Source organism: Oryctolagus cuniculus, chromosome 16 (genome assembly GCF_964237555.1).
Source record: "Oryctolagus cuniculus chromosome 16, mOryCun1.1, whole genome shotgun sequence".
NCBI lineage: Eukaryota > Metazoa > Chordata > Mammalia > Lagomorpha > Leporidae > Oryctolagus > Oryctolagus cuniculus.
Window position 1 is genome coordinate 40,597,654 of NC_091447.1, and position 144,179 is coordinate 40,741,832.

At 43.0% G+C, this 144,179-nt stretch overlaps 2 protein-coding genes and 1 long non-coding RNA gene across 3 annotated transcripts; 2 read left to right on the top strand and 1 right to left on the bottom strand.

Annotated features, from left to right (window-relative positions):
* Positions 1-343: 343 nt before the first annotated feature.
* Positions 344-13,345, top strand: PDK4 (pyruvate dehydrogenase kinase 4). The gene is made up of 11 exons (XM_002713691.5): positions 344-652; positions 1,594-1,735; positions 3,163-3,234; positions 4,095-4,279; positions 4,436-4,522; positions 4,987-5,064; positions 6,801-6,877; positions 9,252-9,350; positions 9,532-9,642; positions 9,921-10,034; positions 11,160-13,345. Exons 1-11 carry the CDS (start codon positions 523-525, stop codon positions 11,301-11,303), a joined length of 1,239 nt encoding a protein of 412 aa, XP_002713737.2. The 5' UTR covers positions 344-522; the 3' UTR covers positions 11,304-13,345.
* A 22,970-nt stretch (positions 13,346-36,315) lies between these two features.
* On the top strand, positions 36,316-51,513 carry LOC103349467 (uncharacterized). Its single transcript, XR_517646.4, has 3 exons — positions 36,316-36,403; positions 36,554-36,629; positions 51,442-51,513. It is a non-coding gene; the product is annotated as an uncharacterized lncRNA (long non-coding RNA).
* Positions 51,514-54,693: 3,180 nt separating this feature from the next.
* On the bottom strand, positions 54,694-109,332 carry ASB4 (ankyrin repeat and SOCS box containing 4). The gene is made up of 5 exons (XM_008261706.4): positions 108,748-109,332; positions 98,349-98,648; positions 68,825-69,315; positions 57,883-57,996; positions 54,694-56,848 (listed from the first exon to the last, which is right to left on the bottom strand). The coding sequence occupies exons 1-5, from the start codon at positions 108,932-108,934 to the stop codon at positions 56,660-56,662; spliced, it is 1,281 nt and encodes a 426-aa protein (XP_008259928.1). The 5' UTR covers positions 108,935-109,332; the 3' UTR covers positions 54,694-56,659.
* Positions 109,333-144,179: the final 34,847 nt, after the last annotated feature.

Here is a 144,179-nt window from a genome sequence, read left to right on the forward strand (position 1 = left end):
TCTGGCCGGCAACGCGTGACATTGAGACGGCTTCGGGCCTGTAAACAAGGACGAGTCGGGACGGGCCCCGTCCTCCTCCGGGGCTGACGTGGGGCCCCCGACGCCCCGCTCCCCCCTCCGCGGCCTGCTGCCCACCCCCTGCCCCTCGCCTCGCAGCTCCGGGCACCGGCGCCAGGCCAGACGTGGTCACCGCGCGGGGCCGCTGGGCGCCTACCGCGGCCAGGGGGCGGAGCCCGAAGTTCTCTCTCACGGGCGTGGCCGGAGTTGAGGACGCCTCTCCAGGTCCCCGCGAGTGGGGGGAGAGCGCAGGGGAGACGAATAAAAACCGCAGCGGGCAGCGGGCGGGGAGAGACGGGAGTCCGAGTGTGCAGCCGCCGCGGCCGCTGACCCTGCAGCTCCGCCCGCGCCCCGTGCACCTGCACGCCCCACCCAGGGCAGTGAGCGTCGCCCCGCCGGCCAGCCCCAGCCCCTGCCCCAGCCGCTGCCCCTGCCCGGCCCGGCCCGGCCCCGGGGGACGTCAGGATGAAGGCTGCCCGCTTCGTGATGCGCAGCGCCGGCTCGCTGAGCGGCGCCAGCCTGGTGCCCCGAGAGGTGGAGCACTTCTCGCGCTACAGCCCTTCCCCGCTGTCCATGAAGCAGCTGCTGGACTTTGGTAAGAGCGGGGCCCCGGGGCTGGGGAGTTGCCTGAACTTTCAGGAGCGGAGACCACCGAGGTCCACTTTGCAGCGGGGCCGCGAGGCCGGCCCAGCCTGCTCTTCCCCAGCTCTGGCCACTGTCTGCCGGTCAGCGCCCCCGGCCGCCCTGCAGGTGCCGGGCCGTCCGGGCTTGGCTCTGCTCGCCTCTCTGCCCACATCTGCCAGGCGCTTGCTGCCGTGGCCCAGGAGCTTCTGCTCCTCGCTCCCTCCCGGCACAGAGGGTCTTGGAGAAGACTCACAGCCTCGGATGCTGGACTTGGGCCCCTCGTCCCCTGCACCCTCTGTGCCTTCCTCGCAGAACTCCCTGTCTCTTGGCCGTCTGCGAAACGCCGGTGGTTTTTGGATGTCTAAGGGTCCGTCCTGCTCGGGACCCAGCGCCGCACTCTCCTGTGAGCTTGAGATCTGATCGCCAGCTGCTCCGACTGCAGAGCGGGCGTCACTTTTCGGGAGAGAAAGGGAGAATTCTCCTGCGCTGGTCATTGAACAGCCGCCAGCGATGCGGTCCGCGCCTGACCGACGGCCTCCGATGCGGCTTAACACGCCCCAGTCCCACAGCGGACGGCCTGGCGGATGTGCGGCTCCGGCCGCGGACCCAGCTTCCTGGCGGTGCAGGCCCCTGGGCAGGGCAGCGCTGATGGCCAGGTCCCCGCCCGATCCCAGCATCTGGGGAGTGTCTCTGCCCATGGCAGGTGTCTTCCCCTCTCTGCGTCTCTGCCTATCAGTAACTAAATAAATCCAGTACAAATGCAAGAAGAAAGTCATCGAATTACCTGGCTCACAAAACAGCACCACCACTGAGAATAAACACCATCAGTGTTTGATAATTAATGCCATTCCAATCCATAATTTAGATCAACTTTTTTTTCCGCAAAAAATACATTAATTTCATTTATTTCAGGTTCCGAAAACGCATGTGAGAGAACATCCTTTGCGTTTTTGCGACAAGAGTTGCCGGTGAGGCTGGCCAATATCCTGAAGGAAATTGACATCCTCCCCGAGCGCTTAATCAATACCTCTTCAGTGCAGCTTGTTAAAAGCTGGTAAGTGCTGCCCGTTTTGAATTCTCTAGTTTTAAAATAGTTCTCGAGTGTGGCTTCTTATACTACATTCACATAATTGGAAAGCAGGTGCGCTGAGCAGTTCTGAAAGATGTAAAGAACTTTTAAAAAGTAGTTTAGGGTAAGTTATCAATAGGGAAATTATAAGCTTTTACCAGACATTTTTAACGCAAAAAGTAGATTCCTTTGTGATATAATTTTGGCTTCTAGAAGAAACTTGAAAATAATTGATGCACACAATTCTAACCTTAGAGTTCATATCATAAGAGTTTGATGTCTCAAAAGAAAGCCTATGCCTAGGAACATTTAAATAAATATTTGGAGAGTGTCTAATCTTGGTTACTTGCAAAGTGATTAAGAGAATGGACTGTGAGTTCAGATCCTGCCTCTGGCACTTCTTAATTGTGGGGTCCTTGCCAAATGTCTCAAGCTTCTGCCTCCACCCGCCATCTGTTACTTAGGAGAACAAATAACATGGCTTGCAAGGGATGCTGGAATATAATTAAATGAAGTAATCCATTAAAAACAAATGTCAAACAGTACCTGGCACCAGTAAGCACTCAGTGTCGGTTAGTGTAATCTCATTTTGCAAATCTGGGTACTGATGCTCAGAGAAGCAGGTAACCCAGAAGAGCAGACTTTTGGGGAGCAGAGCCTCATCCTATTCCACGGATCCTACAGATTTTTGTTTGTTGATTCAAGAGATACATGTGCACTCCTAAGAAAATTACAGTCTGAAACACACGTCCAGGCTGAGGTATGCACTGCTGCATTCAAGACTTCCAAGAAACTTTTTAAAAGGGGTGTCTGTAAGTGCTTTGCCAAAGGAAACCCTTAGAAAATTGAATAGGTCCTAAAATAGTTACAGAAGTAAAATTTAAGTTAGAAAGTTGAGGGTTGAAAGTTTTAGTTTTAAAGATTGTTTTTAAATATTTATTTATTTGAAAGGCAGAGATACAGAAGAAGGAGGAGGAGAGAGAGGGACAGAGATCTTCCATCTGCTGGTTCACTCCCCAAATGGCCACAATGGCTGGGATTGGGCCAGGTGGAAGCCAGGAGCCAGGAGCGTCCTCTGGTCTCCCACATGGGTTCTGGGGCCTAAGCACTTGGGCCATCTTGCACTGCTTTCCCAGGTGCATGAGCAGGGAGCTGGATCAGAAATAGAGCAGCCAGGACTTGAAACAGCGCCCATATGGGATGTCAGCACTGCCAGTGGAGGCTTAACCTACTGCACCACAACATCAGCCTCTAAAGATGTTAACATATTGTTTTCATGTGTTCTGAAGGAATGTTTTAATTTTAAACAGTATTCTTACTGTTTTCAAATCATTTCAAAAAGGCACTCTATTCTCAGCCATGTGGATCTGACTGTTGATGCTAAAGCTTAAAACACACCTGTCACTTTACAGGTATATCCAGAGCCTGATGGATTTGGTAGAATTTCATGAGAAAAGTCCAGATGACCAGAAAGCTTTATCAGAGTAAGTTCTACGTGTTAGAATATCTTTGTTAAATTTTGGCTATTTTAGACATACTCCTAAGATAGTTTTAGACCCATATTTACAGAACTCTAACGCTGAATAATAGTTCACTACTCCAGTGATGAGTTTTGGCTTGTCAGTTGTTAGAAGTTAAAGAACACAGTAGGAAACTGATACCAAGAAGAAATCTAGAGGACACTTTTTTAAAAAAGGAAACTACTTTTATAAATTTGATCTGAGAGTTAGATTTGCAGGAAGGTTTTGCTGTGTAACTTTAACACATTCCAGCATCATTGGAGATGAAACGTTTTCTGAGTAACTGGCAGTTTCTAGCTACCTACACAAGAATCTTTCCTAAATCTGTCAAAAGTCTGTTCTGCAGAGGTATTCTAGAATCATCTTTAATTATTATTATCTTAAAGAGAAGGCCAAAGCCTGCCTCCCTTGGGGCTGTGGGTCTCCTTCCCAGCCAGGGTTGGAGACCCAGCTTAGCCCTACTGAGGATACTGTCAGGCCTGCATGAGCTGGGAAGCCTCATTTTCCTACCTTACATGTCTGTAGGAAAAAACAAATATTTTATAAAAAATAAACAAGTAAAAATAAGAAAGAGGGCTTAATGAACACCTGTAATGAATGCACCAATCACAGAGCGAGTAGTTTCACACGTAAACCAGAAGCAAAATACATCAGTTTATGAAACTACCTCCTCTACTGTGTTGGAAGAATCTGTAGAGAGCCCTGGTAAGATTTGCTTGGATGGGTGCCACAGAAAGGGCTTTAGCCCTCTTTGAAGTAATCTAAGGAACAGAAGTAAATGAAATTTATTTGACCTTTCATTAACCATCAATATTATGGCTCAGCTTTGTAGATACGCTCATCAAAGTTCGAAATAGACACCATAATGTAGTTCCTACGATGGCACAAGGAATCATTGAGTATAAAGATGCCTGTACAGTGGACCCAATCACCAACCAAAATCTCCAGTATTTTTTGGATCGATTTTACATGAACCGTATATCTACTCGGATGTTGATGAACCAGCACAGTAAGTAAGCTCAGTGCGATCATGACAGATTGACATGGGCATGTGACATAAGCCACCTTTAGCTAGATGTTTCACATGTCAGTGGATCACATTCTTTCTCAGTCGTGGCTCTAATTATTAGCCTAATCTTTATAAAATTTGTTTATTTTTCAACAGTTCTTATATTTAGTGATGCACAAACAGGAAACCCAAGCCATATTGGAAGCATTGATCCAAACTGTGATGTAGCAGCTGTGGTCCAAGGTAATTTCTAGATTTCTGCATTTCCCTTTTTGAAAATGTGCAATATGTGATTGGCATATCTATATTTGAGGTGGCTCTGTGGATGAATTCATATTCACAGTGTCCCACTGATGTTTTTATGAATGCTACCATTGAGATCCTTTGCTCTTGAGAGTCAAAAGCACAAACATTTATAAATATAATTTATAATATAAAAATTCATTTATAACATAAAAAATCCAAACACATGTGATGAGTGTGCCATCTTCATCATTTTTGATTACTGGGGTGCACATATTCCTTTTGGTAGAGCTTAAATGCCATCTTGAGTTTTTATTCAGTAAATATTCAAAATGTATTTTTTCATATACACAAACCTGTATGCTAGTGGCTATTTTGGACTAAGGGGAGTGGGCACCTAAGAACATGTGGGAACTCTACTTGGCATAAATTATTGTTACAAAAACCAAAAACTTCTGTTTCAGATGCCTTTGAGTCTTCAAAGATGCTCTGTGACCAGTATTACTTAACATCTCCAGAATTAAAGCTCACACAAGTGAATGGTAAGCTATAAATGAAGTATGTTTTAACTTATGAATGATTCCGTATTCTGAAACATTTTAAGTTACGAAAAATTCAGTGTTCTCCACTCTCACAAGTAACTTTGGTGTTTTTCTTTCTTTTCTGAACTTATCTAGAAATTATAACTTTTTTGAAGTCAAAGTTCTTTTTTACTATCTCAATGGGAAAATCCCAATTGCACTTATTCAATTGCTAATGATGACTCATTTGGAAAAATAATTTGAACAAATAATCTGAGTTTAAAGAGCACTTGGGTTCCAAAAATCTTAGATCAAGGACAGACTGTTTACTGTAGAATCCGAGTGATGAAGAGATCAAAAGAAAACTAGAATATGAGGAATAAAGAGAACCACTTAGGCAATGAGACTATCCCCCGAAGAGATTACGTATAGGACTTAAAAACAGAATACTTTAAATGTCACCGTAAGAAACCATTCAGTCACAGAAGGACAAATACTACATGACTCCAGTTACGTGAGGTGTCTAAAATAGTCAGATGGCAGCAGAGAGTAGAATGGTGGCCAGGGACTGGCTGTACGGAGGGGAAATGCAGTGTTGCTGTTCAATAGATGAAAAGTGTCAGTTATGTAGGATGAATGAACTGGTGTGCAACAGTTATGCCTATGGCTAACAAAACTGGTTGCTTATAATTTATAAGAGGATAGAAAACATGTGAAATATTCTTCACACACTCACAACTGTGAGTGGTACCACTTTTTGGATCAGAACATGCGTTACAGTCTTCAACTCTAAGATCTCAGCAAAGGCAAGGTCTTCCCACACTGATTACACAAAGAATGCACGGCACTCTTTTTAGCCTAAGACAGCCTGTTCTAGAAGATAGTTGCATCACAAAGCAAAACAATATACTGAAGTTGGACTGTCTTCTTTCCATTGAAAGTGAACAACTTTCCCAAGAAATGTTTATGCAGGGACAATTCTTGTTAGTCAAGTTAAGATTTGCCTAACTCATAAATGGGGATGTACAAATGTAAGTGAATGCCAAACTAAAAGTAGTTGTACAAGACTGAAAAACATCTCTAATGATAAACAGCACTGTTGCATAATTCTTGTAGATGAACTGCTTGAACTGTTTGATAAAATAAAGAGGGATTGTGCCAGACCTTGTGTTTTCCAATTCAAACTTTGCCAAGGCCTGGGACATCAAAGAATAATCCTTTTATTTTTCTTTCCAAACAGTATTGGGAGGTTTTTGTTTCTGTTTTCTTTAGCCTCTTGGTGAAACCTAAGCATATATAGCACATAAGATTTAATGTTTAGGTGATACAAAAGCCAAGAAAAATCAAGACATATCTGTATATTAAAAAATGAAAATTAGAGTGTTAATTTCAGTGTTATAAGTGTAGGTTTCTATCTGAAAATGCATATAATTCTGTTATTGCCCAGTATAAACACAGAACATAGACACAGATCACACATATAATCTAATTTATAAGGCCATTGTTTGACAGGTCATCTTACTTTATACTTTTTTAGAGAAATACAAAATTAATCACAGAGCACTAGATACAGGCAGCAACTGTAGCAGCATTTTGCTATTGTGTTTGCTGTTTGAGAAATTTCTAGGGCAGACTATTCGGGATGGGGCAATCAGGAATTTTCCAACCCTATGTAAGTCTATGATATTTATCGAATAGAAATTGAGCTTTCTTTTAGTGAAATATTTCTCAATTCTAAACAAACTTGATTTTTCCAGGAAAATTTCCAGGCCAGCCCATCCACATCGTGTACGTGCCTTCTCACCTTCATCACATGCTCTTTGAGCTATTCAAGGTACGACCCTTCACACAGACGGCAATCCTGTCGTTAGAAAAAGGTCACAAGTCAGATTTTTATTTCCTTTATCCTGGCCCTGCCAAAAAGCAGCCTCAATATCTTCTCCCAGGAATATACATGTGGTCCTAAGAGAAAAAAAGCTAAACAGTCAACATCTGAAAGAGTGCAGGCAGCTCATTTTAGTATCAGCACGCGTTTGGGAACGCACAGTGTGAGTCATGACCTCTCAAGGCTCAGTGCCGAGAAGATGCTCCCATTATTTCTCCAGCTGTCCAACAAAGCACCAGTCATGGATCCACTCCCTAAAGGAAGGGCATAAGCTGCACGCTTCAGGGAATGAGGCTGTGTTCCCTTGCACCCCCACAGCCTAGTCTAACTCCAAACTCAGAGGGTCAGGTCCAGGACAACTGTAGGCGGCATGGCCCTGTTCCGAGTGTAGAATCAGCTCAGGACAGTCGGTTCCTTCCGTGATCACTTGGGAACTCTGGTAAAAAGCAAGTCCTGATTGAGTAGGTCTTGGCACATTGATTCTAAATAATAAGCCGGAGGAGGGAAGAGTATCCTGGTTCATTGTGTACAGAGTAGTGTTTTTCTAATTTTAATGTGTACTAGAATCCCCTGGAGGGGCTGTTACCACACATATTTTTTGGGCTCTGTCCCAGAGATTTTAATTCTCTAGGTCCATCACTTTGCTTTTCTAACAGGCTTTCAGCATATGCAGGTGTTTCTGGTCTGGGCTAACCAGGTACTAAGAATCATATCTTCTCATGGGTTTTTAAGATCAAACTAAAACTGAACTTCAACTAAAAATTAGAAAAACTCCTGAAGCTTTATGTTTCCCAGTAGTCCTGTTAAGTGGAGAGGAAGAAGTCTTTTAAAAGTTTAATTTGCTTCTAATTTTGACAGAACCAACTGTTTCCTAATGTATTCTTATATTACTGATAATGAGGTAGTGATTATACTGTAATCATCTGATCTATTTTATTTCAACTCAGTTAATGACTAGAACGTAATATTGTATAGAAATCAAAAAGCAGATAAAATAACCAGAAGGTTGTTAGAGAAGAAATAGGTTAAATAAACCAAACCTGTATCTGACATTCAGCCAATAGACTGAAAACATGCGTTTGTTCTGTGTTAAAGGACAAAGGATATTTTTCATTGATTAATTTTTCAACGATTTATTTTCTTTATTTGAGAGGCAGAGTTAGAGAGAGGGAGAGAAAGAAGTCTTCCATCTGCTGGTTCTTTCTCCAAATGGCCACAACAGCCAGAGCTGAGCTGATCTGAAGCCAGGAGCTTTTTCCAGGTCTCCCACATGGGTGCAGGGGCCCAAGCACTTGGGCCATCTTCTACTGCTTTCCCAGGCACATTAGCAGAGCGCTAGATCAGAAAAGGAGCAGCCTGGACTCAAACCGGTGACCATATGGGATGTTGGCACTGCAGGCGGAGGCTTAATCTGCTATGCCACAGTGCCAACCCCTTCAGTCATTCATTTATTATTTAAAGATTTTTTTAAAAGATCTATTTCTTTTATTTGAAAAGCAGAGGCAGAGAAAGAGAAAGGTCTCCTATCCTCTGGTTCACTTCCCAAATAGCCACAACGGCAGGAGCTGGCGCTCATCTGAAGCCAGGAGAGTCTCCGACATGGGTGCAGGGACTCAAGGACTTGGGTCATCCCCCACTGCTTTCCCAAGCCATAGCAGAGAGCTGGATTGGAAGTGGAGCAGCCGGGACTCAAACCAGCGCCCATGCAGGATGCCAGCACTGCAGGCAGTGGCTTTACTGGCTATGCCACAGCGCTGGCCCCAATTTGTTTTTAAACTGAATGATCCAATTCATGGAATTATTTCACCACCACTGGCAAAAGTTAAGAGGATAATAAAATGTAAATTGAAATTTAATTTATAATTATTGACTGTTCTTTTAAATAGGAACAAACTTTTCCTAGCAGATTTTATAAAAGCCAATAAATTGGTTCAATGATTCACTGTTCATTCGTTATGTAACAGTCTGGTGCTTGGATATAAAATGAAATGGAAAGACAGAAAAGGGAGAGCTAGGAAATGGGCTATAAAAACCAATTTCTACATTTAAATTAAGCTTACAAATAAGAAGTTGACAGCTAGCAGAACTGCTTTTCCATTAGCCATTACTCCCGTGAGCTGTATTACATAGTAAATGAATATTCTTCAATATATGTCCTGCACAACACATCCATAAGTGGCTATTTACAGAGTTGTTTTCCTACTGAACTGTAAGAAACAGGGACTTGGAGCTACCCTCTGTGCTTTTAATTAAAACCTAAGCACAGTTCTAGATGTGCCTCATCCCTCTGTTGTTGAATTCCTCGTGGCTTCCTTCCCTTTAGAATGCAATGAGGGCGACTGTGGAGCACCAGGAAAACTGGCCTTCCCTCACCCCCATCGAGGTGATTGTCGTCCTGGGAAAAGAAGACCTCACCATTAAGGTAAGCGTTCGCACTCCTGGGTGTCTCTTGAGAGAGTTTCGAAGTGTAAATAGTAAAAAAGCACTCCGCTTTTCAGTAGGTCCAAGTCATAGGCACCCCCTGACTTGCATGAAGGCGTTTTTGTAGACAGATGCACGCCGTGCCCAGTGTGCGGTTCTGATGGCTTCCTTGCTGGTTTCAGATTTCAGACAGGGGAGGAGGGGTCCCCCTGAGGATCACTGACCGCCTCTTCAGTTACACATACTCCACCGCGCCAACGCCCGTGATGGACAATTCCCGGAACGCTCCTCTGGTAAGCCCAGTCACGGGGTTTAATCCGCCTTTACCACCTACTTCTTCACGTAGAGCAAGGGTTCCAAGGAAGGGATCGGGCCAGGCAGTCAGTGTGCTTCACTTGGGAATGACGAATAGGAGAAAGAGCGGTAAAGCGAGCTGAACACGGCGAGACAGTCCTACAAGGAATCTGTGGATGGAAGCACAGGGATGTCCATGTCCGCGTGGGTGGGAACTCCTGTTGGGTTACAGTGATCACGGCCGCTTCTTTACCCATAATTGGTCTCCTTCCTCTAGGCTGGTTTCGGTTACGGGTTACCAATTTCTCGTCTCTACGCCAAGTACTTTCAAGGAGATCTGAATCTTTATTCTTTGTCGGGATATGGAACAGATGCCATCATCTACTTAAAGGTATCCTTTGAAATCGAGAGAGAAGCTGTATTTCTAGAACAATCGCGCCTGCTCCTGGCCTTGAGTTCTGTAGTTCAAAGTGAATTCTTCAAAGTGCGTTAATGCAAATGATGACCACCACGAGTCACTCTGTTTCCTGTTTGGGTGTGTGCACATGTTAACCGGCATGGTAACTTACCAAATAGAAAGCTGGGCCATGTTACCCACCTCTGGAAAGCAAAGTTGTTGCCCAAGAAGCCAATTAACAAAGTTTCAGAGTGAGGACATGCTTGTGTGACATTTTTAAGGCAACTTCTTGGCTTCTGTAGGAGCAGCCACACCCTTTGTTTCACTTAAACTTGTGGGAAATGTATGCTAATAATATCCTAGCTTAGAAAACAAGAAATATCAAAATAGGCAAGGTCTTAAGATGACCTCATTTGGAATCCGGGAAAAAGCAAGCTGACTGCTAACAAATTGCCAGTGAGATGCCAGGAACTTCATGTTTGAACTTTGAACTTTGGTACATGTTTTTTCTCTTTTTGATAAAGTCTTGATTTACTTTTTAAGATCACTGTCCTGATTCTGTTAATCATTTGTCATCTATTCAACTGAAAAAAAAGTATGTTTACAGACATGAGCAACTAAGATTCCAGGCTCTCATTTTGTGCACTGCAGTTATTTGCCAGAATGGTCTTTGACCCTCTGAAATAGTAAATGTATTCATCTCTTAAATGAGCAAAAGTCTTCAAAGCACTGGAGGAGACAATAGATGAACAGTGTCAGATTAGAACTCTCATTTTATCACAGTTATGGAGGTTTTCCTGGAAAATATAGCTTGCTTTTAATCTGTCACATCAGCAGGATCAAAAGACTCGTGCAAATGTTGAGCACAAACTCCATTCCCTAATTTACAGTTGCATATGTACCATTTCAGTCACTGTGATGTATAGTTAGTTATTTTTTAGTTTTGTTTCCTAACGTGCCTAGCACGCTGTGGCCTTATTATACTCATAATAAGTGAGTTAAATAGTATATTTGAATGCTTAGATAATTGCCTCTGGCTGTAATTTGAACAGTTATTTCTGGTATATATTATGCCTTGCTGATTTCTTTGGTTTGATATTTTGTCCCCTTTTCTTTCAGGCTTTATCTTCTGAGTCTGTAGAAAAACTCCCAGTCTTTAACAAGTCAGCCTTCAAACATTATCAGATGAGCTCTGAGGCTGATGACTGGTGTATACCAAGCAAGGAACCAAAGAACTTGGCAAAGGAGAAAGTGGCCGCATGAAGAGGAACACTCAGGACTCTTTAGGGGATCAAAGTGGGTCTGGGCCAGTGCTGCTTCCTGAAGGTTTGTGTGTGAACTTGTGCGTCTTCAAGAACAGCGACAAAAACGTTTTCATCAGAACCTTGAGCCAATGAAGAATGGAGCTCACGTCTGTGACCGCCCAGAGCATAGGGCAGGACTACAGGAGTTAACAGCCAGCCAGCTCCTTGTTTTGCTAACATAGAATAACTTTGTGTGTTAATATTAAATCCTGAAGAAGAAATGATCCTGTTTCCAACCCAGGATCTGCAAGAGTGGGAAAGGGAGCAACCATGGAGACAGAAGTTAGCAGCTTCGCTGGACTGGTACTTCAGGCCGCTTGTTGACATTAAAGGATGTTGGTATTTATTAACTATCAAACACCAGCATTTTTCTGCCTTGCAGCGGATTAGTGTTTAGTTTACACTAGGCGATTAGAAGTGTGTATAAATGTACAGGTCATTTATATTTATGTATTCTAGGGTGACTAAAGCAACGTTCCCTTTGAATGAGGAGGAATGAGTCCAAGCACTTTGTTCAAAGTTGCAGCCAAGGCATTGCGCCTATGTGAAAACGCAGAAGCCAGCCTCTTCTGACCAACACCGCTCCTTTACTATGCTGCTTTCCCTGTCCACACTTCACACAATAAGTGAACACTTACCCGTGCCAGGTGCCTCGTCTTGGGTGAATTGTTCCATGTGCACTGAACTGAGGATGTTGTGAGTTGGGGAGAGAAGACTTTCCGAAGTGACAGCAGGAATATACCTTATCCTGCTTTCTTTATAAAAGGAAAAAACTAGATCAGAAAAATCAATGTTTGGAAAAGAAATTATGTATTCAGAACTTTCTTGGTAGAAAGGGCTATTCTGTACCCTGAAACTGTAATAATCCAAGGGCATCATTTTCTAGGTTTAAAAATATTTTTTTGGATATATCATATTCTCTACACTCCAGCATTAACATGCCTGTAAGAAAGTTTTGAATTGTCAAGTGGATCAAGAGTATCAGAATGCAAATACTTCTTAGAGTATTATTTAACAAATAACCTGGAAGTGAGAGATTCTTGGGCCAGGATTCTTTCATTTGAGATTGTTGAGATTAACAGGGAATGGTTGAAAGTCGTAATGTATATGATACTTTGAGAGAATTAAGGTGTGTAATCTGCAGGTTGGCATGTCACTCGTGCAGATTGAGAAAAGATAGAAAAATGAAAGGAGGGATGATGAGGAGAAAGGAGAAGGAAGAAGGCAGGCATCCATTCCCGCCCCCCCACCCCGACTATTCCAAGGAGTGCTCTGTACTCCCATGAATGAATTATTGGTGAGAGGATGAATCGCTGACTTTCACAACAATGTGAGTTCTCTGAATCACTCACTCTTACCAGACTCTTAGTAGATAAAATCATGTGTCAAATTAGTGTTTAAACTGTCATATAAAAAACTAGGATTTTTCTGCATTATAAAATAATCAGTACTGTTATACGTTAAACTTAACATTGGTGTTTAATGTTATGAGGCCAGGCGTTGTGGTGCTTTTGGAAGTGGCAATAGAACCCTCAACTGTTCGTTGTAGATTTCAGATTTTATCATCAGAAGTCCTACACAGTGACTTTTCTTGGTGGTGGAACTCCAGCTCATACATTTATTGATTATACAAAACTGTTTGCAATAAGGTACTTGTTTTGTTTTTTACTGAAATTTAAGCTAAATTTTTTTTGCATGTAAATTCTTGTATTTACCAAAGATTTAAAGCAATTGATTAATTAACCCAAACACTGTGCATCATCTTGAAAATACTGAAGAATGAAATGTTAGTATCTCAATAACATCAACAGTGTAGTGGAGTCTGTAGAGTAGTCTGCATTGATATTTGTGAAATCTGTGGAAGAGCTTTAGGATTCCAATAGAGATACTGAATGCTCAGGCCCACTTAAATTATTAATGTCGGAATTGTGTTTTTGTCTTTAGGCTTTGTATAGAGAAATGTGATGATTTTTATAATAAATATTTTTTATTATAATTGTAGATATGGTCTTTTGAAGTTCTTTTCCCAAATTACTTCAAAGTGCAAGGAAAATCTGAGGCAAAGATTGTCCTCATTTTACATTCAATTGTAATTTATATAGACATTGATAAAGCTTCTTGAATGTATTGAAAACAATTGAGAATCTTAATCTTTAAGCCAAAGATAGGTGCTTTGCAGCAGCTTAGAAATTTGACTGTCCTTTGCTTGCCTGTGGATGCATCGCCAACATAGTACATCTGTGTGTTTATCTACATGAATTTATTCAATAATCATTCTGCTTCTGTGGGGAGTGCACTGCACTCTGTCTCCAAAGGAAGTGCAGTGCACACATGCATACATGAGCACAAACCACCCCTCCCCAACCCAGCCCCTCACAGGGCCTAGTCATTCAGTTTCCTTAGATCACACTTCCTAGAAGGTGGTGCATGCCACAGGTTTATCAGCTTTACCTGCATTTCCATAATTCCTGCAAGACTTTGAGGCTCACAACTCTCCATGTTCGCACTCATTTATCTTCATGGCCCGAGTTAATGTGTATCCATGAAAGTTCAACCCAGTGGACCAAATTTTCATCACAACTATCTTTGGACCATTCCTCCAAAAGTATGTGATGCAATTCCCATAACATTGCAAAAAAATAAAGCTAGTCACTGCCAAGTGAACAAGTGGTCCAGTGTTTCAGATTTTGAGTTTTATTCCTTCTTATTCATGTTGGACTCAGGTGAAAACCTGTTACCATGCACAGATCATGGTTCCTTAACGGAAATGGACAACTGTCCTTTGATGAACTGTTGGTTCATACCCAAGTGCAAACATTAAGAGTCACTCAAAACCAAATAAAGTGTGTCAGCCAGAAAATATGTTCAATCTATTAAATTATGTGAAAATTATATGAACTGTTTTTTCTATTTATATAAGATGAACAAATTTCATGTATTTCATGTATACATGTTTATGAGCATAATGATATTTTCCACCCTCCTCCTTCCTTCCTTATTCTTTTTTTTTATTTTTATTTTTATTTTATTTTTTGACAGGCAGAGTGGACAGTGAGAGAGAGAGAGAGAGAGAGAGAAAGGTCTTCCTTTGCCGTTGGTTCACCCTCCAATGGCCGCCGCGGCCGGGGCACTGCAGCCGGCGCATCGCGTTGATCCGAAGCCAGGAGCCAGGTACTTATCCTGGTCTCCCGTGGGGTGCAGGGCCCAAGCACTTGGGCCATCCTCCACTGCACTCCCTGGCCACAGCAGAGAGCTGGCCTGGAAGAGGGGCAACCGGGACAGAATCTGGCGCCCTGACCGGGACTAGAACCCAGTGTGCCGGCGCCGCAAGGCAGAGGATTAGCCTAGTGAGCCGTGGCGCTGGCCCCTTATTTTCTTAATCCAGCAACAAAATAATACAGGCCATCAATAAATTATGAGACATCATTTTCATTTTTACTGCTACCACTTAATGCAATGGAAATTACACAGGACAGGGTTTCAAATAATGCAATATATCTGGGAATTATTAGAATCATTTTCCTTAAATGCACAAGGATGCTTTAATGACTAAGATGACTACTGAATTGCAAAATGTAGTTTGTTTCATAGAATTATGCCCTTTATAGTGTTTCTAGCCAAAAAATATACTTTAAACATTTGGTAGAATAACTCTTATTGAGTCTGTTCCCTTAAGTTCACTTTAAGTATAATAGAATTTGTTTAAAATTCTACATTTTGGATCTGAAGTGAAAATGAGAATTTAAAAACAAATCTTATACTGTGTTCTCTTTTTTGAATTATTTTTTGAAAAAATTAACAAAAATCTTGTGTATTTATGGGATAGTATGTGATGTTTCATCACATGTATACATTGTGTAATATCTAATTAGGACACGTTTGTTCTTTCAGGTATTTAATATGTCTTTATAGTGAAAACATCCCAAATCCTATCTTCTAGGTTTTTTTTAAATAGAAAAATACTCAATACATTAACGTTTTCTGTTCGTAGGCAGTTCTCTATGAATTTGACTTTTTCCCCCATTTACTTATATAAGAGCTTGTCGTGTAAGGAAAGCACTTCAAATTCTGAAATCCTTACATCTAAGTTTTCTACTAATCCTTTCTTGAATGCCCTGCCTCCAATCTGTCTTCAGTTCACCTGCACAACAGTGTGAGACTAAATCTCCTAAACTAATTTTCTTACAGCTGCCAAGCTGACAATCTTTTACTGGTTTCCCAGTGCAGGAATCTAATATGACACTTAGATTTTTCTGAAATCAAACCTGTGTGACTGACTAATCCTGCAATTTCTATCTTCTGTGACTAAACTGTTCAGTATATTGTCTTCCATGTACGTAGCAGACCTACTTCCTTTTGCTCATTGCAAATACACTTCCCTGAAATATCTTTTTTTTTTGCTTTCTTCTATGTGCTGCATGTTCTTTCTAGACAAAACTTTAATATCATCTCCATGGACTGGGTACCCCAACCTCCTGGTGAAACATCGTAGTACTTATCATAGAATTCCTAAGGTTGCCGGGTAAATGTTGCACGTAATATAAAATCCAGAAGTCCAACTAGATTGTATGTTCCTCACAATCTAACACCACATACTGTGATCTTAAAAAGTGCCAGTAAGCCTGTCTCATCTATAGTAGACACCAAAGAGTGTTCTTGATTAAATTTTATGAGCTGAGAAGACAGGGAGAAACAAAGGAGCAATTCCTAATTGAAGGGCTTGTTTTACTGATATAAAACTAAAGCCACCTGTCTTAGTATTTTAGAATCTATCGAAAATTTGAAGAGTCAAAACACAAACGTGAGAAGTTAAATCATGACCAAGGGTTTCAGTAGCAGTTCAAGTCAACAACAGAAGAGATGTCATAATTATGACATTATCAGATGTCTGATAAACCCAGGGGACACAATCCTATATGATGTAATCCCAGATGTTGAAATCTCAAAAGGTCAAAATCCTGAAAAGCACAATCTCCAAAGACTAAAGTCCCACATGTTGAAATCCAGAAAACTACAGTTCCCATGGAGGATGGGGGGTGGGGGTGGGGGGATATAAGAGGGGTAGAAAATCAAATTCTGGAGAAGGGATTAGTGCATTTTGGTTGGACACAGGATAGTTACCAAGTTATTCAGTTGTGTACCAATTCTACCCCTTCCCACACAGTGTCTTGTTTGCCTTCAAAACCAAGTCCTTCATCAGAGAATGGAAAGAATGCACAAGTTCAGTGGCTCTGAGCCAAGAACACTTGCTGATATAAACCTTCCTCCAGCGTTATAAAAAACATTGCACGGTGAATCACTGTTTAAGGCTACGGATTTAACTATTGAGAAAAAGTCTTATTCCAGTGAACTTCAAAAATCCATGGAAATAGAATTAAAAGCTAAGCTTATCTTGGCAAAAAATTTTTACAAATCCACGCATACCAGGAGTCTTCAAAGAGTTCATGCACAAAATGCATAGTATGAAAAGACTATGTATGGATTTCAAATTTTTTGTAGCAAAATAAAACTGTCTCTTGGCCCTCTTTCTCTGAACTTTAAGTGTGCTTGTATCTAACACTAAATCTTACAGAAAAACTAGTGCATCCTTCACTTTGACCAATGGATGCCACTTTCAAAACTGTCTACACCACTTTTCGTCAAGTTTATGCAATCCATGCCCCATTTGGATAAAAAAAGGCTCTGTGACTTATCCTAGAGTTGAAGTAGTTATACTTATTTGAGGATGGGATAGGCTTTGGACATGGATTTCAATGAAATCTCCAAACCATGCTGACAGATTTGGAACTAGATAGGATTGATTTCAAGGTGTGACCACTAAAGTTTGCTTTTTCTATTGAGCCCAGTGCATTTGGCAGAAAATTCAGATGAACAAATTGTTCACAAAATACAATGATGAAAATGTTAATTTAAAAATACATCATCTGTTGGCATTAGTGTTCCTTCCAGTTGTCACAATTTCAAGAGCTTTTAGTGAACTGAAGCCATATTTGCTCGAAGAAAGTAGTAAAGAAACCGATTTATTCAAAAATAACTGTTCGAAGAAGTTCTGATGTTCTACTGCACAGTAGGGTGACTATAGATAATGGTAATGTGCTGTATCTGTTGAGCTCTTAATGTAGAGTTAACCTTATGATCATTAAGTAAACCGAAGATAGATCTTTGTAAAAATCAAAAGTGGGAACAGAGAGAAGGAAGAAGAGTTGGGGCATGGGCAGGAGGGAGGATAGGTAGCGTAGGATGTATCACTATGTGCCGGAATCTGGATATATGAAATACACGAGACTTGCATAACTTAAATACAACTTTAAAGGAAGAAAAAACTTTCCAAAAAAAGCTAGAAGAAAGGATTTTTAATGTTTTATCATAAAGAAATGATAAAATTTGAGAAAAGACATGGTCTATTGGACATTACACAAGGTATACATGTATCGAAACACTACGTGGTATTCTACAAACATGTAAATGTGTCAAATTTTATGGTAGGATAAGAAGACACTTATGCAATGCTCATACTGTTCTATTATCAGCATTGTTTCCATCAAATCTGTGATCTGTATATGAGTGGTTGTGGAACAGGTGTTTTTATGTATTCAAAACATTCAAAAATTCTATGTTTTGAATACATAGAAACATTGTACAGAAGATGGGAATATTTAAGCAAACAGGAAGACAGCAAATGCTCATGTCAGTGTATTCCAAACCTTAGCCTTTCAGAAACAGGCCTATGGAAAATGAAGGTAAACAAATTCTTCAGGAAAACCATGCCCTGAAAGAAAAAATCAGCTACTCATCATTATGCAAGAGTTCCAGCTGTAGTTAATGATTGACAGAGTTGGCCAGCTCCTAGGGGTTACTTCTATGCAATTGCTCATAATCTATCCCTGTAATGCACTTCTGCATATGCCAAATTTCCATTTTAGTTTTTATTGTTGCTTCTACTTTTATTAGTTTTTTCCCTACTATCATCAGTTGTTATTATCTTTTATAATTTGCTAGGTTTTGTATTTTATCTTCACATCATTTCCAAGACTGGAGTTTTATGTTGTATAAAAACTTCTGGAGAGTTCTAACTCATTTTAGGCTTTTTGTTTATTTTTGGGCACAAATTTTGCCCAGTGAAAGTACATTTTTACCATGATGACCCTGTAAGTATTGTGCATGTATGTAAAAACATTGGAACTCCCTCCATAAATGAAGGGATGTCCTTTTTCAAGATCTTGACTCTTTGGACAACTGCATGAATCTTTATTTTGATTTGTTGATCTCATCACTTTTTTGACTGATCTCATCATCAGGGTGTGACTGTCACAATTTCAGATGCCCAAAGTTACAAAGCTGGATGCATAGAATTACCAACCCTAGTGATATGCACTTATATATTTTTTACCTAGTTCTTTATAAACAGTTATGTCGCTCCCCCTCTTCACGGAGGAACGACACAGGACCCTGCGCTGTTCTTTTGTCTGCTCGGCCCTCCCCAGGTTTGCTGCTGGTTCTTCCCGGGTTGGCTACCGACCCTTCCACCTCCGTGGAAGGGCGGTTCCCCCTGCCACTTTTCCCCACTTTTGCGGGGGAGCGGCACACCGCCGGCCGGCTCTCTCGGGGGCTGCTCAGGTGTTCCTTCAGATAGATGTTCCTGGTGCATGTTGTCTCTCTCATCCTTTATAGTCCTCTTCCACCAATCCCAACTCTGCTACCCATATGCCGAGTACGCTGCTCTCCTCCAATCAGGAGCAGGATCAGCTCCTGCAGGTTATTGGTCAAACTGGAGGCAGCTGTGTAAAAGTTGTTTACTCCTCTCCCAGCGCCATATTGTGGGAGAGCAGATGCATAGAATAAGTCTTAATTCCAGTAACTTAGTCTAGTCCCAGTTGCTCCCCACAAGTTAATTTTCTCATAACTGTTACAGCCACATGAGTGTTAATGGCGTGACTGTTTATCCTTAAAAATTATTGCCTACATGATTGTGTAGAGTGGCCTATCTAGTGTTCTATGATGTTTTCATGTTTCTCAAATCACCTTTTAAAATATAAATCATTTTTAAAGAAAATTTTAAATTGCTTTTGCCAGAATTAATAGTTTTTGGGATGTTGATCTTTTAGGGTTTTAACTTTAGATATTTTGATCTTTTGGGACTTTAACAGTTGGGATTATGATGTTAGAGACATTGTGTTTTGAGACTTAAAACTATTCTTAATGTAAATATCCAGGTAAATGCATTAACATTGCTATTAAAGAGTTCAGAAAGGAAAGGTGGGATCAGGCTTGCAGATCTGGGTGGGAGGAAGGCAATGTATGTGGGTCAATGGAGAGAAGGCCATGGAAGAAGGTGTCTGGGGAGAAGGAAAGTTGGAGGTCAAGCACAGACAGAATGCCTGAGCGTGGAATCTGGGGCACTGAGCAGGATAGCAAGAGGCTCAAAGCAGTATTGTCATTCAAATCTTATTTTTTTCAAAAGTGCCATTTATTTTCTATATCCAACTTTTAAGAAAACCACACAAATGAAGACTGTTAACACTATAATGAAGGATTAACTTGAAATTTAAAATAAAAAGAAGACCAAATGCAAAAATCATTTTTGGTCACAATCTAAGAAAGATGATTCATTACTACACTTTGTTTAAGCTGTATTGTTGGGACCAGCACCATGGTATAGTGGGTAAAGCCGCCACCTGCAGTGCCAGCATCCCATAAGGGCGTTGTTCGAGCCTGGGCTGCTCCACTTCTGATCCAGCTCTCTGGTATGGCCTAGGAAAGCAGTAGAAGATGGCCCAAGTTCTTTGGCCCCTACACCCGTGTGTGAGACCTGGAAGAAGCTCCTGGCTCTTGGTTTCAGATCAGCACAGCTTCAGCCATTGTGGCCATTTGGGGACTGAACCAGCAGATGGAAGTCCTCTCTCTCTCTCCCTCTCCTTCTCTGTGAAACTCTGACTTTCAGATAAATAAATATTAAAAAAAAAAGTTGTATTGGTTTAATGGCAGACCCAGGTGAGGTGTCACCGTCACTCTTTGGCATCTCTTTCATATCAGCTGGCAATCCAAATCAATCCACACTCCAACAATACAGTGGTTCAGCAGAGAGATGCTTGCAACTGGTGGAAATGAGAGTTTATTAATTTTAATTGATTTAAATTAATCTTGAAAAGAGGTAGAAAAAAGTAGAAGATCTTAAGGTACTTTACAAGCTAGGGCTATATTTTACATGATATCTACACATAACACTTCCAGAATTTGCAAAACCACATTGGAGTGGAACAAGGTAAGTGAGATAGGGATAGAATCTGGTCCTTACATGGTACCTACTCTGTGCCAAACACTTTGCTAGGCATTTTACAAGTTATCTCCTTAACTGCATTTATCCCTTGTCCCCCACATAGCAAAAGTGCTGGTAAATTTGAGGTTAGGAAGTGAATATGGACTTACTAGGATTGGTGGAGTTCTGTTGGGAAGCATGTCTTCTATGTGTTATGCAAACCCTACCACCTCCAGTCTGCATTTGGAAGATTCAAGGAAGAGAAGAGGTTGAAGGAGTATAACATGAGAAATAGGCATGGTCAGTGAGGAAGGGTGCAGGGAGCACTAAGCAGAAGCAGGAGTAGGGCCAGTTGGTAGGAAAAAAATAATACGACAGATATCCCAACAACTGAGATTTGTGACATTCAGTCCATTTAGTCTTTTAGTTTTACTTGGAAAATAAACATTTTCATTAAGCAAATTTTATCACGACTCTCTTGTACCCAACTCAAACTAATCGGCAGATCATGAACTTTTCCTGATGACCCCAGACAAGGAAATGAATCAGTGCACAAAAAGATGGCAGCCTGTGTAACCTAGGACCTTCCCACAGACCAGCAATGTCAAGCTGCTCCTTAGGGATCCCAGGTGCTCCCTAGGGCTGCAGAACCTCAGTGCCCAGCCCAGACCTACTGAATCAGAATCTGCTTTTGACAGGCTCCTCGGCTGGTCTGTATGTGCATTAATATTTGAGTAGCACTGGCTCAGGAGATAATTTCTTAGATGCAGTATCATCTACTGACTTGCACACCTTTTTAGATAACTAGAATGGAAATTTCACTTTACTCACAGACAGTAGACATTTAGCAAACTGTCTTAATAACATATTAGATTTCATTGCTTCTCATCTATCTGCCTTTCCCCAATACAACATAAGTAAACAAATCTCAATATTTAATCTTACACATATCTTACTTGATATTTTCTTATTCCTAAAGACTTCATGATATGCACATTAGGGCTGAAATACATCTGAGAGCTAAGGTACTATCAAGAAGCAAAATGAGAAAGTGTACCGTGAGTATGCCATTTACTCTTATCAACAGCTCTACTCATCTGTATATCCAGTCCTTCGTGAGCTTCAATGAATGGCTAACTATTGGAACCAAGTTGTAGGAATTTGTTCAATCAAGAGTGGAAAGTCTTCCATGTACCAAACACTGGTTTGTGTATATTATCCTTCAACAAAATATTAGCAAATCCAACTCAACAGCACATCAAAAGGATCATACACCATAATCAAGCTGGATTTATCCCTAAAATGCAATACACGCAAATCAATAAATGTGATATATTGCATGAACAGAATAAAGGGCCAAGATCATATAACCACCTCAACAGATGCATAAGGAGAATCTGACAAAATTCAACATCCTTTCAATGATAAAAACTCAACAAATGAGGCAGAGAAGGAATGTACCCAACACAATCAAGGCCTTTTATAACAAACCCACAGCCAAGATCATACCCAAAGGTAAAAATCCGAAAGCTTTTCCTGTAATAGCACTAACAATAAAAGGATGTGCTCTCTCTCACATCTATTCAACACAGTATTGGAAGTGATAGCCAGAACAATTATGCAAGAAGAAAAAATGAAAGGCATCTAAATCAGAGAGGAAGAAGTAAAATCAGCTCTATATGCAGTGTTATGATTTTATACAAAGATAATAAAATACTTTGGAATAAATGAACATAGGGAGTAAAATATTTGCACATTGAAAACTCCAAATCACTGAAGAACACATAAGTAGATTAGAGAAATCGGTATTATTTAAATGTCCATATTACTCAAAGCAATCCACAGATTCAATAAATCTGTCAAAATTCCAATGGTATTTTTCATAGAAATCGAAAAAATAACTTAAAATTTATATGGAACCACAAAAGGATTTATCTGAAGAGACAAAGCAATCTTGAGCAAGATGAACAATGCTGGAGGCATCACACCTCCTTATTTAAAACTGTACCACAGGGGCTCTTTGTGGCACAAGGGGTTAAGCCACCATTTGAGCCATCAACATCCCATACTGAAGTGCCGGTTTGAGTCCTGGCTGCTCCACTCCCAGCCCAGCTTCCTGTTATTGCATCTGGGGTGCTGCAGAAGATGACCCAGGTGGGCTCCTGCCACCTGTGTGGGAGGCCTGGATGGAGTTCTGTGCTCCTGGCTTCAGCCTGGCCCACACCTGGCTTTGCAGGTATTTGGGAAGTGAACTAGGGGATGAAAAATGTGTGTGTACACATGCACTCACTCTTTCAAATAAATAAATTGCTTTAAAATCTAATATATAAATATATATATTTCTCTCACAATGTCATAATAATCAAAACAGTGTGATGCTGACACAGAAAGAGACACACAGGCCAATGAAATGGAATAGAAAACCCAAAAGTAAACCTGCATGTATATCATCAATTCATCTTTTTTTAAAGATTTTTTTTATTTGACAGGTAGAGTTACAGGCAGTGAGAGAAAGAGAAAGGTCTTCCTTCCATTGGTTCACCCCACAAATGGCCGCCACAGCTGGAGCTACGCCCATCCAAAGCCAGGAGCCAGGTGCTTCTTCCCGGCCTCCCATGTGGGTGCAGGGGCCCAAGCACTCGGGCCATCCTCCACTGCCCTCCTGGGCCACAGCAGAGAGCTGGACTGGAAGAGGAGCAACCAGGACAGAATCCGGCACCCATATGGGATGTTGGCGCCGCAGGCGGAGGATTAGCCTATTGAGCCACGGCGCCGACCCCATCATCGATTCATCTTTGACAAGATTATGCAATGGGGAAAAGAAATTCTCTTCAACAAATGCTGCTAGGAAAACTGGAATGTACATGCCAAAGAGTGATACTGAACCCTTATTCACATTATTAATATATTCACATTATAAGTATGTCTATATTTAAATTCATTTATTTGTATTTATTTGAAAGGTAGAGTCAGAGATCTTCCATGTGCTGACTCACTTCCCAAATACAACAGCCCAAGCTGGGCCAGGACAAAGCCAGGAGCCAGGAATTCATTACAGGCACCCCTACATGGGTAGCAGGAACCCAAGCACTCGAGACACTATCCTTTGCCTCCAAGGGTGTACATTAGAAGCAAACTGGAATACAGAGTAGATACTGGACTTGAACTCTGATCTGGGCATCCCAAGTAGAGACTTATTCATTGTGCCAAATGCCTCCCTCTGACGTCATACACAGAGATTAGCTCAAAATGGGTCAAAGACTTAAATGTAAGACCTGAAACTCTAAAACTACCAAAAGAAAACATAGAAGAAATTTTGGTATTAGCAGTGATTTTGTTGGTTATGAACCCCAAAGTGGAGGCAAGAAAACAAAAAATGGGATACTGCATCAAATTAAAAGGCTTCTGCACAGCAAAGAAAACAATAGAGGCAACCTACAGAATGGGAGAAAATATTTGCAAACTGTACATCAGATATTAATATTAATATCCATAATATATAAGCAGTCTTCAAAAAGTTTATGGATGATGCATATTATAAAAAATTACGCATGGATTTTAAAAAGTTTTGCACCAAAATAAATTGGGAATTAGGAAGATAAAGCAATTTCCAAATTGCTGGATTTCACATGATATGACCAAAGCCAGTGCTATTAAACTATTAAAATATCTTGACTCTTGCTGTGGAGACTTGATAGGACTTCCTAGGGATTGAAATCTAGGGTTGCCCAGGCAAAAGTATAGTGCTGAAGCTAATTTTTACGTTTCTCCTTCAGCCATTCCTTTGGCTTCCATATGTTCTTATTTTCATGTGAAAACCCTTTCCCTAGTTGAAAATTGAGAACTACTAAGAATTAGTTAAAAGTCGAAATCGTGATATGTAGAGGGCATCAACCGGACTTTTCTAGAATATAGTATCTGAACTATTAACAAGCTGCCCCTCAAACAGTGTTCTCTGCTTAAATGAGGTTAGGAAATCCACGGTTGAGAAATATGAATATTTGTTACCATAGGGTTTGTAACACTAGGAAGCCATTCTCTGTGTCATTTGCCTATCAGCTCTGCTTGCTTCTCCCTCCACAGGGATATCAACAATTTCCACACTCTTTCATTTAGAACACCAATTCTGAAAGTGATTTTTTTAAAGGTCTGATTTCAACACTATGTTTTTGCAGCCCTGAATTAACGGGGTAGATACAACCAAGGAAACTGTTGACTATTAAATACTGTAGAGCAAACACATGCTATATGTATTACAACTCAGATGAACAACTTGTTGGTGAACATTGCAGGCCACCTGCTCTCAGTGTGTGCTGCAGCTAAAGGAAGCACATGTTAGATTCAAAGAACACTGAAGAGAGGTCTGGGTATTGCAATATCCTCCCCCTCTGTGGCTAAGGTCCTCCAGGAGTTCCTGGAACTGTTTTATAAAGGTCAATTTGGCCTATTTTTCCAAATCACCTCTCACTCTTAACTCCTATCGCCAGCTCAAACACCCTATTCCCAAGAAAGAGGAGGAACATTTCATATCCTTTTGACATAGTTTAAATCTGAATTAAAATATGAATTAAACTATACTAAAAAACTGTTTCTGTAGTATTAAGTTCTGCTTACCTGTGTTTCTTCAAGTCTTTTAAAAATTAATACACTGGATTTCATAGAAAGTCAGAACCCTCATATTTTATCCAGCAATCATTTTGAGTACCACAGAGGTTAAAAAAAGAGAAGCTGCCAATTCTATCTACCACTGGTTCTAAGGGGCTTTCCAATTCAAGTTGCTAAAATATAAATGCACATCTCCAAGGTAATTAAATCTAGCAGCATTGCCTTCTGTAAGCAGCTTGCCTATTTTAGACAGTTGTGTTTATGTGAAAATTCTGCAAATGGTTTTATTCTTTCCAGGCCAGGTTTCCTCCCATCATAGGCCGTGAATCACTTGTAATAGAATCACTTGGGGCTGCTCATTACCAAGACTCCTGGGCCCCACTGCAGACCACTGAAGCAGAAGCTTGAGAGAGAATCTAGGCAGTCATGTTTAAAGCTTTTCAGACAAACCTGTTACGCAGCCAAGAGAAAATTTCTTAAAAGTGGTCCCCAGACCAACAGCAATGCATTACTCAAGAGCTTTTAAGAAATGCAGACTCTTGGGGCTGGCGCTGTGGCTCACTTGGTTAATCCTCCGCCTGCGGCGCAAGCATCCCATATGGGCACCGAGTTCTAGTCCCGGTTGCTCCTCTTCCAGTCCAGCTCTCTGCTGTGGCTCAGGAGGGCAGTGGAGGATGGCCCGAGTGCTTGGGCCCTGCACCCGCATGGGAGGCCAGGAGGAAGCACCTGGCTCCTGGCTTTGGATTGGCGTAGCTATGGTTGTGGCAGCCATTTGGGGGTGAACTAACGGAAGGAAGACCTTTCTCTCTGTCTCTCTCACTAACTCTATCTGTCAAATAAAATAAAAAAAAAGAAATGCAGACTTAAGGAGCAGGCATTTGGTGCAGGGGTTAAGATGCCTGCGTTCCATGTTGGAGACTCTTAGTTTCAGTCTTGCTCTGCTTCCAACCAGCTTCCTGCTATCATACGACAGGAGGCAGGGGGCGATGGCCCAAGTACTTGGGTGCCTTCACTCATACAGGAGTCCTGGACTGAGTTCCAAGCTCCTGACTTCAGCCTGGCCCAGCCCTGGCTCCTGCTGGCATTTGGGGAGTGAACCAGCAGATGGAAGATACCTCTTTGTCCCTCTGCCCTTCAAAATCTAAAACAAAATAACACCCCAAACAGAAGTGCAGAGTCTCAAACCTCATCCCTGCAGCCAGCGTTGTGGAGAAGTAGGTTAAGGCGCTGTTTGGGACACCACCATCCCAGATGGGAGCACAGTCTTGAGTCTTGGTGGCTTTGCTTCTGATCCAGCTCCCCGCCAATGTACCTGGGAAAGCAGCTGAAGATGGTCCAAGTACTCGGCCCCCGCCGCTCACGTGGGAGCTCAGGATGGAGTTCCAGTCACCTGGCTTCAGCCTGGCCCAGCCCTGGCTATTATGGGCCATTTGAGGAGTAAACCAGCAGATAGAAGCTTGCTCTCTCTCTTTTTTTCTCTCTAACCCTGCCTCTCAAATAAATTAAATTAAATTCAAAAAACACTCATCCCAGGCCAACTTAAGCAAGATACACATTTTAACAAGATGTCCAGACGAATTAGAGATACATGTAGAGCAGAGGGCAGACTAGGAGTTCTCAAACCATGTTTCCTGAACCAGCAGCAGCTGTTCCTAGGAACTTGTTAGAAATGTAGTTCTAAGGCCGGCGCCGTGGCTCAATAGGCTAATCCTCCACCTTGCGGCGCCGGCACACCGGGTTCTAGTCCCGGTCGGGGTGCCGGATTCTGTCCTGGTTGCCCCTCTTCCAGGCCAGCTCTCTGCTATGGCCAGGGAGTGCAGTGGAGGATGGCCCAGGTGCTTGGGCCCTGCACCGCATGGGAGACCAGAAGAAGCACCTGGCTCCTGGCTCCTGCCATCGGATCAGCGCGGTGCGCCGGCTGCAGCGGTGGCCATTGGAGGGTGAACCAACGGCAAGGGAAGACCTTTCTCTCTCTGTCTCTCTCTCACTGTCCACTCTGCCTGTCAAAAAAAAAAAAAAAAAAAGAAATGTAGTTCTAGGCCGAGTGCATCAGACACTTGGGAGATGAGGTGAGGTGTTGCTCAAGTTACCTATGGTTTAATAAGCCCAACAGGTGAATCTAATGCCTGCTAATGTGAGAGAGCCACCTCGAAGGCCCCATTTTAATTATACACACTTGATGGAAGTACTAATCAGGTTGACACAAGACAAGGAGATTCCACTGGTGGCAGAAGCCTGCTCCACAGTCACAGTCATTAAGAGGCATTAACTAGTGTCTCAAGAGCTAGGTAAGCTTTTAATCCAAGATGTTAAAATAATAACTGATATAGGGGCCAGTGCTGTGGTGTAGCAGGTAAAGCTGCCGCCTGTAGTGCCAGCATCCCATATGGGTGCTGGTTTGAGTTCTGGCTGCTCCACTTCCGATCCAGCTCTCTGCTATGGCCTGGGAAAGCAGTAAAAAATGGCTCAAGTCCTTGGGACCCTGAACCTGCACTGGGAGACCCAGAAGAAGCTCCTGGCTCCTGGCTTCGGATTGGCACATCTCCGGCCGTTGTGGCCATCTAAGGAGTAAACCAGTGGATGGAAGATCTTTCTCTCTGTCTCTCTCTCTCTCTCTCTGCCTCTCTTTAGCTCTGCCGTTCAAATAAAATAAATAAATCTTTAAAAAATAATAACTGATGTAACAATCAAGAAAAGACAGGTAGGAAAATGCTGGTGAGTGTTGATCCCTCCTTTTAAAGAGAGTCAGTGGTAAGTATATTCTAGAACAGAGGAATTTTTCCAACTTTAATTTATTACGTTAGTAATTTCTTTCTCTTTCTGAGCACCTGTGACAAGTCCACCGTGTTATGAGTTCTCTGTGGTGTCTGATACGTTCTTTGAAGTGCTGTCAACCTGAAGCTCAAATTCAGGACAAAAGAGTGGGTAGTTGGTATTTTTCCTCCAGTTACATAAATGGGAGAGTTTGATATGAATGCTTGGGAGAATAATTCATTCATTCAACTGTTGAGCACCTATCACGAATTAGACAATTTTGGATGATAAGAATTTGAGGCTTAAATGATAGCTCTTTCTCCCTAGGAGCATACAGTCTGTTAGACAGTCAGGCATAAGAAAAAGATCATTTCACCACATTATGACGCCTTGTATAATGTGTGTCTGAAATGATCAGTTATTACAACCACTGGCCTAATAGTTGTTTGAGTATGGATTTGAGAAAGGTGAGAGTAATGAGAAGAAAGACCCATAAGTAGCTACTGGAACAATTTAAACAAGAGGTTGAGCAGTAACAAAAAGAAAATGCATCCTTTTAAGTGTCTTATAAAACACAATTATTTACACCTGGCTATTGATCCATTGTATCGCTAGAAGCAAGAAGTGACTTTTTTTTTTTTTTTGACAGGCAGAGTGGACAGTGAGAGAGAGAGACAGAGAGAGAAAGGTCTTCCTTTGCCGTTGGTTCACCCTCCAATGGCTGTCACAGCTGGCGCATCGCGCTGATCTGAAGCCAGGAGCCAGGTACTTATCCTGGTCTCCCATGGGGTGCAGGGCCCAAGCACTTGGGCCATCCTCCACTGCACTCCCGGGCCATAGCAGAGAGCTGGCCTGGAAGAGGGGCAACCAGGACAGAATCCGGCGCCCCGACCGGGACTAGAACCCGGTGTGCCGGCGCCGCAAGGCGGAGGATTAGCCTATTGAGCCACGGTGCCAGCCAATTCAAAATAATTTTCAAAAAATCTCTTACTTTGGAAAGTTTTATAAAAATACTGCTTTAAACAATGCAACAAATGTCTGATATTTCTCAGCATGCCCTTTTTGTTATCTGCAGCATACCATGATTCCATTGTTTATGCCAGTATTATGTTTAATTAAGCGCCATGGCAATATCAATACGAGTCTGAAAGCAAGATGTGGCACAGAGCATCCAAAAACACAGGCATCCTGGCAAGGAGATAAACCAAAAACATAACGCAGTAATGAGTACAACTTTCTAAGATGGGAATTTAATTGAATATCCAAACAGCTACAGAGAGCATCGAGCTTCCCAGCCAGGTGTCACAGTTGTCAGGCATGTAACCTCTGGAGCAAGAGGGCTGGGGTTTCCACTCCAGTTCTGCCATGTAATAGCCATGGGATGTCACGTGACTTTTCTCTGCCTCGTTCGTCTGATCTATGAAATGGGAATAGTATTGTGTAGTCTTTTCTTGTAGAGTTGCTATGAAATTAAAGTGAATTAGTATATGTAAAGCATTTATAGAAATGATTGGCATTTAACAAATATATCTATATTAGCTCTTTTATTATTAATGTTATTGAAGTATTACATCCTGGATCCTTATATTCAGGTCCTACACAAATGAGTTGATAGCAGTAAAGTATGGAATCGCATGGTGTGAACTCGGGCATATCAACAATCCTAGCAAGGTTGTTTTCATACACCCTGTTGCCTGGTGGTGAATCTGGAGCTGCATTTTAGGTCAAAGTATGGTCTGTGACTGCAAACCGCTGAGCACAGCTGAAGCCTGTTCAGGCAGGCATCAAACCCAGACCTTGGCCTCTTTGGTAATGCTGTCCAACCACACACTGGCTGGGTGGTGGTGCCATGTGTTACCTACCGACATCTGTTCACTCTTGATGTCCCCTTGAGAGCTGTGCAAGGCTGGAGCTCCCTGGACACAGAGGAGAGGCCAGCTCACTACACAGTCTAAGCAAACAAGTAGAAAGCCTGACACAGCACTTTGCTCAAAGCAAACTGGTAACTGTCGGTTGGATGAAAGGAGGCTTATGCCATTAAAGTAACAATTAGGCTTCAGTTGGTCCCCTGGCAGCCTCTTTCCCCTTCTAAATATCAGATTTCATCCTGTGAAAGCAGACCTGCATATGATAACAAAAACAGGGCTTTTAAAAAGCCTTGGAAAACAGTACCCTGGCTTGTTGGAGAGAAGAGAATGTTTTCTTGCTTTTTTACTTAGAGCATGTGACAATGCTTCTTTGTAACTAAAAACATAACTTGCAGTCTATGTGGAGAGATATTAGTCTATTTTTGCAGAATCTGATAGCTCAGGGAGGATTTCCACTGACTATTCACTAATTTGGGAGAATTTATTTTAGGGATGAAACTTGCCACTGAACTTGAAATGATTTGTCTTTTTCCAAGATTATTTATTTGCCTCTCCTTGAAAGGCAGACAGAGAGAAGGAAAGAAAAAGATATTTTACCCACTGGCTCACTCCCCAAATGCCTATAATAACCAAGGCTGGGCCAGGCTAAAGCCAGGATCCAGGATCCTTCCAGGTCTCCCCTGTGGGTGTCAGGGACCAAGCACTTGAGCCATCATCTGCTGCCCCCCAGCATGCATTAGCAGGAAGCTGGATTGGAAGAGGAGGAGCTGGAACTCTAACCTGCCCTCCTACAAGGGATGTGTGGGGTATGGGCTTAACCTGCTGTGGCACCACATCCACCCCAAGATAATTTCTTAACCAAGGGCAATAAGGTTCATTTGATTTTGGAACTGTATTTTTCAGTTACAAATATCTATCTCACCTATTAGAATAAAAATGGACTTCACAAGGTTTTTTGTCTCTCTCTGAAACATTTTAAAATTGAATTGTAAGTAGGCAAAAAGAAATCTATAGAATTTGTTATGTGCCAGGTATTTTTTTCATCACAATAAGTCTGAGAAAGCAGCAGAAGATGGCCCAAGTCTCTGGGCCCCTGCACCCATGTGGGAGACCCGAAAGAAGCTCCTTGCCCCTGGCTTCAGATTGGCTCAGCTCTGGTCATTGCAGCCATTTGGGGAGTGGATCAGCAAATGGAAGACCTCTCTCTCTCTCTCTCTCTCTGTCTCTACCTCTCTCTGTAACTCTGTATTTCAAATATGCAAAATAAATCTTTAAAAAAAAGATTATTTGTTTGAAAGTCAGAGTTAAAGAGAGAGAAGGAAAAAGAGAGGGCAGGGGAGAGATCTTCCATCTGCTGGTTCACTCACCAATGGCCACAATGACCAGGGCTGGGTTCCCCTCTGCACATGTGTAGTTGTGTGCTAAAATGTAGGGACTTAAAAAAAAAAAAAAAAAAAAAAAACATGGTCAGGACCATTGTTAAATCATAAGATGGGGAAATTTTGGGAAAAGAATGGGAAGTTGTGTTTGGAATGACAAGAGGAAACCCAATAAAAAGGCAGTCCAGTGTCATTATTGAATCTATATTTACTCCTATGATGATGAGAATAGATACAAGACTTCTGGCAGGGGGCAAATGATCGGTATTCACCATAATAACTGCACCCTGGGCCGCATCTTTTCCAATTCTAAAATGATTCAATGATGCGATGAGGGCCAGATGTCACCTCACCTGTGCTGGGGTTTGTACCATAAAGATAGAGAACCCGAAGAGAATCTGAAGGTCCAGACAGAAGAGGGACAGCTGTTCCCCTATTTCCATTCTGAGACAGAGATAGGGGATAATGTCATTTTAAAGGAATGATTTATTTATTTATTTATTTATGTGAAAGAATACAGAGAGAGAGGGAGAGCAATCTTCCATTTGCTGGTTCACTCCCCAAATGGCTTTCAATGGCCAGGGCTGGGCCAGGCCAAAGTCATGAGCCAGGAGCTTCTTCCAGGTCTCCCATGTGGCTAGATGCCCAACCACTTGTGCCATCCCAGGCCATTAGCAGGGAACTGGATCCAAAGTGGAGCAGCTGCGACATGCACCCATAGTGGGTGCCAGTGTCATGGGCAGCAGCTTAACTTGCTGTGCCACACTCTGGCCCTGAGGATAAGGTAATTCTACAACTCCTACAGAAACACAAGGGGTCCAGAATAACCAAACAAATTGGAAAAAGTAGGACACAGTTGAAGGATTAACAACATTTAACTTCAAGACTTATTATAAAACTATAGTAATCAAGACCATGTGGCTTTGGCATTAAGATAGATTTTAAAAAATCAATTGGTGAGAATAGAGAGTTCAAAACTAAATTCACACATACACAGACAATTGATTTTTGAGAAAGGTGCAAAAGCAATTCAGTGAAGGAAAGATTGCCTTTCCAGCAAACAAGCAGTATGATCAGATATCCATATGTGACAAAATAAACTTCAATCACAACATATACAAAAATTAACTCTAAATGAATAAATGAACTAAAACTTCTAGAAGAAAAATCTTTGTGTCCTTAGGTTAATGACTATTTCTTACCTGTACCACAAAAACATAATATTTTGTTTAAAACTGATAAATTGTACCTCTACTTCTGCTGTTTTCAAAATACTATTACAAGAATAAAAATACAAATCACAGACTAGAAGAAACATTTGCATCTTACCTATCTGAGAAAAGACAAATACAAAATATGTAAAAAGCTCTCAAAGCCCATTCATGAGAAGAGATGAAATCCAGTGGTTAGAAAAGGCTGGCCAAAATGTGCATTAGCTACTACACGAATGAAAATATGTGAGTGCAAACTCTCTCACAAGAATACGCTCCTCGTCGTTAGCCTCTGAGGAAACTCGAGACAAAGCATGAGCTGAACTACCTTGTCTACACTCCCGAGCAGTGGTTTTTCTACTCACTACTTGTTGAATTCTTTACTCGGTGGAGAGTGAAGCTTGTGATTATAAAGTAAATCGAAAGTATGTCATTATAAAAATTTAAAAGAAAAATAACAAAGGAAGGAGGAGGGAGGGAGAGAGGGGAAGGTGAGAAGCATCACTATGCTCTTAAAAGTGTATATGAAATACCTGAAATTCGTTCCTTCCTTACAAATAAAAATTTAAGAATAACTAAAATGTGAACATCTGACTATGTCATGAGTTGGCAAGGGTGTGGAGTAACTGAAACTCCTGTATATCATTAGTAGAAATGAGCAACCACTTAGGATAAATAGTTCACTAGTTTCTTAAAAAGTTAAATATATTTCTACCATATCTTCCGGCTTTTCCAGATATCTGAGAGAAGGAAAGGCAATCTATCAATGTAAAGATTCTATTAGCATGCTTAAAAGAGGATTTTCTCATAATCTCCCAAAATGGGAACCAACTGAAATAAATGTGTTCTGACTGGTGAGTGGATAACCAAATTTTGATTCATCTTTGAGATGGACTCCTAACAATAGAGAAAAATGAATTATTGCTACACACACCAAAGATAAATCCCAAATAATTATGCTCAGTAAAGAGGCTAGAACAAAACTATACATATACACTTTATGGCACTATGTATATAAAATTATAAAAATTAAAATTAATCTTTAGTGAAAATTGAGTGGTACTTGATGGGATGGTGGGAGGGAGAGTATTGCAAAGGAAATCGAGCAGTTTTGAGAGGTGATAAAAATTTCCTTATTTTGAGTTGATGAGTATGTAAACATATCAGATGATTAACTTTATTTTTTTTTTAATTTTTTTGACAGGCAGAGTGGACAGTGAGAGAGAGAGAGAGAGAGAGAGAAAGGTCTTCCTTTGCCATTGGTTTACCCTCCAATGGCCGCTGCAGCCGGCGCACCACGCTGATCCGATGGCAGGAGCCAGGTACTTATCCTGGTCTCCCATGGGGTGCAGGGCCCAAGCACTTGGGCCATCCTCCACTGCACTCCCTGGCCACAGCAGAGGGCTGGCCTGGAAGAGGGGCAACCGGGACAGAATCCGGCGCCCCGACCGGGACTAGAACCCTGTGTGCCAGCGCCGCAAGGCGGAGGATTAGCCTAGTGAGCCGCGGCGCCGGCTCAGATGATTAACTTTAAATACATAAACATTATTACATGTCATTAAAAAATATGTCTTCCAAGAATTCTTTGAAGTAGTTTGGTGAATGACTGGATGCACTTGGTGAGGAAACAAAGAATCAGGAGAGTCCCAGGTTTCTGTCTTATGCCCCCAGCTGAATGACAGGGTCATTTCTGAGACTGGCAGGAATGATAAAATCTTTGGAAGGTTGAGGAATGGAGGTGAACATTATGAGTGTTGTTTGGGACACTGTGATTCCAGGATTTATGTCAAGGATGACACGCAGAAGCGGGGCTTCTAAGAGCTGGACAGATGAGAGCAAAAAAGGGAGATCTGGGCCGTTGCTGCGGCACAGCGCGTAAAGCCACCGCCTACAGTGCTGGCATCCCACATGGGTGCCAGTTCAATCCCGGCTGCTTCACTTCCAATCCAGCTCTCTGCTATGGCCTGGAAAAGGTTTTTTGTCTCCCTCTGAAACATTTTAAAATTGAAAAGTAAGTAGGCAAAAAGAAATCTATAGAATTTGTTATGTGCCAGGTATTTATGTTTTAATTTTATATTAATTGATTTTTTTCATCACAATAAGTCTGGGAAAGCAGCAGAGGATGGCCCAAGTCCTTGGGCCCTTCACCCACGTGGGGGACCCGGAAGAAGCTCCTGGCTCCTGGCTTCGGATCTGCGCAGCTCTGGCCGTTGAGGCCAATTAGGGAGTGAACCAGAGGATGGAAGACCTCTCTCTCTCTCTCTCTCTCTCTCTCTCTCTCTCTGCCTCTCTGCCTCTCCTTCTCTCCATGTATAAATCTGACTTTCAAATAAATAAAAAAAATCTTTAAAAAAAAAAGGTGGGGGGGGTGGATCAACAGATATCCTGTGGGCTCTGTCATGAGAGGGCATTGGAAAACAAGCACATGGGCCATCGACACCCCTGCCACGTGAGATGTCTATGATGGGAGGCCTTCAGGAACAGTGAGTTGATGTGAACATAAAGATGTAAAGGAATATTCAGTTATCCGTGTGTTGGGCCAAGTCCCAAAACACTCAAGAAAGAGCTTGAAAAACAAGGAAAATGAGTGATACAGTAAAAAGAAACAAATAATGCAAAGACTATAATGCAGAGGGTGATGAATGGAGAGGCTGGGACCAAAGCATGACAAGCAAAACAGAGACATGAGAAAGTGTTACCTTAGGGACAGTGGTTAAGGCGCCTGTGTGCCATAGAGGAGTGTCTGGGTTTGATTCCGGGTTCCAGTTCCAACGCATAAGCTGGGAGTCAGCAGGTGATAGCTCAAGTAGCTGGATACCTGCCATTCCTGTGGGAGACCCAGACTGAGTTCCCAGCTCCTGCCTCTGGCCCTCTCCCAGTCATGTGGGCATCTGAGAATCATTCTGTGCCTGTGTGTGTCTGACCACCCCCCCTCTTTTTCTGATTCTCCACCTGTCAAATAAGTAATCTTTTCATTAAAAACTTGTTGTGTTAGTCTTAATCGTTGCCAGGAAATGGGCCTCACAGAATTCAGACTTGGAGAGGTGGGAATGAATACAAAGGCGGGGAGAGAAGTTCTGTCTCTTCTTGGTCCATAGAAGAGTGGTGGCCACCATCACTGCCGGTGAGGGTAAGTCAGAGCCCAGGGGCAGGTGGCTGATGGGAAGAGAGGAAGTGAGGGTTCTTCAGACAGGCTCTCGGCATGGAGTCATTGCACTCTATTAAAAGATGAATATAGGGCTGTTGAAATTGAAAGCTTACTTATTGTGCTCCAATTCTCAGGTGATGCTAATGCTGCTGATATTTCAAATACTAGGACCTAGGAAAACATGCTTATCTTTTTCATCCTTTCCATATGAAAGCACAATAGGAAGTCCTTTGGGTTGAGATTTTTCCAAATGGTCGTGTTTGCTTTTAGTGAGAAAATACAAGACATGTCATCCCTGGAATATTAAAACTCAAAACAATAAAAAAACTAAAAAAAAAAAAATCTTGAATCATTTGTGACTGCAAACATCACCCTTGCATCTTTCAAAACATTTTAGTTTCACTCAAGCAGTAGTTCCTTGTGATTTTTCCTCTTAACGTTATTGGAAAGCAATTTCTATGGTAAACCTGAATGCCTTCTAAGGACACAGAATCTTTTGAATGGATTTAAAAACATTGTTTGGTAGAGCACATTGATAGCTTCAAGTTTAATCATAAGTCCTTTAGAGGTAGAGCAATTGTTTAATCTTCTACGTTGATTAGCCTCAGTACACCTTCCAGATAAAGTATGAAATTAGGTACAAATTGTTTTTTACTCCCCTCTCTGCAGTTACTTGAAAATGACCTTTCAGTCAGCTGATAAGCAGGGCCAGCGTTGAGACCGAGGAGGTCACATGACACAAAAATTGCTGAAGGTCTACCAGAAGGACAAATGAAATGCACACACCCGGGCTGATTTAGCAGCCTCCCAGCTGTGCAGAGACGGAGGCTTTTCTTGGGTAAGAACCGGTGACTCCAGGTACATCCTCATTTTTGCATGCTACAGCCCTGGATATGGTGCACATTTTGTCGAGGTTCTCTTCATACTGATGACTGAAAAGTCAGATGCATGTGCGTACCTTTAAGCTTTTCTACTTCTTCACCTGCAGGATTCCTGAGAACTTGTGCCCTGAGAGATGACCAGGAATAAACAACTGGGGACGCTCAAGTGTACAGCACTTATGAGTGAGAATTAATATCTCTATTTTTATCTCTCTCTCTATGTATATTGATCTTCTCTCTTTCCTTTGGAGAGTTCTCCAACAAATCTTCTAAAAAGATTTAAGTATGTCAATGTCATTTCCTCAACTCACTCTAGCTGTTTAAAGCAAAAGAAGCACTTTTTACAGAGTAATAAAAGCTTTGCAAATCACATGAGACGAGAAACATTCTAGGTTGGGGCCAGGGTTGTGGCTCAGCAGGTTAAGCTGCTGCTTCTAACACCAGCATCCCACATCAGAGCGTCAATTCCAGCCCCGCTTCTCTGCTTCTGGTCCAAGCTCCCTGCTAATGCACCTGGAGAGGCAGTGAAAGATGGCCCAAGGTCTCGGACGTTGTCGCTCCTGTGGGAGACTTGGATGGAGTTCTTGGCTCCTGGCTTCAGCCTGGCCCAGCCCTGGCATCTGGGGAGTAAACCAGTGGATGGAAGAGCTTGCTTGCTCGCATCCAGAAATTCCCCAAGCCACAGAACCCAGCCGGGTCATAAGGGAGCTGGTAGGGAGTGGGAGTACGCGTGGCTGCCAGGAAAACACCACCACTGCCACCATTGCTTCTTTGCCTCCCTCCCACTTCCTTCAGGTCGGAATGCGGGCTTCTCATGAGTCTTCTTGGCAGAACCTGAGTCATCTGGAACTCGGACTGCCTGAGAGTCTGAAAAGTGCTGCGTTTTGCATTCTGGTCACTGCAGCTCAGGCAGGAGGTTGAAATGAGCACAGAGTAGGCAAAAACCACGAGATCAGTCATTGTAAATCATAAGAAAATGGGCACGGATTTTAAACTCACCCAAATGGGCCTCTGGAACCCCGGCTTTTGGCCCCTGCCCAGAGTATCACCCTGATAATGCACCAAGTCATTCCCTCTGCACAGGGTCAGCTGTCCACCACCCACTGCACTCCCTGTACCAGACCTATCCCAGAAACCTCCTCAGAGGCACTTGAACTCACTTGCCCCTGTCTCTGCCCACCCAAACTGCTGCTTGCGCTGATTCCTGATGGCGGGAACTCAGCCATGGTTGACTGACTCCTGCCCTTCCAAAGGTCAGAAAGCCCTGCAGACTCATCAGCTGGCCCCCTAGTTGTCTCTGTCTTCCCTGCAAACACCAGGGAGAAAAGGCCAGGCCTCCGTCACTCTCTTCTCGGCCACAATGGCTCCAGCGACTGAGTCAGATCCCAGTAGTCACCACTTTGTTGGCTGGAGCAGACGTGAAAAGCAGGAGACAGACAGAAGCCAAGAAGTAGATTGTTCACCCTGTTTTTCACCGAAGGTCTGTTGCTCAGAGCTGTGACCTCGAGGGTCTCTCTGGAGATGTTCTGCATAACTGAGTAAAACCTTTTGCATCTCCTGCAACCAGAACGCAGTACCATGACTTTTTTTTTTTAATCTTCCTGTTTTTCTTCATTATTAATCTGGTATGGTACTCCACAACAAAGCCTGTGCTCATAAGATTAATCGCAGGCTCTTTTCCCAGGAAAGCAGGCTAAGATAACACGGCACAGAGCATTCCCTGGATGTGGGACGATATTTCCTCTTTGTCAGCCCACATCCCACTTCTCTTTAAGATCTGTCTCAAAACACCCCCAGCACAGGAATCCATACTTCACAGACCACTTCAGCACTTACCTCATTCACTGTTCATTTCTCTGGAATGTTTCTTGTTTTGCACAAACTTGACTACTCACTTTCCTCAAGGTGGTAAGAGCATAGACCTTTTTCTTTTAAAGATTTATTTTTTTATATGAAAGTCACAGTTACACAGAGAGAGAAGGAGAGGCAGAGAGAGAGAGAGAGAGAGAGAGAGAGAGGTCTTCCATCCACTGGTTCACTCCCCAATTGGCCACAACGGCCAGGGCTGCACAGATCCAAAGCCAGGAGCCAGGAGTCTCTTCTGGGTCTCCCATGAGGGGGCAGGGGCACAAGGACTTGGGCCATTTTCCACTGCTTTCCTAGGCCATAGCAGGGAGCTGGAATGGAAGTGGAGCAGCCTGGTCTTAAACTGGCACCCATGTGGGATGCCAGCACTATAGGTGGTGGCTTTACCTGCTATGCCACAGCCCCAGCCCCAGACCTTCTTTTGAATGATACACCTTTTTAGTGGCAGTAACACAGTGACTTAGGAATGAGAGTGTACCCAGTGTGGGAGCAGTTGTGGAGGTGAGGGGTCCATCCACGCCCTTGGCCTCTGCCTTCCTTCCCTTGGCATTTCATTTAAACCAGTTGTCTTCCTGGGGCAGCTGCACCTTTCCAGGAGCAACCTGCTGCACTTCCCTCCTTGAGTCCTGCCCTATAATTGCAAGGATTCTGCTCATTGCACATAGTTCTCTTTCCACTGCCCTAATCTTCACTACTTCCCTGATAAAAGAGTAATCCCAAATTATTAATGACTTCAGGGGGAACACCTTAGGATGTATTTGTATCTTTAAGATATTCTGTGGAAGCTGGTGCTGTGCCACAGCGGGTTAAAGCCCTGGCCTGAAGCGCCGGCATCCCGTATGGGTGCCAGTTTGTGTCCTGGCCGCTCTACTTCCAATCCAGCTCTCTGCTATGGCCTGGAATAGCAGTGGAGGATGGCCCAAGTCCTTGGGCCCCTGCACCTGCACAGGAGACCAGGAAGAAGCTCCTGGCTCCTGATTTCAGATCGGCTCAGCTCCAACCATTGCAGCCATTTGGAGAGTGAAACAGTGGAGGGAGGACCTATCTCTCTCCTCGTCTCTACCTCTCTCTGTCACTCTGTCTTTCAAATAAATAAAAATAAATCTTAAAAAAAAATCCCGTGAACAATTTAATGGAAAAAAACTTTCAAAGCAAGATGATTTTAATTAAAGATTACAACATAAACTTTCAACATGGCAGAGCTCCACAGTGTACTATGTTGTTGATTGTTACCTACTAAAAACACCAATGTTATTGTTAGTGTGATGTCATTACCTCTGTGTTTTAAAAATTTGCCATCTGAATTATTGTACTTTGGAAAGTCACCAGAAAGTTACACCCAGAATTTATAGGGAGGCCTGTTAAGATCTCCCCAAGGCTCTGGGCCGGTAAGGGAAGAAGACTGAAACACTAACCCAGAATTTTCTAGGTCGCATCCACTCTGGTCCCACTTTCCCTGACTGTGTAAGAAACAGAGCCTCCATGACAAGGGAACAAAGATTCAGCATTACCTCTGAGATAAGTCCCTTCAAATGGGGTCAGTTGATAGGGACAACAATCAGTGTTTGGTGCTGGAAACTCCTTTTATCTGCCTGATTGATTTGTCTTGTTTGTTTGAACAAAGACTGTTTCATAGCAGAAGTTAAGAACGCAGCATCTAGCAAATTCACGACCGGGCTTTAAGTATCAAAACTACAGCTGTCAATAAAAATATTGTAGTCTTTATTAAACATAAAATTTATTTTAAATTCATCTTTTTACTGTCACAAGGAGATGATGGAGTTATTTGTAAACAAAAATCTTAGAGGAAGACAGATTTAATTCAATTTTTCTCTTCATTGCTTTGACTAGTATAAAATGTTAAAAAATATATTTATTGCAGCTCAATTCACAATAGCTAAGACATGAGATCAACTCAAATGCCTGTCAATTGAAAATTGGATAAAGAAATTATGGGATATGTGCACTGTGGAATACTACACAGTGGTAAAAAAATGAAATCCAGTCATTTGCAACAAAATAGATAAATCTGGAAAATATCATCCATAGTGATATAAACTAGTCCCAAAGAGACAAATACCACATGTTCTCCCAGACCTGTGATAACTAATCAAGCACCTAAAAGGCAATCTGTAGAAGTGAAATTGACATTGGAAAAGCAATGACTTGAACAGCCCATGTCTTGACTGAGGAACAGTTTTTTCTTGATACTATTTGTTGAACTCTTTGCTTAACATAGAGTTAAATAGGTATATAAAGTTATTCAAAAAAAGATCTCAGTAAAAAAATAACAGTGGGAATTAGGAGGGAGGAAGAGGGGTAGGAATAAGGGTGGGAGGGCAGGCATGGTGGGAAGAATCATCATGTTCCTAAAGTTGTAACTATAAAGTATATGAAGTTTGTAACTGTAAAGTTGTATAGTTCCACACACATTCCTATGGACTTACTTCTAAGGGTACAGTTTAAAAACTTGCTATAGGGCCCAAATCCCCTTAAGCTGGGGGTAAAAATACCATCTTAAGTGTTAAAGTGATCATATGGATAGAATTAAGTGTCTGGTAATACTAACAGATAGAATTAAAAAGGAGGGAATGCGCCAACGTGGGAAGCAATCCTCACAGCAGACTCATAGAATGACAATTGCTTTAAGTAGTACTCTGACCTCAGAAACAGCCCTTAAGGCATTCTGGTCTGGCTGAAAAACCCACAAGAGCATTTCAGGCATGGAAAGCCAAGACTGTAGCAAAAAATGCCTACATGAAGGACCTGTGTGGGTGAGACCCTGGTGGAAAAAAGTGGTCATCAAAGAAGGAGGTACTTTTCTCTGAAGGGAGGAGAGAACTTCCACTTTGCTTATGGCCTTGTCTAAATATTGACAGAGTTTGTGGATTCAAAAGGCTTCCATAGCCTAGGCAGCTCATGTCAAGGGCCCTAGGGTGATCACTGACATCACACATGAGTGCTGTTAAATTTATGACAGGAGTCACTGTGCACTAACTTCCCATGCAGCACCTCTGTCCTCAAAGAGTTGTCTAAGTATTGGCAAAACATGTATCATTCTCGGGCATTTCTTTAAAGTTAATTAAGTTTCTAAAAAATAAGTGAAATTAACTTCAAGATGCAATGACTTTGAACAGCCCTTATCTTGACTGTTGAGGAACAATTTTTTGGTGTGTGTGCATGTGTAAATTGTTGAACTCTTTACTTAGTATAGAGTTGGCCTTCTGTGTATAAAGTTAATAAAAAATGGATCTTAATGGAGAATGGGACTGGGAATGGGAGAGAGAGAGGAAGTAGAGGAGGGGAGTGTGGGTAGGAGGGCGGGTATGGTGGGACGAATCACTGTATTCCTAAAATTGTACTTATGAAATGCATGAATCTTGTATTCCTTAAATAAAAGGTTTCTTTGGGAAAAAACATTTTTTTTAAAGCTGGAAGAATTTTCCCGAAAACCAGACTCACCAGCAAAGATAGTATACATTGTTCTCCAAATCAAGTTTTGTCCAAAAAAATCCAATAACTTACTTGATCTTCAAGATTGATGGTCTTCATTTTATGTAATGATTAGTTTGATTTTTAATTTTCGGAAGAGTCTTCGTTTTACCTGAAAGGCAGGGAGACAGAAAACGAGAGCACACCCATCTGCTGGTTCGCTTCCCAAACGCCTGCAACAGCCAGAGCTGGCCCAGCAGAATCCACTAGCTTGGAACTCTGTCTTGCTTTTCCACGTGGATGGCAGGGCTCAAATCTTGAGCTATCACCTGTCCCCTTCCGGGGTTCACATCAGCAGGAAGCTGGAGACAGAAACAGAGACGTCAGTACTTCAACTCAGGCACTCCAGTATAGGATGTGAACGCTGCAAGTGACATCTTAAACGCTGAACCAAATGTCCAACCTAAGCTCATTTTGTATAGTGTTGTTGTTGCTTTCTTTTCTCCTGATAACTAACACCAGAATGTTAATATTTATTTCATGCTTATTTTCTGAAATTTATTTCAGCATTACATTTTTATACATTTTACATGTGAAATATATCAAATATTTAGTTTCAATAATATAAAATTTTTTCTAAATTCTGAATACTTTTTACAAATTAAAATGTAGGTATTAATACAAACACATTATGAAATAAGTATGCATGTCAGTATTGCCTTTTGCTCCAGTAGTGTCAATATGATTTTGCATGAATCTTTTCAATAGTGCCGATGACTACAGCTACCAGCCTTGGCTGAATGCACAAATGGATATGCAGTTTACTATTTCTGCATCCCCTGCCCTTACCCCTCTGCCAGTGCCTTCCTTGTGACAAATAAAATCCTATTTCTTTTTCTCAGGTGTGTCTTCCGACCCTGTGACTTGGGAAAGGGAGCAACAGCTGTTTCTTGAGCATGGACCGTGTGCCTAGCACTGTGCTTTATACTTTCCACAGTCTCTAACTCAGTGCAGGACTTGTGGAAAACCCTACCTTACGGTGGAGATAATGGATGCTAAGCAGGGTTGAATATCCCATGACTGGGAGTTACTCTGGGTCACCACCTCCAAATCCAGTATCTTTTGTCTTCTGCGCTGCATGGGACTTTTGGTCTCTGTGCCATAAGCCCGCAGAAATTGCTTTGTTTGCACACTTGCACAAGATGACTTGTCTTTAGTTACTTTAAGAATTTGTGAAAAAGCTAAACACTATTTTGTCTTAACCAGATTGGAAGTGAAATTAGATGATCTCTATAATGGTGGGGGGAAATCATAACATATCCAAGAAAGCAAACACCCGAAGCAGCAAAAGGAATGCAGTGAGACAGCTGAGAAAAACGTCTTTGTATGCAGGAAACCCACACTTGAAGGAAGTATGAGCATGTGATGCCGTCTCCCAGACCAACACTGCAGATTAGGCCTCTGATTTGCTCTTCAACCGCGAAGTGTGTGCAGACAGTTTCTGAGCACTGAACCTCTTCAGGGGCTGTAATAATATCTATCCTTTGTGGAGCCCGTTTGTGAAGCACCTTAACATGTGTCAACAGTTCGCTGAATGCTGTGAACTCAGCAAGGTCCAAACCAGATAGGGTTCTATTGTTCTCCTATCCTAACTTTCTCACATTTTATCAAATTTCCCCTTCCCAAGATGTTGGGGTGTCTCCAGCAGATACCAACTTTCCCACATCTTCAGGTGGTAAAAGAGTTATTTGTGCACCATCCACTCCAGTTTCTCATCCAATTCAAGTGTCCACTTGGGGGGTTCTCTTGACTATTCCCCTTCACTACCTGACACCCACATCTACACGGTTCCTTTCTATGTTGAGGACAAGAGAATATTCACAAAAGGGAACAGAAAATGTTCTACTTACCATTGTGATCTGTGCCCTGCACCAAACAGGCATCCAAATGACGCATCTCTGGGGAGATATCTGCTGATTCTTTGCAAAGTTCTTTGGTGGCCTCTTCTGTACAGTCACTTCTCATAGGAAATCAACTCCTGTGAACCTCGTCCAATCTGCCTTGGTTCCCATCCCTAGACAGCTTAACCTGGATACGTGTTCTGCTAGGTGCCTCAGTGAGGACAGCTTAGGATGGGCTTCTTCAACAATGGTTCAAGCCCAGTACCTTCTGTTACATCCACCTGACCTACAAAAGACTCACACATATTCTTTTTATCAGACAATTGAGGGTGCCTTTTCTCAGGCTGTTCATTTCCTCTACCCTGAATTCTCTCTATTTATTTCTCACTGCTCAAGTAGGAAAAAAGAGCCATTCAACAAATCCATTGCGTGAGTAAGCATCCAACTGAAAAAAATGAGATTCCAGGTTCAACTTCTTGCAAGCAAAGCTAATCTGTGCAAAGATTTCCCTTGAATACCCCAGTGGCTTACAGTAGAGGAATACTGAAAACACAAAAAAGTAGAAGGAAAAGGGTACACCTTCTAGGACTGGAGATTTATAAGAGTTCCCTCAAGATTACTGAGTAGAGGGTAATAATCGGGGCAGCAGAATTGAGTTTGCCCTTTAATGTCTCCCAATCATCTATTCATTCCCTAATTATCACACACTTGTCTCTAACATTGGAGTTAAGCAACCAATTCTGAGACAGTCCCACTTAGAATTGTATTAATCACAACTCTGCTGGACAGGTATTGTTATGCTCCAGGAAAGTGGAGCACAAATAATAATCAATGTTACTCCGTGAGTGCAGGGGAATTTCCACCACCTCACATGTGCTTGGCACTTAACAGAGCTCAATAAATGTTTATTGCATGAATAATGTTAGTGAATAGCCTAAGGTCATGCTCAAGAAACAGTGAAAATCCATCTATTTTTCACCATCAACATCTCCCTAAACAAAGTTTCATCCTCACACTAATGTTGATTATAGCCACAGTCCACTGTTATGATCACAAATTCTTCAGTCTGATTCAGACATACCTTTTAGTGAAATACCTCACTTACCTCCCCATATTGGAATCCATCCCTGGGATGACCCATCCACACACCTGTGAAGACAATTAGCACATCCCAAGCACAGTGAGCTGGCCCTGCCTGGGCGTGGCTTTCTATATTTTTCAGCTGCATGTGGTTAGTGAAATTTTTCCATGCATAATCTTTTTTTTAACTTTCATTTAGTTAATATAAATTTCCAAAGTACAGTTTATGGATTACAATGGCTTCCCCCCCATATTTTCCCTCCCACTTGCACTCCTCCCATCTCCCTCTCCCTCTCCCATTCCATTCACATCAAGATTCATTTTCAATTATCTTCATATACAGAAGACTGATTTAGTATATATTAAGTAAAGATTTCATCAGTTTGCACCCACATAGAAACACAAAGTGTAAAATACTGTTTCAGTACTAGTTATAGCATTACTTCACATTGGACAACACATTAAGGACAGATCCCAAAGAGAAGTAAGTACACAGTGACTCCTGTTGTTGACTTAATAATTTGACACTCTTGTTTATGGCGTCAGTAATCTCCCTAGGCTCTAGTCATGAGTTGCCAAGACTATGGAAGCCTTTTGGGTTTGCAGACTTCGATCTTATTCCGACAGGGTCATAGTCAAAGTGGAAGTTCTCTCCTCCCTTCAGAGAAACGTACCTCCTTCTTTGATGGCCCCGTTCTTTCCACTGGGATCTCACTCACAGAGATCTTTCATTTAGGTCTTTTTCTTTCCAGAGTGTCTTGGCTTTCCATGCCTAAAATACTCTCATGGGCTCTTCAGCAAGATCCAAATGCCTTAAGGGCTGATTCTGAGGCCAGAGTCCATGCATAATCTTTAATGTTCACAAAGACCATTGTCCTCTGGGCTTTTCTATTTTTACTTACCTACTAAACAAAAAGATTTTTATGACTTGTATCATCTCTCAATTACATTGATTCCCAAACTTCAGTCACATAAAACCTGGTTGGTTACTTTTTTTATGGACTTTAAAAAAAGAAGGGATGGATGCCCACATTTGAGGTAGTCAACACCATATGAAGGCATCTTAATGGCAATTTCATCAACCAAAAGAGCAACTGAGTCTTGGAAACTTGAAGAATTGTTCAAACAGCTTTGAAACCAGGAGTTATACTCAAAGCATACATGAAAGTTATGCAGAAAACTAATTTTAAGAAATGTTAGTAAATACTTGGTGTTAGACCTGGGCATGGCAGAGACACAAGATTTCAGAAGACTGTGTGGAAAGAGATGGAGAGACATCCAGGGCCTCTACGATAAGAGTCAACTAGAACAGAGGTTAATGGGGGATGTCAGCAACTTAAACTGTACCTATCTGAAGTAGGAAATGTTGACTTTTGTTCTCTGAGATGCAAAACAAATGAAGGTAGATGAACATATTTGCATTTGACTCAAAAAGCAACCTTACAGTTGTCCAAAGAGTGGCCTCAGACAATGAGTTTAAAACTAATCAAGGGCTTGAGCAGTGCAAGGCAGAAGTCTGTAGGCTTGGTCTGGGAATCTATAATAAAGGAAGAAGCAATGGCAACTCAGCAGCACACAGTGTCTCCTTCCGAGAGAGGCCTTGGTGTCTGTTCTTGGCATTGACCACACTCCATCATAAGTTTCTGGCACCCTCCCAAAGAGAACAGAGTGTTCCCTCTCAGTGTACAAAGACTTCAAAAACATGTTTGTGTGTGCAGCGCAGTAGGCAGGGCCTGGCTGTGTCACTCTGTGTCTCACATTGCCTTGCTGGAGTGTCGGGAGGAAGTCTGTGGCATCAGACCTGCTGTGCAAGTCTTCAGAAGTTGGATGAGTCCCCGGGGCCAGGCTGGGCACTTTGCTGGTGTTTCCAAAAAATATTCAGTTACAAGGAGCAAATATAGAATGGACTCCAACTAATCACCTATTTTGGTAACAAAAGCCTCCTTTGGAAACTTGTACCTGTTCCCCTCCACCTCCTGTGAGATTGTCTGGCCAGGCATGATTGCTCACCCCGTGCGAGCTAAGATAACACAGATTAACACCAGTGCTAGTGCTGCCAGCGTGGAGGCACTGACTCACTCCCTGTTCCTCTCACTCCTCTCACTCCCTTGTCAGGAAACTGAAATCTTAGCAGGAGGAGGCATTAGTCAGTCTGGCCTGAGAAGCCCGGAGGGGTCTCCTGGGGTTTCCAGTAAATACAAAAGCATGACAGTAAGCCCCATGCCCTCTGGACAAGTAACCTAGGTCCACCTGTCTTGGTGTCCAACAGCAACTTGCAGCCACAATTGTGTAGAGTACCTTGCGGACAGACCCATAGAGATCCTCATTGCAGACCTGTTCTATTGAATCAGGTCCATAAAGACAGGCCCTACTGTAGAACTTTCTCCATCTTCTGATCCAGCCCCCTCTCTGTCTAACCACTCCTGACACAGAGTTCTTAAGATGGTCTTTTCCCTGTCATCACTGAGCATACAGTCTTCCCAAGGGTGCTTTGGATGAACACAACTTGCAGGACTAGAAGTTACTCTAGGTGAGAGGTGGAAGGTGAGTGAAAGTGAAGCTCAAGTTCATTACTGTACATGACCACAGACTTTAGACTGTACACATTTACAAAAAAATTCCTCAATAATAAAAAATTTTTAATATGAGAGAGAATTTTTTTAAGTTTTTGTTTATTTTATTTGAGAGGCAGAGAGAGAGAGGGAGAGACAGAGGGAATCTTCCATCCACTGCCTTACTCCCCAGATGGTTGCCGCAGCCAGGGCTGGGCCAGTTTGAAGCCAGAAGCTTTTAATGGGGGAAGTGGGAAATAGCTACTGATATTTTTTACAGCAGCCAGCATCCAGGTGGCCTAATGTGTAGCTCAGGGTAAGAATTCCTGAATTCAATGCTCCAGGAAGGCTAGGATTTCACTGCTGTTTTTCACCTCTGAATCCCCAGCAGGTACATGGTCCAACTCAACAAATATTTGTTGAATAAATGTCAACATTATATGCTTCTCCTGATCAAAACCAAGACAAATACACAAAAAAATTCCTTGCCAGTGATCATCACCTGTCTTTTTTTTTTAAAGATTTATTTTTATTTGAAAGTCAGAGTTACACATACAGAAGAGAGGCAGAGAGAGAGACAGAGAGGCCTTCATCCACTGGTTCACTCCCCAATTGACCACAAGGGCCAGAGCTGCGCCTATCCGAAGCCAGGAGCCAGAGATTCTTCTGGGTCTCCCACGTGAGTGCAGGGGCCCAAGGACTTGGGCCATCCTCCACTGCTTCCTGGGTCATAGCAGAGAGCTGGATTGGAAGTGGAGCAGCTGGGACTTGAACCAGTGCCCATATGGGATGCCAGTGCTTCAGGCCAGGACATTAACCCACTGCGCCACAGTGCCAGCCCCCATCACATGTCTTTTAATTTCTCCTAGCTTTTTATTTTTGTAATGCATGACCATGAGTCAGTGTGGGTAACAGACTTATTTCACCTCACTTATCACAACCAAGCAATGGGAGGTTGGCAGCCTAGACACCACATTGAGGAGTCGTCCAAGGCTGAGTCTAGGCTCAGCTGCAGGGAACAGCATTGCCTGCCACAGGTCTGAAAATGGCAAGAATACTCTTATCCACCCCCACAAATGCTCAAATTTAAGCACTACATAATATTTAAATAAGAAAGGTAAACTCTATGTAGAGGCAGCATATGTCGAGAGAGTCAGTTAGCCCTGTTCCAACACAGGAAAAAATGTTTAGGATTATTGAAAAACAACTTAAATATGAACACCTGCCATGGAGAGTGGGCCTTTATTGGTTTATGTAGCAGTGTTCACTGTCTACAACTGGAATGACTTCCTCTGGCGGGCTGTAACACAGATGGATAGAATTGCATTGAACTTGAGTAGATGTCACGGGTACCTTGTTTGCTACTTAATGGTCACATCTAACCTTCTCTGGCAGGTGTGGGGGCCCCAAGTCAGTCACTTACAAAAATCAGTGGATCAGCTGAGAAACTCAAGAAGAGTGGGACGATAATAACACTTATAAGTTATTAGAAGTTAATCATGTACCTGCTGTGGTAGCAAGCATGCGTGAGAAATTACGTATTCTGCAATCAACTCTGCAGTGAGACAATTATTGCTCCTTGGTAGAAAGATGGAAACCGCCTTGGAGAGGCTGAGTGGCAGAGAGGAATCTGACTTTGGTTGGATCTGACTGCCGGTCTGCACAGTCAACACTTCTGCTGCATTATCACAAGAAATCATTATTTTGTGGTTTCCCAATAGAGAGCCCTTCACTGACACTAGCTGTGAAGTCGGCTGACTCCAGGCAGCAGCTGTGGGGCACCTGCAACCCAGAACAGACGACCAGGCCTCTTGCCCTGCATTGCCAGGGCCAGGCAAAAACACCACATGCCTCACTTTGGAGGTGGTCTTGCTTCTAACTTGGTGCTGATCTCTTGCCTGTAATCTATGGCTAGAATGGAAAGAAACTTTTTCAGAGTTGTGACTTTTGGACTAGGAACAAAGACTTAAGGAATTTGATAAAAATTTCTCAGTTTCTGTATAATTCAAATGTAAACTAAATGCATCCAAATATTTTGCAGAAGCCATTGGTTCCATCCGCTGTCAGCAGTCCCCAAGAATATCCTAACGTGGCCTTGACACTACTTACAGAGAGCCCAGCCAGGTGAAGATAAAACACACACAGGGGTGGCATAAAACAGAAAGGGGGACAGAAAGAGACACCAGGAGAGGGGGAAATAAACGGAGGAAGAAAATGAAGGAAGTTAAATGAATGAAATTGTCCACTTCCGTGCGACACAGAACTCAACTGCAATGTTGTTTTCTTTCTAGAGTATGTAACTGCAAGACAGAAACAGGATTTTAAAATCTCTTTCCAGTGAATAGAACAGATTTGTTGGGAACTTTAACCGGGGGATCTGAGAAAGGCACTACTCCTGTCTACCTGCCCTGAGCTTTCGGGTTGAATGCTCTTTGTGCTGTGTTTCAGAAATAAGCACTGCAGGCCGGCGCCGCGGCTCACTAGGCTAATCCTCCGCCTGCAGCACCGGCACACCGGGTTCTAGTCTGGGTCAGGGGACCGGATTCTGTCCCAGTTGCTCCTCTTCCAGTCCCGCTCTCTGCTGTGGCCTGGGAGTGTAGTGGAGGATGGCCCAAGTGCTTGGGCGCCTGCACCCGCATCGGAGACCAGGAAGAAGTACCTGGCTCCTGGCTTTGGATCGGCATGGTGCACCGGGCGCAGTGGCCATTGCGGGATGAACCAACTTCCTCTCTGTCTCTTTCTCTCACTGTCCACTCTGCCTGTAAAAAAAAAAAAAAAACAAAACAAAAAAACAAACAAACAAAAAAAACAGCACTGCCACTACTGGCACAGCTCTGGGTCAGGCAGGGAGAAGCTTCCCCTGCAGTGCCTCCTTCAGGATCTGTTGCCACAGAGAATCACCAACAAGGTGGCTTGGAACAGGAGAATCGTTGCACTGAAAATGTAAATAAAATTGAGGGTAAACGTTGGGGTGCAATGGATTCAGTCAGTGCTTGTGATGTCTAGAGTCCAGAAAACAGCTCCACTTCTGATTCAGCTTCCCGTTAATGCACCCGGGAGGCAGAATTTGATGGCCTAGGTACTTGGATCCCTGCCACCCACATGAGAAACCAATATGGAGCTCCTGGCTCCTGGCTTCAGCCTTGGCTGTTGTGGGCATTTGGGGAGTGAACCAGAAGATGGTTCTCTCTCTACCTCCTCTACCTCTGTCCTTGCCACTCTTTCAAATAAATAGATCTCTAAAACACAAAAGTTGAGTCTTTGGCCTGTGCACATAAGTATCCCAGAAATGTTGCCATGTCTCAGCTTAGTCCACACGACCCCCTCACAAGGCAAAGCACATGCCACCTGAGCACTCACTGGGCTCACCTGCATCCATGGTGCTGTGTTAGATACTTCACACGCATCATTCTGCATTATCCCCCCAAGAGTCCCATATGACAGGTACTTAATCACTATTATCCAATAAAAAATCAATCATCCAGTTAAGAAACTGGCACAAGTACACACTGATATTAATACCATAATCAAGATTAAAACTCAAGTCACTGAATTCCAAAGTCCTTATTTTTCCTGGGCCACAGGGCAGTGCTGACACATGGAATAAACATTTTGCAGTTTCTGTGTCCTCATTCTAGATGAGCCAGGGTTCGCTTTAGTTAGAACCTACTGATGCCTACACTTTCCTCAGCGAACCACCTAAGAGTCCCTTCTTAGTCCCGGCTCCAGCAGCACAGGGAGTTCCAGCCCAGAGGCCTGTGGATGGTGATTGTATCAGTGCGTTTGTCAACAGTTCATCACGTGAACTTGCAATGTCAAGAACTATATGCAGGCCTAAAACTCCAAATGTTGTTTTTGTTCCCTCCTGTGATATCTTGGAAGGAATACTCTCTCTCTCTCTCTCTCTCTCTCTCTCTCTGTATAATGCAATTTTAAAATTCTTTTTAATTTTGATATTAAAAAATTGGAAAGTTAAGATCTCTTTTATCTCTTTTACACACTCAAGAATGAATCCTTCCACATGAGAGGAATGTTTTACAAAAGAAGAAGAGTTTATTAATGTCATGTTTACAGTTTTTTCATATCTAAGGCTTCAGATTTGGAGGGGCATGGAAGAATTTAGGGTGCTTACAAAGGCAATTATCTTTTTTTTTTTTTTTACAGAGCACCAGGAAGATGCTCCGAAGAATGATACATGTTACCTGTTAATTCTGATGATAATAATACCAACCATTGTTTCCTTGTGGTGTTTCGCCAGATTCCAGACAATGCATAAATAGTCCCATTCAGTGCTTCCACTCTGTCTTGAAACAAATGTTCATCTTCTGCTTCTGCCATGGTTGTCTAATTGGTGGTGATGAGTACTCCGTGTCCATCCCAGGTCAACCATTCATCATGGCCACCAATGATCTTAAATGCATTCCCTCCCTTGCCCTCCTCCCATGGAGACTGTGACCCCAACTTGAGCCATCCCCCAGGTCATGATCAAGTCTATCTGCTCACTTGTGACCTTTCCTACACCACAGTGACCTCTGTCTGCACGACCCTCAACAGCATTAGCCAACCAGAATACTTCGGGGTTCCCACTGACTTGTCAAGGTACTACATGGATTTGTGTATCTGTCAAGATCCCTAGAAGAGGAAAACACAGGAAATAGGGAGAGCTGGAGATAATCTAATCAGAGATCATTTTGGGGAGTGTAGGTAGCATATAGGAGACCAGCCAGGAGAGATGAAACACTCAGAACAGGGACAAAGGCAACTAAAAGGGAAGTTTTGGCTTCCCTGGGTCTGAAGGAACAAGGGAGCAGCTACTATAAGCCAAGGAGAAGAGCAACTGAGTAGAGGAGCCCTTCTTCGGAGGTGTTGCTTTGGTGCAGGGATTCTGCTTCCTCCAACTGAGAGGGTACCAGGAAGGGCCCCCACTCTCCCACTGGTTTTCCCATTGATGCCATTAGGAAGCCAAGACACGGGGTCCAGTTGATGCACTACACAGAAGTCATCTCGCCAGGATCTAGAACAGGGCTAAGAGAGACGAGTCCAGAATGTATGCCTTGCTTCCTAAATCAAATTGATTGTCATTTCCATTGGTTCACACCACTTGTCAATCAAATACTGGAACAAAGCAGGGGTGCATTTCTTTCCTGTGGCTCTGAGCAGACAGTAGCTAGGTTCCTGGACTTTAAAAAACCCACCCACCCCCCAGTTCCCTTCTGTACCTAAGGTTTTCTGGCATGCCCCTGTGTGCTGCTTCCGTTCTATCATCTCTCCCTGCCTGACAGCATGAAAAACTAATCCGAGGGTGTCTCCAAGTCAGGAAATACAAGGTGGCATCACTCTTTTATATCCTTGAATGGATTAGCATATATTTGAATAGTTGTTATCCAATATCATTGAGGCATGCCTCTATCTGAGAAAACTAATTAGTAAAGAAATTTAAGCTTACCTAATCCACTTAGTGTTTCTTTAGAAAAGAGAGAGGGGAGAGGGCGGCAAAGCAACTGCTCTTTGGAGGATGTTTTTCCTGATTTCATGCATTGCTTCTCAGTGGTGGCAGGTGTGACCAAACATGAATAGGGCGATTTAGTACTGAAATATAGTTTTTGAAAATCTCTTCTAAGCAACTATTTTATGTCAGGCTGATGGGAAAATAACTCAGTTAGATGGTATCTAATCAAAAGAGACATTTACTTCTTAGTAAAAACAAAAAGATTGAGCCCTAAAAGTGAATCTTGCAATGACTTAGTGACAACTCTCCCTCGACTTCCTTTCACTTTGAGCATAGAAGTTCACATGTAACAGATCTGAATCAATTCTTGCAAACAACAAGAGTAAGTGGATGATATTCTCCAACTCTCCCTGTTTATGCATTCTGATTGCAATAACCCTCAGTTAGTATTCTCAGTGCTAATCTACACTGCTCCTGCTACAAAGTGAATTTCCTCCTACCCTTTCCCTAACTGACATGGGAATAGCTGAGAAATGTTCCCTGTCCAAGGAGGTCAATTTGCAAGTGAACTTGGAGCCATCATGAGATAGTAAAGGGAGGCACTGGATCCTTAATCACCCCACTTTCGAAAAAGCCAAGTTTCAAAAATCAATTGATGTGTTTGCATGCTAATCCTCCATATCAATATTATTTCTATTCCTACTTCCTACTTCAAAAAAATCCGAGAAAGTCAGGAACCTGTTTTGTTCCTCATTTGACTCAAAGTGCCTGGCATGTGATGGGAGCTCACCCAGTAGTCCTCCGAGTGAACAGAAACGTACACGTATCCCCTGCAGCTACAGCTTCACTCTAAGGGTGCATTGCACTACTGGTACAACCTACTCCTAGATTATAGTGATTTTAACAGTAATAACGGTAATGCCAACAAAATGCTTACTGAGTGGCATGCTTTCCTCTATGTGCTTTAATGCAGTAACAATTTAGCTCTAAAACAATCCTGCAAATATTCCATTACACTTGAAGAAACTGAGGAACGAGCAGCTTTGTTATTTCCCCTAGATTATGGGCCAAAAATAGGAAAAGGCCAGGCTATGAATCCAGACAATCAGGCTCTGAACAGCTAACTCCAATGCATCTGCTTGTCCCTTAAAGAAAATGATGAGGAATTCCTTCCAGATGCTGGCAATGGTGTCTGCATCTCCAAGAAAACAAGTGAATAGCAGCAATGTTTCTTAAAAGTTTTCAAAGTGCACCAACTTAGAACTTACCAAGTTCTTTAAAAGCAGATAAGTACTATAACAGCTGCCTTTCCCAACATTGATGACCCAGTGCAAATGGGGTGTTTTTAGTTTTGTTATCCCTACAATCGTCTTTTGACAACCATGTTTTTATCAGAACAGAAAGGAAGAACAATGTAGAGATGTAACACTAGGTTATTAAAGAATAGAACACAAACATGTTTAGGTTCTGTAAAGCAGAGAGAAAACTGAACAGGTGGTCTTTCCTTTATGTCAAAGATGCCGCTTCTCACATAACTTACAGAAGAGAGATTATTTTTTCTTTAGGACATTAGGCGTCTATTTACAGAAAGTAACAAAGGCATCATGAGGATCTAATCTCCTCTTGCTCTGACCAGGCTTCAGTGCATGGTGAGAATGAGGGCAAATGAAAAACCCCAGGATGGCAGCAATGGTGAGAAGTGGAAGAGGACGATTCAGTACAGCGTCTTTGTTATTAAAACACCTGTTCCTAGAGCAAGAGCCTGCGTTTCATTTGTGTTTGAGTCACATTGATCCTCTCCTTCTTTTTGAAGAAGTTACTTATTTACAGCACAATTTCTTGTCCTCTTCTTCTTTCTAAACGTGGAAAAAAGCAAGGAAATATACAGTTCTTCAGGGCTACCGCTGAAGAGCCAAAGTTGGCTTAGGAACAAAGTGTTTTGTTGGTAAACAAACAACTCACAAAGATGAAAGGAATCAGAAGAGCTTTATTTAAGTTTTCTAAAGTTCAAAATGAAGGAAAAAATTACTTTAAATCCACAAGGAAACAATTCCAAGCAAGTAGCCATGTATTATATGCTAGATGAACACAAATGGTTTAGCACAAGCAAGCCAAGCAACATGGTCTCCATTTGTCCTCAACACAGTTTTATTTGTCCCAAGTCAATGCAGCAGACTTTCTTCTCAGAACCTCCTGACGATGGAGGGTGCCTTACAGCTCTCCACATGCCCCAGGATGTGTGGATGTGTACCAGCACCACTTGGTGCCAGCATTTTTTTGTGTGTGTAGGGGGCATGTTTTGTATGAACAGTGATACAAATTCAGCATTCTGTTCTATGATAGAGATATTGTAGTACAAAGTACCCCCCTACACACATAAATATGAGTGAAACTAGTATTTCAGAGAGATTATTGTATCCACCTGTGGTTTTTCCTATCCAGACCTGGGCATAAGAGAATTCTGGCACAGAAGCACAACCTAGTGGTGGCCTGGTAGATAATTCAACATTGTCTCTATTCAACTCTCAAGTTAGCTAAGGTGGAGAACCACACAAATAAAAGAAACCTGCTCACAACTGACAGATTTGCTTGCACTAATTACTTCTGCTTTAACTTCTAAAAAGTGATGCTAAAAAAACAATAAGCGTTTCTAAAGGGATTAACGAGAACAAAAAAGGAAAACAAACTTGGCCTCCTAAGCCATGAGGCCGAGAGAGGCTAATTATCTACATTTTTCTTTTTGCAAACATCAAACCAGCAAGCCTGATTACATACTTATTTTTCCAACTTGCTCCAGTTTTACCACTGCCAAAAAGTCTTCCGATTTGCTTTCTGTAGCCAGCCATCACTAACAAAGTGCTCTTTAACTTTGCACTCTGTAACATCAGTCTGTCACATGAAAAGGCCAAAGTCATCAACAAGGTCTTTCCCTTCACACACTTTCTTTCACAAATGTTCCTTCCCTTCCTTGTCACACACACACACAAACACAACACACACACATTGGAACCATGGGATATGCAATATTTATCTCAGAGAGTTTGGCAAAGCACCAACAAGGAAGCTACACTAACACAATAGCTACAATATCTAGCATGGCAGGAGATCCCTCTACGTTCCACAATCCCCTCATTCTTTATCTTCATGCTTTAAAAAGCCACACACACGCTTCATGCCAGAAACACAACTTCAAAAGGTAAGCACTAAAAATGGCACCTGTACTCTTGCCCCGTTTTTTATACTGCAGTCACCTGCTTGTATGTTCGGATCCTCTGCTCAAAGGTCACCCATGGGACTGACTCATCTTTGCATCTCTAGCCTCTGGCTCAATGAGTGTGTGCTGAAATGTTCCTTCTTGACCAGTAAATGGACTGGTCTTTCTTACTCGTTTCTAAATCTTTTCACTCCAAGATCTCCCTGTCTTTGACTATGCTCATGTGCTTTCTTCACTATAATAACCTGCAAAGCTTGGTTTGGGAAGCGACTATAATTGCTGCTAAGTAGTAATGGGGAAAAGACACTAAGCTTAAGAGGCTAATCACAAACTTGCTATATTGAAAATTAAATGGTAATGTAAACTTAATAGTGGTAAGGTAGAGATTGAGATTGGTTTTAAGAAAACCTGGGTCCCATTTTAGATAACATACGAAAAGCTTCACAAAACATATCATGCATCTAGTAAGAGCGCTATGCATGAGATATTACTGTTACATCAGTACGTTCTGAATGCTTCTTGTCTTTGAAAATTCCTTAACTTTACTTCTTATCCCCCCTCACCATGATACCCTAGGATTAATGACAGAGTGTTTGTAAAGTGTTTTCAAATCCCTGACCTGTTATAATCAACCTAAGTACCATTTTATTTAAGCAAACTGAGTCTAACCAACAAGTCCACTTAAAGATCTAAGACTGGGAACTGCTGTATCATAAGCCTTAATAAATGATTCCTTCTGGCTCTAAAAGCAAATACTTTTTCAATGACAATGGGAGAGAAAGCAAAGGAATTGCTTTGTGGCATCTGCTGTTCAAAGCTTTTCGAATAGCACACCGCGACAAGTGCATGAGTGTCCTTGGAGAGTTGCAGCAAACAGTAAAGAGAGAGTGGTAGAAATCCCAGTATTTCTGCAAAGGAAGAGAGAAGGCTCCAGTTAGAGTAGCACCACAATGATTCCTTGAGTCCCTACTTTACACATAACAGTGCTTCCCACCTTCTCCAATGGTGATTCAAACGTTAAATTGAGGCTGGGCAGGGGCATTGAAAAAGTATATATATATATAAAAAGAGAGGAGAGAGACAAGCAAACAATAAAATACAAATCAGAACGCAGGCAATGAGTTAAGACAGACTTGTATAAACTTCCTGGGCCAGTATAGATCATGCTAGCAATTTTAAATTAATGTAAATGCTATTAAATTAAATGCCCTTCGTGTGTCTGATGTGACCCATATATTCAGATATGTAAAAATAATGAAGGATTAATGAATCCTGGGCAAGTTGAATAACTTTTCAAGGTAAAGAGCTTATAAGTAGCAGAATAAGATTGCACATCTAAGCCATCAGCCTCCAAATCAAGGGAACTTTGCATTTGGTGCCTGATACTTCTCCACATGCTGGAGACAGAGTTAGGCTTCTAAAGCCAAGAAAAGGATACTCTCTGGTGAGGATGAGTTTATGGAGGTGGCAAAGTCCCTGAGTCTAACAATGATAATAGCTTGTGGGTCCTACTGAGGATTTTCCATATGTCCCATCCCAGTGTGCTTACGTTTCCTGCTTAAGAATCACTTCAAGATATTTTAAAGTGAGTAAAATAATCTGTACAAAACACTTTAATTTTTTGGTAAAAATGGTATATGAGCAATCCCAAATATTATCATTTAGTTCATCTAAGTGATTGGAAAGAATGTAAAACTACCATCTTACGTACCTATTCAACTTACACTTACATGGAGAAATTCCATGCAGTTCCACATTCCTTAATGCCACACATGTGATGGAACTACTAACTGTAACACCTACATTTATAACGCTTTGTCTCATTGCATTTGGGTAGGCTTCAGAAGTATTGCAAAGCCAATTTTGTCAACTACACACTTCTAACACAGTCTGGCGATAATGCGTTGAAGGGGAAACTGTAGGAAGTGAATTGACTGCTTACCTCCAAGTCATCATCAGGGATAGCTGTTCTCCACTTTATGTTCCACCTGATGTGCTCGTAGGCATTGACTACAACTTCGATGGCCTTGGGACAAGAATGGCAAGCCTGGATCACCTGCAGGGGAAGGATAGAGTTTCATGCATTCAATGCACACATATGATTTATTTTGTTGTTGCCATTTCCAGAAATATCAAGAATCCATGGATCTATTATACTTCCTGGAGCCCTGAAATGCTTTTTGAGATGCATAAGGACTTTGAGTATTCAAACACATTGCCAGCCCCATGTTGGATGGACAGATTAATAAAATCCAACTACACTGCTTCCACTCTCCAGAAGCAAGTGAAAAAAACAGATAAGGTGGGAATCTGAAGATTCACTTTCCTGGCCAAGAATTAAAGCAATCCTGGTAGATGCTCATCTCAGAATATACCTCCAGCTGCCTAGGAAACTCTTCTAACTCGGAATAAAATTTTATTATCAAAAAGCCAAAAGTTAGTGCTCCAAGAACCTAGGTCTACTGGTGCTAGTTGGCCAAAGATACAGAAGAAATACCAAAAAGTGAAATGCACTGATTTCCAGGGGAGATCTGGCCTAAAGATGAGAGGCCAAAACACATCACACAACTAGGCCAATAAGCTGTTGATCCCCATATTTTTATATCATATGGTTTAAAATAGGAAGTACAGAAACTCTCAGAGGTACAGCTGTATAGGTTGAGGTGAGTTGGGAAAGCTTTATTGTAAGAGATGAATTCAACTTTAGATCCTAGATGACAGAAAGGTGGTGGTGTGGTGGTAGTGGGTGCTCATGCACACCCTGCACCAACAAACAGTATCAAGGCATTTTAAAAAGTTTGTGCAAAAATAGGATTAAAACATAATTGATGCCAAAAATTGAAATCCATGCATAGTTTTCTCATAACTCATTTCCATTAATTATTGAGGACCCATCCTACTTTTGAAAGAGAGTTATTTCAAGGAGCACAACAAAGTACACTTTCATTCTTTCTTTTTCACACAGATTTGCTCCCTGGAGCTCTTCTCCACTGTCGGAATGGTACTCCACGAAGGGTGATATCACGCCCATTTATAGTTTATTTTTAATAATAAAACATGCTCCAGTCATTCAGGACACTAGAAGAGTGCCTCTTCAGTAATTATATATGTCCATTTTAATGAAATACTTGAAACTCCAAATTCTATTCAAAATAAAAGAGCTCCCTCTACTGGAACCCAATACTGGGGAAGCAGGTACTCTGAGTGTGATATAGTTGGAAACACACTGTGGGTCTTTGTGCCTAGTCCCTGGTGCAGAGCTCCTAGAACTGCTGGGATTTCCAGAGTCAGAAAGGCAGATTTAGTTATTCAAAACATGCACCTTCCAATGAGAAAGACCAAGTTTGACCAGAGAGATGGAAAGTTCAGCATCACCAGCTGCCCATCCCCCAGTCTCCAGGAAGACCAGAACAACTGGAGATTGAGTCCCTCTCCAGTGGCCAATGGAGTACGGTGAACTTGGAGGGGAATGAAAGCTTTGCACCACAGCCCCCACACCCTGCCTTGTGCTCCTTTTCCATTTGGCTGTTCCTGAGTTGCAGCCTTTATAATAAACCAGTAACAACGGTAAGTCCTCTCTTAACTTCTGTAAGCCATTCTAACAGGTTATCAAACCCAAAGAGGAAACTGTGCAACCTTTGAATTTGTAGTCAGCCTGACAGAAATGTGGGTAACTTGGGAAACACCCACAATATGCAGCTGGCATCACAAGTGAGGGCCACCCTGTGGGACTGAGCCTGGAGCCTGTGGACTCTAACGTTAATTCCATGTAGTGGGTGTCAGGTATGAGCTGAATTGTTGGATACCAGGACTGGCAGAATTGGTTCATAAGAAAAGCAACATCTCAGTGGACTTCTCCATTTCTCCAACTTGTCTTCACTTATTCTCCCCACGTGCACCCCTGCACTGCCCTGGGTTTGGATGAGGGAGGAAACAGGGAGCAAAGATCTCGGTTGGCACAAGCGAGATGAAGACAATTGTGGCTGCAGGAAGAATAAACAGAGCTCACTACAAGCGTGATGTCACACTGCTGCCGTCCACAATGTTCTCTGCAACCCCCACTGTGGAATTCCCACCTCACAGACAAGGACAATACTTCTCATCTTTAACCCCCGTCCTACCACGTTCTTTCTGCTCGGATGGAAGTGGCTCTGGAAGTCCCTTGGATGTGGCCTATTTTCATTTCAAACTGACCCCTGCTGGCTCTCCCAAGTGCCCACACCCTGTCTGTGGGAACCTGACCTCTGTCCTGACTACCAACCTAATCACCTCTCGCTCCTTTGCTGCCTGGTAGGCAAGCTCTAACCACAGACTTGTTCTTACTAAATTTCTCATCATGAGTTACATATCAGTCCCTCTTTTCCCTTGAAACTTCAGAGAACGCAAATCAAGCTCTACCGGGTCTTCTCAAAAAAGATTTATTATTTATTTTGAAAGAGTCACAGAGAGAATGAGAGAGACAGAGAAAAATCTTTTTTCAAAGATTTATGTGTTGGGCCAGCACTGTGGCGTAGCAGTGCCGGCATCCCATGTGGACACTGGTTTGAGTATCAGATGCTCCACTTCTAATCCAGCTTTCCACTATGGGCTGGGAAAGCAGTAGAAGATGGCCCAAGTCCTTGGGCCCCTGCACCCATGTGGGAGACCTGGAAGAGGATCCTGATCAGCTCAGCTCTGGCTGTTGCAGTCATTTAGGGAGTAAACCAGCAGATAGAAAACTGACTCTCTCTCTCTCTCTCTCTCTCTCTCTGCCTCTCCTGTTCTCTGTGTGTAACTCTGCTTTTCAAATAAATAAATAAATCTTAAAAAAAGATTTATGTATTTTATTTGGAAGTTAGAGATACAGAGATAGACGGAGAGAGGCGGGGAGAGAAATTGTCCATTTGCTGATAAACTCCCGCAGATGGCTGCAATGGGCAGGGCTAGGCCAGGCCAAAGCTAGGAACTTCATCCAGGTCTCCCACATGGGTGGCAGGGGCCCAAGCATTTGGGCCATCTTCTATTGCTTTCCTAGGCCACTAGGAGAGAGATGGATCAGAAGTGGAGGATCCAGGAGACCAACCAGTGCCCATATGGAACGCCAGCATCGCAGGTAGTGGTTTTACCTGCTGTACCATAATGCAGGCCCCTCTTGAGTCTTCTTAAAGCTCCTCACACTGAGTGTGAGAAGAGAAAGCTCCCACCCTTCACATTAGAAGGGAGGCTGCCCTATACTTCAACCTTCGTAATTTCCCAGTCTATCGCGACCCCAAACCACTGTTGCTGGGAAAAGGCTCACAAATCTGGGTTTTCCCTACTTCCTTTACTAGTTCTTCCTAGCTGATCTAGCATGCGTATTTCAGTGTAGCATAGTAAGTACATGACATCTTGGGGTCTCGGGCAAAATTGAGGCAAAAAGACCATCAGTTTAATATCCAGTTGGATATGTGTGTGTGTGTGTGTGTGTGTGTGTTCATAGTAAAGAGATCTATCTGAAAGGAGGGCCCATGTCAGGAACAGGTGAGACGGAGCCAGCTGACAGCTCATCTTATTTGCTGGTCTGCAGACCTCAGCACTGGCTTGGCAAGAAATAGGTGGATATTAACGAATTCTTAACAAGCAGAGTTACGTTCAATCTATGCATCCATTAAGAAGCTTTTATTGAGCACTGTGTTTAGTGCTATGATGGTAATTCTCAGAAGTTTATGACCTGTATTTTGTCTTCAAGGAGTTTACAACCTGGTTGAACAGAAAAGCCACAGGTATTTAAAAGAATTAGAGAGCAATATAAGTCAGTAAATAATAAAACACTAACTTAAAGATCACCCAGTGTCCCCTGAGCACCGTGAGCAAAGGCACAAAGGAGAAAACAAGCAAATCAAGGGCAGAGAGCAGTTCAGTTCGGAGGCAGGAGGGGAGGGAGCAGAAAGCTTCCTGCTTAACGCAGGCGTTAGTCCTGGGGATGAAGGCAATTGCGGCTGTAGGAAGAATAAACAGAGCTCAACAGTAATCAGACACAAAGGAGACAACTCTGAAGGCCAAGGTCAAGGACAGACAGGGGCTCCCTTGATAGAGGGAGGTTGGAAGGGCCCACTAATTGGGGAATGGACAGATAACGAGCAGAAGGTATCTCATTGTAATGTGTTAATCTCAGTAAAAAAAAAAAAAAAAAATGGCACAAAAGATGCCCTGATGAAAAGGCGAGATGGAGCTGGAGACCAGACACCATCCAAGTATGTGCTGGCTCCGGCAATGGGGCTTGTCTGTACTCCAAATTATTCCAAAGAGAAAAGGTAGTGGATCACTGTCCACCAAGTCAGAAACCCTTACAGGCAAGAGGGAGGAAGGAGGAAAAAGGATAACAGCCACCATCATTTGAGGATTTGCTATATGCCATATGCCCGGGACTATGTTGCCTCTTCACATACTTTAGCTTGCTCAATTTTCAACAACTCCATGAGCTAAGTCTTGTCATTATGTGCAGTTAGCAGACTTAAAAATCAAAGGCTGAGAAAATTTAAACTCTGGGTCACTTAGTTAGTAAGCAGTGCAGTCAGTAGTCAAACCTAGGTCAGTATGACTCCACATTTAAAAAAAAAAAAGTGGTTAGGGTTAAAAAAAAGTGTTATCTGGCTCCAAATCTTGACTTTCTGAAGTCTTTTTTCTTTTTTCTTTTCTTTTTTTTTTTTTTTTGACAGACAGAGTGGACAGTGAGAGAGACAGACAGAGAGAAAGGTCTTCCTTTTGCCGTTGGTTCACCCTCCAATGGCCGCCGCAGCCAGCCCACCGCGCTGATCCGATGGCAGGAGCCAGGTACTTATCCTGGTCTCCCATGGGGTGCAGGGCCCAAGAACTTGGGCCATCCTCCACTGCACTCCCGGGCCACAGCAGAGAGCTGGCCTGGAAGAGGGGCAACAAGGACAGAATCTGGCGCCCCGACCGGGACTAGAACCCGGTGTGCCAGCACCGCTAGGCGGAGGATTAGCCTAGTGAGCCGCGGTGCCGGCCGACTTTGTAAAGTCTTTAGGTGCACAAAGTCCAAAGCTCCCACTGTGTCATTCGTTTCTGCTGATGCACTGACTGCTGAGTTTTCTGCTGACCAAAGACTTGGTTCTTGGAGCATGAAAGGCTCCACTTAGCCTGACAGCACCTCAACACTCATTTCTGCCTCTTTCCGGAATGAAGGCTGCTGGACACATCTTGAGGCCTCGGGAACTATTTCACCAGAAAACAACAACAAAATAGCCTTAGGAGATAACAAATTTTGAATCATCACTGACAGGAACCTGAATCACCAAGTGCCACTGGGCTACGGCAGACCCTGAAGGGAGGAGCCCCTTTGCCTTTGCATGCCAGGGAAGCAGCGCAGTTGCAGCTCTGAATCTTTGGCACCCCTACCCCCACTTCATGGAAGGATAACTGGACAACTGAAGAAGGTTCTAGACACCTCATCACTGAACTGCCAGATGTGTAGATATACACACCATCTACTAACAAACAAATTCAAGATAAGGTCTCCCTGACACTCTTCCAATCAGAGTGCCACCTGTAAGACACTTGGTAAAGAAATTCTCAGGCTACCTGGTCCTTGTGTGTTGAAAGATACTTCAAGATCAGAGGGAAAGGTTTGTACCTTGGGCTTCACAGACAGTACCGTTCAACAACAGAAATCATCTTTACTTCCCCCAAACTCTCACCTTCCTCTTCTCTCCTAGAAAAATATCTTTCTTGCCCTACAAGAAAACCCAATCTTGGCTCCCTAGGGTGTCACTTCCTTCTGAATTATGCTGGGGGAAAAAAAATCAAATGTCCTTTTGTACCCTGGAAAGCAACTGCAGATCCTATAATTCTCTTTTTTCCCTTGCTTATGTAATTTATACATTGGCTTTCAGTGAAATACACCCTCTACAAATTTGCTTTGTATTTGGAAGACAGAATCTTCAGCTCTGACCTTGTTCCTTGTAAATAAGGAACCTGAATTCCCCATCCACAAGAGAACAAATCACTTCATCTTCTGGATAAATGAGTCAGTCTTTTACTTGTCGTAAAGATGACTTTTTCTGTGCAAAGTCGGGCTGTGGAGTAGGTGTTCTAAATCACTTTGGAACATCTGCATAGTAAATGGAACAGTTTTTCTTTAGCTTTCCTTTGGAAGGGAGCCAGCTCTCTTACAGTCTGTTGGGTGGCAACAAAAATGTTTACACTACAGCCATCTTCCAGTAGCCAACTCTACTGTAAATCTCTTTAGCCAACAGCCAAACTAGAGGAACCTGGAGGAGCATACAGAACTGAATAAAAAAATCCTAACAGTGGACAAAATTTTCCTTGTAACACACTGGGCTACCAGGGAAGGACATCTTACCTGGGGCCAAAGACACGTTTTCAGAGTAGAAGCCAAGGAAACACTTTGAGCACCACTTCTGGATTGTTGTCATGGGTCACCCACTTACTGCTCAGATAACTCCTCCAAGTTCATATTCTTACTTTTGCTTTTCAGATGAAAAATTTGTAATCTGACAGATTAATGGATGTTTTCAAAATTCATACAACAATGAAATGGCCAAGCCAAGTTCTCAGCCACAGTCCATATGCCTCTGGCCTTAACACTCTCGGCTGGTGTCTCTTGGAGAGCTGCCTTTGTCAAAAGGATCTGGGAACCTCCCCCCAATTGCAAGATATCTTATTGGAGAATAGAAATTGATTGAAAGACCCATTCTCCCTAACATGGATTTTTTTTTTTTTTGACAGACAGAGTTAGACAGTGAGAGAGAGAGAGAGAGAAAGGTCTTCCTTTTTCCATTGGTTTACCCTCTCCCAAATGGCTGTTGCGACTGGCGCGCTGTGCCGATCTGAAGCCAGGAGCCAGGTGCTTCTCCTGGTCTCCCATGGGGTGCAGGGCGCAAGCATTTGGGCCATCCTCCACTGCACTCCCGGGCCACAGCAGAGAGCTGGACTGGAAGAGGGGCAACCGGGACAGAATCCAGCGCCCCAACGGGGACTAGAACCCCGGGTGCTGGTGCCGCAGGTGGAGGATTAGCCTAGTGAGCCGCGGCGCCAGCCTAACATGGATCTTAAAAGGGAACAAGAAGGGGTATTTTAGCTATTTTCACAGAAACCTGCTTCCTCCAATCTAAGCCAAAGTCAGCTGTGGCCACTGGGGGAGTAAACCAGCAGATCTCACCTTCTTTCTCTCTCCCTTGGTCTCTGTCACTGTACCTTTGAAATAAACAAATAAATAAATAAAAACCTAAATGAAAGATCTCCGCGAGTGAGATCCCAGTGGAAAGAATGGGTCTTCAAAGAAGGAGGTACCTTTCTCTGAAGGGAGGAGAGAACTTCCACTTTGACCATGGCCTTGTCTAAATATGATCAGAGTCAGTGAACTCAGGGGGCTTCCATAGCCTTGGCAGCTCATGCCAAGAGCCTAGGGTGATTACTGATGCCATAAACAAGAGTGTCAATTTGTTAAGTCAACAACAGGAGTCACTGTGCACTTACTCCTCATGTAGGATCTCTGTCCTTAGTGTGCTGTACATTGAGATTTAATGCTATAACTAGTACTCAAACAGTATTTTTCACTTTATGTTTCTGTGTGGGAGCAAACTGTTGAAATCTTTACTTAATGTATGCTAAACTGATCTTCTGTATATAAAGAGAATAGAAAATGAATCTTGATGTGAATGGAAGGGGAGAGGGAGTGGGAAAGGGGAGGGTTGCAGGTGGGAGGGACGTTATGGGGGGGAAGCCATTGTACTCCATAAGTTGTACTTTGGAAATTTATATTCATTAAATAAAAGTTAAAAATAAATAAATAAATAAATAATTTTTTTAAATTGTTAGGAAACAAAGAGATGGTATGGATTATGAATAAGAATAACAGGATTAGTTAAATAATTAACCAAAAAATAGATAAGTACAAATGTCCAAAATCAAAGTGAGACCCAGGGAAGAGTGTGCAGTGGCACCTGCCTTCAGTGGGTTCACAGACAGGAGCCGTGCACGATTTCTGCCTCTAGCCTTAAGAAGCAGACAAAATGGACCTCTCAGAGCTCGCCTTCTCTTGTGATCCTTTAGGCTTGGTTCTATTTCCTGAGTAATACATCAACAGAAAAAGCAACAGAAGCAACTATACCATAAATCTCAGTCTACGGAGCCAGACAGACCTCATCTGGACCAAGTCCACGGCCACTGCCCTTTAAGGGACTTGGCTCACCCAGTGGTCCTCTTCTACTTCTTGTGCACTCCTCAGGAAACACCTTCAGAAAACACCTGAATCTCCTTCTGCTCCTTGAGAAAACACCTGACTCTGACCACTAATAACCACCCTCACCATGTCCACAGTGGGTCTCAGCCACCCTTGTCTCTTATTTGGATTACAGCAATCATTTTGATTACTTGTAATATTTGCACACCCCTCACTGCATTTTTTCTCAAAAAGGCAATCAAAAGGGTGTTTTTATATTTTTTCCACTCAAAAAGATTCCAGTGACTTCTCTCATCCAGAGGTAAACATCAGCAAGATCCTCCCGGCCTACGGGGTCTGTGAGCCTCTCAGAAACAGACCTCCGTCACTCCTCCCACTGGTTCCCTGCACTGCAGCCCCTCTGGCTTCTTATTTCATCCTCAAACTTGCCTAGCCCTCTCCTGCCTCAGGACCCTTGCAACTGCTTTTCCTTTAGCCTGGAGCATTGTCCCTGCACCCAAGTATTCACATTGATTGCTACTTCTTGATCTAGTCCACTTATATAAATACCACACACACATACACATCCCAAATGTGGTGTTCTCTCATTTTCTTTTTTTTAAATTTTTTAAGATTTATTTATTTAAAAGGCAGAATTACAAGAGACAGAGAGAGAGAGAGAGAGAGAGAGAGAGACTTCCATCTGCTGGTTTACACCCCAAGTGGTCACAACAGCCAAAGCTAGGCTGATCCAAAGCCAGGAACCTGGAGCTTCTTCCAGGTCTCCCACACGGGTGCAGGGGTCCAGGGACTTAGGCCATCTTCTACTGCTTTCCCAGGCCACAGCAGAGAGCTGGATCGAAGTGGAGCAGCCAGGACTGCTGGGAGCGGCTTTACCCGCTATGCCACAGCACCAGCCCCCTCTTATTTTCTTCATCCTACTTTATTTTCCTTCATTGTACCTAAGACATCAGAGTATATTTATTTGCTTATTATTGTTTTTGTTTGTTTTCTGTTTCCTACCAGAAAGTATCTCCCATAAGAGTCTTTATTTGACCAACTGTTCTGTTTGCAGAAAGTAGGACAATGCCTGGAAGCTGCCAGGTGTTCAGCAGATATTTGTGAAGTAAGTGAATGAGTGAATTTGACCGCTTACTTCCTATGGTGCGGAAATACCTCAACATTAGTAGCTTTAGCTTATCCACTTCTTAAGTGAGGATCTGTCAGCGCATACCTCAGAGGCTGTTATAAAAATAAAATTAAAATTATAAAAATAAAATAAAGTTGTCTTTGTGGAGCCTATTTAGATTTTAACAAAGGACAGTTACTGTGACATTATTATTATTATTCTATTCTTCCTAATCACGATCATCTGGAATTTTCTATAAAAATTTTTAGAAAGTTCCAAGACATTTTGAACTTTACACATACACACACGCGCACATACACACACACACACGCACAAACACACAAAACTTAAGGGGAAAGTTATTTCATAGCCCATTAAATACTGAGAACCAAAGGAAAATTCCTCCCTGAGTTCACAGGCCGCTGAAGCCTTACTGTCTTTGTCTGAATGCGCTCCAAGGTGTCCCTGGGGAATCTGCTCTGAGCAGGTGCACCACCTGTCAGTTCTCAGTGGAACTTTCTTCTGACCCTCACTGCAGGTCCTCACGTAGGCCCTGACATTTTACCAAGGTCATGGGCAGAACCCAGTTGTGAATCAATGAAGTGTCTGTTGCTTCCTTTTCAGTGGTTAGCTGGTTTGTATCTCAAACTTCTCCATGCTTGCTAAATTTTTAGAATCGAGGGAAATGTAAAACACGGCATCATTTTACTCGTTTCTTTTAAAATGAACCACATTTTGGCTTCCAAATGCATTCCTTTCATTAACTTAATGAAAAACTTCCTCTCTATCCCCTGCTCCCATAGCACCCTGTGCTCCCCCACCACACCATTTACCACGGCTGACGCAAGTTATCCATTCCCATGTCTGTCTCTCCCACTAGATTCCAAGCTCCTTCCGGGTACCATGTCTTAGTCATATCACTGTTGTTAGCATCTGGTCCCTGCCAGCCCATTGGAGGTTATCAATCAAAGTTCTTGAAAAGAGGCTGTGCAGAGTGGTCACCTAAGATAGGAATAGAGGCTGGAAGGGATTAGCTAAGGCTGAACCCCGGTGCAGGCACTGTGTGGGAGCCAGGGCAGTCACTTAACCTCTCTCCTTCCATCCTACCTTACCTTGTTGTAAGAATTAGGTGAGTTAATCAACAAATCCAGGGGGCTTGTAACTGGGTGCGCAATTCAATATACACAATAAATATAATTATTACTGCCGAACAAATGTTAGCTTTCAGTAAACTGGAAAATCGGGTAGCCCTTTCCTGGCTACAAGCTAATTCTGAAACAACCCGAATCATCTTTAGATCAGACATTCTTAGAAGACGGCAAATGTGTGTCTGTGTGTCTGTCGGACAGACTTAACCCAGCGTCCCAGGAAACCATTCCCTTTGCGTGGACAAGATGGTAAAATTTATTCAGCACTCTTGCTCTCATTCCTGGCTCCCGGGCCCTGACTTCATACAAACTTGTACAGAGGGAAGAGCTAGCTGGTGTTCGGTGTGGACGTGAAGGGCCAAATAGAAGACGCAAGGACTCAAGCCTCAAGCCAGCCCAGGTTAGACCTCGGGCAGGGCTAGCCTCGGCCTCCCTGCTGACTCACCTTGTGGAACTGCGGCGGGTAGATGCGCGCGGCCCCGTGGTTCAGCAGCAGCTGGTAGCAGATCTCGGGCTGGGCGGCTGGTCGCACCGACGTGACCTTCAGCACGTACTGGATGGCGGCGCAGCCATTGATATCCATGAGGTTGGCTTCGGCGCCCGCTTCCAGCATCATGTGCATGAGTACGTGGTCGCAGTTCCAGGCCGCCTTGTGCAGGGGGGACTTAAAGTCGTCGTCCCGGGCGTTGACCTCGGCCTTGTGGTCGAGCAGCGTGCGGCAGATGAGGTGGTGCTCGCGGCTGTACTCCTGCTCCTTGAAGCGCAGGGACCAGTAGGCGGCGGTGGCCAGCGGCGTCTCCATGTGCGCGTTCACGCTGTCCACCACGGCCCCGTGCTCCACGTAGAAGGCCACGAGCTCCGAGAGCCCAAAGTGGGCAGCCGTGTGCAGAGGGGTTTCCTCGTCCTGGTTGTTGGTCTTCATGTTCACGTTGGCCCCTGTGTGTGTGTGTGGAGGGGGGATAAAAAGGTTTAGCATATTTCTCTGCCATTGCACCCAAAGTTCGTTGAACAAGATCGTTCTCATTGATTGTCTTTCAGCCTCTGCAAATGCGCATTAGTCGCCGCTGCCACCAGCACCAAGTTCCATCTCCGGACCCCCTGGAAATCACTCCTTGGAAACAACCAGCAACTGTAGCCGGAGCAAAGAACAAAGGGTTCCTCTAGAAGGCTGCCATTGCTGAACCTTAGTTCTTACTTGCAGACTTGGAAATACCCCTGGCTTCTATAACAAAATAACTCTTATCAACAATATAGCCAGTATGATTTAAAATAAAGTTTAGCAGCCTTGGAAGTTGATATAAGGGCTTTAACCATTATCAATCATTGTGACTGCTTTTCTCCTGCTGCAAAGCAGGGAAACCTAAAAGCTTGATGCAAACCTTAGTGTGGGGAAACTGCCCTGCACTTTGACTGAAGTTACAGTATTAGAGCCATCCACATCGATGAGGCTTCCTTCCAATACAACGGGAGACAAACACAGACAAACAGAGTTTACTCCCAAGCTAGCCTAAAGATCATATTTTATACTGAAAGAAGTATAAGCCAGTAAGTATAACAGAAATGTTAACTGAAAGAAAGAAAATGATTCAGAGACCATAACACATTTGATTTATGATTGACAAAGGATAATAGAAATATGAATTGTTTTGTGCTGGAAAGCTCCTTAGAAATTACCAAATTCAACCCACTAATTTAACACACCAGGAAACTGAAATACATTTATTTTCTTATAGAGAATGTTAAGTACTAGAATGGTCAGTTTGAAAACCTGAAATTTTCCTTTTCTGCCTAATTTAATGGGGTGAACTGAATGACCCCTGTGGGGACCAGCACTATAATCAGTTCCACTGGAAACTTTTATAGCTGCTTTAAGTATAAATCTGAAGAGACTTTTATTATTGTTATTATTATAATTGCAGAAAGTAATATTTATTAAGCACTTAACCACATGCAACACTCTGAGCTAAATGCTTTTAATATATTGCCTCATCGAATTTTCACAGCAATCTTTTGCAATAGGAGCAGTTTTTATCCTAATTTTACAGATGAAGAAATTCGTACTTGGGGAGGTTAATAATTTCCCCCGAAGCACACCCCACTAGCAATGAGAAGAACTCTGATCTGAGAGCAGACAGCTTGGCTTCCAAACCCCTTATCACCTCGTTGGTCCTTTTCTAGAGGGAAGCTTTTCTGTATTTGACTGTCTTTTAGATATGAAATCTAGAACACACCAGAGGAAGAACACTGCATTTTGTTCAGTCTCAAATGTGCCCTCAGCATGTTGCTTGTTCACGCCTTGAGTGACGGCACGCTCTGACCCATTGGGGAACATCTGGGAAAGGCAGCGCTGGTGTAAGAAGCCAGCGTCCTGTGGGACACCAGCCCCCTGCGAGGTGTCTAAAATGCACTGCTGTTTTGGCCGGCGCCGCTGCTCACTAAGCTAATCCTCCGCCTAGCGGCGCCGGCACACCGGGTTCTAGTCCCGGTCAGGGCGCCGGATTCTGTCCCGGTTGCCCCTCTTCCAGGCCAGCTCTCTGCTGTGGCCAGGGAGTGCAGTGGAGGATGGCCCAGGTGCTTGGGCCCTGCACCCCATGGGAGACCAGGAGAAGCACCTGGCTCCTGGCTCCTGCCATCGGATCAGCGCGGTGCACCGGCTGCAGCGCGCTGGCCGCGGCGGCCATTGGAGGGTGAACCAACAGCAAAGGAAGACCTTTCTCTCTGTCTCTCTCTCTCACTGTCCATTCTGCCTGTCAAAAAATAAATAAATAAAAAAAATATATAAAATATAAAATGCACTGCTGTTTAAACCCCGAGCCTCTCTGCACTGCAGAATCGCAGACAGCAGAATTAAAACCAAAGATCATCAGTCTTCTGCCCTGGGGAGCCCTGCTGAGGTCTCCTTCAGGCCGGCTCTGCTCGGGGATGACACGGGGCAGGTAAGAGCATCTTCCCAGGGGCCACCTGTGAGGCAGCTCCAGCACTGCAGCGGGTCCAGCCAGGACAGAAGCAAAGCGTCTGAGTGAACCTTTGCAGGTCAACTGGGACAACCCTCCCCGTCGACTTTCCAATGGACTTGGAGGCTGACTGTCGCCCCTGCACCTCTCCTGCAAGTACACAGCCTGCAGAGTTCCTGGCTCGCAATAGCAGCTCCTTGTTTTTAGACTTGAAGCCTGTCTTCGAGAATGACTTTTCCAAGGAATCAACAAAATAGGAGAATGTGACTACTTTTTAGACTTTGTGATTTATTCAAAAAATTAGAGACCAGCAATATAAATTCTCAATAATTTAAAAATATTTTTGAGAGGTAGACGTGAGTTCTGGTTCTGATTCTGATCCAGTTTCCCACTAATGTGCACCCTGGTAGGCAGAAGTGATGGCTCAAGTACTTGGATCACTGCCACCCATATAGGAGGCCTGGACTGAGTTCCAGCATCTTGGCTTTGGCCTGACCCAATCCCAGCTATTGCAAGCATTTGGAGAGTGAAATAATGAATGGAAACTCGGGGGAGGGGGGTCTCTCTCTCTCTCTCTCTCTCTCTCCCTCTCTCTCTCTCTGTGTGTGTGTCTGCCTTTCAAATAAGTAAAATAATTTAAAAGCTTAAAAATATTTTAGTGTTGGGACTGATGCTGTGGCATAGTAGGTAAAGCTGCCTTCTGCAGTGTCATCATCCCATATGAGCACTGGTTCGAGTCCCAGCAGCTCCACTTACAATCCAGCTCTCTGCTGTGGCCTGGGAAAGCAGTAGAAGATGTCCCAAGTCCTTGGGCCCCTGCACCCATGTGGGAGACCTGGAAGAAACATCATCTCCTGGCTTCGGATCGGCGCAGCTCCAGCCATCGCAGCCACTTGGGGAGTGAGCCAGCAGATGAAGACCTCTCTCTCCCTCTCTCTCTCTCTCTCTCTCTCTCTCTCTCTCTTTGCCTCTGTAACTCTGTCTTTCAAATAAATAAAATAAAATATTAAAAAAATATTTCAGTGCTAAAATATAAAGTTTCCAAGAGCTACACAATAAAGCATCACACACTGGGTTGGTTTAAACAACAGAACCCTACTCTTCCACAACTCTGGAGAAAAGCGGTCTGAAGTTAAGGTGTTAGCAAGCTTGGTTCCTTCAGATGTTTTTGAGCATTCTCTAAAAGTTTTACTGATATTATCTCACTTATTATTAGACAGTAAGGATCTTGAGAAACATCTGTTATTCAAAGGCTGGATCTCTCTTTTCCTATTCAGGGCATTTGCTGAGTGTCCTGGAAGTGTTTTCCCAGCCCTCTTCTGTGTCAAGGATGTGATGTGGCAAGTGTCAAGTTTGTTATTAACTGTCACCAAAGCATATTTTCAGTTGGCTGCTTTGTTCTAGTTTCAATTTTGCCCTTTCAGCCTGCAATCTAAGGCAAATATATTTTCTTCCATCTTCCACAGTCTTCTCTTAAATGAAATCTTGGGTGAAATAGCATTTCCCTTAAGTTCCCATTTCTCTAACACTCACATGTGCTAGGGTCTGGAGTTGAGAACTTCATTCAGATCAATAAGAACAATCACCTTTTTAAAAAAGATTTATTTATTTATTTGAAAGGCAGAGTTACAGTGAGAGAGGGAGAGAGATGGAGAGAGAGTAGGAGAGAGAGAGAGAGAGGTCTTCCATTAGTTGGGTTCACTCCCCAGATGGTCCCAGCAGCTGGGGCTGGGCCAGTCCCGAAACTAGGAGCCAAGAGCTTATTTCCAGGTTTCCCACATGGCTAGCAGGGGTCCAACCACTTGTGCCATTCTCTGCTGCTTTCCCAGGCCATTAGCAGGGAGCTGGATTGAAAGTGGGGTAGCTGGAATTCAGACTGGCGCCCATGCGGGATGCCAGCATTTATGGTTTGTGTCACTCAGTAGATTACTCTGTATCCCTTCTTACCTATAATGTCACAAATTCCCATGACTCTCCCATTTTCACTGAACACATTTGCATGTGGCTTTGTGTTTCATTTACCTCTGTCCTGATGTCATCTTGCAAAGCTATCTCATATGTTCACACTCACGATTCCTAAACTTTCTGGGGCAGATTGTACCATCACTACCAACATTTTCACTGGACTATCCCGCAGCGAGTTCCCGTCTCCACCCTGCTGGACCTGCCCAGCTGCATCTCTGTCTTACCTTTGACCAGGTCATTCAACTCTACCTTCATTGCCAGTATGTTCTAATTTTTCCCACGGCTTAAATTTAAGATCAAACACGTTATATTCTTGTGATGACACTCAAATCTCAGTGGCTTAAAGCCACAAACACTTATTTCTCAGCCTCACCCACTCTAATGCTTTATGGCTCCAGGGGCAATCCAGAGCCAAAGTCCTGAGTTGAGCTCTCAGGAATCCACGCCGCCTTGGTCTTACTGCTTTACCACCTCCACCTGAATTTTCCCTCACTATCCCAATACATGGGGAGAAACAGACTTAAAACCTCACATTCCTCCTCACTGCCTGAGTCTAGCAGTGAGTCTTATTTCTTATGTTCACATGGCATTAGTAGAAGAGGCATAAGCCTGCTGAATGCAGTGAGACCAGCAAGTGTGGTCTCCTGTGAGCCTGCAGGGTAAAGACCTAAATATTGGTGAACATGAGTTATTTCCACCATAGCTGAGTTGAGTTGAGTTACTATGGGCTACAGTGACACAAGCAAATAAAACATGCTGACTGATTCAGTGTCTACCTTAGCTTCCTGCTAATATACTTTAGGGAGGCAGCAGGTGATGGCTAACATGCTGGGTCCCTGCCACCTACATGAGTTCATGTGTGAACTATCAGATGCTCTTTCTCTTTCTGTCCCATTGTCTTTAAGAAAAAAGTTTAAAATAAAAACAGGAAAAGTATTTGACCAGATATATCCACCAAAAAAATACAAATGGTCATTGATACACAAAAATTACTTAATATCCTTCCTTACCCACCATTAAAATACAAATCAAAGCCATAGTTTCATACACACTAGGAAAGCTATGATAAAAAATGAAAAGATAAGCCGGCGCCGCGGCTCACTAGGTTAATCCTCCGCCTAGCGGCGCCGGCACACCGGGTTCTAGTCCCGGTCGGGGCGCCGGATTCTGTCCCGGTTGCCCCTCTTCCAGGCCAGCTCTCTGCTGTGGCCAGGGAGTGCAGTGGAGGATGGCCCAGGTGCTTGGGCCCTGCACCCCATGGGAGACCAGGAGAAGCACCTGGCTCCTGGCTCCTGGCTCCTGCCATTGGATCAGCGCAGTGCGCCGGCCGCAGCGCGCCGGCCGCGGCGGCCATTGGAGGGTGAACCAACGGCAAAAGGAAGACCTTTCTCTCTGTCTCTCTCTCTCACTGTCCACTCTGCCTGTCAAAAAAAAAAATGAAAAGATAATAATCACCATTGGCAAGGATGTACACTAATCATGGAAGTATAAAGCAAAGCCAGCACTCTGGAAAACAGTATGTGAGTCTTTAAAAAGTCAAACACAGTGTTACCATAGGATCCCACAATTCCAGCGTTCTTAGTATTCCCATCTGGAGAAATAGGTCCACACAAAAACAGGTACATAAATGTTCACAGCTTTTTTATCATCACATAAGTTTATGTCAGATGTAACAGCAATGTTAAAATTGAAAATTTAATCTTTACTGCACCAAGTAAACTTAGCCATCAAGTATTTTTTTTTAACCCAAATGTCCATCAACTGATGAGAGGATGAATAAAATGTGGTCTCTCCATGCAAGGGGATGCCATTCATTAATAAAAAAGAAGGAAGGAGTGATGTATTTGATTTCATTGTTTCAAGAGGCGTTAGAAACACTATGCCAAGTGAAAGAAGTCCAACACGGAAGACCACTTAGTATCAGATTCCATGTATATGAGAAATCCAGGACGAGCAAGTCCACCGAGCCAGAGGCAGACTGGTGGTTGTTGGGAGTAGGGACTGGAGGGTGGGAGGGCTGCTTGCTGACGGTGCAGTGCAGAGCTCCTGTTGGGTGAGGAAACGCTTTGACATTGGTTATGGCGGTGGACCCAGAATAAGTATTGATAGAGCCCCACTCTGCGCCATCCACTGTCCTAGGCTCTGGGACTAGGTTAGTGAACAGGACAGCTAATGTCACTGACTTCACAGTCACACATTGCTTAACACCAGATACCCATGCTGAGAAATGGCTGTTAGGTGAGTGTGTCACCTGACTGATCTACTACACACAGGCTTTGTGGTATAGCCTATTGCCTCTACACAAACCTGCACAGCATGCTACTGCACTGAACACCACAGTCAAGTGTAACCCCAAGCTAAGTGTATATCCAAACACACCTAAGCATAGAAAAGGTACAAGAAAATATTAGGCGATAGGAATCACGTTAGCTCTGCAAGTCGTTTGACACCACTGTGGTAATATGTGGTCTGTTGTTGACGGAACAGCCCTTACACAGAGCATGGCTGCCTTAGAAGCCATGGTTAACTGGGATCAGGCAGGTTGGAGTTCAGGTGGGGAAAGGACATCTTCAGCTAGGCCCAGGGATCTGCCAACATCGAAACACAGGAAAGAACAAACAGCTTGGCCCTATAGACACTTGCTCTGTTCTCATAGTTACTTCTTCAACAGCTACCTGTGTGTGTGTGTGTGTGTGTGTGTGTGTTAACCATATCCAAAACAGGAAGCAAATAGCACAAACTCTTGCCTTCTGTCTCCTGAAGCCAATCTTTTTCATAACGAAGCTTATCTCCCAACTGCTCAGAATATTGCTTTCTCATCCCACGGGAAGCAGCTTGTCTCCGAGAGCCCATGTTTATTATCATGTTGTTTATTCTTCATTTGCTCAACCTTAAAGAACGGAGATCTTTCCAGACAGGCCACTGCAGAGCAAGCAGGACGCAGGAACCGAGCACATCACCTTCGACTTATTTTATTTTTTATCTTTTTAATTCCACAAACCTCCTGATCAGAATTTTGCGAAGTAACCACAGATAAGACAGAATCGCTCAGACTGTGGAAACGGAGCGTGGTGACAGTATTTTGCACTAATCTTGTTGGGCTCCTAAAGTCAGGCCTATCTCCCGGCTGGGATGGTTTTTTTCAGCGAAAGAAATGAACACTGTTATTGTCATTCAACTGGAAAGGAGATCAATCCTGGGGAAGTTTAATAAAAAGAAAAGAAAAGGGACTATGGATTTGGAGAAAGTGAGCAAGAACTTTTTCTTCTTTCCAGGGGGACAAAATGCTATTTATTCTTGGACACAAAGCCAGAGAAGGCTTGGAGCAGCCCCAGGGGCAGAAGTGAATGGTCCAGGCTGTGAGCAGGTAGGACGCGGTGTGGAGGAGACGTATGAGTCGGCCATTCCCTTAGCAGGAGCCAACAGCCCGAGAAGGAATGACCCAAGAGACGAGGCGCCTCTGTTCTTCAGTGGCAGAAGCAGCAACCAAAGCAGTGGTGACAAAGCCCAGCTCTGGAGCAGCCGTCACCCTTGACCGTGACGGAGGGGCCCAGCAGTGCACAGGGAGCTCCTGGGCTCTTCCTACAGCCGGTGGCCAGCAGAAGGCACCGCTGCTGGGGCTGAGGTTCAGGCTCAACTGTGATTTGTGTTAGGAAGGGAGAAAGACCCCCTGGGTCCTCGATTCTGGCCAGGACCTTGGAGAGAAGGTTTCCTGCTCTTACCTAGTGAGGAGGAGGACGGCTGCTGGACCCATGGTGCCCATGTGTGGGAAACCAGAGGTGTGGCTGCAGGACGGTGTAGAGAAGCCGGAGGGGTGAGTGAGGGAGAGGTTATCGCCCCCCCCACCCCTGCTACCTTTGCTCTCCTGCCTTCCTCTCGCCCGTTACCTCCTGAGGTCTACAGGGGTCCAGTTCTCTTCAAACTCGGAATGGAATTAAGCAGAGGTGTTCAAAGATGTCTGTTTCTTAGAGAAAGGCACTTTCTGATTCATCCTCCCCTGCGCCGTCAGGGCCAGAGTATTTTCCATAAACTCCAAGGTTAACTCCTTTGAGACGCGTCAGACAGGGGGTAACAAATCATCTGAGACCAGTGCTTCTTCTACGTCCCGACAAGTCACACGCTGTGAGCTGGATTTTGGACTTCCACCTCCTTCTTGCACAAAACAAGTCCTTAAAATCCCTCTCTGTCTCTGTAGTCTCAAACACAGCCACAGACACACATACCCTGACAACCAACGCCATGGCTGAGATGTGGGCCGGTGGGGATGCCTTCCTTCTGAAACCTATCCAGGAGAACGTGTTGCCTTGCCTTTCGCACCTTGCAGTACGGCCCACATTCCTCCGCCCATGGCCTCCTTCCTCTGTACAGGTCAAGGCCAGCTGTGGGGAATGGAGACTACTCTCTGACCTTCCTGCCTAGTCGCACTCCCCACACCAACAGCCGCAATCAGTCCTCTGATGCTTAAGAGACTGGGCCACTCTGGCAATTCAAGGGAATCTTAGGGAGAGGCATCTTAGCTCCATCACGTTGGCAAGGTCCCTTTCACGAAAGGGACCACATTCAGAGGTCCAGGGACGAGGCCAGGGCCTCTTTGGAGGGCTGTACTCTGCCGACCATAGTGGTACAACTCCTTGGATGGGAACTGGAGAGACGGCCAAGGTCCACAGGTCAAGGGCAGTTCTTGTGGCTCCAGGATGCATCTTCCTTCAAGTTACAAGTCTCCTTCCCTCCTGTAAGGCAGCATTTCCCAACGTCTGCTCTCTGGCAGATGGGCACCAGAGGATTCATCAAAAACAACAGTCCCATGGTTAAATACACCTGTGCATTCAGCGTGCCCCCAACATCTGAAATTGATGCGAGCAAAGGACAGGTTCTGGGAGGTCCCATGGCGAGGAGCTCTAATTTAATGTGAGTCTAATTTAACATGAGTTTACCCAGTCATTTGACCAAGAAGCTCTGTTAATGGAACACATAACAGTCCCAGAATCATTGTTGAACACAGTAGACTTCAGGAAACTCTTGTCTGAACAATATGAAGATGCCTACCCAGGTGCAGGTGTGGAGGGGAGAGCCACACATGATCGATGAGCCCTTGTTGGAGCCACCCAGAGTCAGAGCTGATTATTATCCATTATCCCCATTTAGCAGATCGGCCTGGGATTGAAAGAAGTCACACTGGCCCTCACTGACACTGCTGGTGAATTAGAGAGGCAAAATCTGAAGCCAGGTAGTCCACTCTCAGGCACCGCGCTGGAGTTCATCTTTCCATGGCCAGCCCTTGACAGAATCCCACCCCTGTCCTACCTGGCTGCAGCAGGGGAGGAGTAAGTGTCACCGATCACAACAACCTGCTTTTCCTTCGTCGGGGGCTGTGACACACAGTTCTGGAAGCGCTGAGGAGTGGGCAGCTTCGCCGACCTACACATGCAGCCCACCGAATAGAACAAGGCAACAGAGAAGTACCAGCCTGGTCTTGAGACTGACTTAGGAGACCTACAGGACTGTAGCACAAGGAGGCAGCTCCACCTACTGGACAAATTAAGTACTCAGCCTTGAGGTCAAGCTGCCTGTAAAACCTGGTTTGGCCGTGAAACAACTAGTCTAAGGTGCGGTGTTTTATCCCCACGTGTAGATGAACTTAGTAACGTCGCAGGATAGGTGTAAGGATGAATGGGAGCACGCATAAAGGGCCAGGCGAGCAATACAGATGCTATATTCGCTTATGATTTCCAAGTGCAAGCTGACCTCTCCCTGGGACTCTAATGCGCTCTCATTCCTCTGAACCTGCGGGAAGAGAACTTACTTCTGGCCTGTACCCTGTACCACCAAGTCCCCTTGTTAGGGTAGCTCTCTTACTGCGCCTTCTGCAGCCACGGCAGACAGAGGCCAGGGGAGCTGTGCCTGAGCGATTTGCTCCCCAAGGACTTCCTAAAGGGGGATCCCCAGCATAAGCCAGGCCCCACCCCAACCCCGTGGCTGTCATCTCTCTTCTGAATGACAGGGAAACATCTTGTCCCTTTAGAGAGAGCTCTCTAGCTTTTTTCTGTCCCCATTGGCTTTTTATTTTTTTTTAAAGTACTTTATCATCTATTGATCTATTTGAAAGGCAGGGTGACTGAGAGAAAGAGATGGTCCATTTGCTGGGTCACTCTCCAAATGTCCACAACAGCTGTGGCTCAGCCAAAGCAAAGGATAGGTCTCCCATGTGGTGTCAGGATCCCAACGGCTTGGGCCCTGGGGTGCTGCCTCGCAGGAAGTCGGGTCAGAAGTGCAGGCAGCATCCAGCCCAGGCAGCCTGATGCGGGCTGTGGGCATCCCACCCAGGACGTCACAGCCACCCCACAGGGCCAGCCTCTTCCGCTGGGCTTCTCCCGTGTAGAAAGCTTCGGGAAGCGGACACGTGCTTCTCGGTCTGATGCTTTTGCCATTTTCCCTATTTTTGTGTTTTCTGGGGGACTTAATGGAAAGCTGAGATTGGAACCTTGGGCTGTTGTCTGATGTAACCATCTTCCCTCCAAACCTGGGCCCTGGAGTCCTGTGCTAAACTTGTTTAGATTATCTTCCATACGTTATTACTTGACAGAGATCACAAAGAAAACACTTGCCTTCCTGTTTATGAATCTGGTATCTTTCATTAAATGGTGCTTCAAACATTCAGGGTATAATCAGATCCAATCTCCCCTCAGTAAGAAACAAACCGGTTGCCCCTCTTCCAGGCCAGCTCTTTGCTGTGGCCTGGGAGTGCAGTGGAGGATGGCCCAAGTGCTTGGGTCCTGCACCCCATGGGAGACCAGGAGAAGCACCTGGCTCCTGCCATCGGATCAGTGCGGTGCGCCGGCCTCAGCGGGCAAACCGCAGCGGCCATTGGAGGGTGAACCAACGGCAAAGGAAGACCTTTCTCTCTGTCTCTCTCTCTCACTGTCCACTCTGCCTGTCAAAATAAATAAATAAATAAATAAATAAATAAATAAAAATTTTAAAAAATAAAAATAAAATAAAATAAAATGGTATAGAACCAAGGAAGTGTCATCCTCCAGTCTGTAGTTTTGAACACGTCCAGTCATAAAGCAAGGATACCATCGCAGTCATGTGTGGCTTTTTAAGATTTTTAAAAACTTGTTTTATTAACTTGAAAGGCAGAGACAGAGACAGGCAGAGTTGGCATCCACTGGTTCATTCCCTAAATGCCCACAATGGCAGGGGCATGGACACAGCTGAGTCTAATCCAATTTGGGAAACCAGGAACTCAACACAGGTCTCGTGCATGGCAGGGACTCAGCCACCTGAGCCATCACCTGCTGTCTGTGAGAGTGTGCGTTAGCAGGAAGCTGAAAGTGGGAGCAGAGCCAGGCCCAGACCCAGGCACCTGCTAGGTACCAGCGCGGGAAAGCCTGTGCTTGCCACTGCCCCGTGAACACGCACTTGGGAACAGTGTGGGCAGCAACAGACGGCTCCCCTTTGAGGAAATAGACCAGGGATAGTCTCCTAAGTGAAGCCCAAACAATTAGTGCTTGGACTTAAAAATAATTGCCAGCAGCATGGCGACAGGGATGTTAAACTTGCACCCAGTTATTGCCATTATTTTAAACCTTGCTGCATCGCATTGCTGGAGACAGAAACGAGAAGCTGATCAAAGTGTTGCCTTTAATTAAAGACTTCAATTTTAAGGGAAATGAATTAATGGATTTTTAATGTGTCCTATTCAATCACATATCTCTACCCTTGTCAATCACACATCTACACCCTTGTCAGTCACACATCTCCACCCTAGTTGGAGCAAAACGCAAAGACTCCAATAAAGGCATTCAACTGAGGGGGAAAGAATCAGCCTCTAAGTTGAGGGTCTGCACTGCAACTCTGAACCTTCTTCCTGTTAGAAAATCGCAAAGTGAGGAGAAACATTGGCCTTCGTGGGGCTCATTTTAGAAGAGGCATCCAGAGATTTTCGTGTCTTTTAATTAAACACACTCACAATTATATCTGGCTGCCTTCTCATATATACATATATATGTATATATGTGTATATATGTATGTATGTGTATGTATGTATATGCATATGTATACACATATTTATATATGTATACACGTATTTATATATTTAAGAAAAGCCTTTAAACACATCTTGCAGTGACATTTTTTCAAGCTGATGGAATTTTGCTACAGCACCAAAGTTTCTCTTCTACATAGTGTCTCCATACACAAACTTTGCTCCTAATTTTGAACAAGCTAAATGTCCCCGAGTGGTAAGCAGTATAAGATTTCCAGCAAGAATGGGGTCGTCCTGAACGCAAACCAGACAGAACTGGTCTTGCCTGAACTCAACATGCTTTGTGAACCGAGGCCTTATTTAATTTCTCTGTTTTTGATTCTTCATCTATAAAATGAGGAGAATGACAAGAACCTGGTATGACCGCTGTGAGGAATAAATGAGACGTTTTAGCCTAAAGTACCTGACACAGCCACATCGCAGGCACTTAATATATGTTACTTTCCTTTCCATTTTCCCCTTCATATGCATATGTACTGGCAACATCAATTTGCCTTATACGTGGCATCGATGTTGTTACCTTGATGAAGCCAGATTTTCTGTGAAGCATTTATCTGTATTCATTAGCTAGCAGGACTGACGCACAAAGATATTAAATTATTTACTCAAGTTTAATGAATGAAATTGAAAACCTTTTTCCCCTGCTTCACGTGAATGTGCCCTTTTCAGCGAGCGGAGCCTGGCTGCATTTATTCAGAAGCCCTTGCTAAGTGCTTAGTTTGGAACACAGCATTAATGAGCCTGGAGACCCGGGCGCTGGTCTCCATGGCAACCAAACTAGCTTTGCTCTGCTCCAAGCTCAAACAACGGATGCGGGATGCTTAACTCTGGCCCATACTATAGAGCGGGGTGCTCTTTTTCATATAGCTGACTCCCTATTGCTGCCTCCAATTACTCCCAAATTCTCTTGGAAAAAAAAAATAAATAAAAAGAATATCCTTGATTCTTTAGGGCTCTGCTTTTGCATCTACACCCCAACCCCCTTCCTGAACTTATTGATCCCCCCATCAGCTTCTGAAGATGTGGGCACCTGACTTCTGTTTTCCTCTGCAGACCAATTCTGGCCATTCTTCTGGGTGTCTTCAGCAACTGACCATCTCAGTTTGGTTTATATTAGACTTTTTCTTGATTTATGTCTTTATTTCTGTTTTATCTAAAAGGCAGAAAGACAGAGAAAGAATGCCTGCAACAGCCATAGGATGGATCAAGTCAAAGTCAGGAACTCGGAACTTTATCAAAGTCTCCCATATGCATGGTAGGGAGCCAAGTACCTGAGCCATCACCTGTCCCTCCCAGGAAGCCGGATGCACTGGAACTAAGCACTCTGATACTGGATGGGCATCACGGGCAGCAACTTAACAGCTGTGCCAAACACCCACCCCACCTTGGTTTGTCTTCAGAGACTTCACTCACAATCCTACCCGGACCAAGTCATCCCCTGCAATTGATCAGACTCCTGAAGTCACTGATCCATGCGTCCTGTCCTATGATCATATTTTGCGTCTGGCCACGTATGTATCCTGCCTGGTCAGCATCTCCTCTGACCATGTGCGGAATCTCTTAGACCCCTCTCTCTATTACCTGTCCATTTGATGTCCTTTAGTCTCCTCTCTTCCTGTCCAGCTTAATAGCATCATTGATCCTTTCAATAACTTTTTGCCAAAACCTTAAACTCCCCCGGCACCTTCCCAGTGCCTGTCTGGTGCCTTGAGTGACCCTAATCCCAAGTAAACTCAACTGCAGCCAACCCAAGGGCAGCGTGGCAGAAACCATGCTTCAGGGGTGGCGTCTCTTTAGCCCAGACTGGGACCATCATAGAGTCAAACAGAAATGCTCATGATTCCAGACTTCTTTCCTTCCTCAAATCTTTAACCCTCTCTTTCTCTCTTACCCTCAAATCTCCTTCCTTTTTAGTTCTCAAAGAAAATGCCCATCAAGTAGAAACTTCCTGCACACTTCAAGCCCCGTTCTCTCCTTTTTGGCCTCTGGCTATGCTGGAAAAGATCTGCTCCATACAATCAGCCACTCTGCAGGTTCTCAGCTCCTGAGCTTCTCAGAGTGCATACGCGTTCTCTCTGTGTTCAACTCGGCCCCCTTCGTGGGCTTCTCCATGAGCTTTTCAAATTCTCAGGCTTATGTCACCTGAAAGGGGAAACCTTTTCAACCAACCCCATTTCCCTCTTCATCTCCTCTCTTGCCACATCTTTACAAACACCCCTTAAAAGACTCATTCACACTCAGAGAAAACCTCCCTTTTATTCATCAACCCCCACCTGGTTCCTGCACGTTTCCACTGAATGCAGCAATCCATCCATGTCACTAAATCCAATGGAAGCATTTTAACTCCCAACTGGAGCCTTCTCTTAACACTTCTGACTTCTCCTTCCTTCCTGACATACTCTCCTCACACAGGAATGAAGAAATGGGTGTGCAGGACACAAACTGAGTGCGGCTTTGCCAGTAGTGGTGATGGAATCACTTGCCTGCCACCACACTCCCTAAGGCTAGCACTTGTTCTCCACCCAGCGTTCACTACCTTTTCAACAGTCAACACCTAGGACACACGATGCACTTGGCTATGCTGAGCAAAACAGTCTGTGACCTCATGAAAGAATCAAACAAATAAGATGTATGTGACACAAATGTGCTATGAGAATACAGAGTACAATATTGGGACCCAATTGAATTTGAGGCAATTAAGGAAGAATGATCTTCAGAACAAGAGTCTGAACCGGGGTCTTACACAGAAGTAGAGGTTAGGTCAGCAACAAGAAGTGGGCAGAGCATTCTAGAGAGTGGCTACGCTCTATTTACATTTCCAGACCTTTTTTCTTCTCTAACTCAGCACCTGGAATGCTAGCAATTCAGCCTTGACCCTCCAGGAAGAAGCCATTGAGCTTTTTCTGTGGAGAATTGGACCAGTCCTAAAAAACAACAACAACAAAGAAAAGACCTAAAGATACAGTGTCACAGACTCTTCAGATGAAAGGTCCAGCCAGATCTCCTACAGCGAGGCTGACAGTGGAGCAAACCCTGCCTAGACTGCACTAATTGACCTCTCAGACAGGCAGTGAAGGAGTATAAGACATTTAGTGTGTTAGACAGAGACCAGCAAGTAGAGCATGAAGATAGAAAATCTTGAAACAGGATGACAATTAGAGAGCAGCGCAGAAGGTAAAAGCTCCAACTATCAGCAGTTCAAGAAAGACAGCACACAGAAAACAGAAGAAACGAACTCATGCAGGAAACAGTTCAGAGACACTTGTCAGAACTGATAGACAGGCATTTGAGGGTTGAAAGGGTCCAGTACAATGGATGAAAATAAACTCACCAAGGAAGAGCACTGTGGGACTTCAGAACACCAGAGACAAAAGGGGATGTGACCCTCCCCAGAGAGGGAGACAATAAGTTGCATATAATGGATGAGGGCTTGAAACTGCTCTGACTCCCCAGTCATGCACTGAAAACTAAAATGCAATGGGGCAATGCTTCCAGCAAGAAAAAGGACAATAATGAATCTAGAACTCCATGCCAAGTTGGGAGCACAATAAAGACATCGGGGCAAGAATGGTCTCATGCTCCCTTCCTCAGAAATCGACTGGAGAAGATGCTCCACCCAAACAAGCAACAAACCAAGAGTCGTGAAGGCTTGGGCTCCAGGAACCGGGAAATACAACATGGGTAGGGGAAGGGCAACTGCAGGCCGATGGGGAATGGGGAATCCCAGATGCCAGTGACACACCAGATACACAGAAGCTACACCTGATCGGCCTGACCGGAACACCGTGAAAGGAAGGAGACGCTCCCCAGCACTCAGCGGCCTCATGGTGATAACATGGAACTTACTGTGCTTCTGCGAAAGGAGTGGAGGAGCAAGACTGGAGGAAAAGCAGCCACATCCTTGTTTTCCATTGCAGTAAATCAACAGATTATTATAAAATTGCTTATCTTTTTTTTGGACAGGCAGAGTTAGAGAGACAGAAAGGTCTTCCTTCCATTGGTTCACCCCCGAAATGGCCACCGATCCGAAGTCAGGAGCCAGGTGCTTCCTCCTGGTCTCCCATGTGGGTGCAGGGCCCAAGGACTTGGGCCATCCTCCACTGCACTCCCGGGCCACAGCAGAGAGCTGGACTGGAAGAGGAGTGACCGGGACAGAATCCGGCGCCCCAACTGGGACTAGAACCCAGGGTGCCGGCGCCGCAGGCGGAGGATTAGCTTAGTGAGCCGTGGAGCCAGCCAAAAATTGCTAATCTTGCTACTGATTCTTTTCCATTTTTAAACACAAATGTGGAGCTAAATATAAAACTGTTTAATAAAAATAATTGTAAGGAGGAAATGATCAGATACTACATTTTTCATCAGAGACCTTGACTATGGCATCCTCTTAATGTCTTCCTAACTGTTTTTGTATTTCTTCCACCTCTTTTGTTGACATTTTCAAGGCTCCTTAAACTTTTCATAATGTTATAATTATGTCACTTTTCACATTACAATTCCTGGTTGCTTGTTTCTGGTTTGTAGAAATACAACTGATTCTGGTCTATCAATCTTACATCCAGTGCCTCTGATAAGCTCCAGTACAACTGCTAACTATTTGACCATGGATTTTGTTGGGTTTTCTCTGCAGACGAACACATTATGTGAAATGACACTCCTGCTCCCCTCTTCCCAGTCTCCACGCAGTATTTCCCCTTTCTTTTTGTACCAGCAGGGACTCCAGGGCAGGGCTGAAGAGATCGTGGGTACAGCAGAAAGCTTGCTTTCCTCCTGATTCTAAAGGAAGTGTTTCTAAAACGTCACCACTGAACAGACTGTCAGTTTTGTAAAGCACTGTTCATGGCTGGGTTCCACAACTGTGGCAGGACTATACATGAGACCCTCTCTGTGGAACTGGAATGACTGCCATCTGACTGTGCGCTACACAGGATCTGAACTCTAATTCCAAGTGCACTTGGAGCAGACTGACTGGGGACAAAGCTTTTAGAAAGCACAGTGACCAGAAAGAGGATGCTTCTCGGTTGTTCTCCGAGAGCACAGGTTCTTGGAGCAGGTGCAGGTCGAGCATGGACTATTATTTACTGTTCCTGTTGTCCTCTATGTGTGGCAAGGGATGTGGGTCTTCACTTTTTGTGGTGATAAAAAGTTTCATTTAAAATCAAATGAAATGCCCCCTTCCACCTCGTGCTGTGGCACAGGTTAATCCTCCACCTGCAGCGCCACCACCACCAGCATCCATATGGGCACTGGTCCCTGCTGCTCCATTTCCAATACAATTCTCTGGTATGGCCTGGGAAAGCAGTAGAAGATGGTCCAAGTTCTTGGGCCCCTGAACCCACGTGGGAGACTTAGAAGAAGCTCCTGGTTCCTGACTTCGAATCGGCCCAGCAATGGCCATTGCGGCCATTTGGGGAGTGAGCTAGCAGATGGAAGACCTCTCTCTCTGTCTCTCCTTCTCACTGTGTGTAACTCTACCTCAAATAAATAAATAAAAATCTTTAAAAAAAATCAAATGAAAGGGCCCAGCACTGCGGCGCAGTGGGTTAAGCTGCCTTCTGCAACACTGGCATCCCGTCTGGGCACTAGTGCAAATTGCGACTGCTCCACTTCTGCTCCAGCTTCCTGCTAATGCACCTGGGAAAGCAGTGGAAGATGACTCAGGTGCTTGGTCCCCTGCTCCCCCGACATGAGAGACCTGGATAGCGTTCTAGGCTCTTGGTTTTGGTCTGGCCCAGCCCAAGCTGCTGTGGCCATTTGGGGAGTAAACCAGTGGATAGAAGATCTCTGTCTCTCTCTTTCTGTGACTTTGCCTATCAAGTAAATAAATAAATCATTATAAAAAGATCAAATTTAGTAAGTCATGTCAATTGGAAGACAAAACAAACTTTGCATGGACAGGTGGTACCAACAATACAACAGACACACACACATCCTCAGAGGTATACAAAGCACAGAGATGGTCAGACTGGGGCTGTTACGATGTCTTCCATAAGAGACAAAAGATGGAAGGCGATGGGTGGTGAGAGGTGTCTACAGCCAGCCTATCTATTCTTTGATTACAATGAAGGCCCATGACGTCCTGCCTGCATTCTGATTCAGCGAACAGGGAATCTCCTGACATGCAGGGACTCGTGTCACTGTCACACTAAGAGCAGAGGACAGTCTTTTAGAAGGCACCGGTCTCCTCGCCATTGCCCTCACGCTACATTCTGCTAGAAAACATTTGAATTTTTATGGCTTTCCTGCAGTAACAAATTTTCCTCCCGCTGTCAGGATTTGCTTCATGCAGAGTAAAGTCAGCAGCTTTCATTTTCCTCTTAGGAAAAGGAACGAGGAGAAATCATCCTCTGCGTAACAGCCAGAATACCGGATGCAGAGAGAGGACTTTTTCATGGAGGTAAATAAGGCCTCTCCCCTGATGAACACTATTAAACCAATACCCAGGGAAACAAAGGGCAGAAGATGGGGGTATTCAGGGAAAAGGCAAACAGGAAAATAGCAGGCAGAATCCAGCATGGGGACAAAGTGGGCTCTGCAATACTGAAAAAAAAAATAGGAGAAAAGCCTTTAAGAGAAAATGGCATGCAATTTTTTGGCCTCAATTAGCCTTTTCCACAAAGAGCACTTTTCCACAAAGAGCCCATTAAATAGCAAATGAAATTACAGCAGTTTTCAGTTGCCATGGCATTGGCTCTTCCCCTAATGGACTTCTCTGGTCCAGAGCTTAATGTTAGCCTGACTTATTTTCCTTGTCTGTGCACTGCCTCTATTCCCTCTGTCCAGCCACGAAGTGATGTACGCGACTTTGCCCCGCACAGTGCCAATGCCATTGTCCAAGACGTCCTCGGCTGTATTCCAAGAAATCGAGAGGGCAGAGCTGACCAGGGCATGAACACAACAGTCCCCACTCAGGATTCAGCTGTGGGTCCCTTGCATGCACTCAGGACCCTGGACGCATTCCCAGACCAGTCTGTGACCGTTAACTGAGCCCTTCCTCTGTGCAGAGCACTATCCAGGATGCTGAAACCATAAAAATGCAAAGGAAAGAAGGCAAGTTGCTCGCAGGCTTCCAGAGTTCCCAGACTGGAAAATCTACCTGCAGCTGCTCTGCTTCTCTTCGCCACTCAAACTGCACAAAAAGTTCCCGACCTGAGTCACAATTGTGTTTTCCTGCTGATGTATGCCAGTCTATGCTTAAACAATCAGGGTGTGTGTCACAGCACAGAGGGTTAAGCTGCTGCTTAGGATCTTGCTCCCACACTGGAGTGGATGCACTTCTGTACCGCACACCTCGCGAGGCAAAGTCTGGTGGTCTAAGTGCTTGGAACCCTGCCACCCACATGGAGACCTGGATGGAGTTCCTGGCTCCTGGCTTCATCCTAGCCCAGCGCAGGCTGTTGGGAAGTAAACTAGCAGATGGAAGATGCTCTTTCGCTCTCTCTCTCTGCCTTTCAAGCAGAAGAAAATTGAAATAAACATATTAAAAATTATTAGCCTAGGAGTGATTAACATAATATTTGTCTCTTTGAAATGCTTATTACATTTATTTATTTTTTAAAGATTTTATTTACTTATTTGAGAGGCAGAGTTACAGAGAGTGAGAGAGAGAGGAAGAGAAAGGTCTTCCATCGCTGGATCACTCCCCAGATGGCCACAATGGCAGCAGCTAGGCCAATCCAAGGCCAGGAGCCAGGAGTCTCATCCAGGTCTCCCATGTGGGTGCTCGGACCCAAGGACTTGGGCCGTCTTCTACTGCTTTCCCAGGCCATAGCAGAGAGCTGGATCAGAAGAGGGGCAGCCAGGACTGGAACTGGTACCTATACGGGATGCCAGTGCTACAGGCGGGAGGATTAACCTACCTCAACACAGCGCCGGCCCCACATGTATTTTTTATTTATTTTTATCTACTTGAAAGGCAGAGTGACAGGGAGAGATGGAGAGAGAGAGAGAGAGAACTCCAGAAACTCCATCTAGGTGTCCTATGTGGGTATCAGTAGACCAAGCACTTAAGCCATCCCCTGCTGCCTCTCAAAAGGCAATATAGCAAGGAGCTGATCAGAAACAAGCCTAGACCTGCACAGGCACTCTAATATAGGATGCAGGCGCCCCAAGTGGTGGCCTAACTTACTGCACCACAGTGCCCACCCCCGAATTTCTTAACTAGTGTGGAACATTACCTATGATATAATTCGGCTCTTGTAATTTAGGCATCATTTTAAAATATGCAAAGTCATATATAATTTTTACAAACATGAATCTGCAGCTTTTAATTTCTTACAAAAGGCTTTTAAGTGTCTTTCCATGTCAATAAAGTTATTTTGCAACATCATTTTTAATGTCTGCATGTTATGGAAGCAAGATAACTAAAAATATTTTTTCATGATTTATTTACTTGAAAGGCAGAGCCAGAAAGAAATAACAAGAGAGAGCTCTTCCATCTGCTGGTTCACTCCCCAAATGGCTTCAATGGTTGGGACTGGGTTGGTCCAAAGCCAGGAGCCAGGAGCTTCTTGGAGGGCTCCCACGTGTGCGCAGTGGCCCAAGCACATGGGCCATTTTCCGCCACTTTCCCAGGCATACTAGCAGGGATCTGGTTTGGAAGTGGAGTAGCTGGGACTCAAATCAGTGCCCATATGGAATGCCAGCACCACAGATGGTGGTTTTCCCTGCTACACCACAATGATAATGTAAAATTGTTATCACATGTGCAAATATTTTTCAGTTTTTCAAAATTATAAATGTCTCTCTGAGAACAAAAAGGCAAGATTTTTGTGAGAATCCAAATATAAAAATGAAAAGTGCCAAAATGTATGTTTTAAATCATTGAATATTTTTAATGTTTCTCTTAACCAATCAGAACTTTGATTACAAAAATAAAATACACTGTAATTGTACTATTCCGAGGATTCTTAGAGAATTAAGAGAAAGTCTTTTCTTCCTAGTGCATTACAGATCCTGTGACAAAGCACAATTCTTGGTTACGCGATATCTTCCTATTCCCTTCTAGTTAGTTATCTCTTCAGTTCTCTGTATAAATTTGTTTAGAGATAATAGCTAAAGTCTGTATTTGAGGGCCTAAATAAATAGGATCCTTAGTTTAAAAATCCCTAATCCTTGAGGTTGAATTTCTGAGTTAAAAAGGTTTGAGCAGGGGAAGCATTTGCCTCGACAGTTGAGACACTGTTTGGGACACACGCCTCCATGTCCGAGTGTCTGGGCTTCAGTCCTGGCCCTGCTTCCAATTCGGATTCAGTTTCTATTAATGCACACCCTGGGAGGCAGCAGATGATGGCTCAAGGATTTGGTTCCCTGGCACCACAGGGAGACCTGGATTGAGTTGCAGGCTCTTGACTGGCCTGGTCCAAACTTGGTTATTGTGGTCTGTTGGGGAGTGAATCAGCAAGTGGAAGATATCTCTCTCTCTCTCTCTCTCTGCCTTTCAAATAAAATGAACATAAATAAAGACTCTACAAATATTTAAATAGATTTTAAGTTTTTGATGTCTGTGGCTAAATTGCCTTCCAGCCTGTGCCATTTATAATCCACTCAGAGTGTGTAAGAGGGATGGATGTTTGCACAGCAGTTAAGACGCTGCTTGGGATGCCTGAATCCCATACTGGAGTCCCGAGGTTCGAGTCTCGGGTCAGCTTCCAATCCAGCTTCCTGCTAACGCATACCCTGGGAGAAGCAGGTGATGGCTCTAGTACTTGAGTCCCTGCCAGCCTCACAGGAGAGCCAGACGGAGTTCCTGGTTCTGGCACTGGCCTGACCCAGCATTGGCTATGGCAGGCACTAGGTGGGGTGAGCTAGTAGATGGAAGACTTTCTCTCTCTATCTCTCTCTCTCTCTGAGTCATTCAAACAAATAAAATTAATTATTAAATGAAGTGTGAGTGGACTTCCCTATGTGTTTATAAACATACATATCAGGGCCGGTGCCATGGCTCACTTGGTTAATCCCCTGCCTGCGGCACCAGCATCCCATATGGGCACCGGGTTCTAGTTCCAGTTGCTCCTCTTTCAGTCCAGCTCTCTGCTGTGGCCCAGGAAGGCAGTAGAGGATGGCCCAAGTCCTTGGGCCCTGCACCCACATGGGAGACCAGGAGGAAGTACCTGGCCCCTGACTTTGGATTGGCGCAGTGCCAGCCGTGGCAGCCATTTGGGGAGTGAACCAATGGAAGGAAGACCTTTCTCTCTGTCTCTCTCTCACTGACTGTAACTCTACCTGTAAAATAAATAAATAAGGGCCGGCGCCATGGCTCACTAGGCTAATCCCCCGCCTAGTGGCGCCGGCACACCGGGTTCTAGTCCCGGTCGGGGCGCCGGATTCTGTCCCGGTTGCCCCTCTTCCAGGCCAGCTCTCTGCTGTGGCCAGGGAGTGCAGTGGAGGATGGCCCAGGTGCTTGGGCCCTGCACCCCATGGAAGACCAGGAAAAGCACCTGGCTCCTGGCTCCTGCCATCGGATCAGCGCGGTGCGCCGGCAGCAGCGTGCCGGCTGCAGCGGCCATTGGAGGGTGAACCAACGGCAAAGGAAGACCTTTCTCTCTGTCTCTCTCACTGTCCACTCTGCCTGTCAAAAAAATAAATAAATAAATAAATAATATTAAAAAAAACATACATTTTTTGTATCCTTATTCCCATAATAAAAAGCAAGAAAAATGTCTCGTTGTTATTGTAGCTACTGTTTTACTGATTGTTAATGAAGGGGATCATTACTTGTATTTTAATTTTCTGCTTAAATGATTTTTTAAAATTTGAATGTATTGCTTTTACAGAAATAGTTATTTCTATCATTGGTCTCTTGTTCTTTTTCCTTCCCTTTTTAAATGCTTAGTTGTTAACCTCCTTACATTTATTTCCGTATTTCTTTCAGTATTAAAGATATTAGCCCTCTGCCATATAGTCTCAAATATTTTTGTTTTAATTGCATAATGTTCACCGCACAGAAGTCGAATGTTTTGCTTTTCTCAATTTGTCTGACTTTCCTTCATGGAGCAGCCTTTGATGCCGGCGCTCTCCAGAGTAAGGGAATCTCTCACGGACTCGCTCTTGATTGGTTCCAGCCCAAGTCACGGAGAGCGCTCGGGAGCTCTCCCCACTGCATCACAACTCCCGAGCCACCAGAGCAGTCTCCCTCGCTAACAGGGATGAAAGGGCATGGGGCGAGGTGCCCTGGGAAAGGCGACGTCTCTCAGCAGAGGGACCGCGGCTCTGTCAGGTGCGGTCCAAGAAGTTATAGAAGGCGGAGATGTACCGAGCTAAGGGGCTCTCCGCCGTGCAGCCTGAGTGGGGTGTGGAGACCCGGTGTTTAACAGCATGACCCCAGCTAGTGACACGGAGCTGTATTCTTGAAATCTCCATGCAGAAGATCTTAAGTGTTCTCACCATAAAAATGTATATACTGAAACATAATTTTTCCTGAATTTTAAAAAAGAAAAGATTTTAAACACTCAAAAGTATAAGAAGGAGAAATTTCATCTAAAAATACATATGAAGGGGCAATGAGGTCCACTCGTGGAAAGGCGGATCACCTCCAGCTCACGTCCATCCTATCCCCATGTCTGTGCTGGGCCCTTCCTCCCGGGGCCAACAGGAATCTGAACAAAGGCTGGGTTTCCCCCTCTTAACTCTCGCAGGTTGAGATCGTGGCGTCTTTTATGAGGCCAGCAGCCTCACATCTTTTGTCTGGAAAGCTCTTCTCCCGTGACCTCTCCATTCCTTCTCTATCCCTCCAGATTTCCACCCTTTCTCTCCTCTGTGATGACTTTCTGCATACATTGCTGGGAGAGAAAAGCCAGCAGACACAAACTCCCTCATCCCATCACCCCCAAGTCCGTGAGTGCTCTGGCATGGCCAGCCTCTCTTACTCTGGCCCACCTGCTTAGAACGAGGGCGTGTCCCAGCATGCCTAGACATCGTCTCCTCTCGACTTCCCAGGGATTGGAAACTCTCAGTGATCCCGTCTCCGGAATCTTCCATTGCTCTCTGTGGAGGACTCACTCCCTCAGGCAGGCAGCATTTCCTTTTCTAACTGTAGAAAACACACTCCCCCCACCACCCCTCTCCAGCCATCACACTGTTCTGCTCACACGTGTCACTAAGCTTCTCTCAACAGTTACCTCCACGGGCTGCCTCTGGTTTCTATCATTCACATTTTGCACCATTCTACTCTGGCTTCTACGTCATTTCACCAAAACTGTCTTTGTCGGTGACAACTCTGTTCATCTAACGAACATCTTGCTAAGCCTCTATTGCTGTCCGTACATCCAGCCACTCCCTGCATTGTGAACCTGCCACACTTTCTTAGTCTCTGTGTGCTCAGAAACACTCCTGGGTTTCTCTAACCTTCCTCACCACCACTGCACTTTTTTTTTTTTTTTTTTTTTTTTTTGACAGGCAGAGTGGACAGTGAGAGAGAGAGACAGAGAGAAAGGTCTTCTTCCTTTGCCGTTGGTTCACCCTCCAATGGCCGCCGCGGCCGGCGCACTGCGCTGATCCGATGGCAGGAGCCAGGTGCTTATCCTGGTCTCCCATGGGGTGCAGGGCCCAAGCACTTGGGCCATCCTCCACTGCACTCCCTGGCCACAGCAGAGAGCTGGCCTGGAAGAGGGGCAGCCGGGACAGAATCCGGCGCCCCAAGCGGGGCTAGAACCCGGTGTGCGGGTGCCGCAAGGCGGAGGATTAGCCTAGTGAGCCACGGTGCCGGCCAACTGCACTCTCCTTTATTGGTCCCTCCTTGTCCTCCTAACTCCTAAATGTTGACATTCTCTGGGGCTTGGCTCCACTGGGCTGGGCGCCACATCTTCTTTTTCCTACTTCTACTCTTTCCCCAGGTGATTGCATTGGTTTTCTTGAACTTCTCTTCGAAACTTCTGAAAGTTATTGCTTCAGTCCAGAGCTTTCTTTTGAAATCCATATTTTTATCAAGTGCATCATTGACTTAATCACTCTGCAGTCTCAAAGAGAACTGAACTTCTGCTTAAAACCTATCCAGGAAGGCTCACTGGAGCTTAAGACTTAGTATGAAGCTACAGCAATGAAGTAAATGGAGCATTAGCACAGAATACACACAGAGGCCAACAGAATAGGCTACAGTCCAGAAACAGCCCACACTGGTATGGCCAAGTGATTTTTGTAAAAGTTTACTTATTTTAATTTATTTGAAATGGGGAGAGAGAAAGAGAGAGAGAGAGCATCTTCTTCCATCTCTTGGTTCCCTCTCCAAATTCCCTCCAGCAAGGGCTGAGGCCAGACCAGAGCCAGGAACCAGGAACTCCAAGTGAGTCCCACATGGGTGGGAGGGACCCAGGGCCTCGAGCCATCACCTACTGCCTCCCAGGATGTAGGAAGTTGGTCAGAAGCAGAGGCTGGACTCGATCCCAGGCACTCCAATATGGGATACGGTGGACCCAACTGGTGAGTTAACCTGCCGTGCCATAACACCCACCTCTGGCCAGCTGATTATTTTTTACATATTTTATTGAAATGCAGTATACATATCCATAAATGCACACAGGTATACCAATAAATGAATTTTTGTCATGTGTTCACATTCCTGTCACCCAAGTTAAGAACAAAGCAGTACTGGAACCCCAAGAGTCCTCACTATTCCCCGATCCAATTCTTTTTTTAGATATGTTAAAGAGGAATATATTGTCATTTACATGGTCAGAATCAGTGAAGCACTACTTACAACTATATACCAAATGATATGACAGCCACACAATTTTATACTCTATATATTAACTACCACAAGTCAGAGAAAACATGTGATATTTGCATGTTTAAGTCTGGCCAGCTGATTTTTGACAAACATGCCAAGGCAAATCAGTAGTGAAAGAATAGTCTTTTCAATAAACTGTGTTGAAACAATTTGGCATCCATATGAAGAAAAGATGAACTTTAACCCACACCTTATACCATATATAAAAAATTCACTCAATAAAGCCTGGACCTAAAAGTAAAACATCAAGTCATAAAACTCCTAGAAGAAAACACAGCAGAAAACTTTGCTACCTGACGTGGTCAATGATTTCTTGGATAGGACACAAAGGAACAAACCATAAGAGGTCAAAATTAATACACTGAATGTATCAAAATTAAATAATTCTGCTCTTTGAAAGATTGGGAAAGGAAAAGAAAAAGCAAAGAATATGTAAATTTATATGCTTACATATCAATAAAGAACAAATGTCCAGAGTGTAGAAAGAACTCTCTCAAATCAATAACCAGAAAATAATCCATTAAAATAAAAAAAGGAGCAAAACAAATGAACAGAGATTTCACCACGGTGACTATAGAGTGGGCAAATAAATATGTGAAAACATATCCAACAGCCTTAGTCCTAACAGAAATCAGAACAAAATCTACAATGATTATTATGAGGCTGCTAAAATGGCTAAAATTAAAAACAATTCACATTATCAAGCTCTAGCAAGAATGGGGAGTAATCAGAATTCTTTTGGAAATACAAAATATAGATTATAAAATATAAAATACAGAATACATTTGGAAATACAAAAATGATATAACCACTTTGGAAAACATGTCACAGCTTCTAATAAGTTTACCAGACAGCCCATAATCCCACTCCTAGGTGTTTACCCAAAAGAAATGAAAACATGTCCACCTAAGAACCAGTATGCAAATATTTATATCAGGTGTTTTTTTTTTTTTTTTAAATCGACAGAACTAGGAACAATCCAAAACTCCCCCTGCTGGAGAGTGGATAAATCGCATTTTGTATACACAACAGAATATTCTCAACAATGAAAAGGCCTGAGTTACTGGTTCATGCACCCACATGGATGAGCCTTGAATGCATCGTGCCCAGTGGGAGAAATCAGACTCAAAAAGCTACGTTTTGTATCTTGCAATTTATATGAAAATCTGAAAAAGGCTAAAATATAAAGGGACAGAGGTAAGATGAGAGGCTGATGGTTTGGGGTTGGGGAGGGAATTATCTACAAAGGGCATCAGGGTATTTTTAGGATGATTGTGATGGTTTTACAAAATAGTGTTTCTTAAAAATAGTTAATTTTACTATGTATCTACTGAGTGTACATTATACACTTTCAAGCCTGACTAGGAAAACTGGTTTAAAAGCTTCTCCATGTAAACAGCTCTTACCCAAACTTCTCCATCTCCAAAAGTAGCTTCCCTCGCTGTCCATTTGCTAAGCGGGAAACTCGGCAGTGGTGGTCAGAACTTCTCATCCACCTCCCACATGCACCCACCACCACATCCCATCAATTCTGCTTCCTATCCAACTCTGCTGCTTGGTGCAAGTCACTATCCCTATCATCTAGACTATGACAATGACTTCCTTGCTGGTTTCTGGACTTCCGTTCCTGCGCCCCCCGCCCCCACATCCACTGAATGCATAACTCCAAAGTGGAAACTTCCAGTAAAAGCAAATCCTGCCATGGCTTTGCTTAAAACATCCTGGTGGAGGCTGGTGTGGTGCAGCAGGTTGAGCTACTGCCTGCAACACCAACATTTCACGTGAGCACTGGTTCGGCTTGAGCCCCAGCTGCTCCACTTCTGATCCAGCTCTCTGCTACTGCACCTGAGAAAGAACAGCGTGATGGCACAAATACTTGGGCCCCTGCCGCTCATTGGGAGACCTAGATGGAGTTCCAGACCCCTGGCTTCAGTCTGTCCTGGCCCCGGCTGTTGCAGCCATTTGGGGAATGAACTAACAGATGCTTTGTCTTTGCAACTCTGTCTTTCAAATACATGAATGAATGAATGAATGAATGAATTTTGGTGGCTGCATTCCCAAATCCCATACCTTGGCCCCAAAAGGCCCTACATGATCTAAGATACCCAATGTCATCTTGTCACATCCCCATTCATCTCTCCCACCCTACCCCACACCCATGACACCTTAGACCATTTGGCCTTCTAATATTCAATGGTCAATAGTCAATAGTCAATAGTCCAATAGTCTACACCTATGCTCTTTCCCTCCTAGCTCCTTTTTCTAATGACTGGCTCATTCTCAGTTTTCAAGTTTGAGCTCACATATTAGTTCCTTAGAGAAGTCATTTTTTTATTAAAGATTCATTTGTCTATTTGTTTGAAAGTCAGAGTTACACAGAGACAGGAGAGGCAGAGAGAGAGAGAGAGAGAGAGAGAGAGGCCATAGCAGAGAACTGGATGGGAAGAGGAGCAGCCGGGACTAGAACCAGCACCCATATGGGATGCCAGTGCTTCAGGCCAGGGCATTAACCCACTGCGCTACAGTGCTGGCCCCTCCTTAGAGAAGTCTTAACACATTTTGTAATAACTCACTTTTGACTTTCACAGCTCCTTATTTATTCCTTCACAGAGTTTTTCCCAATTGATAATTATGTATTTGTGAATTTATTTTGCTATAATGTATCTCCCTGCTAGAACACTATCTGATGCTTAGTAAGGACTAAATAAATATTTGTTAAATAAATGAGCAAATTAATGCACTTCCCCAGGGTGAGTCATGGCACTGTCGATTAGTCCAATGCTTGGGATGCCTGCATCCCATATAGAGTTCTAGTCCAAATCCCAGCTGCTCTGCTTCCAATCCAGCTTTCTGCTGCTGTGCCTGGAAGCAGCAGAGGATGCCTTGAGTATCTGAGTCCCTGCCATCCACATGGGAGATGTGGCTTCTCATTTTGACCTGGCCCAGCCCTGGCCGTTGCAGCCATTTAGGAAGTGAATCAATGGATGAACGATCTCTTGCTCTCCTTCTCTAAGTCACTCTGCCTTTCAAATACATTAATTTTAAAACAAATGCATTTTCTACATTTAAAAAGTAATAATAAGTTTCTGGTGTGATCATCACTGATTGACCTGACAGAACCAAAAATGTAAGTATATGCTACATATTTTTAGGACACTCTAACTAGACATGGGATGCCCACTACATGGTAATCCCTGCTACATGGTAATGCCTCCAGCCTGGAGATGTTTCCAAACATGAGTGTTCAAGGGCATGATGGTGTCAGCCACCCAGAAAGGCTTACCTCTCCAGACCAATTGCTTGGCACAGAGGATGGAGTTTGGAGTTGTACAGAAGTGCAAAGCTGTGTGTCCACTGAGGGAGTAGCAGTTGAGCTTTGCCCCACGGTCACAGAGGATCTTCACGCAATCCAGGTTGGCCATTTCACAAGCCACATGCAGAGGAGTTTTCCCGTTGGGTCTGCAGTTGATGGTAGCATTGTGGTCCAGCAGCACCAGCAGGCACTCCACATGGCCAAATAAGACAGACAGATGCAAGCCTGTTGCCCAGGAAGACTTTAATTTATAACTAGGCAACCAATAACCTGAAAAAGGAAAAAAAAAAGTTTAACTTGTTGGCCTGGGATTTCTCCTTGCTTTCTAAGGATGTTTAGAACACGTTTTATTATGGTCACCTTTATAAAATTAGGGAGTGAATGACTCAGAGGTTAGACTATAGCAGATGGATCTGCATTGTTTGTTTAGTAGCCTGCTGTGATGAGCTTAGTGGCACAGGCTTCCTCAACAGCACACTGTCCCTACTATTCCCTATTAGCTTGTTCCTTCATTAACTTCACTTTCGTGGGTATTGAAAGTATTTTGAGCGTTAGGCTTTCATTTACGTGACTGTTTTATTTCACATGGTGAGTTAATGAGACTCTTCAGGAACTTCTTTTTCCAACTCTCAACCATTCAGTTTGTCTTGAATGATACCAAAGTCACTGGTGAGAAGCTTGTAATTTTTATCCCAACCCAGTTCTTTCTCCTTATTGTTGTTAAGTCAATCCAAAGTATCAATGTGTTTAATACATTTTTAAGATTTGTGCAGTGGAGGATGGCCCAAGTACTTGGGCCCTGCACCCCATGGGAGACCAGGAGAAGCACCTGGCTCCTGCCATCGGATCAGCGCGGTGTGCCGGCTGCCGCGTGCCAGCCACGGCGGCCATTGGAGGGTGAACCAACAACAAAAAGGAAGACCTTTCTCTCTGTCTCTCTCTCTCACTGTCCACTCTGCCTGTCAAAAAAAAAAAAAATTGTCTTGCCAAGATTTTATTCATCTTGCTATCTCTTTCCAAATAAGAATTTAAAGCAAATCACAAATTTTCTACAATACAAAATCTTAAAAAGTGATCTAAAAATAAGGACAAAGAAAAAAAAGAAGTCAAAGTGCACAAAATGTAGGCCTGCATGTATGATCTCAGAGCTTCCTAGCAGCCAAAATTAACAGGAAAACAACATGTATTGCAGAACTGGCTATGCCCACCAGCTGTATACAGATTCATTGATCCAGACAATGTTGTTTCTAGGACTGAGATTGTTGGAAATATCCTCTCTCACTCACTCTCTCCTTCCTGCCTCTGACGTCTGATTTGTATACACTGAGATGGTCCTTGTTCTACAAGTCTCCAATGATTGCCATATCTGACAAGTGTCCACAATGATGCCTAACTTGACATGTGAACACCTGTAGCTACAGCATTCAGTCTCACTGTGAGTGGAAAATAGGTACAGAAAGATGAAATACTGATAGCAAGATGAAGATGTAAAAATAGCTCAACAGCCAAGAAAGGACTTGATGACTGAAACAAAAAAATAAATAAACAAATTTGAACATGAATAAATCAAAAGTCTGATTCTGGGCTATAAAAATTCTGCTTGCAAGTACAAGGTAAGCAGAACATGGCTTAAAGATCATGTATTTGAGGAAAAGACCTAAGGGTTTGAGTTGACAGTAATCTGCAAAGGAGCCTAGAGTGGGATGGAGCTGCCAAAAACAAATACAATCTTGAGCTGCATTAATAAAAATGTAGGGCCCAGAGCAAGAATGTAAAAATTGTACTCTTGGGGCCGGCGCTGTGGCACAGTGGGTTAACACCCTGGCCTGAAACGCCGGCATCCCATATGGGTGCCGGTTGGAGACCCGGCTGCTCTACTTCCAATTCAGCTCTCTGCTATGGCCTGGGAAAGCAGTAGTAGACGGCCCAAGTCCTTGAGCCCCTGCACCCGCATGGGAGACCCGGAAGAAGCTCCTGGCTCCTGGCTTCGGATCAGCACGGCTCCAGCTGTTGCAGCCATCTGGGGAGTAAACTATTGAATGGAAGACCTCTCTCTCTCTTTCTCTCTTTCTCTTTCTCTTTCTCTTTCTCTCTTTCTCTTTCTCTTTCTCTCTTTCTCTTTCTCTTTCTCTCTTTCTCTTTCTCTCTTTCTCTTTCTCTTTCTCTTTCTCTCTCTCTCTCTCTCTCTCTCTCTCCTGCCTCTCAACTCTCTGTGTAACTCTGACTTTCAAATAAATAAATAAATAAATTTTTTTTAAAAATTGTACTCTTTACTGATTAGATGAGGTCAGAACAAATCTAGGAAATCAGGTTCCTCCTGGGCACCACCCTTTACCACACATGAACAGTAGCTAGAGGGCCTTCTGGAAACGCTGGCCACACTGAAAGTGGTTGCGAGTTACTAACATCCTCTCACTTAAAAGAAAAAGACCACCTGTGTGTCCCTTATGTGTGGAGTGCACCAAAGGACCACTGTGCTACACAATCTCACGGCACACGATTTGCTCTGTGCTCTGTGACGGCTGCTCCTAGAAGTTATGAACCCTGCTAAGCCAGTACGTGCAAGGACATGCACTACTACACTACAATGTGGCTCAAGCTGATTGTAAGATGGCAACAGCCTCAGTACTCCTCACAAGGAGACTGCTTCAATACATTGCAGTACATTCACACAACTGAATACTATACAACCATTAAAAAGAACTAGGCAGTTATGTATTGACTGAAATGAAAACATAGCAATATATATGAGGATACTTTAAAAAAGTTGCTAGAAACATGGGATTAAAAGATAAGTTTAGGATGGTACCAAAAATTGAAACGCATGCACAGCTTTTTCATACTATACATTTTCCATGAACAGAATTGAAGAGTATGCACACTATACTATCATGTATAAATATGTACATGATTACATATGTAACAACTTACACTGTAAACAACTACAGCAAGAAATTGATTACGCTGGGAGCCTGCCAGAAGAATGAGGAAGTGCAGGACAAGGATACAGATGAGCTAGCGGCCTCTGGAATGACTCTTTGTAACTTTTAAATCTAGTGCTTTGTGCATGAAATACTCTTATAAAAAGTAAGTAAAATTCTAACTGTTGTCCCTTAGTCTAGAGGGAAAAATTAACTTGAAGAGACCATTCATTTAAAAGGTCAGGAACAATGTTGATGTATCCCATTGGACAAGTGAACTCAACCCCAAGTTTATTTTTCTGCAGCCCACCAACCAACCTAGCCACACACACACACACACACACATACACACACAATTTAATCCATTTTTCAGCTCATTCAGAATTTCAGAGTTGTTGTGCTTTTCTCCCTCTCATTCTCCCCTTATCCAAATTTGCTCTTCTGAAAAAAATCTAGTTATTTCAGAATGAATTCTAATGGGCCAAGTATTGTTTTAAGTGGGATCCCTCTCAGGACTATCTGAATTTTTATAGGATTTAGGTAATAAAATTAAGCTCTAAAATAGGGATTTGGGATTCCAGACAATAAGAAATGATATGTTGTGATATGAACTCTTCCTGACAGAGCTAAATGGTATCATGTGGAGTTTGAGCTGGGGAAAATCAACTCTGTGCCGTGTGTGTGTATGTCTGTGTGTGTGTGTACATGTAGATAGATATGTACACTATATATATAGATATATGCACACACACATACACACAGTTCAACATTTCTATTTAGTTATGTACATTGAACCTGTGTTCCAAGCAGATTCAGCGTGGAATATGCAATACAACTCGCTTTTGATATCAAATCAATCATATTGGCACCAATACTTAATCAGCTGCTTTCATCCTCAAATGTCCTCAGCAAGCTATTTGCAAAATTCAGTCTTTTCTAAGTGTCTTGGAAAGAAGCTGGCTCCAGATCTGAAAACCACGGTGTGCTTTCCTGCCGCTTAGCCACAAAGATCAGGCAGCTCTGTGCTGCAACTCATTTGAAACTCATGCCTGCTTCTGCAGCGGGAAGAAAAATGATCTTGGAAAGGAAGCAGCAGAGAGCTGATTAAGAAAACACCAGTTTGATGTAAAATCAAAGGAACGCAGAATGTCAGCGCTAGAGGGAGATTATCCAGTGCAAGCCTTTCGTTTTCCAGACGAGAAAACTGCCATTTCTTCAGCCTGCTAGAGCTGTAAGTTGCCTGCTCTGTCCAAACTTGAACATCTGCAATGCGGAGCTTGCTTCTATCTGTCACTGTGGAGGCGGGAGAGGTTAGCTGCAAGTCCACTTCACAAATCACAGGGAAAAAAAGAAGATCCCCAATTCATCTGTGAAATGCCACACCTCTGCTTTGGAAATGCACTTACTCGTTACTTTTTTCTCTTTCCGAATTCCCAGTAGCACCTAGAGAATCTATTCTGCCCGTTTTTCACACAAATCAGTCATCCTTGCCTGGTCAGTTTCTCCTGTGCCTCCCCTAAGCATCACCATTATCTGGTAAGCCAGGTTCGCGGGCCATCAGCTCCTGGTGTTTAAGGAACCCCCAGAATGGAACTGTGCCTGCAACTTGCCTCTGCGAGGCGGCAGTGTGCGAAGCTGGGTGTTAACAGGATGCCTTAGCCACCGCCCCTGAGCAGTTGGAATGGAGAAATGGGAGTGGGGCAGACTGGAGCTGTGGCTCAGGTACGCTGAGTGTGTCCCAAAGCTGGGTGTCGGAACTCTGGTGGCAGGGTAGGGGATGGGCTTCTGGAAAATTCAGCCCCAGGCACAACAGCAAAGCCTGCTGTTCCGAGCAGAGCAAAGAGCAGCCCCCCAGCACACAGACCACCCACATACAATCAATCACTCCCTTCAAATGAGGCTGGAGCCACAGCCACGGGGTGGCAAGTGGGGAAGTCAGGGCACCTTCCTCAGTGGGTGACCAAACCCAAGTTTTCTTCAAAGAAGGCAGACAGGCTGCACCTACTGGCATACGAAGGGCTTCCAAAAGTTCACAGAAAATGTATATTAGGAAAACACCGCATGGATTTCCATTTTTTTGCACCAAAATAAACTTATCCTAGAATCCTATTTTTCCATGAACCTTTTCAAGTTTCACTTGTGTGGTTGCTGACGCCCCAGGAGATGAGAATCGGTTTCCTAAAACATAACCACCAAGGGTCATCGCGCACTCAGCTTGCACAGTACCCGGAGCGGGCAGGTCCCTGTCTGCCACTCTCACTTTTTCCAGCTGCAGAAATTCCCCAGGGCTCCGGAACCTTGGCTGTGATTTATTCTGAGTATTTGTCGTCCAGAGGCCCCCCACCTCTGTCCACCTCTGCAGATTGCAGGCTGCCCTTTTACTGCGGGTCAGGCTGCACAAAGACGGGGGTGGGGAGGAACCGGGAAAACAAAGTCTCTGAGGGCCGGGCAGGGTGCGAAAGCCGAGGCCTCCCTCTGATGGAAAGCACTCCCGCTCCACAGTCCGCCTACCAGGAGGGCGCCAGCCGGAAGAGCTCAGTTAGAGCAAGGTGCAGGGGGCTCCAGGGAGAAGAAGGGAGGACACAGAGATTCTTTCCCAGGCACAAATCCCTCCAAAAGCTCCCGGTCACAGGCCACTGCTTGTGGACTGCCAGTATTTACAGCCACTTTGACTTTCCCAGACCGTGATCCTTCACACCATAAATTATCTGTACGCAGGGGGCTTAGCCCAGGTCCTGACAAAACCTTCATTCTGCAGATGAAGATAGTAAGATAGGTACAGTTTCAGCAGCCTGCAGTGTCTCCGTGTGTATAACAGGGATGGACAGAGGCCAACTCAAGTCCCAAACTCAGTCTACCACAAAATCTTCAAATGGCCAGCCCTGATAGGAGAACCTCATGCAGTTTGCCTGCAAACTATTATCACTTGGAGCTGAATGTCCCAAAGGAATTTTAGAAGTTTGTACTCCTGCAAAAATCTGCTGCCCAAACTCGTGTGTGCGCGCGCGTGTGTGTGTGTGCGCGTGTGATTTAAATCCAAAACTAAAGAGGTATTCCTAAGCAGCTGGGCAGAAAGCCCCCTAACTCAGGCACAAAGGTTAGGCTAGGAGCTAAGTGCCCTGGCCGTGTTTGGGGAGGCAGAATTGGTTCTGCTCCAGCGTTCGGAGGGGGCACCCATGTCACTACTCAACCTGCAGCCGAGTGCAGGCTGTGCAGCCGCAGTTATCAACGATAATGTATCCAGAAGAACCCATACACAAGAAGCCTGTGTTACTACAGCCAAAGGTTACACACACACTGCTCGTGGCTGGATTAGCAGACACTTGCTCTGCCTGTGTCCCCTTATTTACACAGTCCTGAAGGATTAGAGACTGAAGCAGAATTCTTGGCTATTTTTTAATAGCTAATATTTTCAGGATAACTCTCAGAGTTCCCCTGAGAAAGAGGGAGGGAGGCAAGTTTGCAATGTAAAACTTAGAGGTTGGAACATCTGGCAGGGGAAAAGAATCCCAGAACGGTAATAGGAAAACAGGATGGTGAATTTCTGGCAAAGAGGAAAAGTAGGTGATAAAGAGATTATTCATTAGGAGAGTGGAAGTCAGAGCTTTGGAGTTATTTGGACAGCAGTTGCTACTTAGTAGAGTACCCGCCGGAAAATTTTCAAGTGAAATTATTCAGTGGTTATTTTAATTAACAATATGACTACCAACCAAGGAACCAGTAGCTGTGTGCCATAAGTGAGGTACTTAAAGCACATTACACTGATTAATAAAAGGACTCTGATTAACCTTGCTGACTAGGGAATTTCACACCAAAGAGAGAAGTATGACAGTCTTGTATCACTAATGAACCAAAACGCTCGTGCAGCTGATGGAAAAGCAAAATGAGCAGTTGGAAAAACCTTTGGAAATAGCTGGATGGACCTGGGTTTGCATTTCCCAGGATGAAGGACACCAGGGGAACCCAATACGAAGGGCCTGAGTTTCCTTTAGAGACTTAAATTCACTTCACAACTGCATGCTTGCTTCATGATAAACATTGTATCACTTGACTATTCAACAGCATTCTGCACTTAATAAGTTGTCCTTGTATTTCTGTGTGTTCATGTCATTTATATTTTAAAATGATCCTTGGATAAATGCAATTTGCTTACTCTGTTTTTGCTTTTAAGACACACATCTCTGCCATTCCCTGGGAGGTCTCTCAAACTCCACCCAGTGCATTTCTAAAATGTACTTTACAAAAATGTGTGTGTGTTAAACAAGCATGATTTCATCTGGAGATCTGATTATGAAGGTCGACATAAGTTGAAAAAAGAAAGTGAGATTTCTCTAATGTTAGGACTTGTTTTTAGGTGCTGGCAAAAGACAGAAGCCGCGGTTTGAACATGAATGCCAGAGTTGGCTTCTAAATCTTTATCTTTCTCAGGCTGGGCAGAGAAGCCAGGCAACAAGACGGGCCCAGGGCTACAGGGGTAGCAGAAGTGACTTCCCAGACTCTTTGTAATCCAATAACTTGGTTCTCCCTCACAAAATCCATATTTGCTTTAGGAGGTCAACTTTTGATTACTGGTATATCAACTAGATTGTGGATTGAGGGGAGCTATATTCACAGACCAAACCAAATTCTTCACCAGCTGGATTCTGAATTACCTTTCCAAAAATTTAACACTGATTTTCAAATTGGCTTAGACATACTCTATAGGGATAAAATCCAGCCACTTTTTGAAATTCTATGAGCACTGATGTGATATGTTCTACACGTAACAAAAATGATTAAGAATTGATTGGACCACTGTTAAGCTTCTACAGGACAATCAGATATTGCATATAAAATTACATTATAAATTACACAAGGAAATCCAAAAGTAGCATCATGCCTATTACAGATTTTACATTGTCTTGCTTATTAAGTTGAAAGATTCAAAAGAATCAGTAATGTTCTGTTTCCTCAATGAAATGCTGGTTACATAGATTTATTCTGTGAAAATTAAGAGCTGCACACTTATGATTTATTTTTTCTATGCAGAGTTTTTCAAACATGCTTTAAAAAAATCAGAGTAGCGCATGGTAATTCCACAGTGCTCAAGGTCTGAAAAGTTCTGCTTTGAAGTAGAGAGTCTCACAAAGTTTAATTCAGCCACAAAACATTCACAGCCACAAAGAATATGTCCTATTTGTTACAACTATCCGGAGAGGAAAGACCTACCTAACTAGTGACCAGTACAAACCACTCAGTTCTACACTGCTTCCCGAGAATTCTTTTCTGAGTGAAAACATTGTAACACCCGCTTCTACTTTGCTTGACTAGCTACTGAGATTCTATTTATTTCTTCCATTTCTAACTTCAATGGAGGGATATTTGAGCTTGGAAGACTGTGAAGAAATTTAAAGGATCTTGGAAGAAAAATGAGGCTTTATCCTGGATTTAAGGCAAAGTGACAGACTCTTGTATTTCTGCGCACATCAAGCCGAGTATTTCTTTCTACATGTGTGCTTGCATGCACACACACATGACTTCCTGCATAAACCCTGAAGACCTGACCACAAATCCTATTATTTCTGTGCACACACCCACCTAGCATACATAAGAATGGAACAGTTCTTTCCTTTCCCTAGTTGAAAGTCTCATCCCACAGTCCTATCACTATGAAAACAACCACTAGTGTGAATGAAAATTTAGCTCTGTAAGGACCTTTGGAGTTGGCTTTCATTGACAAGAAGAGTTTAAGATGCCTCTTCTTGTTCTGCTGTGATGACACACTGAAAGCGGGAGAAACAACAGCCCGTTTCCCGAGAGCCTTTCTCATCATCTCGGGAACTTCGCATGCTCCATGTAGTTTAGCAGGCACAGGAGATGAGAAAAGGCCGCCTTTGCAGATCAGGGTCAAATAAATTGCTCAGTGATTTAAATCTGAGTTATTTTATACTGTGAAACATGCAGGGTCTTCACTAACTTCGTGGAAATAGATGCTGTGAAAGAAATTATGACTGGGCTTCAAAATGTTTTTACACCAAAAATAAACTCATATTTTATATCCCATCTTCTGAGAACCTTAGGAAATCCTCTCCTATAAAAAATTTTTAAAATGTTCTTAGCATTCAGACATCATTTCACTGAGCAAAGTCAAGAGGAAAGCAATCTAATTATAGAATACATTGTTAACAGAGACCCATTTTATTTTATTTTTAATCTTAAAAAAATTAGATCCTTTCTTCACATCTTGGTCAAAAAGCAATGCCAATATTTTATAAAGCCCTCAAGTGAATACCACAAGCACAATACTTGACCTCGGTTCTGCCACACTTCTCTCAGAACTGAGCATCAGTAGATACAGAATCAATACAGAAATACATGAGAAGTCTTCAAAAAGTTCACAGAAATTTATATTATGATAAAGCAATGCACAGGATTTCAAAATTACCCCCAAAATAAACTTTTCTCTTTATTCCTTCTTTCCACAAACTTAACAGGAACATTTGTATCTGAAAATTGATGGCACTGAGGAGTTCTATATGAACAGAAAACATCTTTAAACATGAAAAATAATTATGCTCTTTCTGTAAATGCTGTACACAAGACCTTATCATCTACTTTGTTTAAACAGAAATGATGTTGAGCAGAACTGTGTGTCTACGGTCCGCTCACCAGATGGCCCAACCACTCAGGTTCCCTCATTAACTAGTTGATTTGGGAAATCAGGATCAGTGTGCTTCTAAATTATTTCTGATTTATTAAACAGGGATTCCTGGAAATCCTTCGATAAAAAATTCTGTTCTAATTTTTGCTTAGTTTTTTTTTTAATGAGGCACATATCCTTTGATAAGCACAAGCACAATTTTGATCTTTTGTTAAAAAAAAAGTTAACTTTTCAAATTTTCTGAGTTTAGGTTTGTGCCCAAACTAAAAATCCATTAAAATGATGAAGACCATAAAGGTGCCTGTAGCACAGCTTTATCCATTCATTGACCCTCCAAATGGGGGAGAAAGTCCTCTTTTTCATCCACATGGACGTAGAGATGAGACACAGCAAAGTGGCTGTTAAAAGAGAACTAGCAGCTTGTCCCCCAAACCAGCTACACTGTCTATACGAGGTCCCAACAGTCTGTGGAATCGCAAGCTCAAGATGCTTTCTTTATTCTATGTTGTCACAGTCAGAGAAAAGTTAGAAACAGTGCATTTCTAAATATGATTGAACAGCATTTCATATTCCCAGCATAGCAGATAAGAAACAAAAGACAAGCATAAATATGTGTGTATATATATGCACATCAGCCCAGAATGCATTCTAGCTTCAAAAGAAAGAAAAGAGCAAATTAGAAACATTTTAAGAATAAATATTAGAAGAAACAATAACAGCTGCTAGTTTAAAGCGAGTGACTGCCACCGTGCCTTAGAAAAGCAAAATCCATTTTCTAACAATGTTACAATTACAGCTAATTTTTTACCTTGTTTATAAGATGCCAACACCATATTCTCATCTTCCACTTCAAAAACTGTATCCACATCTATTTGTCTTTGGATTAAAATAGCCTTCAATTTTCCGGAGTCATTTGACTTGAGAGCCTCAAGAAAATTTCTCTTCACTAATTTGGCAGCTCCAGACTTGGTGAGCGGGGCAGTGGTGCCGTCCATCCTTCCTCTCCCTTTGGAAGCTTTGGTGTGATTTATCAGGAAAGCAGCACCAAGCAAACAGGCGCACACTACAGAGTGCACACACTGTCGGCTAATTTTATCCCAAAGTTATGCTGCTCTGTTCTATTTATACAGGGATCATTTCAAACTTCAAAATATCCTCCCTGGCTCTCACTGCCTTTTCAGGTCCTTCACTCTGGTTTTATGGGAAACGAGCCGTTCAGTAAAGCGTCGTGTCAATATGAACCGAAGCCCGGCGACATATTTCCAAGCTTGAAATGTCACTATTAGTTCTCATATGATCAAAGTAATAATGTAAGATTTAAAAGCTCTTAATGCTCTTTTTTTTTTCCCCCTCAGTAAAAACATCTGTTCTCTGGCTGGAAATCCAGTGTCTTGCTCTGATTAACCAATAGCCCCAGATGAAAATACGTTACAGTTGCTGATCCATGTGCTTCCGAAAACCTAGGATAATTGTGTAATAGGAACCATAAAATCAATCACGGTCATACACATTTGAAAATACACAGAAGGTTTCCAGGGGACCTAAGTCTTCAGAATTTTAAATATTATGAAAAACAAGAGTGGAGGGGGGACTGTTGTAGGTCAAAACAAAAAGACAAAACAGTTTAATGGAATGAGTGAATGAAGTTTATTAAATCCTGCTTTTAAAAATTGAGTTAGGAAAGACTAGATCACAACAACTGTGGAAATATAAATATGGATTAGATACTACTTGAGAATATGAAACTGTTCCTTTTTAAGATTTGATAAAGGTACTGGGATTATGTAGAAGAATATAATTATTCTGAAGTGACACATTAAAGATAAGTTGCCACGATGTCTAAGATTTCTTTTAAAATATTTCAGAAATACAGATATTATTATAAACATAGGTATATAGGGTATGTGTGTGAACAAGTCTATGCATTTGTATAAACACAAGTGTGAAACTTTATTCTATATATTCACACACAAGTGTGTATGTATATAAAGACAGAGATATAAAACAAATGTATCAAAAAGTTAAAAGTAGGTGAATCTAGTGTAGACTCTTTGGTAGTCCATTATATTATTCTTTCAGTTTTTCTGTAAATCTGAAACTTTTTCCAAAAAATGTTGGAGAAAAATATAAATTCACTTTTTGTTCTTTTAAACATTAAATACGGGACAATTATAGCAGGCAGAGAACTAGACTGCAAGTGAATCACATGAATTTATGTTGGTGAGAGTCAAAACTGGCAACTAACAACATGAATCTTTAACAACATGAAATACTATTTTATTCTTAGAATTTACTTAGGTGTGTGAACATGGATGCACATTACAATATAATTTGTTAATTACTTTACTGATGTCTAACATAAATAGGAGTGCCGAACCCTAAGCATAGAATGTGTCAAGTTTTCACAAAGTGACACACCTTATTCTGGTGCTGGGGAGTCAACAGACAAAAGTTCCTAATGAGAGTGAGTGAGCATGAAATGAATTTAAGAGGTGGCAGGAGCCCCGTAGTTCCTTTCTGACATCCTGCCCCCTAGAATTTGTTGCAATGTTGAAAACTCACTGGACTTCATACAAAAACAATAGTTTGTTTACACCCAGTTGATTGATTTGATTTCTCTGCCGGATATGCCCCACCCTACTTAGTAGCCAAGGGAGGTCAATTTAATTGTAGTCCAACCTGATATGTTTGGTCTGATATAAACAGTTGGCAGTCTCCTTAAATAAACAATCAATCTATTTGGAAAAAAAAAATGTGTATGGACTTAACAGCTCCTTCATGGTCTGTCAAAACCTCCAGCCTCCTGGTTAGGAAAGTCTAGTTGGGACTTTTTACTTGTTTAAAGCCCTTTCACTTTTCCCTGTCCCCTGTAGGTCAGCAAGCTTGCTGATCTCCCTCCACAGGTGGAAGGACTACCATCTTCACATTATGGAAGAAATGTCATGATCTGAGTCCTCCAGATCTGGTCCTTGATACCATAAAATAGGAGATAAAGTGATTTAGAAAAGTCTTTGGTTTTCCTAATGCCTGATGTTCACAACTGTTCTCTTTCCAAACATCAGCATTAAGATTTAAAATTGACCAATGGCCAATTTGTTCTATGACACTGCCACACTTTCTCTCCTTAGGTTGATAAACCTCAACATTTGGCCTGAAGGTGGCAGTCTACAAAGGAACAAGACCATAGAATAAAATTTTAAAACTTTGCTTTAATATTTGGAAGCAAACTTAAAACTTTATATGAAGGAAAGGGTCATAACCTTTCCCACAAAAGCTATTTCAGTCTCACTCCTTAGCTGAAAAAAAAAATAAGTAAATCTAAAGTTTGTGGGATGCTTTGAGAAACCAATACAAATTTCAGTGAAGAAATGAATCAAACTGAGAAAGTTATCTGTACTATTCTACTAAAAATTCAATCATTGATCAGTTTATTCAAGTAGCAGAGGACAGAATTTAGGGTTTATTTGAACTTAAAAGACAAATAGCAGTTTAACTAAATTACCCATCAAAGGTATTCTAAAATATAGGAAGCAATTGAGCCAATGCTAGTCAAACAGGTCCAAATCCTGCCTCCATGACCCAAACCATGGCTTCCAGTCACCATCTTTCAAGGCCCAGAAAGGCAAAGTTGCTCTGTGGCCACGTTTCATGCTGTCTAGATGCCTGGCAGAAATTCCTGTATTCTTAGCTCTTAAAAATGAAAACTCTCTGCTGTAACATGAGCTTGAATGTTTCTGACATTCCCTTGACAGTGTCCTCCACTCTTGAAGGTATGATGAACACTCTGACTAGATAACAAAGCTGGGCAAGTGGCCCACAAGACCCTCTGGTACTCTCCAGGGACCTACGGCAGAAGCAGCATGTGCAAAGGCCTGGCCATTTGTTTCCTGATGTCTGTGGACAACACCAACTGTCCCTTTGGAGTTGCTTTGTTGCACAAACAGCTCCTTGGTTTAGAATGGCTTTCAAACATGAACTTGATATTTCTACGCTACAATTGCTTACCAAAATGCCAAAAAGAAGAAGGAGAAGGAGATTAGGAAGAAGAAGGAAAAAGAAAGGAAGAAATCAGAAGTCAATAAACCTTCAGAAGACACAACTTCCTTCAAGAGAGGGCCATTGGCCTCCTTGAATTTCCCAGTAGAAGAATTAGCACGTCCTTGCTCTCAGCTCACACAAATGGGCGGTAGCGTTGGCTGGTGTCATTTTCTTTTTATTGTTAGTCACACATCAGTCTACTATGCACAATCCTACTGATTCCATGTTTTCCTGTTTCATTGTTATTTCACATGCTAGTGTTAAGGCTTGTGGGTAACACCAACAATTACAATTTATTTAACAGTAGAGAAAACGAATTGGTTCACACAGTGAAAATTCCAGTTGTAGAATGGGTTTCAGGAGAGGCCTGATCCTGAAGTTTACAGCACCAACAGGGCTATGCCAGGCAGGTCATATTATTAGTAGCATAATTATAATTTTACCATTGTTTTCAGTTTACAGATAAAAAAAAAACTAAGAACTAAAGAATATAAGTTAATTGTATGTCAGATGCTACGTCACACTCAAGCCTAGATGCTGGGATTCCAGAACAATGTTCCTATTACTCAGGTAGGTTTTTGTTTATATAGACATTGTATTTGATCACTGAGAGGCTGGCACTGTGGCACAGCTGGTAAAGCCACTGGCTACAGTGCCAGCATCCCTTATGGGCACCAATTTGAGTCCCAGCTGCTCCATTTCCGATCCAGCTCTCTGCTGTGGCCTGGGAAAGCAGTGGAAAGTGGCACATGTCCTTGGGTCCCTGCACCCGCATAGGAACCCCATTAGAAATTCCTGGCCCCTGTCTTCAGATTGGCCCAGTTCCAGCCAGTGTAGCCATCTGGGGAAAGAACCAGCGGATGGAAGACCTCTCTCTCTCCCTGCCTCTCTGTAACTCTGCCTTTCAAATAAGTAAATAAATCTTTAAAAAATATTTGATCACGGAGTAATCTGGGAAGAAATCTGCTGATATTTGTCCCCTCATTCAATAACTATTGGGAGCTCACTGTGTGGCAGGCAATGTACTAGTTATCTTTTGCTGTTTCGTGAGTAAACCAGATTTTCCTGTGTTTTCTGACACTTGTTATCATGCGTGGGTCAGAATACCATGGGAGAGCCTTGTCCCTGCTTTGTGACATTGGAGGTCTCAGCTGAAAGCCTCGAAGGCTGGAAGTTGGATGATTCCCTGTCCAGATGGCTTATTCTCTTAGGGAATGAGTTGGTGCTGCCAACTGAGTCGCTGTCCACGGAACCCTCTCCATGGAGCTGCTGGAGCATCCCCATAACATGGCAGCTGGTCCCTGCCAGAAAGAAAAACACAAGAAAACAAGCTGGAAGCTGCAATGTCTTTTATGACCTAACCTTGGAAGTCACCCACCACCACTGCCATCATGCCCTACTGGTCACACTGACTAACCTTGACCCGCTATGACAGAAGGTCAAGGAAAGACACGGGAAGGGAGGATCATGGCCTGTCACTAATCCCTGTAGATCAATAAGAAAAGGTGCAAGAATCTCAAACGTTACTAGTGGAGAAACTGAGAGGGAGCATCTTACAAATGAAAGCAAACAGGAAGATGTACAGTTTGTCAGATGGCAGTAGGAACTGGGCAAGGTCTGGGGTCTCGGCCAGATTTTAAGTTTCCCTGTACAGAGCACTGAAGGTGTAATACTGTACCAATAGGTGCAAAATCCTCCTGTGCCAGATGAGAGAAATGGTCAGAGAAGCCCTTGTTTTCCTTGGTCAAGAGCTTAAAGAAAGGGTGAGAGAGAGCAAGACCGGGTATCTAGGGCAAGTGTTTCAAAGCCAAGGGAGCAGCAACTTCTAAGGCTGAAAGACAGGCTTAGGAGGAAACAGCAGCTCAGTAAAGCTTAGGAGTGCAACAGATAAGGATCTGTTTGTTTTATTTCTTCTGGTTCTTGAGCCCAACAGCATTTCTCTCAAAGCAAAGCCTGCAACAGCATGTTCACAGCTGCTTCGTACCAGTCCTGACATACCGCAAGCTCTCCAAAATGGCTTGTAATTGAAGATAGTTTTGTTTTTTATGTCACTGAGCAGTAAAGTGCACACTTTGTGATATTCAATATTCAAGCGGTGCAAACAAAAAAGTTTTCAAGCTGCATGAGGTTTTTAATGCTCTATTTCAGGAGGTGAACCTATCAAACTTGATTTTGAAGTAGGGCAATAGGATTATAATACAAAATGGTACAGTAGCACAATTGGAATTCTGCTCTGTACTAAACATGCCATTTCATAATAATAACTCCCAGAGTGGGAAGAATCACCCGACAGTGCATGGAAGTATGCAGTGTCACTGTGAAGCATAACACAAGAGTTGCACATTGTTGCTGAGTGTTCATAAACCTGGGTTACAGAGCATCACAGCTCCCCTAAGGATGACTAGGCAGTGTTACCATAAAAGAAGATTGGACTGGGAGACCCGGATCACGTCCCAGCTATGCTGATAAGTAGCAGGTGTTTCAAGTAATTGAAAATGCCACGTGGTGACTCTACTTCCTCTAAGTAAAATGAGACCTAGTAGATCCATTCCTCAGCCCTTAGGAGTTTCCACCCCTTCAGTGTGCTGGATATCTGGCAAGGCTTGACACTGATTTCCAAGGGCAGAAGACCACATCGTCATTTTCTGAAAGGTTTCGCCTAGGGAGCCCCATCAGCATGGGCCGCCTCCAACACAGACTGGCTCAAGTTCTGTCTTCTACCAGCTGGGGGAGCTGGAGGAACTTCTAAGATGTTTCCACCTTTAAATTCAAGCACATCTCTGCTCTAGGTGGTAATTATGAATTGGAAGTGTGTGTGTGTGTGTGTGTGTGTGTGGCACAAAATCTGTTAGACAATTTCCAAAAGTGGCTTAAATGATTGCTTTGTAAACGCCAGGATCCAAGTTCTGCTCAAGCATATCTTTCCCTGGAGCTCTATTTGGGGGCTGGCACCCCTCTCTTTGGAATGCTGAAGTAACTATTCAGTCACTACTGCTGACTTCTTGGAACAGTCTCAGGGAGCACACCAGCTGCCTTTCATGTAAGAGTATTTAAGCTGAATTTGTAGCTAATTACCCTGAGTATTTTCCAGAATCTCACTGGCTACATTGTTCCCTTTCGGTACCTCTCTTTCTGGGTGGTGGATGTCAGAACTGCTAGGTGGATACAAGCAGCCACCAAGCACTGGTCCACCTGACTTTTGACAGGCTAGCCGTTTAATGTAATTGTTGACTGTGAAAGACAAGGTTTCCTGGGATAAACCATCCCCAGGCACACAAGGAGGGCACTCGCTCCATGCTCTGGGTCTCCTAGCAACTGCCTGGCATTCGCACACCCTGCCAGCAGCGCAGTTTACACATCAACACCCCTCGCCCTGTTCCACACTTCACAAAACCAACTCACGGGAATCATTTGCCATAATTTTGTCTCAACAGAACATTAACCTCACGATCATACTGCAGGCAGCATTTGCATCCTTTTTCTTACCTTTGACACCTTTGTGAAGCAGAAAGTGTCAAAGTGTCGTGAGGGAACGAAACTGTCCTTCCCCCTTCCGGTGGGAATGAATCTGCGAGGTCCTTGAAGACCCACAGCTCTCGGCTGTTTACCAATTGTGCAGATTCATCAACTTTATTCTGTGTTTGTGGAGAGACCTAATGCGCCCAAGCTGTGTGAGCTGCAGCTATCTCACACACAACGAAGAATTCTGGGCTCTTGCAGAGAAAATGTTGTAGGATGATTCATGCAGACAAAGCACAGCTCGGGATAAAGTAGAGCTAAGGGTTGGGGGGTCAAATATTTTCAGGGGAAAGTAATCCACCTTCAGAGAAAGCACATTCCTGCTTTGTAAAGAACTTGTTTACTTGTCAAGCGAATCGCAGAATTATGGCTGAGAAACGGTTTCTTGTGAAGGGCATCAAACCAGCTCATTTAAGGAATGAATTCCTGAGACCAGACAGCTTGTGTGTTTGCTCCAAACTGAAAAGTTCATTAATGGCAAGGCAGAGTTGAGCCCAGTGTGGAGCTTCATCCTTTGGTTCCTGGATTATGTAGCATTGCCTCTTTGTAACTTTTGCTTTATATCATCTCTCCCTAAACTGACTCATCAATGCACAGAAAACAACAGGAAGCTTCGTTGGTATCAGTGAGAAAGCTATTCCACTCTCTTTAAAGTGGCCGGATTTGTGAAGACTTTACAGCGTGTAAAGTGAGCAGTGATCTATTTTTCCATAAACATCATAATCTTGATGTGATAACTATATACTCGAGGTATTCAAAAGCCGACACACAGTTCATCCTCTGGTAAATATTTTGAGAATGCAATTTCAGAAAGAAACCAACAAATGCAGTTCAAGCAACACAGCATACTTTAAAGCCACAAACGTTTTCCAAGAGAAGGAATCAAAATCAGAAGCCTGCTGCCTGCTGCCTGCTGCCTTGAGACTTGAGCCCTCTTTCCCACACCAGGCCACATGGTGGCAATGTTCCTCGATGAATGAACTCAGAACAGCTGCAGACAAATGTGATCCAGATGAAATCACAAATATGGATTGAAAAACATTGGTTTTAATCCATATAAACCATAGCTTTCCTGATACTTGCCTACAATGAATTTCTCTGTTGAGAATTTACCATGCGTTAGTGATTTTAAGAATGAATTTCCATTTTCTTTATACAAAAGTAAATTTAAACATTGTTTGGAAGGGGTAGGGGTTGTCTATTGTTTGGTGTTGCTACAATGATATTAAGAAGAGCATTCAAAATAATAAACTGAGTGTGTTTTGTACAAGTGTCTTATGAGTGTCTTTAGATGTTGGAAAGCAAAACACGCTTGCTTCTCATGTTCACGATTTTCCTCTTAGGCTGCAAGTATTCCCTGTAAGACCAGAGATTTCCTGAGTCTCCTCTAAAAAGGCATGAAGCCACAGATGGAAGTTAAAGCAGCAGCTACTGTCAGTCAAGGCCCCAGGCAAGACTGTGAAATCAAAGATTCGTTCCTGTTTCCAGCCTTGCCCGTGTCTGTCCACTGCCCCTGGAGAGCAGAAGTAAAGGAGCTGGGTTTCCCTTCTAGATCTTCCTTCCACTTCTTGATTCTTCCTAGGCGGACTTCACATTTTTAATATGGGCTGTTAACTTTCTATAAATCTTAAAAGAATGAATGTCTGTCACCTGCAAGGAGATATTCGGGGAGAACATACGGGGTACACCGTCCCCAGCAATGCCTCAGTTGAAAGTGGCCTGATGGTTTCTGGTCTTGGCAGCAGGCTGCGCTGCCGCATGCCACAATTCAACAACTGTGGACTGAGTTATTATCGTGGGTCTGATCCTGGGATAGACCTGGCAGGGGGTGAAAGATGAGTAGCACACAGCCCCAATCTCAAGATCGTGTAGGCTAATCAAAGAAATTAGATGGTACTGACTATAGACAACAGATCAGAACTGCATATACTTGGAGAGGAACACAAAACCCAGGAGGCAAGGGGCTGGGGAATTTTAAAGAGGGGAGATCACACGGCCTGGTTTGAAGAATCAAGAAAGCATTTACGGGGCTAGTGTTGTGGCATAGTGGGTAAGGCTGCCACCTGCAACACCAACATTTCATATGGATACCAGTTTGTGTTCTGGCTGCTCCACTTCCAATCCAGCTCCCTGCTAATGACCTGGGAAAGCAGCAGAAGATGGCCCAAGTACCTGAGCCCCTTCCACTCATGTTGGAGACCCTGATGAAGCCCCTGGCTTCAGCCTTGCTTAGCCCTGGCCGTTCTGTCAATTTGGGGACTGAACCAGCGGATGGAAGCTCGCTCTCGCTCTCTCTCTCTCTTTCTCTCTCTCTCTCTCTGTATGTCTGTCTTTCAAATAAATACATAAATCCTTTAAATAAATAAAGAGTAAAATTGCACTGACTTTAAGGGGAAAAAATAAAGCATTCACAGAGCAAAAGGTATTTTCCCTCAGGTTTTGTTCTGTTTCTGTGTGTGTGTGTGTGTGCATGCGTGTGTTTTAAGATTTATTTATTTGAGAAGCAGAATTACAGAGAGGGGGAGACAGAGAAAGAGAAAGAGAGGTCTTCCAGCCACTGGTTCACTCCTTCAAATGGCCACAATAGCCAGAGCTGGGCTGAACTGAAGCCAGAAGCTTCTTCCGGGTCTCCCACGTGGGTGCAGGGGCCCAGGAACTTGGGCCATCTTTCACTGCTTTTCCAGCCATAGCAGAGAGCTGGATCGGAAGAGGAGCAGCTGGGACACGAACTGGCGCCCATATAGGCTGCAGGTGACACAGGTGGAGGCTTAGCCTACTAAGCCACAGTGCTAGCCTCATTGTTTCTGTTTTTGAAAGGCAGAGACAGAAGCTGAAAGGGATCTCCCAATCTCTGGTCTGCTGGTTCACTCCCAAAATGCCCACAACAGCTAGGGCTGGGCCACAGTGAAGCCAGGAGCTAGGAACTCACACCAGGTCTTCCATGAGGGTGGCAGGAACCAAAGCACTTGAGCCATTGCCTGCTGCCTCACAGGGTGCACATTAGCAGGAAGCTGGAGTCAGGAGCTGAGATGCCTGTGTCCCGAGGGGCAGCTAAACTGCTGTGCCCACCCCTGAGGTAGCACCGGTGATCCGTGTAACTGCTGACATAATTTCGAATGCCTGCTCCTACTTCTCCATGTAGCAAAGATTCTTCCCAGAGAACCTTTGCCAGCTGGCCTGGGGCAGGGATTAGAGATGTGAGGGAGAGAATAGTTCACTAAAATAAAAAGAACCTGAGCAGGAGAAAAAGAAGATAATATTGGAAACATTATTTGAGTTTATAAATGCAGAAAGCCTTTAATGCAACTTGGGTAGTTCACATTAAATTCCAACCACAACAGGGAATCAATAAACACTGCCAATACTCTGACACTGTGATTTTACTTCTAAATTCTACATCCATCAGGTACGGGGTGGGTCTATGTGGGAAAGATGGTCACTGGGTTTAATTTATGACGTGATTCTATTCCATTCACAGCCTGGATTCCCATAACAGTTCTCAAACCTTAAGGTGCTTAGGAGTCAACTGGAGGCCTTGTGACAACTTGAATAGCTGGGCCACCTGATGGCATCTGAGTAAGCCCCAAGAACTCGCTCAATGCCAGTGCTGCAGATTGAGAACAGCTGGCCCATGAGCTCTATGGAAGATCTGCCCCGATGGAAGGGTCCATAACACAAAAATACCTCCTAAATCCCACCTCCTTAACTCACATCACTCATCAGTGACATCAGAAAACTCTATGCCTTAACCACACTGTTTAAGGTAAAGCTATGTTACTGCAGAAAATGTGGTATGCATAATGACATAGAAACTAATTATTTTAATTTAGTTAATTTCTATCATAGATCTCATCAATTTTGAACAGTATGGTTAGCAACCATAACCAATTGTTGGGGGCTAGAATAAGTTAAAATGTTAATTATGCAAAAACAAATGCACACAAAAAAGGTAACACGGTAGGCAAGAGAACTGATTTTCCCATTTGGTGATTTTTTTTTCTTCCCCAAATCAAAACACACAACTTATTAAGTACTGTAGTCTATGTATATCCTGTACTTATAGTTGGATTTAAAAAAAGGAAAATACAAATAGCCAAGAAAAATGAACAAATTATTAAATGGCTGAGGTGATCATTGAATTGACTTGTCAAGTTCAGCACAAGTGTGTTGGTGGGAACTAACGAGAAGTTAGGAAACTGTCCAATTGACCATGTGGTCTTCGGTCTGGGTTGTATTCAGTTGTGGGTGTGCCCCGACTTCCAGCAAATACCACACAGAAAAATCCAGCTTCGTAGAAAAGGCCAAGATGAGATAAACATTAGTGCAGGAAAGACTTGAAGATAACGTACGGCTTTATCTTTAGTTGAGAAGGTAGAGTAAAAATTGGAGATGTGCCCAACACCACCAGATTCTTTCTATCCCCCGTGCAACCTAATTCCTAAGCCAGGGAGTAAACCCCCTCCCTGCTCTCATTGCCCACACAGTGCAGCATTCGCTTCTGCCAGGCCTGAAGCCCCCACCATTGTCCCCCATCTGTTGGTTCTGTCTCTCCAACAATGACTGCAAACGCCTCAAAAACAGGACCGGCTTCTTCAGCCCCCTCCTCGAGTCCCTATGGATACATTAAGAGGCTGATTATGCTGTTTATAAAAAAAAAAAAAACCCTCCAAATTACAAAAGCATTCACAATAGGATCCGTATTCTATAGGCTCTTTCAGGTTGCACAGGCAAGGGAGACCAATCGTGCTTCCCTCGTTAGTGGGGGTTTATTGTGAAGACAAACGGGATGGAGGCTCCGCAGCTGCACGCCCAGCCTGGCCCCACCTAGAACTCAGCGCGGCTTCTTATTGCCCTGGGTACACCTGTAGCTCTCGCAGCCAGGCAGCTGCTCTCCTGCCTTAGCACCGACCCTTCCCTGCCCCTGGTGTTCACCTTTATTATTTATATTAGTAGTGCATACCTTGTTGAGTGGCTGTGAGGATTAACTAAGCTGACGCGTGTAAAGCCCTCACAAGGGTGTCTGGGGGCATAGTAAATGCTAGAAGATGTTAGTCATCATCATTAATTCAGTGTAACCCGACAGATCTCCTGAACTGACATTCTGGTACGGAGGGGCAATGCTCCCTTTTTGTCTTCTTGGAGGAGTTGAGTCTTTTCCTCTCCTAGTTTCTGCTCCCTGGTATTGTCACTGCACTGGTGGAGAAAATCCGCTCACAGCAGGTCACCGCAGAGAGAGTATATGGAAACTTGTCACTGGTGGGCATCCATCTCTTCTAGTGTTGGGGCATTCAGTGAGGAAATAGAGGACCTATCAGATGTGCTTCCTCGTACTGAGGTAGTGTGGTTTTCTCTACAAGTTTTGGCAAATCTTGACTTAACTATAGCTTGCCTAAATTCTGCAAACCCTGTGTGTTGGAAGGGACACCAATCCTGGAGGGCCACAGGTGAAATTTTATTTGTAGACCTGTGTTGCTCTGCAAGAGGGCTCCTCCTTGGGGCCAGCTGCAAATCTAGCTGGGGTCAACCCTGCTTTGTCATTCTGCAAAAAGGCTCCCTTGCAGTTAACCCTGCTGTTGGATCCAGAGTCTGTCCTGAGCCTTTTTCGCTTGAAGCTTTGCACGTGGACCTTGGCAGTGCGTCATTAAAATCCCTGTCAGGGAGAGCTGGATGCTTTCCCAGTGAGGAAAAGTACTACATTGCAGTAAAACGCAAAACCACTAACAGGAGACTACGGATTCCAGCACTGCCCTTCTGGAGGAATCACAGGGAAAGGTAACTTCATTTCCCCTGGCGGATGGGAGCTACCAGCATCTACAGATTTCCCAAGATTCCACAGAGGACAGGACCCAGTGCAAAAGAAAAACGTAGAGACCCTTCTTCCAAGATTATTAAGACATTTAAGATGGCAGAGACAGCTCATTTACCTAAGCACTGGGTCATTCTGTGCAAATGCCCTGTTTCTCCCTGTCACCGAAAAGTGGCACTTTCCATTTCGATAGAGACACCTCAAGCGGCCTCAGAGGCACAGATGTGTAGACCCAAACCTGGTTTATTCAGTTCCCTCAGCCCTGGGGCAACTACACACTGGGGACAATCAAAATGGCATGCATTGCCGGAGCCCCACTCCCACCTGGGCAGTCCCTCCAACATAACACCACCACCACCACACACATACCTGCCCACCTGACCTCCTCCTCCAATCCTCATGTTGTCTGCTTTGTTCCCGTAAAGACCCGAGGGCACATACTCTGGGCTACACACTCCACACTGCCGCTGGTTGTGCATCCCTGCGCAAGTTATCTAGCACGGCCGTGCCTGGGTTTCTTCATCTCTGAAACTGTGGATGATCTGTAGGATTTGCTTAAGAAATCTTATCACACCCATGCAATACAACAGCATTGTCCTCATTCTCTAGGGGTGTTGGGTGTTACTGAACTGCCACCTTTGCCCCAGGTACAGCCAGCTCCACCTCGCCATCGCATTGTCCTCAGAACTCCTTTTGCTTATCTGTTAAGATAAGAAGGCCTCAAGCCAAGACCTTCAATTCATTAAGACCAAAAGTGTAGACATCATTTTTACGTCCAAGTGAGTTGGGATGTATACAGTCACATACATGGACTCACACTACTGGAAGTTCCTTCATTCCTCATGCAAACGTAATTGCTAAGTGTGAACATTTTAAATACAGCACAACCTGTTGGACCTCAGTTCATCTTTAAGTACACGTAGGGTCTGAAACAACAGAAGTAGCCTGCTCAGCCATATAGCCTCCTTTTTCCACTGGTTACTGCAACATAAATATCAAAGAGCTGATTTTCTCCCACAGGTATTTCTTCAGGTGTTTCTTCTTCTGGTAGGTTATTTTCTGCTTCCTTTCAAAACAGGGTCCAGGATGAAAAAGCAATCTGTATTTAAATTTCTGCATCATATTTCCTTTGTTATTCGAGAAATTGTGTGTGCCCAGGCATTTAGTGGACACATTACACTTAAAGAAAACTAGAACAAATACTCAGAAATTTCATATCCATAATTTGGGGAAGCGTGTTTTTTTAAAAATAAATAAATAAAACTTTTTCCAAAAAGAGGCTCTAGGCACAGAGTTGGAAAAGGGCTACTCCATTCAGAATCTGTTGCCATGGTGACCAACCTGGACGACTCCTGGGCTCTGTACCGGAGGCATATGTGGTAATTATGTAAGCTGAAGTGCTGTTGAATAACCCCAGGAAGGCAGGACTGCCACAGTGCAATTTCTGGGAAACCACTATTTTAAAATTCATACATCATAATGCCCTCTTCTTTTATATGGAAATCCACCTTTTAGGCATTTTTCATATCTTGATCTGATACGATGAATATAATGGAAACAAAATTCACTAAATTCTGAGCACCAGAAGTTGCCAAAGGAGCCACGTTTATTAATGACTTCATTTCCAACCATTCTATTTTTTTATGAATGGGCAATGAACCAGCAATTAAGTACCTTACTGTTTCTCATTGTAAACCACATGCAACATAGTCCTTTTCTTTAGTATGTAATATGTAATGATTATAAAAATATAAACAGACAGTAGATTGGGACAATAATTCAATGTCATTTTTAACCAAATAAACAAGTTAAATTGGTTAAGCATGAAGTGCAATCAATCCATATTTTCCAGTGAAAAATAAATCTAGGAAGAGAAATTCATGCAAATTTTCCCATTTTTTTTTTTCATCGTTAATGTTTCACTTGCTCATGTGTAGGTCACAGGCCACACTGCAGGAGACAGATTATGACTTGACACATGTTCCTGGTGATGATGTCACATTATCTTCATTCAACAAACAGGAATTGAACAGGGGAAGAGGATACTGAGTCCTGGGTGAGCCTTCTTGCCTTGTTGGGTCTTTAGTTTCTTCTTTGAGGGGTTTTCTAGCTTAAAAATCCCATCGTTTCAGAACTCATGAGACAAAGTAGTCTGCACATTGTCATTTTGAGCTGTTACTGTGAGGTAACCAAGCAATTGTTCCAGTTCTGCCCATATCATGACACTTGCTGGACATGTTATTTACATTACCTGCACACTGCATGCACAAGGTTTTCTCATTTTAACAAGTGAAGAAGCAGGGTACGCAATGTAAGTCCTTCCAGACTCCATACACAATGTATTTACTATTAGCCCATGTTGACCACGCACCAGGGAAGAACCTTCAGCCATCTGCCAGATGAGTTATTTTTTGCAGTGACAAGCAAATGGAAAGTGTGATTCTACGACATGTCAAACATCCTAAGAGCACTGTTTTTTTTCTAATTATTAAAGAACTCTGAAATCAAAATGACAAAAGACTAAATTGAGCTGTCAGGAAACAGCGACTTCTAGATGTATCTGAAGGCAGGGGGATGCAGAAAGTGGACGCCACTGATTGTGCGAACAATAGTAAAAATGGGACCTGGACATCTGCTTACTGCTCATTAGTACCCACTTACAGCTAGTCATACTCAAGTGATTAATCATGGCTCTAGGTCTGATCAATTGAATTTCGTACAAAATTAAATGCTGGTTAAAAATAACCATTGTAATGAGCACTTACAAGGACAGATAGGACTTAGTGCAGGCTTTCATTAACCTGAGTGTTTCTCCGGCTCCTCTTCTGAAAGTGCTTTTGCTCCCTCCCCACTTGAAGATGAGGCTGACGATGATGGTAGCACTCGGGCGTCCACATTTGTTTGTGAAGCCATTGTGTATTCCATCAACTCCCTCCCTGACGTGCATGGTCTTCTGTTCAGTAGTTTTATGTACTCTTTAGTGAATCCACACTGGCCCTTTCCGGTTCTGTCCAGGGAAGGGGCCTCCCTAATGCTTTATAAGGCAATGAATGCGATCCTGCCTCTTTATCTTGGAGATGTTTTTGAGTCCCAGTGTTGTACCCATCTTGGTTTTTGTTGTGAAAGAGTGGTCTGATGACAGATTTCATTTCCCAGAATGCATTACCTTTTGTGTATGTTGCAGTTCATTCACAATGACCCCATCTGCATTTAGGTTGAATGGGGGGCCCCACCCTGGCCCAATTTAATAAAAAAATAATGAGGCCACTCAGAGCTCATAGATGTGTCAGCACTATGAAAAGAGTCTATAATCAATGCAAATGGGATGTTTTCCTGCTTTGTTGAGCACAGAGGTTTGACACCCGTCTCTTGCTGGATCAAATCAGGCCCCCTCTTTGCTTTGAGAATTTAATGAAAGGTATAGACTCTCTTCTTCCCTCAAAAAAAAAAAAAAAAAAAAAAAAGCATGTGGCCAGATAATTTATTGAAATGTTAATTGGTGGCCTGTTTCATGCTCTATTTTTCCTCCCTCCTGTCCCATGAATGTGGTCAAGCCTCTTGAGATGTGAATGGTGCCCCTGAAGTTGTGCAGAGCATAACCTGCCAATCCATTCTTGGGGGAGGAGGCCTGGAGTGTGCAGGAACCTCTCTGCTGCCCAAGGGTGTGACTGGGTGACTGGGAGAGTGTCAGGAAGGACTGAGCTTAGGCGTCCTGCCACCCAAGACAGAAATGGGGATGGGGAACACTTAGCTCTGTTTGTAAAGTCTATAAAATAATAGGATGTTTGTGCATGTTTGTGAGTGCAGATATAAATTCACATCGTCTCTATAATCCTATAATCACACATGCACACACACAATTTGACAGTGTTTCTGAGGATTTGTAATCCCTATCTGCAACACCCACTACCACACTCCCTGGGGTCGATGGTAAGAGTTTTAAGACTTATTAAGCTCTAAGTATTGAGTTTTAATGAAGAATAATCCATATATTTTTCACGAAAAGAAGTAACAGTTGAGATATTAAATAACTTTCTCAAGATCACACAAACTGTGTTGGTGAGGTGAAGATTTGAACGCAGACACAAATGGGGTAGCCACAGTCTATGCTATCGCCACAAAGACCACTGCTCTATTTCTTTCAACTTTCTAAGCATCTTGAAAACACCCTTTAGTAATTCACAAATCTAAACCTGGTCACAACGTACCAGCCCCTACAGAGAGATTCATCACTATACACATTCTGTCTTGTTCAAGGGGATCCCTGTGCCATATCATTATCTTCAAACCCACTCCCCACCACACCATGCCCACCTTTCACAAGAATCCTGTGGCCTTCACTTCTCTAAATTTCAAACTCCTCAGCAGTGGAATGAGGATAATAAGAATATCTATGTCATGAGGTTGCTGTATGAATTACATGAAAAGCACGACCCATTAAATACTGAGCACAAGGCTGGAATAAAACAAGAGGCCAATAAATACAAGTTTACTATTACAATGAAAGTGCACCATTCTCATTGGGAGGGCTTGCCCTCACTTGATATTCTATAAAACACACAAGGCAGTGATATGGGAGCACTCCTTCAAAGTGTAAGTTCTTGCTTTATGCACCGTGGTATTATGAATGTATTGTATTTTGCTGTTGTTTTTATTTCATAAAAATTTATGTTTTAACTTATCTGTTTTCCCCAACGACACTAAGAGCTTCATGTAGATCTTTGACATCTCAGTATCGAGCATGGGAGCAAGCATGGGACCTGCAGAGTCCGCCGTTCATATTCCGTTCCTTATAAATGGCTTCCCTCCATCCCTAGTTGTGCCTTGCTGTACTGTGCATTGGTCCAAAACAAAATATAGCCATAATAAAAGTGATTCTGTGTGTTGGAATAGCAGGGATGGAGTCAGAATCAAAAAAGGAATAGAAAAGAAATCAAGTGCTATGTTTCCAAGCATTTTGCCTCCTAACATTAATCTGTTTTTATTCATCTCAGGTATCATTTGATTTCCTGCCTTAACAGAAAATTCAGAATGTAGTAGTATTCCAAAAGGTAACACACATCTAGCCACAAAGTGGTCTGAAGATTTTGTTGGATGCTATTTATAGCATTTAATGTGGAGAGAAATAACTTATCACAGGCAATAAATATAAAATGTTTTAAGGACCCCTAGTTTGTGTCAGCCGAGACCACAGTAAATCAAGATTGGTCCTCTAAAATATGTCTTCAAAGCTGATGCTTAGATCTCCTGTATCAGCCATTCAGATAAACCTGGGTTTGAGCCCTGGCTCCCTCCCAGTTCCTGCTTGCTGCTAATCACAGAGTAGGAGGCCACAGGGATGCTCCAATGGTGGGCTCCCTGCCACCCGCCATGTGGGGGACCCAGGTAGCGTTCCTCGCTCCTGGCTTCAGACCGACCCAGCCCTAGCTGTTGTTTGTGAGCGTCTGGGTATTTCTTTTTCTTTCTTTCTCTTTTTCTCTCTCTCACTCTCTTTCCCCTCCCCCATGTCTTTCACATTAAGTCAATAAATAATAAAAGTAAAAGAAAATTTTCAAAGAATCCAGATCTCATTCAATTTGCTATTGAAGCATCTCATGGGAAACAAGGTTAACCATTAACAAAATAGATAGACTTCAGGGAAGGTTTCAGGAGAAGAAAATTAAAAGTGTTAAAATGAGTGTAAAGGCCGGCGCTGTGGTGCAGTGGGTTAATCCTCCACCTGCAGCACCGGCATCCCATATGGGCACTAGTTCTAGTCCCGGCTGCTCCTCTTCCAATCCAGCTCTCTGCTGTGGCCTGGGAAAGCAGTAGAAGATGGCCCAAGCCCTTGGGCCCCTGCACCCATGTGGGAGATTCTGGAAGAAGTACCTGGCTCCCAGCTTCTGATCAGCACAGCTCCAGCCGATGCGGCCATTTGGGGAGTGAACCAACAGATAGAAGACCTCTCTCTCTGTCTCTCCCTCTCACTGTCTGTAACTCTACCTCTCAAATAAATAAATAAAAATCTTAAAAATAAAATAAAATGGGTGTAAGTGTTCCTTGCAGTGGTTACGAAGCGGCTTGGGATGCCCATGTCTCATATTGGGGTGACTGGGTTTGAATCCAGTGCTGCTCCCAACTCCAGCTTCCTCCTTATGTGCACCCTAGGAAGCAGTGCTGATGGTTCAGGTGCCTCGTCCCTGGGAAGTGAACCAGTAGATGAGATGTCTGATTCTCAAATAAAATAAATTAATAAGTTTTAAAAAGTGGAAGACAAGGAAAAAGAAGGAATTCCTTATTTTTAAAAAAAAAAGGGTTAAAATATTGAAAGGAAACTCAAGATTTTAGCTTTAGAATAGAATACAGTTCCCTCAGACTAATTTGAAATTCATGATAATTCTATTAACCGCACTGAAGCTGCCTTAATCCACTCTGTGAAAGAATGGTTTGCTAATTAATAATTACAAAATGTGGGAGATGAGTAAGGCTCTGTTTTTCCTCAGTATTTGCATTTGTTGTTTGCAAGCATCATTTGCTCACAAGCTGATAATTATCATCTTCATTCATTTAATAATCAAGATCTAACAGAATCTCTAGTAATATTTTAGTAGTCATTACGAGTGTTATTGTAATTACTTTCACATTATATAAGTGTATTTATGTTCAAATAATTTAATTCAGAATTTTTAAGGCAATTAAATGTCATCTAATGGTATAGATTATGTGTTAGCTTTCAATTTACTCAAAAAAAATTTAACCAACAATCTATAAATTCAATGTCCCAACTATACAGGAAAGGATTAGACTGCTATGAAGAATGTAAATAAATAAAATTTATTCTTACATATTTGTTTAAAACCTTACATAATTATTTTTTCCTCAGCTACAAAATTTGTGTCCATCTGTTTCAAACTCATACTCATCAGATAAAATAACTTGCCTAAGCTATCTAATGCAATAGGACATCTTTTCCACTTTAATCAAAATCCTTACATTTACATAGCTGTCATAATTTGTTTTCCTTTCTCGAACTGTCTTTGTTAATTTCAGTGGTAAAACAATAAGTAATAGTAATTATTATAATGGACGATTAAGTTGAAGACAGCTTCTATTAATGCAAATTTGCTTTCACACTAATTCTACTTCAATTCTCAATCATTATGTAGAGCTCACTGCTCCCCAGTCTTCTTCAACCTCTGACAGATCCTCCTGAGACCCTCCCTTCTCTTCTCTAGGTTTCCCTTGGGATTCTCACGTAAATTCTTTTCCTTCCCTCTTCTCATTTGCCTTTCCTGTTATATTAACAGTTGCCATGGTGTAAACCATAGCAACAATTCCCGAATCAATAGCTGTCTGATGTCTATGAACAGCCCAACCTAATAGCTCAATTTGTGCCTGTGATATTTCTGAATATATGTAAAAACAAATTAATCCTAGTTTTAATTACTCCAGGACATATTAATTGGTGCATATATTTTTACGGAAATTAATATTTCCTTGCATAAGATTGTGTTATCCTCAAGGAGCATGATTTTTTAAACATTTTAACTGATTTAATTTTTATATCTTGTAAATCTTTTATATATAAATAAGTTGTTGGGAAAAATATTCCTTATCCTCTATGCTGGATGTCAGATGGATCACATGTGAAAACCACTCCTTTCAAAAAGGAATTACTGCCGGTGCCGCGGCTCACTAGGCTAATCCTCCACCTTGCGGCGCCAGCACACCGGGTTCTAGTCCTGGTCGGGGCGTCAGATTCTGTCCCGGTTGCCCCTCTTCCAGGCCAGCTCTCTGCTGTGGCCCAGGAGTGCAGTGGAGGATGGCCCAAGTACTTGGGCCCTGCACCCCATGGGAAACCAAGATAAGTACCTGGCTCCTGCCATCGGATCAACGCGGTGCGCTGGCCGTGGCGGCCATTGGAGGGTGAACCAACGGCAAAAGGAAGACCTTTCTCTCTGTCTCTCTCTCTCACTGTCCACTCTGCTTGTCAAAAAAAAAAAAAAAAAAAAAAAGGAATTACTAAAGAACAAGGAAATGTGTGATTTAAAAATCTGTTGTTATGTCCTTCGTTGATGGCCGGTTCTTTCCACTGGGATCTCACTCACAGAGATCTTTCATTTAGATCATTTTTTGCCACAGTGTCTTGGCTTTCCATGCCTGAAATACTCTCATTGGTTTTTTAGCCGGATTGAATGTCTTAAGTGCTGATTCTGAGAGCAGAGTGTTGTTTTTAGGCCATTTGCCATTCTATGAATCTGCTGTGTATCCCGCTTCCCATGTTGGATCGTTCTCTCCTCTTTAATTCTATCAATTATTATTAGCAGACACTGGCCTTATTTATGTGATCCCTTTGACACTTAATCCTATATTTATGATCATTATGAACTTAAACTAATCATTTTAGTAAGATGGCATTGGTACCTGACAACTTAATGGGATTTGGAGTCCCATGGCACATTTCTAGCTTTACCCTTAGGGGTAAGTCCAAGTGAGTGTGTGCCGAACTGTACATCTCCTCCCTCTCTTATTCCCACTCTTACTTTTTACAGAGATCAATTTTCAGTAGGACTTAAACTCCTAAGAATAATTCTGTGTTAATTAAAGAGTTCAACCAATGTTATTAAGTAGAAAAAGAAAATACTAAAAAGAATAAAATAGTAAACTGTTCCTCGACAGTCAGGATAAGGACTGATCAAGTCACTGTTTCTCACAGTGTCAGTTTCACTTCTACAATTTTCCTTTTAGGTGCTCAGAAGGAGGTACCTTTCTCTGAAGGGAGGAGAGAACCTCCACTTTGATTATGGCATTGTCTAAATAAGGTCGGAGTTTGTGAACTCAAGAGGCTTCCATAGCCTTGGCAGCTCACGACAAGAGCCTCGGGTGATCACTGGCATCATAAATAAGAGTGTCAATTGTTAAATCAACAACAGGAGTCACTGTGCACTTGCTCCCCATGTAGGATCTCTGTCCTTAATGTGTTGTACTATGTGAATTAACAGTAAAACTAGTCTTCAAACAGTACTTCATACTTTGTGTGTCTGTGTGGGTGCAATCTGTTTAAATCTTTACTTAGTATATACTAAGTTGATCTTCTGTATATAAAGATAATTAAAATGTATCTTAATGAAGAATGGGATGGGAGAGGGAGTAGGAGATGGGATGGTTTGTGGGTGGGAGGATGGTTATGGGGGAAAAAACCACTATGATCCAAGTTGCACTTTTGAAATTTACATTTATTAAATAAAAGTTTTTTGGGGCCGGTGCTGTGGTGCAGCAGGTTGGCGCCCTGGCCTGAAGTGCCGGCATCCCATGTGGGCGCTGGTTCTAGTCCCAGCTGCTCCTCTTCTGATCCAGCTATCTGCTGTGGCCTGGAATAGCAGTGGAGGATGGCCCAAGTCCTTGGGCCCCTGCACCCACGTGAGAGACCTGGAGGAAGCTCCTGGCTCCTGGCTTTGGATCGGCGCAGCTCCGGCCATTGTGGCCATCTGGGGAGTGAACCAGCAGATGAAAGACCTCTCTCTCTCTCTCTCTCTCTCTCTGTCTCTACCTCTCTCTGTAACTCTGACTTTAAAATAAATAAAATAAATCTTTAAATAAATAAATAAAAGTTTTCTAAAACAAAACAAAAAATCTGTTGTTATAGAAGAAAACATGAATGGATAGTCCTGGATGAATCCAAGAGAGACCAAAACTGTGTATATATACACTTACACGCACAGATATACATATTTATGTATGTATATTCAGCTATGGAAACCAACATGAGCAGATAACTCCTGCTAAAACATCAATGGGAGCAGCTATTACAAGGGATGCTATGCTGGAGTAATCACATTCCATTTTACTTCTTCCATGGATCACAGCAAAAAAAGTCTGGTCAAAACTATGACTTCAAATTATTAAGTCAACAACAGGAGTCACTGTGTACTTACTTCTCATGTGGGATCTGTCCTTAATGTGTTGTCCAATGTGAAGTAATGCTATTACTAGTACTCAAACAGTATTTTACACTTTGTGTTCCTGTGTGGGTGCAAACTGATGAAACATTTACTTAATATATACTAAATCAATCTTCTGTATATAAAGATAATTGAAAATGAATCTTGATGTGAATGGAATGGGAGAGGGAGCGGGAGATGGGAGGGGTGCGAGTGGGAGGGAAATTATGGTGGGGGGAAGCCATTGTAATTCATAAACTGTACTTTGGAAATTTATATTTACTAAATAAAAAAAAAAAACTATGACACTTACAGCAGATGCTGAAAGGAGAGGAAAGAAGGTAGAATGGCTGGGGAGTTCAGGACCCATGGAACGACTCAGCGTGAGTTTCCTAAATTTTTATCCTGTTATAATTAGCTTGGTCAGGGTGCCAGAAGCTACAACCTAGAAACACCAGCAGTCACAGACAGAAACTTCCCTCCAGAAAAAGCTGCTTGGTGTGCTGTAGCAGGAGGAGAAAAGAGTAGCCTAACAGGTAGAAACCCTTTACCCATAGCTGCCTGGTCTTGGGACAAACACCAAAACAGGAACCAGGTTCTTCAAAAAAATACTCAAACATCCATGTTACAGTACAAAACTTTGTTGTACCAAGAAACAGGCAGATCCTAATCACAAATGAAAAAAGGCCATTGACAGATGCTAATGTCAAGACCACATTGATGTTGCAGATGATTGTCTGAGCATGGTTTATAAGAAGATTTCCAAAAACGTGTGAACAAGCCATTAATGAACACTTTGAAACAAATTAAAAAGCAGAAAACATTGGCAAATAAGTAAAGAAAAAATGCAGGGTGGGAATTATGGAACATCTGCGTAGGTCACTGCCTGGAACACCCCCTGCTTCCCATCCAGCTTCCTCTAACGCACCTGGGAAGCAGCAGATGATGGCTTGCCCCTGCCACCCACTGGGGAAGACCTGGATGGAATTTCCGGCTCCTGACTTTGATATGGTCCAGCCTTGGTTGTTGCATGCATTTGGGGAGTGATACAGATAGAAGATCTCCTCCTTCTCACCAACCCCGTGTATATCACTCTGTCTTTCCAATAAAACAAACTTTAAAAGTAAAAAGAAATCAAATATGTAAAAAAGAACAACATGGAAATTTTGGAAATAAAACATTGAAAAATACCATTACCTTAAAGAAACAAACAAACAAACAAACAAAAAAACCCTCACTGGATGGGTTTAATAGAAGAAAGGAGATGGCAAGGAAAGGATCAGTGAACTTTAAGGTACACCAATAAATATTCAATGTGAAAAAGAGAAAGAAATAAGTTTTTGAAAGGATTGAGTTGAAGGTATCAATGGGGCAATAACACAAAATCAAACATTTGTGTAATCTAAGCTTCAGAAGAGTAAATGGATATAGGACTGAAGAAATAATAGCTAAAAACTTCCAAAATTTGGTGAAAGACATAAACCTACAGGTTCAAGAATATGCATAAACTCTGAAGTGAATAAAGCCCAAGAAATCAACAACCAAATACATCAGAGTCTAAATTTTCAAAACCTAAGTAAAAAAATCTCGAAAGCCATTAGGAAAAAAATGACATTATCTCGGCACAATAATATTTCAAATAATAGCAGATTACTTACTTATTCAAAAATCATGGGTCAGGGCTTTCAAATGTTGAAAGAAAAGAGTTGTCAATCCAAAAATTTTATATTCAAAGAACATATCTCTCAGGAATAAGAAGAATCAATACATTTGGAGTTTTATTTTTTATTTAATATTTATCTTATTTATTTGAGAGGTAGAGTTACAGACAGTGAGAGGGAGAGACAGAGAGAAAGGTTTTCCTTCCGTTGGTTCACTCCCTAAATGGCTGCAATGGCTAGAGTTGCGCCAATCCGAAGCTGGGAGCCAGGTACTTCTTCCCAGTCTCCCATGAGGTTCAGGGGTCCAAGGACTTGGGCCATCTTCTACTGCTTTCCCAGGCTACAGCAGAGAGCTGGATTGGAAGAGGAGCAGTTGGGGCTAGAAGTGGAGCCCATACAGGATGCCGGCGCTGTAGGCGGAGGATTAACCTACTGCGCCACAGCACCGGCCCCCATTTGGAGTTTTTAAAAATAAAGTCAAGAGAATGTATCACAAGCAGAATAAAATAATACCTACAGAAATTCTTTACACAGAAAAAAAAAATGATTAACTGAAAACAGAAGAGAACATTAGAAATGAAAAATAATAGCTTAAAAGAGACAGTCCAATAAACTATTTTCTTGTGATTTTTAAAAATTGTATTAAAAGAAAGTCTTCAAGATGGTGGAATAGAGAGGGAGCTTACTGCTCTCATCTGGACAAAGATAATTAAAAAAAAAAAAAACGTGAATTGCATATAATCTCAAGGAAGAGTTAGGGAGAAAATGGTAGAGGAAACTCCACACAAATTAGAGGGACGCTGTGGACCTATGTGGAGGGTGTGGACGTGCACAACTCAGGACCCCAGAACCCCGGGCCCTCAGCATCGGCCTTGGAGTGAGGTGAGGCCACACTGCAGCAGCCCGAGCCACTGGCGATAAGCTGCAGGAAGAGCTTGGCAGGAATCCGGCTTGGAGCCTGTCGGGGATAGTGTACCTGCCAATCTAGAGGGGAAAAAGGGGCACATTTCTCTCTCCCTGACCACCCAGCACCAGTGTCCTGTAACTAGCCGAGAGAGGGCAGGTGCCATTTTGGACATACATGATAGCTGTCGCCAGCTTGTGTCGATACCCCCAGCACTCAGCCAGGAGGAAACACCTAAGTCTGGCTGGGAGAATTGACAGGGGGCTGGGAGCTTCTGACTGTGGGAGGCTTGTGTGCCAGGACTGTGAAAATACTGTGGCTGTGTGGGAGGACTCAGGGTGTGGCCAGGATTTTGGGCAGTCACTGTGGATGGCTCCACACACTCGGGGCTCCATGATTCCCTGGTGAGGGTCATTGCTGCAGGATTTGTGTTCACACTGAGGACTGCTCAGATCTTTTGTGTGGTTCTGTGGCAGCACAGATGAAAACTGTCCCCACTGGGGCTAGTGCCCAGGCATTGGTCTCCTTTTGTGGAGAGGAGGTGAGCATGAGACTGTGCCAACAGAGCTGATCAAACCTCCCTTCTGATAAACGGAAAAAAAAAAAAGAAAAGAAAAAGAAAAAAAGGAGATTTACCATGCCCGACTTGGGTATCACCATGTACACTCCCCTCACCCTGGAGCACTGAACACAGCTCCCTGACCACACCCAGCACAGGCCTCTGGGTATTCACTGAAAGAGCAGACACTCCACTAAGCCAGAGGCAAAATTCAAAGATAAATGCCATCACAGGGAAAAAAAATAAAAAAATAAGTATCACCACAAATGCCTAAATATCACCTAAATGCCTAATAATAATAAAATGCAATTCAAGAAACAAGAATAAGGAAGACATCATGATGCCCCCAAAAGACCAAAAAACTTCAATAATAGAATGTGAAGATGAAGAGATTGATGAAATGCCAGAAACAAAATTCAAAAAATCGATTGTAGGATTACTTAGAAGTAATCAGAAACAAATGCATGAACTAAAGAAACTCATAAATGACATGAATGAAAATTATTCCCATGAAATTGAGATTTTAAAGAGAAATCAAAATGAAATATGGCAATGAAGAATTCAACAGAGCAAATAAAAAATACAGTGGAGAGCCTTAAGAATAGACTCGGAGAGGCAGAAGAAAGAATGTCTGAGTTATAAGACAAGTCTCTGGAAATTTTATAGTTAGGACAAAAAAAAAAAAAGAAGAAGAAGAAAAAGAAATTAGAAAACAAAAAAACAGTGTTGGAGATTTATGGGATACTCTCAAACAACCCAACATACAGGTCTTAGGAGTTCCTGAAGGAGTGGACAGAAAGAATGAATTAAAAGGCCTTTTAAATGAAATAATTACAGAAAATTCCCTACAAAAACTTCCCTAATTTGGAGAAAGAGAGGGACATCCAAGTACAGGAAGCACATAGAACTCCTAATAGACATGACCAGAAAAGAGCCTCACCACGACACATTGTAGTTAAACTCTCCACAGAAAGGCATAAAGAAAGGATTCTAAAATGTGCACCACAGAAACACCAGATTACTTTCAGAGGATCTCCAATTAGACTCACAGCTGATGTCTCATTAGACACCCTACAGGCTAGGAGAGAATGGTGAGATATATTTGAAGTCTTCAGAGAAAAAAACTGTAAACCCAGAATACTGTACCTGCAAAGCTGGTACAGAGTGGATCAGAGTGGAGCAGCTATGATATGATGTAATAGCCATATGGGATGCCAGCAAGCTTTACTTACTATGCCCATTAGAATTAGGCAACCCAAAGTTAGATGAGATTTTATGGAATTATAAATAATTAGAGGGCCCAGGGCTGTGGTGTAGTGGGTAAAGCCATCACCTGCAGTGCTGGCATCCCATATGGGCACCGGTTCAAGTCCTGGCTGCTTCACTTCTGATCCAGCTCTTTACTATGGCCTAAGAACCAGTAGAAGATGGTGCTTGGGCCCCTGCACCCATGTGGGAGACCCAGAAGAAGCTCTTGGCTCCTGGCTTGAGATCGGCCCAGCTCTGGCCATTGTGGCCATTTGGGGAGTTAACCAGTGGATGGAAGACCTCTTCCTCTCTGTCTCTCTCTGCCTCTGCCTCTCTGTAATTCTGCCTTTCAAATAAATAAATAAATAAATCTTTTTTAAAAAGCAAAATATTAGAACCTATTACTCTTTAGATTGTATCTTTTGTTGAGTATAGTTGAATTGCTAAAAATAATTATTAAGAAATAAAATAGCATCATTCTTTTAAAAATTTTTAAAAATAAAATAAAAACTATATTAACAGTTAAAATTAAAACTTACAATAATGTCTGTTATGATTCTCGAAGCATGTAGAAGTAATGTTTCAAGGCTGTTATGTCTTGAAGGGGTGAGTAAAATTACTCAAATGGTATTGAGGTATACACTTTCCCCTTGAGGTGTAAAATATTGGTAACAGCAGTCTGTAATAAGCTACATATACATATTACAACCCTTAAAACAGCCACTTAAAATTGATATTAAGACACGTACTTAAGTGATACATTGTAGATCAATAAAAATAGAATACTAAAAGGACAGTAGCCCTCAGGAAGCCTGGAAACGGAAGACAGAAACACATGACAGAGAGAACAAACAAAACAAGTAACCCAATGAGAGACATAGTACTGAAATATCAATAATCACCTTAAATCTAAATGGTTCTAACACATCATTCAAAAGACAAATATTGGCAAAACATGATCAACTATATGCTGGCTACCAAACACATTCTGAAAGTTATATTATAGGTAAGTTAAAGTTAAAAGAATAGAATAAGATATACCATGGGAACACTTAACAAAATAAAGTTGGAAAGATTGTTACTATAGATACATTAGACTTCAGAACAAAAAAAAAAATGCTACAACAAAAGGATCAATCACCAAGAAGACATCGTAATCTTAAAAATCTACGTACCAAAGAGCTTATCCGTAATTAAAGGAAAAAAATGAAAAAGAAGCAAAAACTAACAAAAATGAAATGAGATATAGAAAAATCCACAGTAAATACAGCTAGGGACTTCAACACTCCTTTCCTATAAATTGGTAGAAACAGTGGGAAAAAATGTTAACTGAATTGAACAATATTATTAACCAATGAAATTAATTGATGAGAACACTTCAACCAGCAGCAACAAAATACGCAGTTCTAAGGTATATGAAACATTCACAAGTGAACATATCTTAGGTTATAAAATAAACCTCACTCTGAGAAAAGCAACCTTGGAGTTAATGCTGACAAAAATAGGTACATGTAAATCTGGGAAAATGAAAATAGCATAAATGAATTTTATCAATGTCAATATGCTGGTTCTAAAATTCAACTGTAATTTCGAAAAAGTTATCACTGAGGGATGCTGGGCCAAGTGTACAAGCGCTCTCTCTGTATTACCCCCTGATCCATGAAATGAAACCAAAGTAGTACGTAGGGAAGTTTTCAGCAACAAGATGTTTATCTTTTAGCGCTATTTGCTGGTAATTTTTGCATAGAAAGCCTTGACTGTGCAAAAACAAGAAAATATTAGTTGTATTGTGGACAAAACAAAAAGAAAAAACAGATCTAAACGTAAAATATAAAACTACAAAACCTTTAGAGGAAAAAAGGAGACAATCTTTGTGAAGGTAGGGGCGTGGCCCCGCGGCGCAGATGCTTTCTGGGAGGCATGGACCTGGTATTGGAGTGCCTGAGTTCGATTCCTGGCTCCTGTTCCTGACGCCGGCCTCCTGCCAATGCAGGCTCTGGGAAGTAGCAGGTGATGCCTCAGGTAGTTGGATCCTTGCCACCCGTGTGGGCGACCTGGATTGCATTCTTGGCTCCTGGCTTTAGCCCAGCATAGTCCTAACTATTAGGGAGTGAACAAGAAGATAGGAGCTTATTCTCTCTCTTTATCGCTCTCTATCTCTCTCACTACTCAAATTTTTTTAAAAGATCTATTTATTTATTTGAAAGGCAGAGTTACGGAGAGGCAGAGAGAGAGAGAGAGAAATCTTTCATTCATTGCTTCACTCCCCAAATGGCTACCATAGCCGAACTGGGCTAATCTGAAGCCAGGAGCCAGGAGCTTCTTCCAGGTCTCCCATGCGTGTGCAAGGGTCCAAGGACTTGGGCCATTTTCTATTGGTTTCCCAGGCCATAGCAAAGAGCTAGATTGGAAGTGGCACAGCCAGGACTCAAACCGGTGCCCATATGGGATTCTGGCAGTGCAGGTGGAAGCTTTACCCCCTACACCAAACACCAGCCCCTCAGTTGAATTTTACAAAGTATTTGTAATCTAGAGTTTGGTCAAAAGTTCTTCAAAGGCATGAGTCAGAAAAGAAATAATGAATTTTAGTTCATAAGGATTTAAAATGTTTATTTTGCAAAATATCCTATGAAAAATATCCTATGAAAAAAATCCTACGAAATTAGGGCTAGGCTAAGACATTGCTGGAAGGCCCATATTCCATATTTGAGTGCCTGGCTTTGAGTCCTGGCTCTGTGTCCAACTCCAGCTACCAGCTAATAACATACCTTGAGAGGCAGCAGGTAACGACTCAAGGACTTGTGTCCCGCCATCCACATGGGAGACTTGGATTGAATTCCTGGCTCCTGACTTTGGCCTGCCCAGCCCTGATTACAGTACACTTTTGGGGTATGAATCATCAGATGGAAGATTTCCGTCTGTCTGTGTCTCTCTCTGCCTTTCAAATAAACAAACTTAAAAATAATAAGATTAGATTGTACTGCTGCTTACACCATTCTGTGAATATATGAAAACAGTGAATTGTACCCTTTTATTGCTTTATTTATTCATTTGACAGAGAGTTCATATTCACTTGTTCACTCCCCAAATGCCCTCAGCAGGCAGAACTAGGCTGCAGCTCAAATCTGGAGCCAAGAAATTAATCCAGTTCTCCCACACAGGTGGCAAGAACCCAATTACTTGGGCTATCACTGTTGCCTCCCTAGCATTAGCAGGAAGCTGGAGTTGGGCACTGAAGCCAAGCACTGCAACGTGGGATGTGGGTATCCCCAGCTGCAGGTTAAACACTAGGCTCAATGTCTGCCTCATGAGCTCTACATTTTGATGGATGAATTACATGGAACATAGTGCACAAATTATATATCAATAAAACTCTTTTTAAAAATAAGGAACGCATGTAAAAACTGGTGGACCTGCATAAGGTCTGTCCCTGAGTTAATAGTGCTGTTCCAACATTGCAAGTTTCCTGGAGAGTACCTGGGAATTGTCAGCACCACTTTTCAACTTCTCCTAAATCTTAAACTATTCCAAAATAAAAGAGTTATTTTTAAGAAAAGAGTGCTGCTCCATGCACATGAATGAAAGATAATTGAAGCAGAAGGGAGCCCCAGGGCAGTGAGCAGAAAGATAATGTGGTTTCTGCAGCAGGAGCAGCCAAGTAGGTCAACCACCCCGCGCTTCCCTTTGTGCACATCAACAAGCAGCAGCAATCAATGTACGGGCCCAGAATGGGAAGGAAAGATCAGGACAAGCAGCGAGGATTCAGCGCAGAGACTACACCAACAATCCAAACAACAGCCTCGTTTAGCTTTGCTCCAACGTGACTGCAACAGCCTGCCAGTCTACCCCCAGCGTCATTTCAGGATTGTCCTCTGGAAGCAGGCTGGAGGAAACACATCAAGATATCGTGGCACTGCTGAATGGGTGTCACACAAGCAAAGATGCAAATATGATGAATTATCAGTTGGAGGAAGCCAACACCAAGAGAGAGCAGACAGACAAATAATTCATAGAGTAGGCAGAACTTAGCTTTAGAAATGCCATCATTCCTTCATTCAACACGTGCCTATTTCTTGAGCTTGTCTAACATGTACCAGACACTCTTTTAACTTCTGGGAATGCTGTGAACACAAGAGACAGGTCTCTACCTCCATAGATATTGCAATTTACTGACAAGGAGAAATAATAGCAGAAAGCCAACAGTATGCTGAACAAAAATAAAATAAGGGGCAAAGGAGAAAGAATGTGAGGGAGGGTATTAGGAGATGCTTTGGGTAGGAAGTCAGGGAATGTCTCTCTTACGAGGAGATGTCCTTTGAATAGGGATCTGAATGATGCGCAGGAGCAAGACTTAGAGCAACCAGGGCAAGAAGGAGGAGTGAGTGCAGGTGTCTGGAGCATTTGCAATGTTTGTATCAGCAGGAGACAGAGCAGAGGGGGAAAGGTTCAGAGGGTCCACATGGGTGGTGTCAAGTCTTCTAGGTTGGTTTGAACACTTTTGATCTTATTCTGAGTGTAACTAAAACAGGATGTTTCAAATGATGGAAGAGAGTGCTGAAACCAGCAATCCTTTTAAAAGAACCAACTGGAGATGATGCAAATTAAAAGTTTCAACTTTGAGACGAATCATTCATCCATAAGTAGTCTAGCAGATGGGACACACAGACAAAAAAGAGCAAGTCAGGGAGCTGGAGGGGAAAAAAGACACTTTTTCCGTAGAATATAGGATACACAAAATAAGAAAATGAAGGTAACAAAATGCAGAATCAAAAACAATCCACCCGGAAAGTTCAAGTTTTATGTATTTATAGCATTGAAAGAAACTACTAGAAAAGTCTTTCCAGAAAAAATGAAGATGAGGTATACAAGACACACAAGATTCAAAACATAAATAATACTGCAATAACTCCATTGAAGTTGTCAATTACACAAAACAAACTCTGCACCTAGTGAAATACAAGTATTTACCGACTAACCACAGATCATTACAAAATTTGACCCTGTAGGATCACAGAAGAAGTCTCAGAAACCCCAGCAAAGAGCCATGACACAGATCATGCTCTCTGACTGTACTCTAAGAAAATTATAAGCACATCAAATCAATATCACCTTGTAAAATTCCACAAATTTGTAAATTTTAAAAATGTTCTCGATATCCTATGGAGGATATGAGTCCACAAAGTCATGGGCCATCTCACAGTCCAGAAAGGAAAAGGTTCGGCACAGGACACTCAGGATTAGTGAGTGTGGAGGGCATCACAGAGACCCCTACGCCACCCATGGCAGTCTCAGCTGGCCCAGCTGCTTTGAAGAGCAACCTAACATTGCCTAGTGAAGGCGGACATGACTGCAGGCTCCAGCCTACCCTTAAGTGCACATCCTAGAAACTCCTGGCAAAAATAAAAATATTCATTAGGGTATTGTTTCTTTTCTTTTCTATTCTTTTTATTTGACAGGTAGAGTTATAGACAGTGAGAGAGAGAGACAGAGAAAGGTCTTCCTTCCACTGGTTCACTCCCCAAATGGCCGCAACGGACAAAGCTGCACCGATCCGAAACCAGGAGCCAGGTGCTTCTTCCTGGTCTCCCATGCAGGGGCAGGGGCCCAAGCATTTGGGCCATCCTTCAACTGCCTTCCCCGGCCGCAGCAGAGAGCTGGACTGGAAGAGGAGCAACTGGGAGTAGAATCCAGCACCCATAGGGGATGCCGGTGCCGCAGGCGGAGGGTTAACCAAGTGAGCCATGGCGCGGGCCCAGGGTATTGTTTCTAATAACAACAACAACAACAACAAAAAATAATCAGTAGTTGAGTGGATCAATACATTGTATAACTTTATGAATGAATGAAACATGACCTACAGATGTCAATTCAAAAATTCAAACTGAAATCTCACAAAAACAGACACACTCTACAGCTGGCCTGCCACACCTGTGAGCTCGGATCCTATCAACTGCCAATAGAAAATACTTGGGGAAAAAACTGCATCCGTACTGACCTTGAACACACTTCCCCTCCCCATGTCATTGTGCCCTACATAGCACAGTGCAGCAGTTATTAACATCGCATTTACATTGTGTTAAGACTACAGGAATAAAGCATATGAAAAGATGTGTGCAGGTTTTATGCAAATACTACGCCATTTTATACACAGAACTTGAGTATCCGCAGACTTTGGTATCTGCAGGAGATCCTGAAACCAAGTGCCTGCAGATACTGAGGGAAAACTGTATGAACACTTATTTTAAAATCATAAACACAAAAATACAATGTCTTACTTATGAATATAGTCACAAAATAATATACACAAATTCTAGAGAGCGGTTACTTTGGGATGGAGGTGAAAATGAAATTAGGATAGCTGGGAAGGGACTTCAATCATATATATTTACTGTGTGTATATATATATATATGGAGTGTTTTATTTATTTAAACACAGGGAACATGATCTTTGGAATGTGAGTTCTTGGTAAAGTGAGCAGTGTTCACCTTTGCAAGGACTTTAGTGTTGGTATCTAATAATCAGCACCATTACGAGATTATTAATCTCTCTTCTGCTTCAGACATACTTTTAAAAATGGAAAAAAGAAAACAGGAAAACATAGATATCTTGAAGGACATTTGACTCCTTTTTATACCTAAAATTAGTTTTGAACTTTCACAGGTTTAAATGAAGATCATAGGAGAAAATGTCTAGGATTATAAGACTTCTGAAGCATTACATATAAAAGTTTAGAGGATGAAGCTAAAGCTATATTTTAAAGCTGAGTATTCAGAAATTTACAACTTTTTACATTTATAAAATTTAGAACACAAGAAACTGAAAATTAATGAACAAAAGTTTCAACTCAAGAAAAGGGCAGAATAAATCCAAAGAAAGTATAAAGCAAGCTAAGAAAAATTTCAAAGAGTCACAGCAAAGAAGGAGGGAGAGGAAATCAATAAGGAGCGCTCCGTTGTTTGGAACATTTTAAAGTAGATCAAATTTTGGTTACAGAAAAGGCAGACAGAAGTAAATAATATTAGTTTTAAAAATGGAATAAAACTATAGAGGAATTTTATTCTTTTAAGTATACTCAAAATGTAAGATTTTAATACTTCTGAATTTTTAATTGACACATAGTAATTACATGTATTTATGGGGTACAGTGTGGCATGCATACGTTCGTAGTGTAATGATCTAATCAGGGTAAGTGGCAGACCTGTCACGGCTGATGAAACCCTAACAGGTTGAGCCTGGTTAAATAGATCCTCTGGGGGAGTTTGTTCAGAAGCACCGAATGCAGTGATGTATCTGCGAATGGTTGCTTTTGCTCTATCCCTGAGAGAAGCATGGGGAGGGTTTCCTCTGATATTCAGTGAGGACCTGTCACAACTCCTGGAGATTAAAGTCACAAAACCATGAAGATCCCCCAGGACTGAGTTCCCTTGGAGTTAACACTCAGACCTGTCTGCACAGAGCCCCCAGTGATTCATCAATTACACTTCAAGTTTTCCTACCCTGGCAATGGTTCCCACAGAGATTCTTCATTGCTATGCTAAATGCCGACCCCATAGCCTGGAGCTTTAGTAAATTATTAATTTTTAAACCCAAAGACAACCTCTGGAGAGGGCTTTATGAGGCAAAATAAAAAGACAGCAAATTAATGAATAATATTGTCTAGTAAACAAACATATAATACTATATATGTCTAAAGACTATTTAGAAGCATAGAAATGAAAATAAGCAACAAAATAAGCTTATAGAAAGAAAACAGATAAGAAAAAATACATCTGAAACTGAGAATAGCGCTTTCTCCCGAGCAAAGTTCAGGGGGACTTTATCAGCAACCTTAGAGCATTTTGCACGGTGGAAGGATTCCTGTACGGCTCGTGTACATAAAAAAAAATCAAAGGAAGTCCTTTGTCAGGTCATGTGCACCCATTCTGGGCTCAGTAACCAGGGGGAACATATTTCTGACTCAATCTTGTCTTATAAAAGAGTGTCAGATGGAATTAACCTCATCGCTTTTACCTTTTACAGAAAGTCATTCTCCTGCTGCTACCTTTTCCAACCACCTTCCTGCTTGAGGGACTTTGTAGAGTGGGTAAAACTAAAGATACAAACAAGATTCAGAACACAGTTTGGACACTAGTGTTGGGAGCTGAGTTGTAGGTGTTATCATGACAAGGAATGAGGAATTTTAAAATCATCTTGGGAATAATCAATAAGAAAATAAAAGGAGCATTGGGGTGGAGAGTTATTGTCACATAAGACTGTACGAGTGGACTTCACAAAGTTTATGGAAAATGGAATTTAAATATAAGTTTATTTTAGTGTAAAAATTTTTTTGAAATCAAATTTATGAATATTTTCCAACAACAGCCAGGAGGAAGCACTTCTTAGGTTCTAAGAAAAGGTAGAATTCCTCTTGAGGAGATGAGACTTGCTTGTTTCCAAGCAGAAGGATGCAAAGCCAACTTGGTATGAAATGAAATGCTTTGGGACATGATCTAGAAGAGAAGACAGAAGAAAGAGGCTTCAATGATTGGTATAAAGGTTTCATCCTAGAGTGGATCTGGGAGGACCTAAATATTTAAGGTGAGTG

Bases quoted from the DNA above. Each gene is read 5' to 3' on its own strand.
- PDK4 (XM_002713691.5), top strand. From the start codon at position 523: ATGAAGGCTGCCCGCTTCGTGATGCGCAGCGCCGGCTCGCTGAGCGGC. The intron at 3,235-4,094 runs GTAAGTTCTACG...ATTATGGCTCAG, and splicing joins GACCAGAAAGCTTTATCAGA to CTTTGTAGATACGCTCATCA. The intron at 9,351-9,531 runs GTAAGCGTTCGC...TGCTGGTTTCAG, and splicing joins AAGAAGACCTCACCATTAAG to ATTTCAGACAGGGGAGGAGG.
- ASB4 (XM_008261706.4), bottom strand. From the start codon at position 108,934: ATGGACGGCACCACTGCCCCGCTCACCAAGTCTGGAGCTGCCAAATTA. The intron at 69,316-98,348 runs GTAAGCCTTTCT...ACACACACACAG, and splicing joins CAAGCAATTGGTCTGGAGAG to GGGCCAACGTGAACATGAAG. The intron at 56,849-57,882 runs GTAAGCAGTCAA...CTTCCTTTGCAG, and splicing joins TCCCTGATGATGACTTGGAG to AAATACTGGGATTTCTACCA.